The 144,179-nt window shown below is 46.4% G+C and overlaps 1 protein-coding gene and 1 non-coding gene across 3 annotated transcripts; both read right to left on the minus strand.

The window, feature by feature from the left end:
- Nucleotides 1-26,010: 26,010 nt before the first annotated feature.
- On the minus strand, nt 26,011-84,583 carry ST8SIA2 (ST8 alpha-N-acetyl-neuraminide alpha-2,8-sialyltransferase 2). Of its 2 annotated transcripts, XM_019945644.3 has the most exons (6): nt 84,330-84,583; nt 50,757-50,819; nt 48,571-48,699; nt 44,251-44,508; nt 39,528-39,821; nt 26,011-26,398 (listed from the first exon to the last, which is right to left on the minus strand). In XM_019945644.3, exons 1-6 carry the CDS (start codon nt 84,425-84,427, stop codon nt 26,113-26,115), a joined length of 1,128 nt encoding a protein of 375 aa, XP_019801203.2. In that variant the 5' UTR covers nt 84,428-84,583; the 3' UTR covers nt 26,011-26,112. The 2 variants fall into 2 exon arrangements, with proteins under 2 accessions (XP_019801203.2, XP_019801204.2); XM_019945645.3 differs by lacking the exon at nt 50,757-50,819.
- On the minus strand, nt 62,661-62,804 carry LOC117311502 (small nucleolar RNA U109). Its single transcript, XR_004525697.1, has one exon. It is a non-coding gene; the product is annotated as a small nucleolar RNA U109 (small nucleolar RNA).
- Nucleotides 84,584-144,179: the final 59,596 nt, after the last annotated feature.

Here is a 144,179-nt window from a genome sequence, read left to right on the forward strand (position 1 = left end):
GAAGTCCCTTTCCAATCCTCTCTTGTATCACCTTCTACAAAGGGTGGCAAACAGACCACACCTGGACTGTTCCTGTGTGGCCACCTGGAGGGTGGTGACATATTTCTAAAAGATGTTGACTGTTTTTGTCCCTTGATTATTCCTTTCTTTGCTTCCCCTACTCCACCGTGATTATCTTGCAGCCACAGCAGCAAGAAGTTATGTCAAACTCAACAAATCCAACAGAGTCCCACACGCGACTGTGCTTCAGGGAAGGTGAGATTCCCAGGGAGTGAGCATGATTATGGAGACATCAAGGGTAGAACCCGGAAGCTGGGTGACCATCCTCAGCCCCACCAGCCCTATCCTGAGGCCCAGAAGAACAGAATCAGTCCTGGACCCTCCGACAGGCATAGAGACAGTGGAGGGCTGGCCTGAAGCGCATGGAAGAGAGGAATGAAGGGGGTGCTGGTGGATGCCTGGGTTGATAAGTTGACACCAAGGACCAGATGGCACCCCTGCCCCCATGCCGTGCACCAAATAAGTCCCCAGGATTTAGGCATAGTCACAGGGAGGTGAGGAAATTCTGAATTGATTGAGTTAGCGTTTCCCCCACCCCTGTGGAGTGATGGCTCAAAATAGAAATAAACTTGAGTTATAGAAAGATGAGGCAAGTTTTATTACTTGCGCACCGAACTGAGGAATGCGATTCGTGTCTGCAACACATGTTTCAAGACTGAAAGGCCCTTTCTTCAGGGGGCAGAACGCTGGGCTTATTTACAGATTCGACGTTGGAGAAGGAGGGAGGGGCGGTCTTGAATTAGGGAGTAGAGGACACAGGCTTGTATGCTCAGGGGTAGAGTGGGGATGAGGGAGAGGCACGTGGAGGGGGGGAGGGTGCGGATGGCTGGTTAGCTTCTTTGTCCCGGGAAGGTGGTGAGGCAGCGGGCCAGTGACTCAGCATATCATCAGTTTTCCAGGACCTGGGCTCAGTAGGCAATTTTCTTTTAGAAGCAGGAGATGGCTCTGAGCTGTGCAGCCAGGCCCTCTTCCTGGGACCAAGCTCCAGCTCAGCTCAGCTCAGCATCTCCTCACACTACTTGTTAACTTTTATAATACAACCATGCCCATGAAACTTGCCGACATTGCCACTTGCTGGGTCAGCTGCTGACAAATAGCTTCTCGATGAAGAACTCCGATGGGTGTGCTCTGTGATAGGGGAACCTGAAATAAATTGTGCTAAGCCTCATGCTGGGTGTTGAAACGAAGACAGAGAAGAGAAGGGACCACAAAAAAAAAAAAAAAAGAAAAGAAAGAAAAGAAAAGAACGTCTGACTTTCCAGCAAAGAAATTCCCTGATCCATTTTTACAAGAAATCCATATTTTACTCTTTTAGGATAAATTCTTTTAGAATGGTTACTGAAGAGCTAAAACCATCTCCATTTAATTTCCTTATTCCTTTCACCCCCATCTTGAAAGCACCAAAAGACACATAACAAACAGATGCAATGCCCTCCTTCAAACCAAGCAATAAACAAGGCACGATCGCCTTGCACGTGCCGCGTGCCTCCTGCAAAAGAAAAGCTGCTTCTGACCAAAGGGTTCTATTAACACTCTCTCCTGGAAATGATTCAAGCTTGTGTTCCCTCGAACTGTACCTTCTGTGATCACCTATGTGGTATAGTTAGCTTAATGGGTGCAATTATGAAAATGGCTCTTGTTAACCGTAAGCCCGGTAGCTTTCCACAGTAACTGTGTTTCCTAGCAAGAAACTGGGGAATGTGTCCCTGACTCCAGGTCTTCCAGGATCCTTACGGGTAGAAGGAGGAAAATGGGTCTAAAACCCTGGATTTCCAATGGTGTTGTTTGGAACCTTTAAATTCCTTAGAATCTTCAGGGTTTGTCCTTTGGAGGAGAAGAAAGCTAGGAGTCACCTACTCCCTCTTAAGATGGAGGGGTTCTGTTCGTCAGTTTCATTTGAGGGAGGTAAGGTCTATGTTGCTGAAATAGATTTGAAAAGCACGTGACTATGACAGCCAAGAATGGACCGTCAGTCTTCCCTTCAAAGGGAAAGTTGGGCAATGTGGGGTTTTTGGTGAACTTCTGCCTGGATCAGGGGAGTCTTGATCTGAGTCATATAATACGGTACTGAGGAAACCAGTCCCATCCATGTGGGAATGATGCCATTGAGGTTTTGTGCAGGTTTCTGCCCTACACTGCTTGACTGAGGGTCATGACTAGAGTGTGATGGCTTTTCTTGTCAGTCCTAGTTTGAGTTAACTAGTACTTTAAAGAGGGTGGGCTGTCCTATGGAGAGATGTAACAGCTTAAGTGGGTGTTCATAGGGACAGCTGCACCACCTTTTGCTGTTCAATCTCAGCATAGCCTTTGGGGCAGGAATACCGGTGTTCTTGGTCTGCCAGTCACTATCTCTTTGACCTTGGCACCTTTTTTAAAAAAAAAAAATATTTATTATTTAGTTATTTTGGCTGTGCCAGGTCTTAGCTGTGGCATGTGGGATCTTTAGTTGCGGCACACAGACTTCTTAGTTGCAGCACATGAACTCTTAGTTGCGACATGCATGTGGGATCTAGTTCCCTGACCAGGGATTGAATGCCGGGACCCCTGCATTGGGAGCACAGAGACTTACACAGGGAAGTTCCTGACCTTGGCCACTTTTTAAACTTCAGCCTCTTCATCTGAAAAGTGTGGAGGACAGAGACTATCTTATGAAGTTATTGTAAGAATGGAATCAGATACTTCACATGTAATGTGTAGCATGATGCCTGGCACAGAGCAGGATCTCAGTGTATCATTCCCGTTATCATCATTATCCTGAGAGTGGACGCCTAGCTCATTGACTGAACAGTGCTGAGGCTGCACATGAGCTCATGGAGATATTCCAGTGGAATATGAGGCATGGAAGCCCAGTGCAGTCATTCAAGGATGAACTCCAAGTTCTCTCCTGTTGCATTCAGGAAGGGCAAGGTCTCCTGCTCACTGGGTATGCTACTGATGCTAATGACAAGTGGTCCTTGGAGATTTACCGGGAGGGCATGAACAAGATGGCTCCATTAGGCAGCTTTTGAAAGAGCATTTTCTTGAATTCTCCCTCCCAACCTGGTGTTGGGAAGTTGAAGTAGGATCATCTGTGTCCAGTGCTGTGGACTTTATGAAATGCAGCTCATTACAGAAGCCAAAATGCTTAGTGGATTTCCTGAGGGGAAATGGTACAAAATAACTTAACAGAGAATGGCTTGAAAGAAGGAACAAAAAGGCGTTTTGTTCCTTAAAGGAGAATGTTGAACACTCAGTCCAAACACCCCCATAATAATTCATTACTTTACACCAAGCAGACATCTTTTAAATTAGGCAGAATACAAATGAGACTTGTTTTGTGCCGTTAATTTCAATGGTTTTACAAAATATTTGAAGCACTGGCTTTTCTGCCTCCTTTGGAGGCAGACCAAGTCAGGCTGAATCTACTTGTATTAAAAGCCATTCATGGGACCCAGCCAGCCCCATCTTACAGATGGAGCACCATATGTTTGGGCTTGCCCCCGCCCTACCCCCATATGGAGTGGTCATGTGCAGTCCAAGAATAGAATGCACTATTTCTCTACGTCTGCATTTCTGATTCACCTCTAACCTACAACCACTTTGCATTCTGGACGGAGGTAGGCAAGTTCATCTGGAAAAGATTCAGAGAGATGCTGAGAGTCAGAAGGGATGATTTTGGTGTTCTTTTGTCCCTTCTAGACTCAAGACATCAAATGCAATCGCATCCAAGAGCTTAGTGCATCTATAAAATGGGACTTGGAAGTATTCCATTTTTACTTTTCCAGGAATATATTAGGCCTTTTAACTTGAAAGCGTAACACTGACTTTTTATTAAGGTCGGGAGGCTCTAGAAAGAATGAATTAAGTGGTTCTGGCCCACTCCAAAGCATTTGATCTTAATTTGATGCTTCTTGGGGGGAATCCCAGAATGGAAAAGCAGAAGTACTGTTGCTCATATGAGACTGGTGAGTGTGGAATCTGAATCATATCTACAGCTAGAGTAAGCCTTGAGTGTTTGGAGGGACTTGATGGGAAGAATGGACCAAAGGTAGGTAAGAGAGAAATGCTCGTTTTCCCATTTATTCAGGCTGGAATGGTTGAAAGAGCATGGAACAGGGAAGTCTGGTCTTTTCCCTGCTTTTGACCTTGAGCAAGTGATAGGACAACTTTCCTCACCTGTACAATAAGGGAATCAGGTAGAACTGGCCAATAGATTTCATCTTTCATGCCATCTTGCATTGATGGGTACTGACTGAGGCTGGGCTTTGTGGGTGGCGTGGTGAGATGAATTAGATGTTTGCCATGAGCCCAGGATCTGAGAGAGAGTGTGTTTACCACTTATTGTATTCAGCCTCAAATGTCTCCAAGGTCCCCTCCAGGAGTAACATTTTGTAACTGTGATTCAGTTTGTTCAACAATTGACCTTCAGAGGCATGGGCCCCATTTGGAAACCTCTTAGTGACTGAAGAAGGGCACTTCAGCTTCCAAATCATTCTCTAACACCAGGAGAGCCTCTGTACAAACTCCTATTTCCATTGGCCCATTGCTATGAAGTTTTACTTCCTCGCTAAGGTACTGTTCTAGCAACAAACAATTTGATGTCATGGTAACACAGATGCAGCTAATATGAAATTCTGATTTCAAGGAGATTGTAAGCCAGAAGCGAGAGGCAGATAATGGAAGTTCATCTTGTTTCAGATTGCTATAGTGTGGCCCACATCTTCTTACAGTTCTTGAAGTTTCAATCAGCCGTAATCACGGTGCTCGAGTTACCAGATGTCTATTTTCTGGGTCCTTAGAGAGGGAGCTCTACAAATCTAGGTCTCTGACATCATCTGACCCTGTAGGGTGGGCTTTCAAGTAAGCTGCCTGAACCATTACCTGTCACAGCATGTTAAAACAGGACTTTCTGTCTCCTTTAGCTGAGATGCCAAAGGCCAAGAACAAAACAAAAGCAGCCAAGCACCTTCATATTCCAAAACCAGGAGCTAGACATCTAAGCAGGGCTTACAAAGGGAGTGACTTAAACCAGTGTCCTGACCCTCAGTCCATCACCCATCTCAAGGGTATAAAGGAATCAAAACTGGAAACTGAAAAGAGAGGATATTTGGGGGGAGAATTGTTGGTATGTGAGGTGACCCACCCCATATCCCAATCCACACTCTGTAGGGGAGAGGAGCCATCTGGAGGACCACCTGGAAAGTTATTATTCCCTGGAATTGGAGGACACCGTGGACTGTGACCTGATATATGTATGAGTTAGAAGTTAAGGTACCAGAGCTGGGAGAATCAGGGCTGCTGGGTGGCAGTGTGGTGAATCTCCCATGTGTCAAAGGAGATTTGTCCTAGAGATTCCTTAAGAGGGACTTTGACCAAGAGATACAATTGGAAGGGTGCCAGACCAGATGTCTGATAATACTTGAGTGCCCACATTTTACCATTGTATACCTAAATGGTGTTTGAAAACCGTGTGTGTGTGTGTGTGTGTGTGTGTGTGTGTGTGTGTGTGTGTGTGTCTTTGTGTTAGTCAGGAGAGACTAGACTTGTGTTTTGAAACAATCTCCAGTTTTCAGTGGCCTAACACAATAAAGGTTAATTTTGCACATCACATAAGCAGTGAAGGTTGCTATTGAACTCTATTCCACACTCAGAGACCCAGGCTGATGGAGGTTCCCTCATTCTGGAGTTGTTTCATCTCGATCCTGCAGTCTCTTTGTGCACCTCATAGGGAAACAGAGAGCCAGATGGTTGTATGCTGGTTCTTATGTTTTATTCCAGAAGTACCATGCCACGCCTGCCTGTAGTCAACTGGCCAGATCTAGTTACAGTTAACCCCCAACCGAAAGTGGGGTGGGTAGCGTGGAGGGCAGATGGAATGCTTCTTGACCGTTGCTGCCTTTGCCACAGGCTTTTTGATTGTGAGCTTCAGTGTACAGGGATCTGGCTGGCCTCAGGTGTCAGTATCTTTGTTTTTTTCTCTTGAGTTGGTCATATTCCAGAAGAAGTCTCTTCTACTCTCTTACCTAGAGAGTGAGGCCTAGTAGCCAATCTCTGGAAGAGGGAAGGAGGCGGAATGGGTGGTGAGGGGAGTCTCAGCACTGAGTATGCATAGGGTCATTCAGTTCCACTGTTCTGTACATATTCTTTGGTTTCATCTGCTTCAATGTTAGCTGTGGGAGGAGCCATCACCTAGTTTCTTAGAGGGGAGAGGAAATCAGAGGGTCTAATCACTTCTTTAAAGTCTTTTAACCAGTTTTCCTGTTTTTAGCCTCATCTTCATACCCAAATTCATGGGCACCTGGTGCCACCTTTCCTGCTGCCAGCTTAGAGCATAGCCAAGCCATTCACCCATCTGTCTTTCATCTTCCCAATTTCTCATTTTCTCTCCCATTCTTTATGTGCCAGAGAATTTGTATCCCTTTTTAAATATTTTAATAGGGTTTCTGAAGGAAGTAGAGGTGGATGGATGCTTTAAACCCCCATCTTGAGGCAGAAGACACGTTCTCACAATTTTTAGAAAACCCCCTTTCTAATAGGATGCCCACGCCTTGAGTTGTGTATACGTCTTACTTCCAACTGTTTTTATTGGAACTTGGGACAGCTCTGTCCGACTGCCATTCAGGAAGAGAAAATGAGCATTTTTACTCACTCTGTCTTCCTCCTCTTTAACAAGGGTAATAAGTAGATTTCTTAATTTTGGAGCATTTTTGCAGATGACAGACCATGGTTAATTCAAGGAAGCTTGGTAGAGTAGGGCCAATGTATGTGGAAAAGGGTGTTTCCTTTCTCATCAACCAGATCACATATTCATCTACCCAATATGCCCTCAAGACCTAAAACGCTGTGCTCTGAATGGTACCATAAACCTTCAGAGTGGGAAACAACAACATAGTGTGGCTTTATCATAAACGTTTTCAATGTAGAAGAGGCAGAGGGTCTCTTAATGTTTTAAGAGTTTATTTAATGGCTTATTTGAAGCTTGATGAGAGCCCACTTTGTTCTCTTTATAGAGAGTCATAAAAGACCTGATTTCCAGAAACACATTGTAATTTAGCTGGCTCTTTTTTTCTCAGAGAATATGGTGGAATGAAGGGAGACTTTGGGGAGTGGGTGGTGTATGTGAGACACAGGGACACCATGTTGAAGTTACAGCCTGGACTGAGCTCTCACAGGCTTTATTTTGTCTCCAGTAGAAACGAGTCATTGTTTGTGCTTTCCAAAGGGAGGACAAACAAATGCTTTGTGCTTGGGGTTTAGCTTCTGAACCCTGGTATAGTGTTTAGAAGATTATTGGGACTCAGTTAATCAACACTGCTTTCACATGTGATCATTTGACATCTTCCAGTTCCCTGGTGTAGAGCTAAGGCCCTCTGAGTTGAGCTCTGATGGCAGTCACCTGATGCCACACCTAGGAACCAGGGGCTAGAATTATGGAGCTAGAACAATGTCCTCTGCACCATCCAGGCCAGCTTTCTGCCTTTAGCACATGCTAAGGAAAAGTTCGGTTTGAATCTAGCCTATGACTTAATGGTTCCCGGGGAAACCTCACTGTAGTTCCATAATGGAAGTCACATTGTTCTTTAGATTCTCTCTCAGGATTGGCAAGGACAACGCCTAAGTCATAAGCAGGCAGGGCTCCTCTTTGTGCCCCAGTTCTAGAAAAATGCTAGACCCCCCTCATTGTGCATGCCCTTTTCAATAGGCTGAGTTCAGAGTTACCATCTGGTATAGGCAGGAGTGGAGCTGGTGTCTCGATTTCACCTTGCTTCCTCCAACATCTTTTCATCAGTCTTGATGACTGTCCTGTCAATTTATTACCTTAAATATTTTTGAAAAGGCACCACTTTGTAGAATGGGCTTCTCTTCTGTCCTCTACCCCCACCTCCAGATATGATTCAGGGGAGAGCCTCCTGTTAGTTTTTCTCCGTTTCTTTTTTCTTTCTTTTTTTTTTTGTGGAACGAGGGCCTCTCACTGTTGTGGCCTCTCCTGCTGTGGAGCACAGGCTCCAGACACGCAGGCTCAGTGGCCATGGCTCATGGGCCCAGCCGCTACGCGGCATGTGGGATCTTCCCGGACCGGGGCACGAACTCGTGTCCCCTGCATCGGCAGGCAGACTCTCAACCACTGCGCCACCAGGGTAGTCCTTCCCCCTTTCTTTTTAACTGAGAAAGCGAATTGTGAGGCACACCACTCTTTACCATGCTGCATTTATTCCTGCCATTCATTTCTTCCTCTTGTAAGTGGGAGGCTCACATTTAAGACTGTACATCCTTCATGTCCACGGAGAGGGTAAGAATAATGCCCTTGTTCAGGATGGGAAACTGGAGATTATGGTCACATTAGTGGGACCCTGACTGATGACATCATTAGGGGCTTCGATCCTGCTCCTCATAGCCAAGAAAAGTCCTTTTGTCCCTAGGTCAGAAGAAAAAGTATAGGCTCCTGCTAGCCCAGCTGAGCAATTTGAGGAGCTCCCACTGCTTTCCGCCTCAACTCCTCTTCTCTGTCTATTGTGACTCCCATTAGAGGGTGGCAGGAGACTTCCACTATCCCTGAAAAGGATCAGGAAAAAGCTGAGTTGCACCTGAATGGCCTATGCAGTTGACAGCAATCCTGGGAAACTGTAGTATTTCCTGAAAGATTGGATTGGAGACTAGCAGAATTTCAGAGGTCATCACAGACCTTCTGAAGAGGCACCTTGGAAGTTGGAGTGGAGGGTGGCTGGGACTCCTCCACGTACTAGCTTGGAAGTTAACAACATCAAGTTAAAAGTGGACAAACCCCAGATAACCAGGGATCAGTTGAAGCTGGTAGAGGAGACATGGACAGCCAGCATCAGGACCATCTGAGGCAGAATACCACTGGAGAGGGGGAGACAAAGCTGCATGGAAATGCTATGAAATAAGACACCCATACTGGCTGCCCCTGGAGTGGGAGAAATTTGTTCCTAGCAAGTTTCTGAAGATGCACTGCAGGAAGGACAGTATAGGTTATGAAAGTTTGTGTCCTAAATATTATATGAGACAGGAGAATGTTGTAGAAAGAGCATGGGCTCAGAAGTGAGATCAGTTGTCACTTGTTGGTTGTTACGTCCTTGGACAAATTACCTAACAAGTCTGATCTCCATTTATTCATGTGGAAAATGTGGAAATGTGGAATATATATCTATATACCACTAACTTAGTGCTTGGAGAAATGTGGACACTTGGTGTATTAGATGTGGGAAACTAACATTCATCCCTACTCCCTTATAAAGTCTCTGCTATATTTGTGGGGTTGGAATTCTGAGAACTACACTTCCCAGCATCCCTTATCAGCAGGATTCTAATTTAGATTCAGAATGGGAGGCATCCAGGTGTGATTTAGAAACAGAAAATACAAACAGAAGTCGCTATTGCACCTGCAAATTTTTGGACAGTTACATGAACTTCAGAAAACAGTAGACATGAGCTTTTGCCAGTGGCTTCTGGGACTGCCCCCAAAAGTTGACCCACTTTAGGGCAATGGGCAACATAGATCACTAGTGGCAGTTTTTTTTTTGGGGGGGGGTCTCTGTACTTTCTCATTTCCTGAAAGTTAGTTTTGACTTTCCCTGACTTTATCTTCTCAGTTTATCCAATAGTATTGTAAACCTCTAATTCCCTGCACTAAAACCCTTCCTGTTCAAAATACCTAGGGAGGTTTCTGTTTTCCTGGCTGAATCTTACTAACATATCTGAGTTTTAAAAATACAGAAAGAATGGTGAGAATGAATGGTCTTATGTTTTCCTAATAAAAAGAGGAACATTTGCAAATCTGAAAGATGACACTGAGGTCTAGAATTGTAACAATTGGCATTGAGAATTGGGAAAACTTGGCTCAGGTTTAACCAGGAGAGCTTGAGGAAGAGAGGATAGGAAGTCATAGGTATCTGGGTAAGAAGTGAAATTTTAATTGTTTATCTTTCCCTGCCACTGGACAAGGAATTCTTGACAGCAGAATGATCTCAAGCAGAATAAATTGAACAAAGAAAAATGTAACCTGAATGGAAAAATAAGCTTCCTAATACTGATGTACATGAGACTGTAGGTGGAGAAGAGGTGATTGAAATAAAGAGATTTACCCCATAATAGATAGAGGTGCACCCATGTAACCTATGGTGGGAGGAAGAAACCTATAACTGCAAAGAAATGATATCTCTTTAATGTTTTATTAGACAAACCTCCTGACCCTTTTAAAATAAATGTCATCTGCACCCCATTCAAATAGCCCTTTCAAAGTTGGTTAAATTATAAGTTTGTCTTCCTATTCTCTAAGGGAAAGCATGAGCCCTTCCTTCCATGCAGACCACAAGGCACTTCTCAGAGAGGATCTCAGGTGGCACCTTGGTATAACAGAAAGCCTGTAATTTCGATGCATTCAGCAGTGGAGGTGCAGTTGTCAGTCTGCTTCTACTTGTGAGAATTCTCTTCACCCTCTTCTTCCATGCAGCTTTTCAGTAAAGACAAAGCCTTATTTTTTTTAAAAATTGAAGTACAGTTGATTTACAGTGTTGTGTTAATTACTGCTGTACAGCAAAGTGATTCAGTTATACATTGTTTTTTTTAATATTCTTTTCCATTATGGTTTATCATAGGACATTGAATATAGCTGCCTGTGCTATACAGTAGGACCTTATTGTTTTTCCATTCTAGATATAAAAGCTTACATCTACTAACACCAACCTCCCACTCCATCCCTCCTCCAACCCCCTCCCCCTTTGCAACCACCAGTCTGTTCTCTATGTCCATGATTATGTTTCTGTTTCACAGATAGGTTCATTTGTGTCATAGTTTAGACTCCACATATAACTGATGTCATATTGTATTTGTCCTTCTCTTTCTGACTTACTTCACTTAGTATGATAATCTCTAGTTGCATTACGTTGCTGCAAATGGCATTATTTCATTCTTTTTTTAAATGACTGAGTAGTATTTCATTGTATATATATACCAAATCTTCTTTATCCATTTAGGTTGTTTCCATGTCTTAGCTATTGTGAATAGTGCTGCTATGAACATAGGGGCACATGTATCTTTTTGAATTATAGTTTTGTCTGTATATAGGCCCAGGACTAAGATTGTTCGATCATGTAGAAATTCTATTTTTATTTTTCTGAGGAACTTCCATACTGCTTTCCACAGTGGCTACACCAACTTACATTCCCACCAACAGTGTAGGAGGGTTCCCTAAGACAGAACCTTATTTTAAACTCTGAGTTTGTTACCTTATTTTCCACAACAAAATCAATCCAGATAAAGGAGCAAATACGAAAAGAGACTTCATCAAGTAACAGAGATGTGTCTCTTCCATGATCTGTTCATGACTGTCCACACCAGACTGGGGTTGAGAGAGGCAATTTCAATATTTTGAATTGTCCAGATGGCTCCTCCAATCTGAGCTTCCACTTTCCTCCGGGGCTTGAGTGCAGTTCCCTCCAATGTTCACAGCTGACTGGATGGGGGTGGAATATCTAAGGGGTGAGGTCCAAGAAATTCCTGTCTTTGCCCACCTGGGCCACCCAAGGGGAGATTTCTTTGAAGAGACTCTGAAATGAGCCAGGGATCAGTCACTCTGGGGTCCACTCAGTGTGCTGGGCCAGATGGAAGACAGCAGTAATGAATGAACATGAGCTAGGGAGGACATGGCTATTCAAGGCCACAAGGAGCAGGCAAATGGAGATGCTACATCAGAAGATAGGGCATAGTGATGCCAGTGGCTCAGGACATGAGAGGGAGCAGACTCAGAGCCCTCTCGTCTTGGACATAGTCAGAGGAACTTGTGGTTTCTGGGTTGGGCATATTTCATGTATAATTTTGAATTCTCATGCCAGAGTACAAGAGATGCATTAAGGTGTCTGGCTACCTCTAACTCCAACTTTTTCTACCATTCGGTAGATTTGGTTAGATAATTTGTTGTTTTGGAGGACACACATATATTAGGATAAGTAATGACCATGTTGATAATATATTTCTTGAGGAACTATTTAGGGTGTTTGTAAAGACATAAGGTTGTCCTTATATATATGTGGACATATTCTGCCTGTTGCATTTGGTAGAATTAAAAGTGTTAAGTAAATCAAGAGAGCAGATCCCCTACAGTAGGGACTGGGGTAAAGTGAAGAGATTAGGAGGAGGGAACCACAGTGCGTGGCCACGATGAGGAGGTCCAAGAGCACAGCTTATTGTTGATCGGGTGGAGCCGAGAATGCAGCCAGGAGCACCCTCAGCAGCCTGCACCCAGCCCAGTTGCTATGGTTAGAGGGTCTCCTGCAAGAAAAAGAGCATAGTCCTGCTCGCCCAGCTCAGAGATCTATGGAGCTGCCACTACTTTCATCCTTAGCTCCTCCTTTCTATCTGCTTGACTCCCACTAGTGAGAAGCAAGAGAATACTATCCTCCATGAGAAAGACCAGGAGAGAGAGGATATGGGCTTCAGTGGCCAATGGAGTTAACAGCCATCCTGGGAAACGCTGTAGCATTTCCTCAAGGACTGGACAGGTGACTGGTATTACAGTGAGAAGAGCTGCAAACCAACCACGGAAACTGTGATTAGAAATGGAACACCGAGGTCTTGTTAGCCACACCTTGGGGGAAGGCACAGTGGGAAGAAGATGAAGCCATGAGGGGTGGGCTTGGATTGGAAGAAACAAGCTGACACAGTGGACAACAGCTGCCTACTGAGTGGGCACCTGTCTGTCCTTCCTCCCCCTGGCACGGCAGAGACCATTATCCACAAATCAACATTCTCATGAATCCAAGTGGCCTCCCCTGGGGCAGCGTCAAGACCTAGAGGGGTGGCGGGACTGGTGATGGCAGGGCTGATTCCTTTGGTGGCTTTTGTGAATTGGCGGAAATTGGCAGCAGTGTGGCAGCGAGCTGCTTGAGCTGTCCCCTGTCCTTTGCTGTCACCAAGGAGGGGAAACTTCCCAGAGAGGGTAGTCGAGAGTCTATCCATCTATCAAAATTCCATGCATTCAAGGCCCAGCTCATCTATCATCTCCTCTGTGAAACCTGTTCTGAATCCCCCCAGCTTGGATAGGTGGTTCCCTTTTATTTTGCTCTGCCTTGGTTGTACATAATTGTTCCATTAGACTTGAACCTGCAGGGGCAGGGATTATGTCTCCCACAATGCCCGGAACAGGGCTAGTTCCTTGCTGCCTCTCAGTGTGTCCATGAAATTGAATGAATGACTGGAAGATGACATGGTTAGGCACACTGGGAGCCTTCTCCTTACCTGTTCTCATTGGTGCCATCTGTTGAGTGGCTCGTTAGTTGGGGGTTGTGTACTGTACATGTGGACTACACCCCAGAGCTGCCCCAGAGCTGGACGGTCACCACGCTTTGGGAGTATGGGAGGATAAGGCCAGAGTGTCCCATCCCTCCCTCTCCCTTTGTGGTCCCTGTGTGTGTAGAGGAAAGGGGAGCTGTCTTCATAGGTGCGTGAACTAAGTCCCTAGGGCTTGTTTCCAAGTTCTGCTTCCCCTCAGTAGTAGAGGTCGTCATAAAGAATGGTAAGTTGAAGAGGAAGAATCTGTAGTGCGTGAATTAGAGAACTAACAGCAAGGGGAACACTCATTTACTGCAGGAATTCAAATGCCCCCTCCTCTGTGAAGCATGTCCCCTAGTGTCCTCCCGGGTGAACCTTCCTACAAGCAGAGTTCTTTGCTCCTTTCTTTCTGTTCTCTCTCTCTCTCTTTCAGCAGCAATCTGCTCATTCCTCTACATTAACCCTTACAGCGCTGTACCATATCTCCACCCTCCCTCCTCCACTCCCACCCCTGGGCTATGAGTCCCTTAAGACCATGGACAGAGTGTTCATGTGTCATGACACCCGGTGGGAAGGCCCTGATGTTTCTTAAAGGAATGGATATAGAGATGAATGAATGAGTGAGTGAATGAATGCATGGGCCTCAATTGCTGTGCAGATAGGGAGGCAGAGATTCATAGAAGGAATTCTGAACCTGGGTTAAACCCTAGCTTGACCACTTACTAGCCATCTGATAAGCCATGGGCCTTGGCCGCCACATCTGTAAAATGGGGATAAATAATCCTGACCTTACGGCGCTGATGGAGGAGGGAGACTATCTAGTCAAAGGTCCCAAGGCAGTGGCTGACACATGCTAGACACTCAACAAATGGACAATTCTAAGACTACTTGACTCAGGGTGTTGCAGGGATACCAAGCCATTTGGGAAAAGGTGCCTCTTCTGGAGTGCAATGGGGGGGAATTGAGGTGGTGCCAACACTAAACTAGGGGTGCCGACTGGCATTCAAAACCCTCAGCTCTCTGTTCCATTACTATGAACACTCCTGCAGCTCTCTGGTAGAGGGAGGTGGAGAAACCTACCTATTCTGTTCAGGTACGGAAACCGAGGTCTGGGCAGCCCATCTGGTGAGTAGCCAGAGAGAAATGTTTTCAGGAAACAGGGAAGCACCAGAACATTCATTCATTCAACAGGCATTCCTTCATTATTGGGCACCTACTGCCTGTTAGGCCCTCCTACTTGCTGCAAAGACAGCCAAGGAGGTGAGCTGAGCCAGGTGGGAGCTGAGAACTCTCCACACACTAGTCCTTGTCCCTTGAGCCTGGGAGAGTGGCTGGAAAAGAAGGCAGTGAGTTGCCCTGCATTTATCAGCTGCCTTCTGTGGGTGAAGGACTCAAGGTGTCTCATCAGGTTCAATTCCAAGAGCATCTGAGCCAGGAGGTGTCTTTTCTCAGTTTACTGATGAGGAAACAGAGACAGGAGGTGAGGCAGCTGGACCCAGCCCACGCTGCAGACAGAATGCTGTAAAGGAGAGGTTAGACCTGTGTGGTCTGAGGTCCCCAAGTTTCCCAATGCTGCAGAGGGCTGGAGGCCACCTCTCGGCTGTAACCCAGTCTGGTATGAACACCTAATTTTGAGGCATGCTGTTGGAGCAAAGGTCCTAACTAGGATAGCTGGTGACATCTTGCAGAGGCCACAGGGAAGCACCAGGACATTTCCCAACCTGTATCTGTGGTCTTGCTCATCATTCATGCCTTTCTGTCCTCTGTTTCATTGGTTTTACTTCTCGTTTCCAGCCCGGCCTCTGCCAGAAGGTGATTCCACATTTTTCTAGCAGCCCATGGTTTGGCTGCCCCCATCTCATTCCCAGACACCAGGCCAAGCGACCCAGCATGTGCAGGTGGGAATGTGTAGTTCCAGCTTCCCTGCCAAGTTCAAAAGGCAGCAGCTGCATCCACAGGGCCCAAGGCTGTGCAGCCAGTGCCTGTCACTGTCACTGCACTAATGAGAGTTTCCACTGGGGTGACAGCTTGGGGTGTGGAGGGGCTAGCGGCTGCAGCTGGTGTGGGAACAGCACCTGTGGATCACTCACCACAGCTGGATCACTCACCAGCAAGGCTAATGCAGACCCCAGGGCATCAAGGGATACAGGTCAAAGTGAAGCTTAGGGGCTTCCTGAACCCCTTTGGAACCTGAGGACTTGGGTTCAAATCCCAGCTCAACCACTTCCTAGCTTTTTGATCTTGAGCAAGTTAACCAGCTTCTTTGCCTCAGTTTTCTCATCTGCGAAGTGGGAATATTAATAGCATCCACATGAAAGGGGTGGCCGTGAGGTTTAAATGACTTAGTCCATGTAAAGCATTTAGTTAGAGCTCAATAAACATTATCTGTTCTTTTCTGGTTCTCTGCCACCCGCTCCGTGCCCCATCACCCTTCTGCCTGCCAGCCCTCACAGATACTATTCAAGATAGTTGTTTCCCATCACTGGTCTTGCCTGACTGTCCTAAGATGCCTCTCCTTCTCCGTGTGCCTCCCCACGTTTCTAGAATTGAATTTGAAATCTGTACTCACAGGGCCACACAGATCATGTTCTCCGGGTTAAGGGATGTACCCATGGAAAACAAGAGGGAGAAAAGGCAGCCACTTCTCTAGGCTTGGCTTCCACAAAAACACCAATGTGATGAGGCTCTGGTGTCTTGCCCAGTGGTCCAAAATGCCCAAGCAGCCCTCCTGCCTGGAGCGTGTGGGAGCAGGGGTGATATGCGAAATATTCAACAATTCAGAGGGGCCCTGACCAATCAGAGTGGACTCTGGCCACAGTGCTGGATCACGGGGTACTGGGGGCTGGGGTCTGTAGCTCTTGACCAATTGGCAAGGAAGTAGTTTAACAATCGACATTGCTGCACAGGTATGTTCTGGGTCTATAGCAGCTCCCCTGGTGGGAAGAGTCGATGAGGGGCCTGTGTGGAGTCTGGGTGGAAGGAAGGCAAGTCCTGTTCTCTCTCCATGACCACATGGTAGAAGGTTGAGAGAATTAAGTGGTCTTGAGGGGCTAGCAGGGTGGGCTGGTGTTAACTGTGTTGGCTTTGACATCAAACTATCCACTTATGAGTTTTGGCATCTTGAGCAAGTTTTTAACCTCTGAGAAACTTGGTTATCTAATCTGTGAAATGGGGGCAATGAAACACACAGGGCTATTGCTAAGGATAAGTGTGATAGAAATCACCAGAATGCAGGGCCTAGCTGAGGAAGTGGGAGCAATCTCTGTTCCTCTTTAGGATGCCTTGGTGTTCTCTCCATCAGGTGGGACTCCTCCCAACTTTGGGGATCAATGAGGTACAAGTCTTTCTTCGAAACACTCACACACCTGTGCAGCTCATGCTTGTTCTTTCATTCATGCAATGGGGGTTTACTAAGTGCCTTCTCTGTGCCGGGCACAGTTCCAGCAGCTGGAGAGATTCCAGGGAACACACCAGACAGGGCCCCTGTCCTCATGGAGCTTGCATTTTGGAAGGAGAAGCAAGCAATATGGCAGCCAAGCCTTTCCTCCTGCATCAGGCACTCAACAGTCCTGAGTCCTGGACGTGACTGACACAGGAGCAGCAACAATAAAACCTGCTAACCTGAAATCAAGGAAGAAAACCCTTAGAAGCCATAAATGAAAGCATGGCCTCCAACCAGAGGCCTGAGCTGGGCTGCTGTGGAAGAGGTGCCGGGGTTCAGGAACTGGATCTGGGTCAGCACTTTCCAGCTGGGGCTGCACCTCAGCACCAGCTGGGGAGCTTCTGGAGATGCACAGGCCACACCCCAGACCAATCCCATCAGAATCCCGGGGTGTGGGGTCCAGGTACCAGTGTGTTTTAAACTCCCCCAGTGGCTCCAATGTGCAGCTGAGCTGGCCAAGGTCTTTGAAGTGGGGCTGGGGATGAGCCTCCCGTGTAGGGCAAGAGTCATGAAGGTCTCTGAGTAGGTGGAAGGAGACTGGAAAAACTCCTCCCACCAGCTCAGCTAAAGGGGTAAAATGCTGGTCATCTACCTGCAGGGGCCACAGGGGACAAAGTGTCACTGTGAGAATTCAGAGCTCGTCTGTGCCTCCTGAGAGGGCCAGGAAAGTGGTCACACTGTCGTCTGTTGCCAGTGCCCCAAGAAAAGACATTAACCATAACCGTGGAGGGTGGCCACTTCTGCCACCCAGGGCACAAGACACTGCTATGGAAAACAAGTCCCCACTGAACAGTCTAGAAGGGCAGGCAAACAATAAACAGGGGAGCAAATATGTCAGTGTTTCCCAATCCTGGCCGTGCACTAGAAGGAGTTTTTTGTTTTTTGTTTTTTTTTTTGTTTTTTTAAACTTATGTCCCTCATTTGTTTCTGGAGATATTGATTAAACTTGTCCCCATTGTGGCCTGGATATGGGGGTCTTTTATGAATTTTCTCAGGGTTGAGAACTACAAAATAAGTGAGATAATTCAGATGGTTTATAAGGACCACCTAGCAGGATAATGTGTATGTAATAGAGAGTGATTGGCTGAGAGAGACTTGCGACAGACTCCCCCGGAGGTGACGTTCAGTTTGAGACTTGAAAGATGAGGTAGGTGTGTCCTGCAAGGAGCTGGAGAAGAAGCTTTCCAGGCAGAGGGGACAGAATGTGCAAAGGCTGGAATGAGTCTGGAAAGTACTAGGAGAAGCAAAAAAGCCTGTGTGGCTGGTGTGCAGTGAGCCAGAGGGGAGGGGAGCATTCAAGACTACATAAGCCATGGTAAGATGCTTCGAATTCTCTTCCAAGGGCGAAGGAAAGCCACTGATATGTTTAAGCAGGGCAATTACATGAGCAGAATCCTAAAACTCGTGGCTGCATGCATTTCATTGGCTCCCACTTACCCCCACCCGACTTTTCTCTCTGCCCCATCCTTTATTTGCATTTTCACAATTACTCTGGGAAGAAGGTAGGTAGCTGTCTTCTCCATTTTATAGCTGAGAAGGCACCAGTGTTGAATGACTCATCCGTGTCCCCTGGGTTCTTGAATGGCAGGCTTCTGGATCATCTCGTACCCGTCCCAGAGCTCTTGCCCAGAGATACTCCTGAGCACGAGAAGTCACAGTTGTTGTTACAGCGAGTCCCCGACATATGAAGCTCCAAGCTGCGAACTTTTGAAGATGCAAATGTGCATTCGCATGTCCAATTACGTTAGTTCACATGTCTGGTGTACATTGTCACGTGTGTGCATCCTCTGCAAGTAGTTGTACTTTTGTGTGTTGGGTTGGCCAATATGTTCATTCGTTTTTTTCCATCAGCTGGCTCTAATAGCACTTAGTTGTCTTTAACTTCATTCGAAACGATTTTGTTAGATTGTATGTGACAGCTGTCATATCAGCGTGCATTTAAAAAAAGACTTATCAAACTTGGTGAATTTTTGTGTAGCCATTTTAATATTGAAGATGGAAGGAAAAAAAGCAACATTTTTGGCATACTATTCTTTATTATTTCGAGAAAGGTAAAAACACAACCAAAACACACACACACACAAAAAAAGATTTGTGTAGTGTATGGAGAAGGTGCTGTGACTGATCGAATGGTCGTGTCAAAAGTGGCTTTCGAGGTTTCATGCTGGAGAGTTCTCCTTGCTGGATGATGCTCCACGGTTGGATAGACCAGCTGAAGTTGATAGTTATTGAGACACTAATTGAAAACAATCAATGTTATACCATGTGGGAGATAGCCAACATACTCAAAATATCCAAATCAAGTGTTGAAAAGCATTTGTACCAGCTTGGTTATGTTCATCGCTTTGATGTTTGGGTTCCACATAAATTAAGCGAAAAAAACCTTCTGGACCATATTTCCACATGCGATTCTCTACTTAAATGTAATGAAAACATTCCATTTTTAAAACAAATTGTGATGGGTGATGAAAAGTGGATACTGTACAACAATGTGGAATGGAAGAAATCGTGGGGCAAAGGAAATTAACCATCACCAACCACACCAAAGGCCGGTCTTCATCCAAAGAAGGTGATGTGTATATGGTGGAATTGGAAGGGAGTCCTCTATTATGAGCTCCTTCTGGAAAACCAAACAATTAATTCCAACAAGTACTTCTCCCAATTAGACCAACTGAAAGCAGCACTCGACGAAAAGAGTCCAGAATTAGTCAACAGAAAACACATAATGTTCCATCAGGATAATGCAAGACTGCATGTTTCTTTGATGACCAGACAAAAACTGTTACAGCTTGGCTGGGAAGTTCTGATTCATCCACCATATTCAACAGACATTGCACCTTCGGATTTCCATGTATTTCGGTCTTTACATAATTCTCTTAATGGAAAAAAATTTCAATTCCCTGGAAGACTGTAAAAGGCACCTGGAACCATTCTTTGCTCAAAAAGTTTTGGGAAGGTGGAATTATGAAGTTGCCTGAAAAATAGCAGAAAGTAGTGGAATAAAAGGGTGAATAGGTTGTTCAATAAAGTTCTTGGAGAAAATGAAAAATATGTCTTTTATTTTTACTTAAAAACCGAAGGCACTTTTTGGCCAACCCGATACTTTACAGTACTGTATAGAGTACAGTAGTACGGGTACCGTTATTTCAAACTCAGGATGTCTGGAAGCAAGCGTAAAAGCAGTGGTACATAGCCGATTGTGTTCGTTGGGTACCTAGGCTAACTTTGTTGGACTTACAAACAAAGTGGACTTATGAATGTGCTCTCAGAATGGAACTCATTCATACGTAGGGGACTTACTATACATTGAGTTACATTCACTGCAACTCTGGCCGTGGGGATGGGAAAGTTCAATCCTGGCTTTCCTTGAGCAAAGCAGCTCACCCCAAAGTGGTCTTCTTTGCAACAGCCAACATCCCATCACAGACACTGTCCTGTAACTCTACCGTGACAGACTTGTTCTAGAAAATGAAGGCACTTTGAAATAAATCAAAGGGGTGTTTTGCGGCGCCAGCCTCACCTTGACTTACCTCAATGTTCCGCCCTGGAGTCTGCAGTCCTTGTTGGCCGGGCCTGCTCTGTAGGGTCCACGTGGGCCACGGGGCCATCTCCCCACTGCCTGGTTGTCAGCCAGGCAGTAATATTCTATTACTTCCCCAAGGACTGACTGCTGACAGCTAGTGCTAGATCAGTTTTAGGGAAACCTCTTTAATACTTGAACATGTTGTCATGGCTGGAGTATTTGGGGTTTTCTTGACACACGTCTTGGTACCCCTTGGGAATCCCATTTCCCACCCCAAGTTCTAGGGGGAGGTGGGATGGTTGAGGAAGTGGCAAGGAAGACGGAGAGAGGCCACAAAGGACCTTCAGTGTCCTTGCTGGGTGGCTCTGTTGGGCTTTGGCTACAGCCAACTGGGGTGATTCTAAACACATGGGATGACCTGGGGTTGGAGAGCTCAATGCACTGTATGTGGAAACTGGTCCCACCACCTGGACCACTAAGGATGGAAATGAAACTCCTACCCTCATCATGAAGCCCAAAGGTGACAAAAACATTGCTTCTAGACAGTAACCATGGAAACCTCTCATTGCTATGGATGGCCCACCACCAGAACAGCTCCTTGTTCTATGGCATAGAGTGCCCCCCTCTCTCCTCCCCTCCTGCCACTTCACTACATTGCCCCAGGCCAGGGCTCCGGTCCCCAGGAAGAGCTATAACTTGGTTCTCCAAGGTTCACCCTGATTTTGGTGGGTGCCAAGGCAAAGAGCCCTGGAGAGGAGAAAACGAAAGGATGGAGATAAAGATGGGAAAAGATGATGACATCCGGCAGTGCTGGTGAGAGACAGGCAGGCTGGGGCAGACTGTCAGTGTCATTGGGGATGCTATTAAGGGCATTCATGAGGCAGCATGCATGTCTGGAGTCCCATCTGACTGGCATCATTCATTCCTGTTCCTGTTCCATTCATTCTGGAAGGGGAGCCTTAATTAGGCATGAAGAGATTTATCAAAAGCAGCCCCTTGGAGCTGGTAGTCTCTTTGCCATCTGGACGGATGGTTTCTACCTTGTGACAACAGCAGTGGGAATGATTTATGAGGTCCCACAGCTCCACCCCCTGGGCCTGGTAAAACCTGAATGGCTTTTGTTCTCTCCAAAAAAGAGCGAGATTTTGCCTGTGCTGATGGGCTCATGAGCGGGGCTTCACAGTAAGGTTTGCCCGACTCTGTGAAGTTGATGCCCAGACCCGTGGCAGCCAGGACCTTGCCTAGGGTCAGTTTTCAATTTACAGTGACTCAACTGCAAGGATGAAAAGAAAAAGCCCTGGAGTGGGGACCAGAAGACCTGGATGCAAATTCTTTTGGTGAGCTATGTGGCTTCATGTGTTTTTTGCCTCAGTCTTATGACTTATACAATGGGGATAATGATTTCTGCATCTTCCTAACTCACATGATTCTTTGGAAGTTCCTGTGACACTATAAGACACAAAATGACTTTCTTAATTATACAACCCTTGATAGGCATTGAGGATTTAATCCAACAAACATTTATTGAGCAATTGCTGTGTGCTATGCACCACCCCTGGTGCTGTGATGGACATGGATGAATACAACACAGTCCCTGCCCTTGGCGAGCTTACAGTCTAAGAACGGTCATAAGACAAGTGCACAATAACTATAATACAAGGCAGAATATGGTAAGTGCCATGAGAAAGGTACAAATAAAGTGCTACGGTGGTTCAGCGGAGGGAGAGATCCCAGTGGTTGGTAGATCGGGAGGGGGCTTCATGAAAGATGTGGTTTCTGCATGGGCCTTGAAAGAACCAGGAGAGAGTGTTTCAGGGGATGAGAACAGCAAGACCAAAGGCACAGAGACAGGAAAACCGGGCACCCCTTCCAGGAATGACGGCTACTCTAGATGGACTGGTACAAGGTGTAAAGGAAGGATGGGGCTGTACTGGATGGTCTGTAATGTCAGGACGAAGACTTGCACATTATTTTAAAAGTTGTGAATGGCTGGAGATAAAAAAAAAAAACTCTATGAATGTCTAGGATGGACTGGAGAACATGAAAGTGTGCCCAGAGGAAATCTGGGAGAGGAGACTGCTGCTGAAATTGAGAGACCAGAAGACAAGGATAGTGCAAGAGCAGCAAGGGAATGCATGGAGAAGACATGAAGATGACTTTAGGGTCTCAGAATTGGGTGGTTGAGAGGATCATGGGTCTTCGAACAGTAAAAGGAGAGACTGTAGAGGAAGGGGAGGCAGAGATGATACACTTGGCTTCAGAGATGTTGAGTTTCTGGCGCTGCCGGAGCAGATGGGGTGAATGGCCAACGAGCCGTGTGCAATCGAGCCTGGAGCTCAGGGGAGGCGCTAGGCTGCAGGAAGTGTCGGATGCCTCCGAAGGAAGGCGGGAGGTTGCTGATGAGTGTGCAGGGATGTGACGAAAGGGGGCCGAGGAGAGGACACCAAGGTGGGGAAGATCTCAGTGTGGGGTAAGAAGGAGAGAGGGAAATCATGGTCGGATCTACCTCAGCTACTTTTTAGATGAAGGTAAGGGTGTCAATAAATAAATCATAAATACATAAATAAATAAATACATAAATAAACAACAAAGGGGCATCGGCAAAGGAGAAGAGTCACGAGAACGCGGCTTCCTGGGCACCAAGGGGACAGGGAACGTCCAGGAGGCGTCAGTGTAGGGCCAAGCAGTGCAAAAAGCTTGGTGATGAGAAAGGGCTTTTGACGTGGCAGCTGAGTCTCTGGTCCCAGGAGCATGGGGGCCACGAGGGGGTCGAGAGGAAAGGCGGTGCCAGCACCAGAAAGCCCCCCACCCCCAGGTCTGGTGGTGAAGGGACGAGCCACAGCAGCCAGGACGGGTGGAATGAGTGCCCGTTGGTGGAAAGAGAGGACAGAGGCAGCAGGGTGGCTGAGGACCGGTGAGAGGATGAATGTCGTTTCCCCAGAAGTGGGAGGAAGGAAGTGAAAGGGGAGGGGAGAGATCAAGAGATTTTGAGGAGAGACTGCATTTCAGATGATTCCACCTCTTCACCGAAGGAGGAGGCTGACGGTAGGGGTCATTTGGGGGTTTGAGGCAAATGGAGAAGATCTGAGGGGCTTCAGGGTGGGTGATGATGGGGTGACTGGGGATTGACTGATGGTCAAAAGGAGGTTGGCTGACGGAGCACCTGCTCCCGGAGGCCTGTGGCCACTGTTATTACAAGGCAGCAGATCAGGGTACCGGGTACAAGGTACAGGCCGGGACTCCGTGGGGCTGCCCCAGACTAGCTGGGCTGCATCAGAGGCTACAGTGGAACCTCGGGCAAATTGAGCTCTAACTAGGAGAAAAGGACAGGCTGCCTCCTGATCATGGTGCCCAGATGGAGAGGGCAAGGGGGGAAGGGAAGCCGAGGTCTCTGGAACTCACGCCATCACAGGGCCAAAGTGTTTTGGCAGTACAGGACCTGCGGGTTGGGAATGGTGATGTGCGGATTGCCCTGGGTCCCCAGCCCTCTCTGGAGAGAACCCGGAGGCAGGTTTTAAGAGTTCCTTCCCTTTCCACTCCATCAATTTCAGTTTAAGGACCCAAGACCGAGAAGAGACAGAAAGAAAACCGTGTTTTCCAAAGAGCTCTGGCCCCTTTACTCCCCTGCAGGTGGGCACTGGCAGGTATGTGGAGTGTAGGGCCAACTCCAAGACCTGACATCGAGTTCCTCTCTGCACTCACCACTGGAAACTTCTGGAACCCAAGGCCTTAGCTAACGCACTGAGGCCCCACTGGCAATTTTGCCTGTTCCCCAGGGCACTGCGAGCTTCAACAATGAAATGTCTTCCAAGGTCTCTGAGAGGCTCAAGAAGAAAGGCCCTGGAGAAGTGTCAAATGTGATACTAATTATTTCCACTTCTTGTGAGAAGTCCAAACCACTCTGTCCCCATAGAGTCTGTTAGGGCTGCTGCTTTTTAAAATATTAATTTTCTAATGCAAATCCCAAATCTCAGACTTCAAGCGTCAACAAGAAGAACAAGGGAAGAAACACAGAGACATCGTATCGTGATCTCGGTCTGGAGCTGGAGCGTCTGCATGCAGGGTTAATAGGTTCTGAGCATCCTTCCACTGTCTCCACTGGCTTCCCGTCAGGCATTAATTTAGAGCAAATGTCCTGCTTGAATTGCCATTGATTAATTATGTCATCTCATATGCTTGGGAGCGGATCTTGATCCCTGTTCTTAACCCCCTTCACCTTCAATATAATGTTTTTTGACTTATCTTTCAAATATATTTGAAAACACCGTTATTTATCAGGCAAGGGAATGAATCTATCAAATCAAGCTGGCTAATGCTTGTCTACATGTGACGTGTCATTCCAGCCCCTAAATTATCGGCATCAAGCCCAGGTTTCCCTGGGGAGAGTATGTCCAGTATTTGGATTCTACATTTGCCTTTGGGTTTTGCAAAAAAGTCTTAACTCTTAATCTTAATAGGGGGGAAAAGGATTTTGCCAAATTCTAAAATCACTGCCTCTGTGAAAAGAAGGAGGTGGGGATGGACATTGCAACCTCTCCCCACAGAGCTGAAAACCTCAGGGTTGGAGCTCAGTGCTGGCAAGTGTGACGATCAGGGTAAGAAAGTGACAAGAAAGTGACATTGACACAGCAGTCTGGCTGCAGAGACACCCCCCCCACCCCCTCCGTAGTGCAGGATGCAGAAAGCAAACACAGTGGCTGTAGAGAAATGGAGCTCGATGCTTCACATTCTTCCACACTCTGGGGCCTCACACTCTGGGGCTCCCGAGGCACCCGGGAAGGCAATCACCTATATTTTAAAGGGATGACATTTATCTTTGCGGTGCCCTTTCAAGCTTTTGCGGCGGCTTCCCTGGAGGCAGAAGGGAAGAGCACAGTCCTTCCTGTGACATTCTAACAGAGCAGGAAGGAGGCTAACCCTGAGGATGAAAGCCCAGGGTCCCTTCCTCCTTGACAACTCAAGTGGCTTTAAAGAACAACCACCACACTTTGGACACTCTTTTGCCTTATTCGGGGCTGGAGGGCTGACTCTTAGTAGGAAGCTGCGATTTTTCGAAAACACGATTTGGAACACCCTAGCAATTTAGTGTCATCTGCCTGCTCGGTCCCAGGTTCTTGGGGGTTCTTGCAAAGCCAGAATAGGACCTGTCCACTGTCTTCTCCAGCCTTCTCTCCAGAGCTATGGAGGCTGGTCTGGGACAGGTGGGTCAACTGTGGTTCGTCCTGTGGGCAGTTCAACTCTAAGTTCATGGAACCGAGTCCTCAGCTCTGACGTGGCCTCTGCTCCTTTTGGTGACCTTGTGCTCCTTGGCTGGGCTGAATGTTCCAATCTCCCTCTTCCTGGGAACAGCACCATTTTAGACTTGGGTCAAGTTGTCCCCTCTGGTCTTGGCTCACCCAGAATCCACATTTCTCAGAGGCTCGGGGCAGCGGCCAACAAGTGGTTCTCCAAACATCCGTGAGCCCAAAGACCCCTCCAACTTGGGAGGCAGTGTGTCATCCAGTCATGGGACTGACATCTCTTCCCGTCAAGTCCTTCTGCCCCCAAAGATGCTCTGAGTCTCAATCTGATCCAGGTGGGTTCTCCACACCTTCTTCCTGTGGCTTATCTGCCTAATGCTAGATGAACACCACACAGTTATAAATACTCAGGTCAATATATATATGCAGGTATAGATATATATATTCTGGTCACTGTTTTACACTTGAACAAAGAAAACCACTAGCCTGCTTGTTCTAGAGTTTGTGCCACCCCGACTCCCATCTGCCTGTGGTGTAGCTGGCAGGAAATGTGAGCCACTGAGTCCCACGGGGCGCTCACCTTACGTGGCCCCGTCGCACTGGCCGACAGTCAGTTTCAAAGCCCCCTGCTCGTGCAGGTTCTTCAGGGCCTTGAACTCCAAGGGCATGGTATGGGGACCGGCCTGGGAAGTGTAGCCGTACTTGAGGCTGTCGTAATAGTGGTACTTGACGGGGTTCTGGTTCTGATCTAGCGGAAAGGGCCAGAAGCCATAGAGGTAGATCTGGTTGCAGAAACGCGTGGCCAGGGTGTACATCAAGAGGCCCGTGGTGGGTCTTTTGATGTGAACTTTGTTAGTCAGCCAGTATCTGGGGGGAAAAAAAAAAAAGAAAGTGAAACAAAGAAACAAAAAAGAAACCTGAGTTTGCGAATTATCCTTTCCAGGAAGGGGAAGATTTTGTCCTGGGTCACAGCCTGCCGCCTGCTGAGGACATGAGGTTCAGAGATGAAAGGGGCTTGCCCAGGTTCACCTGGGTAGAAAGGGCAGGACCTTGACTTGAGCTCAGGCTGGTTGAAACCTAAAGCAGGGGCTGCAAACTTTTTCTGTAAAGGGCCAGGTGGCAACAATGGCTGGCTTTGCGGCCATACTCCTGGCCTCTGCCATTGTAGCCCGAGAGCGCCACGGACAACACACACGGGTGTGGCTGCCCCATAGTTTGCCGACCCTGATAAAGGGCCGCCTCTTGCATGGTGCCCACTGCCTATTGCCACACCTGACTTTGGCAGGGGTTGACCTCCTTACCTCCTAAGCATCATCAGATTTCTTTCCCATCCCTGCCCACAGGCCCCACACCCCGCCCCCTTCTGCCTCTGATGCAGGCTGCCCATCTCTGAGCATACGTGGCTTCCCTGGAGGGCAGAGGGAGCAGCAAACAGTGGCCTTCCCTGTGAGGCTGGGTTCTGCAAAGGATTCTGTCGGAAGGATGAGAGGAAACACGGGGAGGGGGCAGGGCGGGGAGAGCAGAGCTTTAGGCTAAGGGCTTCCTGTGTTGAGTGAGGTGCTGAGCTACCTTTGTACATAGAGGGCCTTGGTTTACCTTAATCGAGAAAGAAGTGAGGAAGAAACCATCTTCATTTCACAGGCTAAGCAACAGAGGTTGAGAGGTGGTTTCAGTGACAGTTCTGTCTACAACTACCGGTGTGCCTTTGAGCAAGTTGCTTCTCCCTGCTGGACCCACTTTTTCACATTTATGCAACGATGGGGCACAGACCAAGGGATTGCCAAGACAGCCTCCAAGTTCCGCCACAATCCAGAAGTGTCTTCAGAACTGGGAAAATAGACACTCTCTTTGCCATCATTTTTGTTTTCCATCATGGTTTTTCTCCTGCTTGGATTTAGAACCCACTGGGATGTGTGGTCCAACCTCTTTATTTCTAGTAAAACCTTCCACTTACCCAATGCTGAATCCTTTTAGATGTAATGCGTATGCCTTGGTGGAAAGCCGTACTTCCCTATCACAAAGTCCTTACTACTGTGTCTCCACCAGACAGTGTCCGTGGTTTTCTGTACTCAAACACACTCTGTGGGCCCCCATCCCACGAGCTCCCATTTGCCACTGTGAGAAACACCCACCCCCCATCGGAAGCACAGGCCAACGACGTTCCCCGTGGCGCCTAGGCACAGTGATGCCCAAGACTATAAAGTCACACGTGTCAGTGAAATTCATGCCAGAAGGTAAAACGACGCTGCACAGAACGCTTACATGTTGCTGAAAGTTACAACTGTTTTACATTATTAACAGTGCTTCTAGCTCAAAGTTTGGGGGCAGCTTCTCTAGAAGCCCAAGTACACCCTTTTGCAAGAGGTTCCTTCTGCAGCTCCAAAATAGGGACCCCCAAACATTTCAGAGACTCAAGCTTAAATCCTTTAGCTTTTGGGGGAGGCATTAGCCTTTGTATCAGACAAGGTTATAGATTCCTAATAACCCATATAATTTCAGTAAATCATATACTATTGGATATAATAAAACTTATTTCAAGGCTCCCTCCCACCCCATCCTGTCTGTCAGGCCAGGGTGGTCTGAATTTCCCCCCTAACATTGATGATGGAGTCTGTGGTCCCCAACGGCCGGAATCAGAGTGAACATGATTCTTCTGGGCTCTGCAGGCGGCCCCCTTTCACAACGGCTGTTGTTTCATAAGCCTGTCAGTTGAAGGCCCCTTTCTTTGTACCCTCTCCTTTTTCATCTTGTCTGAGCCAAGAAACTTCCCTGCAGCTGAATTTTCCAACCTGGAATCAGACAGAGAGGCAGAGGCAGAGGACCGAAGAATGGCTCTAGTAACTGCAAACACAATACAAAAAATAATAGGAAAAGAGTTGGCGGACATACCACAGAACTTCATCATTTCTGTCCTGCATGGTTGAGAAGTTTCATCCCAGCTGATATGTAGGAGGCATGGTGCTGGCTCAGGGGGCTGCTTGAAGCTGAGACTGGGGCTTGTTAGATAGGGAGCCCTTCCTTAGACTACCTCAATACTCTATATGCTCAGTGGGGCTGAGCTGAGCTTGGGAGGACCCTGGGGGTTGAGGGCAGGAAGAGTGCACGGAGGAGAAGAATTCAGAAGAGCAGCAGCTGACACCTCGGCTTAACTACATCTAATAATGGGGAGCTCACCCCCTCTTGAGCTACTCCATTGCACTTTCAGCTTTAACTTAATGGTTCTCAACCTAGGCTGCCCCTGCCTGGAGCTTTAAGAGGACCCATCCTGGGTCCCACATCCAGGTGCAGACTGGACGCTGGGATTTTTAAAACCTCCCCCAGTAATTCAAATGTGCAGCCAAGGCTAAGAAGCCCTGCTCTACCTGGTAGGTGGTTCTGCCAGAAGAACTTGAGAACGAGACTTATTTAGAGAAAAGAGCGGAAAAAAGTAAGCATAAGGGATAGTCATCGAGTTTTAAAGACAGTTGGGCCTGGAGAACTCATCTAGCTCAGCGGTCTGGCAGGGGATATAGCTGAGCGAGCTGGGAGTTGGGACATGTGTGTAAGGAAAACTGACACTGGCCTCTGTGTTGCCAAGGCAATAGGGAGTGGGGGGGACTGTGGCATCTAAAGGGGTAGCTGGTTTTATTGTTGTCTTGTATGGTCATGTCGAATTTTCTGATTTTTTCAAAGGTATCAGAAATCTGGATTTTAACACAAATTCTCCAAATTTTTAAATGTTGGCAACTACTTAAAAAAAATTTTTTTTAAATCCGGTGAGTCCCTATTGAGTGAGTTAACAGACCATATCTATGGGTAATCCACGGTTCTCCTGGATTGAACTTGTCCTCTTCTTTCAATTTACAGAGGAAAAAGTGAGACTCCAGGGTGACTTGCCTGAGAAGAGGCAAACCTCTCACACAGCTGGTCAGATAGAGCTTGGATAAAATGCAGCCTCCCCACTCCTGGTTCTTGGGCTTTTTTCACTCCATAGTGATTCTGGGGGGTGGGGGCGTTGCCGGGCTTGGGGATGAGCTGGCTGCAGCTGCTGTTGACACTATCCAGGGACACATGAGCCACGGGCTGTGTCCCCTTATGAGAGCATCTCAAAGACCGTTCACTCCCTGAGAAATTCAAGCCCTAACAACGGCCACATGACAGATTAGGGATTTGCGGTTTGTTTATTTTCTGATTGTAAGGGCTTAGCAGGGTAAGGCTTTCAGAAATAAATTTCTTTTCAAGCCATTGATGCTCTGCCCAGAGAGAGGCAGGGAAGAATTGAATCAGTGGGGAAACGTCCAAGCAGCTCATAGGTGGGTCTGAGTTTACCCAGACAAGTGCAGTGCCCTCCCCGTAGATGTGCCTCTCCCCTACATGTCCTCTTGGTGAACTCTCTTTTTTTTTTTTTCCCCTCAAACTGAGCACGTGAATCACGTCTTCCTGGAAATGCTCCCTTTGTTCCACTCTCAGCTCAAACTGAATTAGTCATTCCCCCCTTATTATTATGAGTTTTGTTTCCATGGATGCTATCGTGCGTATCAACCCGAGCTGATCCTTCATTACTGTATGGGTTGGACTCCCACTTGAAACTGTACTGTGATCTCCCCAAGGGCAGAGGCCATGCCTTACACTCCTTTGTGGGGTCATCAGAGGCACCTGGCTCAGTGTGTGGTGCAGCCAAGGCACTATGGCAGAGACAGCATCACTCAACCAATCCTCCATGGGCTTGCCTATATCTCTCAGCATCCCTTGTAAATGAGCTGGGGTCCCATGACCAGTTCTGGCCCATAGACTGCAATAGGAAATGGTCCCTGCTGGACCAACTGTTCCCCAAGAGCTTACTCCTGCCTTGGAGAACCTCAGTGCCTCCTGGAAAGATGATGTCAGCCTAAGATGAAAGAAGCCTAAATCCTAGAATCACTGGTTGGAAGACAGCTCCAACCAACCTACATCGCACTTTGCGAGGATGAGAAATAAACTTCTGTTGTGCTAAATCACAAGGGTTTCAGGGATCGTTACTGTAACATAAACTAGAATTGATTATCCTGCTTCCATGGCGCTCGGCAACTTCGGACTTAAATGGAATTGAAAAATGGGAAGAAGTAGAAAAGGAGAGGGGGGAAGCTAGCAGTGCATGCAGCTTTGTGACTCTGGCCAGCTAAGACAGGAATAGAAACACCCAGCCTCTCAGATCTGCTGCCCAGAATTGCTCACTGGGAAAGGTGTTAACAGCAAAAGAGGCTCCGGAATGAATTGAGAGCTCAGTGGCAGGGAGGGACCCTCTCGTTTCCGATTCTGCCTCTGTGGGTAAACAAGAGCTCCTGAGTGAGGTCTGACAGGGACACGGGGACGCCGTTTAATGAGCAGCTTGTTCTAGAAGCTGACAGTTATACGGGAACAAATCACTCTCCATTTCCTTTATCGCTCCTCAGTCGCCCTGGCCAATTTAGAGACTGTGTGCATGGCCGACTTGTAGATGATTTCTTTCCTTGAGATAACAGCTGGGTGTTAAAACACAAACTAATTAATTTTGCCTTCCTAAACGAGGTTAGCTGGGTGCATCCAGGATGCTGTATTGACAATGCCCCTTTAATATCGCAGTCTGGAGGCTTTAATTAGAAGGCAAAGTAATCTCCAAAAAGGCAGTAATTATTTTTCAAATTTGTTACCCCAATTGCCAAGACAATTAAGTGGCATATTTTATGAGCATGGACGGCAATAAATGAAGATTGCCAAAATCATCACCAAAGCACACTTGTCCTTCTCCCTGGATTCCTGTGCTCGGTATGTGGCAAGCATGGTGGCTGCCACGGTTGGAAAAAGTGACCAAAGGGGCTTTCTCTAAGAAGCTGAAAGCACTTTGTGGGTTATAGCTCATATCATCCTTAAGGAACAGGAATGCCTCACAGGTGGTCATCGAGGGATACTTGGTGATGCTTTGCACAGGATCATCAGCAAAGCCAGAAACAGGGCTCTCAGACTCCTGTTCTCTCGTCATCTACATCACCAGCCCGGTCTCTGGTCCAGGGGCCTCAAAGCCCATTGCTGTCTTTCCTTGGGAGCACCTTAGAGCTCTGGTGTCTTGGGGGGCATCTCGGGATGTAGCTTCCCAGCTTTGTGGAACTGGAGATCGGGGGGCTTGTTTCAGAATTTGGGGCTGGTGTGCAGAGCTGGTTAAGCCCTGGGGATGCTTGAGGCTGATTCCTGGTCCCCAGGCCTCCATGCTTACCCAAGCCAGTGCTCTCATTCAAGTAAGCCAGGCTAGCCTCAAGTATTACCATGCCACCAAAAGCTCCCCCATGACTCCTGGGGTCCACAGGATAACATCCAGCAGCCTCAGCCCAACTTGTGAAGCCCTTGAGATTTGGGCCTGAAATCCCTCCCACCACCTGGCATGCACAGCCACACCGCCACCAGGAACTTCTGGTTTCTTCCAGGACACCACCACCTCCTACTGCTACTGGCTGGCAACTCCTTCTCAGCTTCCCTGAAGGAAGCCTTCTAGGACCTGCCTGGATGGTTTTGTGTACTGTATGCTGTTCTTTTCCTATCCTAGCGCTGATCATGCTATGCTGTAATGATTTGTTCACTTGTCTTCCTCCTCCCCTGCAATTTAAACTTCTATGAGCGAGTGGGTTGACTTTTTGCTTCCACGTAACCCCAGATCCGAGCATAGCTCACCCATAGAGTGGGTGCTTCACAGATCTCTGTTTAATGAAGCAGTGAGTAAAGATTAGCAAGTAGGGGTTAATGTCTCCCTTCGGGGGCACTGGCAGGAGAGGTGGAAGGAGCCTGGCCTTACCCTAAACCCTTCTAGGCAGCCACTGGGTTCTCACATGTGAAACGTGGGCTAACAGCATCCTAGACGGTATGTTGCCAAAAGAAAGAAGGAAAAACCATGATGCCGGTTACTTAAGGCGTTCCTCCTGCTACACGTGGGGGTGGCCCCAGGGAGTCTAGAGACTGCAGCTCCCGCACAGGTATCGCTTCTGTCACTAGAGGCCCTGCAGGGACCCAGCAAGACCATTTCTTGGGGGTTTAAACCTTCTGGCTAGATTCTGGAATCTAAACGGAGGCCACTACAAATAGAAAAAAAAGTTATATTTAACCTCATTCATAATTAAAGGAAAATTCAATTTCATACAACGAGATGCCATTTTTCACCGGATTGGCAGAGATAATAGTTGTTGATAACACATCATGTTGGGGAGGTTATGGGAAAACAGGTATTTTCAATAATCATAGGTGGGAGTGTAAATTGGTACATACCTCTGTGGTGGGCAATTTGGCAATCTCCATGAAAACTAACAATGCGTACAGCATATATCCATCTCTCTTTTTTAGCAATGGCACATCTAAAAAGCAAGACTACATATATACATATGTGTGTAGATGCCAGTCCAGGACAATTGCTGTAATACTGATCATACCAGCAGAAGACTGGAAAAGCTTGCGATGCCCACTGATGCCTTCTGCTAACGGAAATTGTGGTCCAGACACGGTGGAGTGTAAGGCAGCTGTGAAGGAGAATGAGGTGTTGCATGTCGATATGGAATAATTTCCGGAATTTGGCAAAGTGCAGTACTTAAAACATGCTCCCTTAGGTGTGAAAGGGGATATTTCTGGAAGGCTACACATAGAAAAACCAGTCTAATAGGCTGCTTCTGTGGAGGAGGCCTCACTTTTCACTTGAAATCCTTCCATACTATTTGGCTTTTTCTTTTGACTATGTCCATTGCTATTTAAAAAAAAAATCCATTAAAAATGACCAATGCCATCTGTGCTTTAACACCCCAGACCTTCCTCCCTTTCTGTAGGTAACACCACCATGCAATGCACTTCCACACTCCGTGTCCACTGCAGGAGACTGGGCCTCAACTCCTGTGACCAGCCCTGGAGACATGCTCTGTGGACTCTGATAGGCATGTCTGGGAGGGACCCCCTCCAGACTTAGCTGGTCTCTCCCCTGCCTCCCTGCACCCTGCTTCCTCTCTCACCCTGGACCTGCCCTCCGGCCTCAGGTTCTGCTCCCCTCTGACAGGCAGCAAGGCCTACTTTGCCGAGCCGCTGCTCCAGCCCTGGCAGTGGTGCCCGCTGGATCAGTGCCTTCCGAGGGCCTAGGCTCAGCACTCCTGATGCCTAATTAAGCATGAATTCACCGGCCTTCTGTGCCCTAGGCTTCTGGGCTGGGCGGCTGGCTACACAGGCCAGCCAGCGAGCTGCTTTCCTGCCCGAGGGCAGCCCTCTCTGTAGGTCCCAGCCTTCCCCATTGTGGTAACTGAATTAGAGCCATTCACTACCAGCTGCTGACCAGAGCCTCCCACTTCCTGCAGCCAAATTCAATTGCCTGGGTGTCCTTCCCCTCCATTGCTCACGCCCCTTGCCGACAGCCAGCCAGGGCACTGTGCCACCTTGAGGGCCGGCAGAGCCAGAAGCTCTTGGAAGCCAGGTTGGGTCAGGGGCAGTGAGTGTCGAAGGGCAGGCCTTCTGCTCAGTGTCTCTGCCTCACGCTGCCCACTTCCCTGTAATGTCCAGGACCGATAACTGCCACAGATGGCAGGAATCTTGAGAGTACATGGTGGGTAGAGATTCTCCTAGCACAGGTGTGTTGAATCAAAGGCTCTCTGTGCAGGGTGGGGGGGGGCGGGGGGCGGGTACTATCTAGCCCAACTGTTAAAGGCTGAATTGCATCCCCTTGAAACTCATATGTTGAAGTCATAACTTCCAGTACTTCAGAATGTGACCTTTGGAGATAAGGGTCTTTACAGAGACAACCAAGTTAAAATGAGGCTACTAGAGTGAGTTCTAATCCAATATAACTGATGTCCTTAAATCTGGAGACAGACAGGGAGAATGATGAAGATGGCCATCTATGAGCCAAAGAGAGAGGCCTGGAAGAGATTGTTCCCTCAGAGGCCCCAGAAGGATTTCTAGCCTCCAGAACTGTAGGGCAATACATTTCTGTTCTTTAGGCCACCCAGCCTGTGGTACTTTGTTACAGCAGCCCTAGCAAACTAACACCCTAACTGTATAATACATATTTCCCTCTCCACAGCCCAGTAAGGGGCATCCCTTGCTGTCTGGACATCTCCAAGAATGCAGAATTCATCCGTTCCTAAGAGGCAACTATACTCATTTCAGATGATCTTTATTTGTTGGAATGTTCTTCCCAGTGTCCAGAGGAAACCAGACTTACTCTAGATCCTTTCCCGACCCTAGTGCATACCTGGAGACTCACAGCCTAAATCTGCGAGCCCTTCAAGGGCAGGAGCCTTGATTTATTGATTTTTGTGTTCCCCCAGCACAGGCCTGGAACCCTTGAGGTGCCTGTAAGTATTTGCTGAATAAGAAAGATTGCTCTCATACTCCTTGGAGACTTCTCTTCCCAAATCCTTTCAACTTTTGAATTTCTTTGCCACTGTGGCCCCTCTCCAGCCTGGTACCCAAAACGGAATGTGGCTCTCCAACAATCCATCGCTGACCTCCCTGACTCTCAAAGATGTTACCCATCCATCCATTGCTATGGATGTGTAATGCTAAGATCACATTATCCCTTTGAGCAATCACACATCTGCTGATGGTTGGTACTGTTTATCCCTCTTTACCTGTACAACTGTTTGGAACCCAAGTACAGAATCTTGCATTCATTCATATGAAATTTCTTCCTCTTAGATTGGCTCGTTGTTTCAGCCTGTCAAGAGAAATTTGGATTCAACTCTGAGGCCCCCAATATTGGGAATTCCCCAAAAGTCACATCACCTGTGAATTTGCTAAGCAGACAATTGATGCCTTCAAGTAAGTCACTGGTAAAAATGGGGACAGTTGGCAGGACAGGGTGCTGGTGGCCTGTTCTTAAAGATCTCCATGAAGTCAACATTAATCTAATCAATTAGTGTCTTTGGGGCATCAATGGTCAACAGACAGTGGTCAGTCTGTGTGTCAAGGATATGGGAAGGCGGGTGGCAGTGGGAAAAGCAGAGACTCTGAAGCCTCTACGTGTGGATTCTAATCCCCCTCTTCCCATCTGAGTGATCTTGGGCAATCCTCTTCACATTCCTGAGCCTGTTTCCTTATGAGTAAACTGGGGATGGAAATAGTATCTATCTTATAAGGCTGTTCTGAGGTGTCCTGACCTTCCCGCTTGTGCTGCTTGGTGGGGAAGCTGCCCTGTGCTTGCGATAACGGTGCTGTGCAGGTGGAGTCTTGACACGCTGCTATCCACTGCGGTCTACTAACACCACACCTTCAGTGCAGCAGCTCCCAGCCCTCTGAGCTCATAGCACCCCCAAATCCAGAACTGGGTGGGTGTGAATTTCTGCTGCATCTGGTGCATTGCATTAAAGCGAGACAATGTGGTTAAGTTCATGGTTGTGACTCTTACTGGCTGGGTGACCTCATACAAATCACCCAACTTGTCTGGTCATCAAGTTCCTCATTTGTAAGATGAAGACACTAGGGTGCTCAAAGTCAATTGCCACTTGACAGTCTGATCAACAAGCATAAGGATTCTAGTTTCCTCACACGTGTTATTTTCCACTGTTTTGATAATAGCCATTCTAGTGGGTGTGAAGTTGTAACGCATTGTTGTTTTGTCTTATATTTCCCTAGTGATTAGTGATGTTGAGCACCTTTTCATGTGCTTATTGGCCACTTGTATATCTACTTTGGAGAAATGTCTATTCAAGTCCTTTGGCCATTGTTGAATTGGGTTGTTTGATTTTTGTTGTTGTTGAGTTATAGGAGGTCTCTATATATTCTGGATATTAATCCCTTATTAGATAATATGATTTGCAAATATTTTCTCCTATTCTATGGGTAGCTTTTTAACTCTCTTGATATATTGTCTTTTTGGCACACAAAGAGTTTTAATTTTGATGAAGTCCATTTTAATCTATTTTGTTGTTTGTTGCTGTTGTTGTTACCTGTGTTTTTGGTGTCATACTTAAGAAACCATTGCCAAACCCAAGGTCATAAGGAGATTCCCTATGTTTTTCTATAAGAGTGAATTTCGTCTAAGTGAATTGTACACTTTAAAATGGTTTCAGTGGGCTATACTATCAAAAAACCAAAATAATGAGTGTTGGCCAGGATGTGGGTAAATTGAATAACAAGTGTTGGATGAATGTGGAGAAACTGGAACTCTTGTACACTGTTGGTAGATTGTAAAACGGTGCTGCCACTATGGAAAACAGTATGGAGGCTCCTTAAAAAATTAAAAATAGAGCTACGGTATGATCCAACAATTCCATTTCTGAGTGGATATCCAAAAGAATTGAAAGCAGGGTCTCAAAGAGCTATTCACAGACCCATGTTCATAGCAGCACTATTCACAAGAGTCAAGAGGTAAAAGCAACACAGATGTCCATGGATGGATGAATGGATAAACAAATCATGGCATATACATACAATAGTATATTATTCAGCCTTCAAAAGGAAGGAGATTCTGACACATGCTGCGACATGGATGAAACTTGAGGACATTACATTAAGTGAAACAAGCCAGTCACAAATAAGCAAATACTATATTACTTTACTTATATGAGGCACCTAAAGTAGCCAAAATCATAGAAACAGAAGTAGAATGGTGGTTACCAGGGGTTGGATATATGAGGAAGAGGGGACTTGTGTTTAATCAGTACAGAGTTTTGGATTTGCATGAAGAAAAGGTTCTGGAGGTCTGTTTCACAACAATGTGAAAATACTTAACACTACTGAACTGCACAGTTGAAAATGGTTAAAATGGTAAATTTCATGTGGTGTATATTTTACCACAATAAAAAAGTGTTTATCCTGTCCCACCCCATAAATGGGGTGTTTGTTGGACAACAGATTTTTAATAAGTAAATAAGATTACTCTGCAAACTACAACCCATATTGGAACTTGGAGGTAAAGTTCAGGTGAATTTGACTTAGTCCATTGTTCTATAGACTCCTTTATTAAATGGAGCCTAAATACACTTCCCTCCCAGTGATTTCACCCTCTGGTCCTGCTTCTACCTCTTGAGTCTCCAGGACAAGTCTAATCCCTTGGTTGGGGGTTGGTGGCAGCTGCCATGATCACAGTAGTTATGACTGATTGTCTGTCTCCCCTGTGTTGGCACAGGACACACATTCTGTCGTAGGTATTGCTCCCCAGTATAAATAGAGAAAGCAGGGCACAGGAAACAAGCCACCTGGTCAAGGATGTTATACAACCAAGGGAGTAACGGAGCTGGGATGTGAACCCAGGTGTCCCTACCTCCAAAGCTCATGTTCCTGATGCTAGGCCAGATTGCCTCTTAGCCAGATTCCTCCTCAGCCTTCTTCCCTATGACCCCTTGTTGTTTTCTCAGATGCCTTTGTTCTGCATCCCTCACCAGCTCATTCTTCCTCTTGCAGTAAACACCAGGTAAGTTCCCACCTGGTGGGAACAGAGGCAAGCCCTTCCTCTCAATACAGACATTGCCCACCTTCTCAGTGATGCCCTACTGGACCCAAACCCTATAGGGCCCAGTGTCTGCACAGAGGGAGGGGGCCATTGTCAGAAATCCATCCCAAGGCCCCTGAAGCCCTCATTCCTGCTCCCTCCCCTTGCTAAAAGGAGAACCCTTTCCCATCCATCTCTCCTGCAGTATTTCCTCCCGGGAGTTCCTGCAAAGGAAGATGTTGCAATCTCAGGATTAACAGCCCGTTTGTTTAAAGGGCTTATTACTGGTGCTTAATGCTATTTTGACAGGTGAAAGTGAGTCAATTATAGCTGGAAATAGTTCTGGCTGCACAGTTTCTTCCAGGTGGTTGCCCATTCCCTAGCCAAGGGACTTTTTTTCTCTTTACCAAAGGGCACTTCGTCTCTTTCCCTCATATCCTCTGACCTCCAAACCACATAAAGGCTTTCCTCCTTCCAGGAAGGAACAATGTTAAAGGCATGGAGCCTAAATCCATGAGATGCAGGCTGCTGCAGCAGCCCCCCTCCATGAGGGGGTGAAGTGAGTGCCAAAGGGAGGCTTGACAGGTCCACCTCCAGGATAAAGAATGCAGCCCTAGCGAGCCTGGGTCCATACAGATATCACTCTTCTCCATCAGCCACGAATGTGGCTGCCTCTCATTGAATGTCTCTCTAGGTCTTTCTTGAGGGCAATGGGTTTCTGTATTGATACCCATCCTAATTAGACCAGTGCTGGTCACAGGCTTGGGTGCCCCAGACCGGGGGTCACCTTTATGAAGACAGCAACAGTTCTTTCTGGGTGGCTCAAAGGACTTCCTAGGGTCACACCAAGTTAGGCTAAGGCCCCAGTGAAGATCATGCCAATGTCCCCCAGAAATTGTCTTATGTCACCAGAGCAGGACTGTGAACTGCCAGGTGGTTGGATGGACCACTGGATGCAGGGCCAAGCTGGCAGTCAGGAGTGTCATGAGATGTATTTGTAACAGGTATCTCACAGTGAATATGCCCAAGAAAGAGCTCTCTTCCTCAACATGCCCAAACACACAGACTTCTTCCAGACTCTCCCATCACAGGGAATGGCGCCACTGTCCACACATCTGCTCCAGCTCTAACCCTGACAGTCATCCTGGATTTCTCTCTTTCTCTCACCCCTTGAGGTCCTTAAATAGAATCCATTAGCAAATCCTGCTGCCTCTACTCCAAACGTTCTAGCAAATCTGACCAAAGCGTTGCATATCTACTACCACTGTCCCAGTCGAAGCCACAGTGATTCCCAACCTAGACTCTTGCAACCGCTTCCCAACAGATATTCCTGCTTTCCTTTTTGCCCCCCTGTGGTTCCTCCTCCACCCAGTGGCTGTCCGAGGATCATTCTCCACACTGCTCTCTGGGTGGGGGCAACAGATTGCTCAGAACTGGCACGCCACATGCCACACGTTTGCCAGCCAGCCTACTCCTCCAGGAAGGGAGGCTCAGAAAGGCCAGGTGACTTGCAGAGGTCAGACCACGAGTGAGTGGTGGAGCTGGGCTGCAAATGCACCTGGGAAAGGAAAACCGCCTCTCGAGCACCCCCCGCACCCCGTGGCTGCTCACCCGCGGACGGCGTGCAGCAGGCGCAGAGAGGGGTATGCAGTACGCACGTTGACGCGGTGCTTCAGGATGAGCTCGTTGACCCACTCGACCCGCTCCTTGCCGCCCCTGGCCATGAAGGCGGGGATCCACAGGATGCTGCCGTTGAGGCTGTGCAGCCGCTGCAGCAGCTTCTCCCGCCACGTGGCGTTGACCAAGTCCTCGAAGGCCCGCTGGATGACAGAGGGGTTCATGGTCACCAGGTCTGTCTTGAGCCCCACGTCCCGGGCGTACTCCTGCACCGGGGCCAGGTTGCACCTGCCGGAGAAAAAGGCAGCGATGGTCCTTTTGGGGAAGCTGAGGCACTGCTGCTTATACTTAACTTTATCCATCCTTGATCTCTCCTTGCATCCTTCTCATCCCCAAACAAAGACGTAGGGCATCCTCCTGAATTCACCAGGCCCTCCTGTCATCCCTGTTCTTTCTTCTCCTGACACACATATTGGCTGGGCCCTTAGCACATACATAGAACCTTGCTGGGCCCCGGGGTTGTACAATGCCTGCCTGTAAGTCAGCCGTCAGCCCACAAGTTGACCATGCTATAGGCAGGTGTGACCTGGTCACATTAGGTGACAGAGTGAGGGCTCTGAAGACACACTCCTGGGTTCAGAATTCAGCTCCGATATTTTCTACCTGTGTGATTCTAGGTAACCTGATCAACCTCTCTGTGCTTTCTGAGAGCTTCCTCCTGGCTAAGGAAGAGCCACAACAGTTTTTTTTAGCTATGACGGAGATCACAACAGCATCCCCTCCCAGGGATTAAGCCAGTGCCTAGACACCCAGTACTTAGAACGTTGCTGGACCACGGTGAGAGCTCAGTACATGTTAACTGTTATCATCATCATCACGGGGAGGAGCATCGGGTGGGCTTCCTGAGGTGGTGACCATCACGGGAAGTCTGGAAGGATGGCAGAGCAGAAGCCCATCTGTGGATAAGGCACCTCAGGAGAGTGTTTCTCCAGCTTGCAAGAGCAGAAGAATCATCTCAGGCAGTGGTTAAAAATACAGAACCCTGGGCTTCCCTGGTCGTGCAGTGGTTGAGAGTCCGCCTGCCGATGCAGGGGGCACGGGTTCGTGCCCCGGTCTGGGAAGATCCCACATGCCGCGGAGCGGCTGGGCCCGTGAGCCATGGCCGCTGAGCCTGCGCGTCCGGAGCCTGTGCTCCGCAACGGGAGAGGCCACAACAGTGGGAGAGGTCCACATACCGCAAAAAAACAAACAAACAACCAAAAAACCAGAATCCCCAGGTCCCTCACCTGGAGGTCCAGATTCAGCAGGTGAGCTGAGGAATTGATATTTAGTCTTATAACCAGGCAGTTTAGGAAACATCATGCTATGGCATTTCAGGCCCAATAAATGTATCACGGGGGCCTAGGGGTATGAAGCAGTGTGGGTATTTAGGGGAAGGCAGGCTCTGATGGGGGCATATTGTGTAGAGGAGATGGGGTGAGAGAGGCAAGCAAGGTGAGATAGCAAAGGGTCTGTATGTCAGGGATGCTGCCACCTGGCAGCCAGTGGGGGTCTGTACACAGTGGCGCCGTGTGACTTTTGTCCTGAAAGACCACACAAGTCGGCCCCATAGACAGGCAGATCTGTGAGAACCATAGAGTAAAGGTCAAAGTACAGCCACACATTGTTCTAAGTGGCTCTCGCCGTGGTGTTTCAGGTCCCTCTTTTCCAAGTGCGTGTGGACCGTTGCGGACGTGAGTCCTGGGAGAGGCAGAGCATGCTGTGGCCGTGCCTCTCAAAGTGCGGTCCACTCATCGGCACAAGGGTATTTGAAATGCAGAGTCTCGGGCCCCACCCCAGTCCTGATGACTCTGCATCTTGATAAACTCAGGTGATTCATACGCTGGTCATGTTTGGAGACACTGGGCTAGAGCCTAACGGAAGGACTTCAGAGACCGCCAGCCCAACCGCCCAGGTTACAGATGATGAAACTGAGGCCCAGAAAGGGGAGTGACACACTCCAAGTCACGTGACAAATGGGCAGCAGAGCCAAGACTGGACTCCAGACATCATACCACTCATCTTGCTGTGCAAGTGTCAAAAAAACAAAACAAAGCAAAACAAAAAACTGTTGGTTAGAACCTGCTCTGGCCTCTGGAAATCCTGGGGCCAGGCTGGGTGGAGCACTGAAAACTCAATACGGAAACCAGGTCAGGAAGGCCGCCTTCAACGCTGCCAGGCTCCCCAGGAGGTGATCAGACCCTGCCAGGGTCAGCTTTTGCCCTCTGACCATACCTTTAACGCCCTCCCGAACTACCCTCACCCCTTCTCTGGCTTCCAATCAGACAAACCTGCCACTTCCCTTCTCCTCTCCCTTCTCCCCTCCATCCCCAGTTTTTCGACTGGAGAGCTTTGAGAAACAGGACTGGACCACTGGGTACGCCAGGCACAGACAGAACCTGGGAAAGGACAACAAACTAAAACAAGCGTGGCTGCGGGGCTGCAGCAGCTCGTGCATCACAGTGGATGCAGGAGTCAGCACACCATCTAATCCCACGTCCTGAGGTCCAGGGAGCTCTGTGATAAGGCCGCTTCCCAAAGCCCGGGTCAAGGCTCTCTTTGCATCAAGAGAGTCCCGATAGAAACGTGAGATGTGGTTCTGCCAGTGCTGGGCTGCTGTTTGGGATGAAACTCGAGGCTCTGTGTGCCCTACTTTTGACCAGGGGACAGCAAGTCCTTGTTTTTGAGTTGGGTTGGGGGTCAGGTATCAGGGCCGTGAGTAACTGTGTCCAAATGTGTCCCCAGGCGACTGGAAAATGAGAAATGAGAATGAGACCTGGATGGTCAAGTACAAATACAAGTTTCTCTGTCGCCCTTCACTTCCCAGATTTTGTCTACAGGAGAATAAAGGAACTAGTAGAATACACCTTAAAAGAGTTTTCCAAACTTGGGCCAACAACTGGCCAGCCCAGGAGACTTTTTTAACCAAACTTTTGTGCTGGGCTCTATCCAGGGGTCAGCAAACTTTTTCTGCAAAGGGCCAGATAAATATTTTAGGCTTGTGGGCTATATGCTCTCTCTGCTGCAATTCTTCAACTCTGTACAACTAATTCAACTCTACATCGCAGTGAGAAAGCAGCCACTGAGGATATGAGAATGAATGGGCATGGCTGTGTTTCAGTAAAACTTTATTGACAAAAACAGGTTATGGGCCATAGTCTGCCTGCCTCTGTTCTACACCAACGGTTCTCAATCTTGGCTGTACAAGATCCTTTTTGACCCACGTCCTAGAGAAATGGAAATAAAAACAAAAATGAACAAATGGGACCTAATGAAACTTAAAAGCTTTTGCACAGCAAAGGAAACCATAAACAAGATGAAAAGACAACCCTCAGAATGGGAGAAAATATTTGCAAACGAAGCAACTGACAAAGGATATATCTCCAAAATATACAAGCAGCTCATGAAGCTCAATACTGAAAGAAAGAAACAATCCAATCCAAAAATGGGCAGAAGAACTAAATAGACATTTCTCCAAAGAAGATATACAGACTGCCAACAAACACATGAGAGGATGCTCAACATTACTAATCATTAGAGAAATGCAAATCAAAACTACAATGAGGTATCACCTCACACCGGTCAGAATGGCCATCATCAAAAAATCTACAAACAATAAATGCTGGAGAGGGTGTGGAGAAAAGGGAACCCTCTTGCATTGTTGGTGGGAATGTAAACTGATACAGTCACTATGGAGAACAGTATGGAGGTTCCTTAAAAAGCTAAAAATAGAACTACCATACGACCCAGCAATCCCACTACTGGGCATATACCCTGAGAAAACCATACTTCAAAAAGAGACATGTACCACAATGTTCATTGCAGCACTATTTACAATAGCCAGGACATGGAAGCAGCCCAAGTGTCCATCGACAGAGGAATGGATAAAGAAGATGTGGCACATATATACAATGGAATATTACTCCGCCATAAAAAGAAAGGAAATGGAGCTATTTGTAGTGAGGTGGATGGACTTAGAGACTGTCATACAGAGTGAAGTATGTCAGAAAGAGAAAAACAAATACCGTATGCTAAGACATATATATGGAATGTAAAAAATAAAAATTGGTTCTGAAGAATCTAGGGGCAGGACAGGAATAAAGACGCAGCCATAGAGAATGGACTTGAGGACATGAGGAGGGGGAAGGGTAAGTTGGGACGAAGTGAGAGAGTGGCATGGACATATATATATACACTACCAAATGTAAAATAGATAGCTAGTGGGAAGCAGCCGCACAGCACAGGGAGATCAGCTAGGTGCTTTGTGACCACCTAGAGGGGTGGGACAGTGAGGGTGGGAGGGAGATGCAAGAGGGAGGAGATATGGGGATATATGTATATGTACAACTGATTCACTTTGTTTTAAAGCAGAAACTAACACACCATTGTAAAGCAATTATACTCCAATAAAGATGTTTAAAAAAAAAAATCTTGGCTGTACACCAGAAGCCCTCAGGCTCCCTGGGCTACATGCCCTCACCCCTCAGACGGACTTAATTGGTCTGGCGAGCAGTCTGGACATTGGAACTTTCCAAGGCTACCGAGCAATTCTAATGGACAGTCAAGGTTGAGAAAGGGGACTCACCCAACTAATCTTGTTTCAACCTTTTGGGACAACTGGCAAAGCTCAACTTAAATATGCCTGTCACTTTGTGTCCAGGGAACCTACTGCGGTTACCTGAAGACAAAGCTGTGGGTGTCAATCTCCTGCCCGCAGCCGCTGTTCAGCAAGACCCCGGAGTTGCCCACGATGGCACAAGTCCCGAAGTGCTTGTTCTTCAGTGGAGAGGTTCTGGGGAGGAGCTCATAGAGGTTCTGGGACACGTTCATTGTGCTGTCTCGGTCGAAGATGTAATGAATAATATCTCCGGGCTTCAGGGTCCCCTTGAGGACAGAAATGTCCTTTTCAGCATCCAAGAACTTTAAGATTTGCTTCCTACGAAAACCAAACACACATGAGGAAAAAGTCTCCTGTTGCTACCTGCCCTTTGCCAACCCAGCTTTTCCTCTCCTTGGTCACCCTGCAGGGCTGACGCAGCCCAGCACACAGGGGCAGCTAGAGGTCAGATGCCCTCCGAGAATCTCTGGTTACACAGTTTTTAAAGTAAAATCTCCAGTTAGGATCCTCACCTTCCTAGGGGCAGGAATAAAACTTCCCTGGTAATTCTGAAAGGATTTCTATCCTTTTTCTGACCACATCTCATCCCGTCTATGTGTTTGACTGGAGAATCTCCAATCTCTGGTTCTGGGCAGAGACTGGCAACACGGCCCAGAGGCCGATCTGGTCCTCCTTCTAGGAGATAGGATACCTGCCCTGGGAAATGACTTCATCAGGACTAAATGTGAGCTCATCATGAAGGGCCCTGGAAGGAAGGGTGACCTGCCATCCTGGTTTGCCTAGGAAAGCATGGTTTTAGACTGAAAGCCTTGTACCCCAGGGACAAACTGTACCTGAGTCTTGGGCAAACCCAGACCATGGTCATCCTATCTCATACTCCCCTCTCTGAGTGGGATTCAGGGCCACCATCTGACAGGCAGTCCTGAATTAGGACCTGGAAACCGGAATGACAGGGGTCCCTCATTCCTCAGTGGCCAATTTTCTTCCCTGGAAGCCTTCTCTGAGCACAGGGGCCTTCCAGGGGGCGAGTGGGTGTGTGGACGCTGTGAGGTGTGTCAACCACTCCCCGTTTGCAGGACTGCAAACATGTCCTGCCGTCCGTGCACTGGTCCTTTCTGTGCTGTGTGCTCCCTGGCCCTCCTCACTGCTGGCTTGTTTGGAGTTTGTAAATATTGATACCTCTCTGGTCCAGAGAGAGGTATCAGAGCAGCGTTGCTTTGTGCTGTTTCAGAACAAAGGTGATCAAAAGACAGCTCTCTAGGCTTCAGCGTGACTTTTAGGGGGAAAGCTCCAGAATCATCTAGCAAAGCACATAGATGGGATGGGATGTGGTCAGAAAAGGGATAGGAATCCTCTCAGAATCACCAGGGGAGTTTTATTCCTGCCCCCAGGAAGGTGAGGATCCTAACTGGAGGTTTCCCTTTAAAAACTGTGTAAACTGCCCCAAAGATTTTTAGAAATGATTCAAGTCATCCAGAGAAGGAAATCTGGTGCCCAGATCACCTGGAATTAATTTCATTTCCTGCAGCTAGCGAGCCCCCATCTAGAACAGACACAATGATGCTGTTCTCTTCCACCAAGCCCCAGAGGAACAGGACTTTCACACGCTTTGCGAATGTGAGGTTTTGCAAGGTGGGTGCCCCATGGCACAGATGCTAACACTGATCCCTGAGAGCCTGTGTGATCTGAGATGGTCACGACCTGTGGTGTATCCCAGCAGGATGCACATTCAATTATTTGGGGAAGTATAAAGAATTCAGAGGCTCCAGGCTGACGCCTGAGAAATCCTGATTCTGAGTGTGGCCCGGGTCTCAGCACGCTTTCAAAGGCTCTGCAGGGGACTCTCAGGTGGGTCCAGGTTTGGGAGCCTCTGGCGTCACCAAGGGGCACCTAGAATGCTCGACAGGGCACAGCGCTCCTGTTCCACTGGTCTTGCCTTATCAATAGTCTGGATCTCGTGCTTTCATGCAGGGGAAACCACTCTTGATGCATAATTTGTATCTCTTGCTGGAAAACAGAGATACAACAGAAAACATCGTTTTTATTTATAGTGCTTTACCCGGGATTACACAACTTTACAAACTAATATGGTCTGGACATTGCTGAAACCTTTGCAATTACTTACCCCTAGAGTATTTAAAAGCAAAGAGAGCCCCCAGAAAGCCCATAGATAAACTCCTCTGTGGATGAATTAATTTCCAACTAATTGTGAGAAATTACTACTGATTATTAAGCATCATTCCAACTCACTCACAGAATCTTTATTATGAATAATTTTGGTGACTAATTGAAGGAAGATGAAGGAAATCCTTTTCCCCCCTGGGTGAAGGCACATTGTTCCTGCCGAGGTAGCTGTGTGTTTGCAGGATCCCCATGGCGGCCACGGTCTGGTCTTCTCCGAAAGGGGGAAATATCCTTTTCTCTACCCAGTGGTGGGAGAAAGAGTGAGTGGAGATTGAGGCGGGCTTGTGCTGGCAGGAGGATTTCACTCACAGGTGGTGTAGTGGGGTGAAGAGTGGCCTCCCCAATATATGTTCACCTCCTAACCCTGGAACCTGTGAGGTGCTTTATTTGGAAACAGCATCTTTGCACATGTATTTAAATTAGGGCTCTCGAGATCATCCTGCTTACCCTGATGGGCCCTACATCCAATGACAAGTGTCCTTAGCAGAGATAGGAGAGGGGACACACAGACACAGAGCAAAAGGCCACGTGAAGACAAGGCGGAGACTGGAGTGACATGGCTACGCGGCAGGGAATGCCTGGAGCCCCAGAAGCTGGACGGGGCAAGGACAGATTCTCCCCTGGAGCCTTCAGAGGGAGCGCTCGGAATTCTGAGCCCCAGAACTCTAGGGGAATCCATTTCTCTTGTGTGAAGCTACTGAGTTGGTGGAAATTTGTTACAGCAGTCCGTTTCCTCGGACTGCCTCACAGGGCTGCTGACCGGGGGTGAGTAACGCAGGTGGCAGCTGTTGGGGTGTAAGGTGAAGGCCGAGGGCCCAGCCAGGGGCCCTCAGAAGAGGCCTTGAATGAGGGGAGGCAGAACGGTGGTGACAGGAGTCAGCTCCTTCAGATGCTTTCTCAGCTGCTAGGGCTCCAATCTCACACCTCTCTACTCCCCACACTTTCTCAGGCCCCAAATCCAAGCCTCAAGAACCTGGGGCTAGGGGCATTTTGACAGTGAGCCCACCTGAAGGGGGAAGCTCCCTGCTCTGTATGGTGGCTATGGTCAAGGCTGACCGCCGTGACCCAGCCCCCTGTTCTCAGCTTCCTCTCCATGATGATGGGCTGGGAAGGTGGGGCTGTGATAGTCAAGGCTTTCCCGTCTGGTCCTGGTTACTGCACCGACCTCCTCACCTCCATTCCCTCCTCCTGATGGGTGCTCCAGCAACACAGCACAAACACCAGACTTCAGGCAGCAGCTTGGCTTGCCTGGCAAACTCCTAATTATCCTTCAAAACCCATTGCTCCTGGCAAGCCTTTCCTGGCCAGCCCTCTTAGCCCCCTTACAAAACGGAGTACTCTCCTCAGTATGATCTATCTCCACCTATTTATATGAGGCAACACCGCCTCATGTGTACATCACACTGCCCTGCTCTATCTTTGTTACATTTGTGCCTCCTGCCAGCATGTCTGATTCATGTCAACGCCCCCGGCTCCCAGCACAATGTCTGCAAGTGAATGGTTGGGTTATACTGACCACTCTTTGCTGCGTCTATCACAGCTCTGTCAAAGTCAAGAGGCCAAAGTGCTGACATTGGAATCCCTTCCTTACAGTTCCCCATTCCCGCCACCCAGCAATGTCTGCACTGCTCTGGAAACATCACTCTGCAAAGATCAGGACAAGGGCTGTTCTCTGGCTAAAACAGACCTCTCCCTTTGTGGTTAGGTGTCCCATCGGCTCCTGGGTCACCTGATGCCCAGTTGTAGCTTTTCTTCATGTCATCAGGGAGTGGCTGCCTACTCAAGCCACACGGGCTGTGGGAGGAGACAGCTCTCCAAAGACCATCGCCGCTGAAAGGGGATGGATGCCAGGCAAGGACTGCTGCTTTGGGGTCCGCTGGGAGAAGCCATCTGTGATCCCCCCGCCCCTGGCTCTCACTGCTGCTGACCCAAGAGCCTCACTCCCTCCAAACCCAGGACCTCAGCCAGTTGCTCCTGTCACTTCCCCGGCCTGAGTCGCCGCACACATGTGCTGGGCTGCCGGGCTTGCCTGGGGTTTTTATTTCCAATTGATCAGTGAGAGATGAAACCTGCCTCAGCGGGAGGTAAACATTTTATTTCTATCCCGACTTCTTTAGATGATGGAGAGCGGCAATTTGCCAGCTTGTGCCAAAGAAGGCCAAGTCTGTCTCTTGTCCTAGAGGTAATTACCACTACCTGATCCTCAGAGAGAGCGTTTGGTTGTGTCTCCACTTGGCCGAGGCTGGTTGGATGTTGCGCTTAAAGCCTTCATTACTTCTGTCAACAACAGCCGGGGACGAGGAGCCATTTATTACAACTTCAGCTCTGGAAGGGGGAAAAAGAAAGAGGAAGAGGGGAGACATGATCTGTTAGCAAGCCAATGACAAGTCTAACAGTTTTGTTTTTGCACAAGCTTCAATGTAAACTTCTTCGGAGGAGCAAAATTGCAGTTATTACCTGAGAAGGGAAGGAAGTCTATTTATCTTCTAGAATGCACCAACTCTCTCCCTCAGGTATTACCTACATATATTCTGGGAGACAGGAAGGGGGTGATGAACTCTCTTTCTCCCCACCCCCAACCCCCAATGTTTCCTCCCAGTGAAACCTAGCCGTCACTGTCCTAATAGTAATACTTCTTCAAGCCGCTTTTGTGAAACTCCGAAGAGCAGTTGAATTAAGAACCAAGTATCATAAGATGGTTTACAAACTTAATAAAGAGGAAACAAAAACTCACATTGGGGCAATGGGATGTAGCTTTATCTCATTATCCCTCGTTTGTAAGATGCCACTTCAAACGTCTGTGTAGTTCCAGAGTTATCCTAGCTCTGTTTCTCTCTCCCACTAGATTGTAAACAGGGGAGTTCCCTCACTCATTTCTATATTCCCCAATGGTCTAACATAGCAGCTGCTAAATAAATGTTTGTTGAATTTGAATTTGAATTTGACCTTGGGGGGGGGGTGCCTGGATGGATGAAGTTTCTGGCTGGCTCTGAATGCCCGGGGCCAATCATAATTCTGGGTGCATACCATCTTTCCACCTGACTCAGGCATTACAGGACCCGCTTGAATTCAGATGTTTGAAATCTATGCTAGTAGGTTTCTATGAAACTAGGTTACAATTACATCTCAAAAGGCAACGTAGGAGCCAGCCTGCCTCTGCCGGATGCACACAGATGCCTGTGGGTCACATCGCAAGTTCCTTTTGTCTGTGCTGACAGCAGATTCTCTCAGTTAGAATGATAAGTGGATTTCTGATGCCAAATTCTGGAGCTTTAAAGAATTCAAAGCAAACAACGATGTCCTCTGCATTTATCTTGGAACAGCCAAGTTAGAAAAGATGAAATCCTTTTAACAGGTCTAAACCCAACGCTCTATTTTGCTTTTTGTAGGTAGAAAGGAATTTATTTGGGGGTGCACTTTCTCCCCACATACCTCCATTCCCAATATTCCTGACTCCTCTGGCCGATATTACTTGTGTGGGATTCAAAAATATGTAACTTTTGCAGAGAACAGAAAATTCAAGGGTTTTGAGTAAGGTGGATGCATTCCCCCAGCCTGCAGGCTTAAAGGGAAGCTATGAAAGGAAACAAGACCTGACCCTTTGCAATTTTTGCTGTTTTCACGAACAGAAGCAGAGGGTGTAGTGAAAAGATTTCATAAGCTGTGTGACTATGGGCAAATCACTTTATCTCTCTGAGCCTGTTTCCCCATTTATAGAAAGAAGGTATAGAAGAGGAAGATATCTTCTGGATGGGGACTGGGTAGGGTCCAACCATAACCAGTGGCAAGCCTGAGTTTGTTGGCTTGCAAGGCGTTTGCTCCCACTCCTGTATCAAGCTGTCTTCTGGCCAAAGACCGTCATCCGAGGAAACACTCTTAGAATTTAGGGTGTGCCTTCAGTAATCAAGGTTAACATTTCTCAATTGACTTCCTAAATATTTTTAAGAGGTCTCAGCAAAGTTCCTGAATGCTCTATTTTCTATCTTTACCTCCTGGACAAGCCATCTACCACAATGAAATTGGGTGAAAGTCCTGATTCCTTTCAGAGTCTCTTTTATTCGGCAAAAATTCAAGTTATGAATAAGCTCATTGGTGGCTCAAGTGCCTCCAAGTGAGTGGGCTCTTTTGCAGAAAGAGACTCTTACTCATCTGAATTTTCTATCTCTGCAGCCTCTAGACCTTGGGCCATTTCACGGACTCTCCTATCGACAACTCCCCCCGCCCCCCCCAAAAGTGATTAGGGAAATGCAAAGCCAAAGTGAAGCGAAACAGATCTCTTTGCTATTTGCTAAGTAAGAAGGGCACCATCCAGCAAAGAGGAGAAGCAGATTAATAGCTGCCTTACAGCAAAAACAAATGAACACAAAATCTAATTTACAAACCTGTTAGATTTGCTATGTAAGCTGTTCACAGCTGATCTGATTGTACCTCTGCCTCCAGAATTCCTGCAAGACAAAGGAAATACATTATTTATAAACCCAGCTCTTCTTTGCAAAGCCCTCTTCAGTTGCCAGGAGATCTCACAGCCCGCCTTGGAGGACTACAGAGAGACAATGAAATCTCACCTAGGCCTCTCCAGAAATGGGCAACCTCCTGGCCCAGCCACGAACCCAGGCATTTTCAAGGAAGTAGGCCTCCTAGATCCTCCCCGGCCTCTCACTTGGACATTGTTTCAATTCTCACCAAGGTTTCCACTTGAGGATTTCATTTGAGCTTTGAGACAAACTCCTTTGTCTCCTCTGGTTAAGCCCATAGGCTAGCACGCTTGAGCCTGACTAAGCACCTGCTGCAGCATGACTCAGTATTTCCTTTAGCCGGACTCATCCTTTGCCCCTGGTCTTCGCTGGCCGTCACTCACCTGTGGTAAGACGTTGTCCATCACATGATCTCCAAACTTGAGACATCAGAAGTCCAACAGAGGCAGCAAGACTGACTCAACCAGTGCCTCCAACCAAATGTGAGAATGATTTGCTTTTTGGGGGCAGGAAAAATAATATTTAATGGTGTCACTTTACCAGGGAGCAGGAGATGGGTGAGTAATGGGGTCCTTTGCGTCTTCCTCTGGAGGAAAAGGTTTTTGGAGTAAAAGCATTCTAAGGCCCTTTCCAGCCCCACCATCTCTTCAGTTCTGTCAGATTCCATTCTGGATGGGGGCCATGAAGTTTCACCCTGCTTCGCTAATCACACTGGGCCAAGGGGAGAGATGAATCCATCTGCCCCTGGTACCCAGCCCACTTTGTGCTCTGTGTGTGTTTTTTTAAAAGTTGTACGTGAGACTAATTATTTTTATTAAGTTAAATCGTTTTTTCACCATTGATTTACAGGATATGTGGTTTGAGGAGATATTTCTTCACACTTTTCTCATTTTTTTTTTGGAGAGCTATAATTTTTTTGCGATTTTATTTTAATTTTTGAATTAACTTTTATTGGAGTATAGTTGCTTTACAATGTTGTGTTAGTTTCTACTGTACAGCAAAGTGAATCAGATATATGTATACATATGTCCCCTCTTTTTTGGATTTCCTTCTCATTTAGGTCACCACAGAGCACTGAGTAGAGCTCCCCGTGCTATACAGTAGGTTCTCATTAGTTATCTATTTTATACATAGTATCAATAGTGTATATATGGCAAGCCCAATCTCCCAATTCATCCCACCCCCCTTTGCCCCACCGGTGTCCATACGTTTGTTCTCTACGTCTGTATCTCTATTTCTGCTTTGCAAATAAGATCATCTATCATTTTTTAACATCTACCATTTTTTAAAAGTTCCATCTAGCCTTTCAGTCAAGGTGTTGGCACACTCCAAAGAAATAATTAAAATCACTGCAAAAGCTGTATATTTAAAGAATCCTGTGATTTAATAAGAACTCTTTGGGGGAAGTTAATGCCTAACTCCTCACTGGTTTTAAATCTGGATTTTTCTATCTGCTTTCTTTAGGATTCACATACTTGTAGATATAACATTGTGTGTGTGTGCGCACGCGTGTGTCTTTTCCTGATAGACTGAAATGTCCTTTCAACGTTATTTGGCAACAGGAAATATTCTGCCTCTTAGCTGGATGACCAGGCAACAGGACGTGTGCTATGACTCACCCAGTGCCTCATCTCAGGTCTCCCTTCAGGTCTCAAATTTCATTACACACAGTCTAATTCTTAATTACACAGAGTATCATTGGTTCTTCACATTTAAATCAATGCGTAATATCTCTTTTTTGTCTCTCTTCATTTACCCTTGGGATGGCGGCTTTCTCACACATCTAATCCAAGGGTCTGGGAATACCTGGCCATCTCTGGCCTGTAGCCATAATCTACTTAGGTCGGCACCCAAGGGCTTTCCTGGGCCCGCTGCTGTCCACATGACACTGACCTTTCACATGTCCTGACCCTGACCCCAGTCCTCAAAATCAGCACTCCTTGGGGGAGGGAAGACTTGCTGGGCCAGATATTAAGTCAAGTAAGTAATTAAAAGTGTGGTCTTAGCTCAATACTAATGAAAGGTTATTGGAACAAAAAAGATTGTCTAGAAATGCTGCACATGAGAATTGATGTATGATTTTTAAAAATCATTATCAACGAGAAATTCAATAAATGGTTTGAAGTAGTTGATTAATAATCTGGAGGTGAGTTGGAGGGAAATCATGTAAGTGTTCCCTGACTTATAAATTTCAAGTGGATTTAACTAGTGTTTCTCAGACTTTAGTAATTCTCATATTCCTATCAGCAGTTTGCCATATTTTGTTTATCACCCATACTACTATCTATTAAGTTTTTAAATGGACTCATCTTTTAAAAATTTCTTAACCTACACAACACCATCCGTGAAAATATGGGTTCGATATCATGATTATATACTCATTTGAAAAGAACACAAAACCATTACCACAAAAATATTTACCAGTGGAATTCCTAAAATCATCTTACTTATTACCAAGCATACTTATAGCACCTCTGGGGAAGACTGAATTAAACAGTTAAATATTTAAAGAAGGCAACCCATACAAAGTTGGTAAGAAAATGGAAGAGGATATTTATCAAATCTTGATGAGGTGTGAGGAATATATGTGAAGGACTTTTAAAATTCAGAAGTGGAAGAAGAAATCCTAAGAGAAAATATAATTTTAAAAAAACCTTCATAAAAATTTAAAATTCTGCTTATACAAACAGCAAACCTCAACAAACTCTGCTCAGCACCTTTCTTGAAATCTGAGAGGACTCCAGGTGAGGTGAGCACTACATCTGTGCATCTATCTGGTTTAACGCAACCAGGGGTTTGGAGAGGACTCAATGCTGAGCAACAACTTCCTCCTGCTTTCTCTTCTCCTGCCTCCAGGCCAGGTCCTGGGGAGCATCCAGTCCTGCTGACGTGGGCACCACAAACCATGCACTTTTTCATACCAGTCCTTCCTCTAACTCTGGGTTTCCCCACCTCGGCACTATTGATATTTCAATGTGGGTGTTGGGGGTTGGGCAGCTACCTGTGCATTGTAGGGTGTTCTAGCTGCATCCCTGGCCTCTACCCACTTTATGCCAGGAGCAGCCCTCCCCACACCCCCAAACTGTGACAACTAAAAGTGCCTCCAGACATTGTCAAATGTCCCCTGGGGCAGGGAGGCAAAATGGCCTCCATTTGAGAACCTCTGCTTTGATGTTTGTTTTCTACCTAATGCCTCTGAGAAGATGAATCCCCTCCATCAGCCAACCCATCCCATCACCTTCCTATGCTAAACCCCAAGCCCAACACCTGTGCTTCCCCTCAAAACCATCTTAGTTTTCAATTCTCAGCCACCTTTTCCTTCTCTTCCTAAAGCATTCTATTACAGCATTTGTCACCTTTTCATATTTAATTATTTCATGGAATCACAGATGGGAGACTTGAAAGAAATTTTGTCATTGACATAGTCTAAACTCCTTCTCTTATAGTTGAAGAAACCAAGGTCTAGAGATTGGTTTCTGGTTTCGTCTTCCTCAGCTGCTCGCCACACTAGAAGGGAAGCCCCTGGATTGTGGTGCATTAACCATGTCTTTTACTTTCTTTATCTGATGCTTTGACATCTGGGACCTTGCTGACTGTGGAGGGACAGCTCCTCTCAGGGTTAGCAAATTCCTAGAGATAGTAAACAACTGGCCTGGGAGTGCACCTTTCAAATACAAATCAACTAATCTAGAGCCCATACCCCTGCCACCTCCCTTAGTGGGATCTTATTCTCTGGGCCACTGTCCACCTGCCATAATCACCTGGAGCTAGGTGCCAGACATCTATGCATCTATCTGGTTTAATATAACGAGGGGTTACAGTTGTCCCAGACAGGTAGGACAGCTCCTATGCCCCAGAGTCTGCTGAAGTTATCCAAACTAGCCAATCTTAAGCCTGCTTACCCTGTTTCACCCTCCCTTCCTATGGAAACCACAATAAAGGCTTTTGTCCACAGTTCCCCCTCCCCTCCCTCCTAAGTGATCTGGTGCTACTTCATGTGGCCCTGCATGATGTGGTGTGCCACTCCTCTTGGAATGTGGGAGTATGAACACTACATTTTCAATGGTGGTCATCTCCTGATCTGTTGGCCTGACCATACCTAAATAATAATAAAACCTATATTAAAACAGGGGGACCCTGTTTTGTTCACCTTCCCAGCCTTGCATAGTACTTTGTCCAGCTGGGGCTCAGTGAATCAAATCTAACTTCAGTGCTAAGTGGGACTTTTCTTCCAAAGTCTTCCCTGCAGTTTGCATGCTGTGTTCACACATATTACTTATACCTGTACAAGACACAGTTTCACCTCTCAGATACCCAGAGAATGGGGCAGACGGTCATTCAAAGAAACTCAGGTTGCAGATAATTTGGCTCAAAATGAATCACATGAATTGGCAAGGGATTTTTTTTTTCTAATTAGGTTTTGCCTCCATTGTTATTAAAATAAGCTTACATCCCTTGTGATTGGGGAATGCTGATACCTGCTTGGTTGAGTGACAGAGGAAGATGATCAGGTGAGAAAAATTTGCTAAAGATAATTCATCAACTTCTGAAATCATAGAAACAAAGATGCTTAGGTCATCCAAATGAGTAAATATGTGGGAAAGCTCTTTTCACACTATAAAGAACTCTATAAAACAAGGTATAATATTAGTAATAATCCCTGTCCACTTGACCCTGCCCGTTATTCTCAGCCATAGTGAGGATGGAGTCTGATTACTCCAAAGCTCTACATTTTAAGATGTCAGTCTCCTTTCCACCATGAACATAATACTCTTTCCGAGCAGTAAACTAAGACAAAAAATAAAAATAGCCTGTTTAAAAAAATAATAACAGGGACTTCCCTGGCGGTCCAGTGGTTAAGACTTTGCCTTCCAATGCAGCGGGTGCGAGTCCAATCCCTGGTCAGGGAGCTAACAAGAAGCAATATTGTAACAAATTCAATAAAGACTTTAAAAGTGGTCCACATCAAAAACATCTTAAAAAAATAATAACATGCATAGTTGGATTTGTTTTCAGTGAAAAGCAATTAGCAAACCTGAAAACTGCATTTCTGTTTAGCCTCTTCATCCAAGCCCAGTTGTTTTATAGGTAAGGTCATGTTTCAGTGTGCTGGGGTCTCATAGCTGTGTTAGAATCTCCCACATCCTTGGTTCCTCACTGAAGAGTCAGGCTCAGTAAATGAACTTTCAAGAGCTGAAAGCTTTAATTAAGTGTGCGGACCCAACTTAAACAGTTGATTAGTCCTGAGAATAAAAGATTAAACTAAAACACAATTCATGAATTTGCAGATGATTCTTCCGTTACAGTTTTGGGAAGATACTGAACGTGTGCTTTCAACTTGTGCATATAAACCACTGGGGGTCCTGCCTGTTGATCCTCCAAGCACACATTATAAGGATGTGGCCCCACAAACACATGGTAGGGGGAAAAGAAGGAAAAGGATGATTTGCAGTCATTCACATGAGCAGAGCAAGGGATTCCAACAGGGTTCAAGGGTGTTTTTTTAAAGACTTTTTCTTTTTTGTGGTGAAATATATATAACATAAAATTTCCATGTTATCCCTTTTTAAGTGTACGATTCGGTGGCATCCAATATATTCACAATATTGTGGAGCCATCGCCAGCCTTTATCTCTAGAATTTTTTCATCACCCCCAACAGAAACTCTATACCCATTAAACAATAATTCCCCAATCCCTGCTCCCCCAACCCCCTAGTACTCTATTCTATCCTATTCTTCTATCTCTGTGAATGTGCCTACTCTAGATATTTTTTGTAAGTGGGATCATACAATATTTGTCCTTTTATGCCTGGCTTCTTTGACTTAATAAAGTATTTCAGGGTTCATCCATGGAGTAGCATGTCGGAAGCCTAGCTTTGGATGTGGCCATTCTCAGGAGCTAGAATATCACAGAGACGGGGGAAGGAAAGTCCCTTCCAAAGTGTTTGTGTCTGGATCATTGAGCACCTGTGATTAGGACAGGAGCAGAAGTCCCACCAGCTGACAAGCGCTTGGGGCTCAAGAGCTCAGGGGCTCTCCTGCCCAGAGCATACTTGGCTAGGAACTTCCTGAAATTTTTGCTGGCAAATTGAGCTTTGATGTCCATTTCCTCCTCCATTTGAAGAGCTGGTCGTACTTGGCCAAGTGCTCAGATGGGCAAGGGGGCACCTGCCTTGGTTGGTCCAGTGCAGATCCAGTCACAAGGCTGGCAATGACAGTATCTTCAGTTTCCCTGGCACAGTGAGAAATATGGTGCCCCATCCTTTGGACTGGGCCAGTTTGAACTCCTGAAAAGACTCTGTCACAGGGTCTTTTTCATTCATTCTGAGCAGAAGGCAGTTGCACAGGGTCCTTGCCCATAGGTTTGGGAATACTTTTCAGGTTGGTCACTGTGCAACCATCCCCTACCACCTGGGCACCACCTCCACTAGTGGAGAACTTCCAAGCTTTACAGTCATACTGGCCTAAGGCATGTTCAGTGGATGCCACTAGGTAGTCCTTGATGAAGGACTTGTACTCATTCACCAACTCATCAGATTGATGTAATGGCTGGGGTCATCAGGAGACCCAAAGTTCAAGGTCATACTTTCCAAACTCTAAGGGTTAGATGCTGCTGCATCTGTGCCATTCACCAGGCTTTCCCATCACATTCCACAGCAACTCCAAGGCCCTGAATTCTTTAGGATATAAGTTGGCAAACTTTTCCTTAAAGGGCCAGACAGCAAATATTTTAGGCTTTGTGGGCCAAGAGGAAAAATTGAAGATCTTATGCAGATGAAGATACTTAAACAACAAAAGAGAAAACAAATTTCAACAAAGTTCTTATTGATGAAATTAAAAATATAATAATAATGATTGAGTACATTATTTTGGGTAACAGGTCTGTTAATAAGAAGAATGTAATTCTTTTTGGGGGATGAGACTTTAGTTAACTGAGGTTCAAAGTTAGTGTTCCTGTCATCATGGTAGAAAGGTGGCCTCATTCCTCTATAGAGCCTTCCCTTGCTTCTCTGAAACACTGTTACCTTCCCTCTGGTGAACTCACCGGATTGTGTCACCTGAATCTCTCTTTTGGACTTATACTCTATACACCCTAACAGTGTTCGAGAACTTGTCATATGGGGAAGCAAGTTAAGAGCACAAGCTCTGAGATAAGACTCCCAGTGTCTGCATTCCAGCTGAACTAATCATTAGCTGTGTGATCTTTGACTACTGCTAACCTATCTAGAAGCTTCCATTTGTTTCCTCATCTAAAAAAATGAGTAATAGTATCTACTTCACGGAGTTTTTATAAAGATTAAGTGAGCTAATGAGTGCAGAGATTAAAACAGTGCATGACATATCATAAAGCACTTGGTATTAATGTTATACTTATTTAGACTTTTTTGCAACCCTTTAAAACTGTAAAATCGTCTCAGCTGGAGAGCCACACGGTAACAGGTAGCTGCCCTGTGAGGTAGGGTAGGCTTTGACCTGTGAGGTAGGCTTTGACCTGTGAGCCTTTGCTAATTCCTTCTCTAGGATGTTAGGAGCAAAATACCCCTCCACAAAGCATCTCTGCCCCATTTCTGATGACATCCTTCTGGTCGAGGCAGGCTTCTGCTGCCCCGAGCACGGCTTTCCTGAAGTCACAGCTCCAACAGTGAGGATCAAAAACTCCTGTACTGTCGGCTCGTTAGCAGCGTGAAAACTACCCTGGATCACAATGAAAGCTGGCACTGGCCAGTCACTTCCGCACTGCCAGCCAGGACTCAGTGTGACGGTACAGGGGGCCCCCTCTCAGCAGCTGCGGCTTTACAGGCAGCAAACGACACTTCTGGTATGATGTTCGCACCAAATTTAGGTTTATTCCCAGTGCCACCCGTGTCTGACAGCAGTTTGTTACCCTCCTCCGGGTCCACCCGCTCAGCTTCCAGCTCTTCAGGCCAGGTCTAACACCTTCACTGATGTGCTCGACAGTCTGAGACGCCTTTTCCTATTCAGCAAGTCTCATCATGGCACTGGAGCTCCTGGACCTCACAGACGCTGAAACGCTGCTGGGCATAGAGCTCCGAAGAGACCAGTGTAGGTTTCAGCCTTGACAATGGTGTTTCCATGACAGTTGAGACCTCTGGCTTCTGTGGGTGTTGTAGGTGCTAACAGGAGGGTTACAGCAGCAAGCTCATGGGCTTCTGTCTTCTTATGCCCACCTCACTGAATGCTCAGCTCCTTCTTCTGCCATCCTCTCTTCCTTCACGTTAAATATTAGCTTGGTTTGATGTATCCGCTGGCTGCAATTTCAGCAAACTTTTGTTTGGTAATCAGCTTCCATCAGTGTTCAAAAAGGTACCGGCTCACTCTTGGCTCTTCCCTCTGCTCGACCTCAGAAAATATTCATGAGAACGGAGGGCTTTGATTCCAGCCAATTTCCCCAGTCTCTTATACTAGTCATCTGCACATCAGAAAAGTAAACAAGCCACTTGGATGCCAAGCATTTCCCATAACACTTATTCCTGATCTTTTCTCTTTCTCATCATGACCAACAACCAGGAGAGAGACCATATAATTTATCATCCAGACCAAACACTTTCGCAGTAAACCGAGGCACCAGCCAGAAACGATACATGAACTGGGACGACCAACTCATGTGGTACTGGTCCTCCTCCAATCTACACTCATTTTATAAAGGAGACAGACTTTATAATACAAAGACTTCTAAGAGAATGATGCGTTCCAAATCCAGACCACTCAAAACCCCAGAAACCAACGCAGTTAAAACTCAGAGACGATACATATCTCTGCAGTTGGTTGAACTGGAGCTGGTGAAAGCTGTCAGTAGAGAAGACTTCTCCAGTAAGTAGTTCATGGCTATGGAGCCTTTTCTGAGTCCCTCCCGCCCCACTTCTGAAGACCCTTCTTTACAGTGAACCAGCGTCCCTTGACCTGCCTCGGTGTCCTGGTCACACCTGCAGCAAGGTTCTCCCTACACTCAGCTACCACTGCAGCTTCACCTAGCACGTGGCTTCGCCACCAGCCCCTAGACTGGGGCCAAGCCTAGGACAGGGTCCTGATCATCTCTGCATTACCATGAAGGGGTGGAGGTCACATATCTCCTGCACATCCAATGTGCTGCAAAGAGGACTGCTGAATGAATAGATGAGTCAAAAAAGCTGAAGCCATCCCTTCGCTGTAGAGAAGAGGATTCAGCCCCCGCCGGAAGCGTGTCTCGGGGAGGAAGAAGGGAAACCCCAGCCTCACTCCCACCTCCACTGCCCACCTACCCACACCTGCCAGGAGTGCTCCAGATATAGGGCTTTCGCAGTGGCTGTTCCCTCTCCCTGGAACATTTTTCCAACAGATACCCCATGGCTCACTCCTCCCTTTCCCCCTTTTTCAAATCTTGGCTCCTATCGGACCTTCTCAGAGTGGCCTTCCCTGACCATCCCATTTAACATAGCATCTGCTGTCCTACTCCCCCCACGGTGGCCCTTCCCACTCCCATCCCCTTTTGTCTTCTCATCACCGTATCATGTACCTTGTGTACGGTCTGCCTCTGCCACAGGAGTGTAAGTTCCATGATGGAAGCACTGTGTCTATCTTGTTGACGGCTGCACCCCTAGTGCCTGGACATCATCAGAAGTCAGTGAATATTTACAAGTAGAAGGAGTCTGCCTCCTCCTGTCCTTTGTTACAAGAAGCCAGCTGTCCTCTTATCCAAACCCAGGACCTCCACCTGTGTTTGGAATTGCATCCCTTCCTGCCTTTGGCGATTCTTATTCCATCAACTACTTCTTCTCTCTTCCCCATATAGTTAAAGCTTCATTTCAGTTGCATAATAATTCTGGTCTTTATCTTGGACCTTGTATATGCCAGACTCTGTCCTACAAATTTTATATTACTTCATTTAAGCCTGACAGTAGCCCAAGAATGTAGAAATGATGATCCATTTCTACCTGAGAGGAAACAGAGGCACAGAGAAGGGGAAAATCCTGCCCGGGGCCACACAACTACTAAGAAGGGATGTCAGGATTTGAACCCAGCAGGCTGGCTCAGACCAGCGCCTTATGACTCTGCCATGTTGCTGGCTCATCCCCACTAGCATTTACATATATGTTTGCTTTTCTCATCTTCAATAAACGACCCAACTTTCCTTTCATACACCCCTCAGCTACTTCTCTGTCTCTTTCCAGCACTTTGCAAACTTCTACACTGTCTGCGATTCCTTGCTCCACCCTCTCCCCCCTACCACTCCATTCTGGTTCATGTCCCCAACACTCTATCAAAAGCACTCTTGTATGAACACCTTGTGATGGGCATGTCTGTCCCCATCTTATTTGAACTCTGTCAACGTTTGGTGGCACGTCCTCCTTCCTGGATAAGTAAAGTCGGGACTTCCTGGTTCTGGCCACAGGGTGGCCCTGGACAAACCTTCTCCCGCTGGAGGAAATAAGCTACTGGGAAGGGTCATGATAAACGATCCCAAGTGAAGAGAAGGGTTAGAGTCCTCAGGGCATCTTTAAGATTCCTTCTGGCTCTGAAAATCCATTATTTTAAACCACACTCCTCTCAACACTTTAAGGTTCCATTAATAACGACATAAAAACCCTCCTTGATTCTTTCTGTTCCCCTAACAGAGGGTGCCCCCCAATTAAAAAAATCTCAATTTTTCTCTATATTCACACCCAACAAGATTTTGTCCAGCATTACTTTCTATCAAAATATAGAAAATATTTTTCTTACGAAATATTAGTTTTATAAAATTTTCAGATAAAAAATATGGTTGAATATTTTTGTCAACATCTTCCTGCCCCCACCAAAATTTACTCCCCAAGAGCGATGGCTTCATTATTCCAGGTGACAATCCCAGTCCCAGACGTACATGTTAACAAAACACATCCTTAGGAAGGGGATGTGGATTCCAAGAGAACAGTGAAAAGTATTAATAACTTCATTTGCTTGAGCTCCACCCTGTGCCAGGCACTGTACCAGTGGCATGTTAATTTTCATATTTTGGTTTTAGAAATAGGACATGCAGGCTCAAAAAGTTTAAGTGATTTGCCCAGGGTCACCCCCAGCAAATAAACTGTCAGAGCAGGGATTCAGTTTGCATATAGTCCAACCACATGTGCCTGCAGAACACTGGCTCCTGCACCCTGCCCTTCACCTGCTGCATGTAAGAATTTAATACACAGTCAAAGAGATGCCAGAGACTTAAGAGGAAGCAAAGGTTACTCAACAAGTAGTTGCGAGACACTTGGTGAGCTAACTGGGAAAATATTCAAGTCAGATTCTCCACTGGCACCACACCAATAAGGACAAAATGTGATCTAGCCATTAAAAACTACGCTTAGGAAGAGTTTTATATGAAAATTCATTCAATCCTGTTTTAGTCCATTTGGGCAGCTAGAACATAATACCGTAGTCTGGGGAGCTTATAAACAACACCAATTGATTGCTCACAGTTCTGGAGGCTGGAAGTCTGAGGTCAGGGTGCCAGCATGGCCAGATGAGGGCCCTCTTCTAGGTCACAGACGTCTTTTATCCTCACATGGCGGAAGGGGTGAGGGGTCTCTCTGAAGCCTCTTCTATAAGGGCACTAACCCCATTCATGAGGCCTCCACCCTCATGACCTAATCACCCCCAAAGGCCCCATCTCCAAATACCATCACATTGGGCATTAGGATTCCAACATGTGAATTTGCGGGGTGGAGGACACAAACGTTCAAACCATAGCACTTCCACTGGCCCGTCACTTAGCGTCCACTATTGACAGTTGCTGCGGCCTCCTGCTGCAGACACAGTGTTAGCCTTGGCTGTCGTTTTCCGTTTTTTTATTGTATTAGAAATATACCACTGCAGAACCTTAACGGAGAGGTTGGCAGCCCTGAAAACTTCTCATTTCATTCATGTCACACGGTGTGGATACATCCGTGCTCTTTAAAGAGAAGCAGAACGTCTGTCCGACGGGCCGTGCTCTGCTCTTGAACCCGCCTCGCTGGGACTTGAAAGCTCTCTGCCTTAAGCCGGCCTTTCTTCCCTCCCCTTTGTTCACTTCTTGACAGACCTGCATTCAGAGAGGCCGTGTCCCTATTAACACAGCTGCAGCCTTTTCCTGAGAAAACCCCTGGAGGGCACCTGGGTTGGGGACGACTTTAAAGTCACTTTTCTTCTGGGTGTTTGATATGTCTTGTCCCCTTCCCTACTCTGCGGGACCTGGATAAATGCGGCTCCCCCCCGACAGCCGACACCACTCAGGGAATGTTGCCGTCACCTGGAAGGAGGATGGCGGGACCGTCAGTAAGGGTGCTGGAGTTCTGGTTCCCAACGTGCTCTAGCTTTGCAGCCCTTGGCCTCTCGAGGTCTTGAGGTCCTTCTCTGCAAAGCGGGGTCCTGTGGTGGGATTAAAGCAAGAAGCTCCAGGCAGACGTGAATGTCAGTTGCAGTGTTGTTATTGAAGGCGATGGCTGCTGCCTTCGGGGTCAGAAGAAACCACTGCTGCGTGTGGACTCTGCTGAGGCCCCTCAGATCAGCTGTCCTCAGGGAAGCTGCCTTCCAACAGCATGGTCCATTAGGGAGAAATCAGGAGCGGCGGATGGAAGAAAATGGAATGTGTTATCTGTGGCAGGACTGTGATTCTCACCGCTGCTGCTGCTCTGTCGGATGGCTCTGCGGCCGTCCAGTGGGGAGATCTGCCCGAGATTAAATTAGTGCACTTTCTTTTCTTCAGCAAAGAAGTGCTCAGCTAACTAGCACGAGAGGCACATCTGACAGTCATGTTGCCAAGACCTGGGTGTGGTCCATCCACCAGCCACGGGGCTGTGCCGGATGGAGCCCCAGTGGGACCCACAGGGTGTGGCCTGGTCCCTGAGTGGGTTGACGACACAACAGTTCTCCTGAACGAGACCCTGAGATGTCCCTTAGGTCCTAGATTCCCTCCTCCTTCATCAAGTGTCAACACTCCTCCAGGTTTTCCTTCAAACTCTTCCCTGCTGCTCCCTCCCAGGCCTTCCTCCTAGGCCCTTCCCCTAGATGTCAGGGTTGCTCAGAGCCCACCCTTAGCCCTTGAGAAGCCCCGGCTTCCACTGTTCATCTATATGCCCACAACTCCTGATGCACTTTCAGGTTCCAGAATCACAGAACAGCCTAGTCACCGCCACACAGTCCTCAGACCTGACCGGCACTCACACCCCCAACCTGCTCTCCCCCAGGTTTCCCTCAGGGAATGGTACCCACCCAGTCATGCAGAGTGCTGTGGACACTCCCCATCCTCTCTCACCAGGTTTCCCCAAGATCACCCAGCCTTCAGACTCTCCCACCTGAGGACAGCAGGTGCCATGCCCTCATGCCTTCCCTCAGGTTCCCCGCCATGGTTTCTCTCTTACCTCCCTGTCCGCAGAGAGTCATCCTTTGCCAAACGCTCCCACGTGGGACCCGGATTTCCAAAATGCAAAGTGCAACATGGCGCTTCCTCCTTGAAGTGGGTTCCCTCACCGAGCCCCATTGCTTTCAAAATAAAGTTCGGGTTCCTTAGCATAGCACAGAAGACTCTGAGTCAGTCCTCATCTTCACTTTCTCACACATCCACCTGCTAACTCCACCAAGCAATGGGCAGTTTCCAGAACGTGTGAGTCAGATCATAAGATTGTGCCTTTGAACATTATCCTCTCTCTCCAGAACCCTTTATTCTGTTTTCCATTTTCTTAATTCAGAGTTTATGACTTGCCAGCCCCAGGTCGTATCTGGCCTGGGGAGCTTGCACAATGTTAAATCTTTTAGGATTAAGAGGCCAATGGTAAAAACTCAAGGGATTAGTCATTATAAAATATCTTAAGTTTTGGCTTCTTTTGAACAATCAGAACCCTGAACCATAGTAACTGGTGGAGATGAGAAGCAGCTGTGCCTCACTTTGGGGGCGGGGTATAAACTATATTTTCCCACAGTCCACATCACTCCTTACTGTCTTACACTGTACTGTTTCACTTATTTATGTGACCTGCCTAGACCTTGAAGGCATTTGAGTTTGAGATCCCTAGACCCACTCCTACTCAGGTAGCAAAACTCAGCTCATGTCACCTTCTCCATGACCTTCCCTGACTCAGAAGCCCCACTTATGCCAGGTACAGCAACGCTACGGGACCTGAGGGTGTATAGGAAGTGGCAGGGAGTACTAGTTCCTTGCTCCCTTTCAATGACAACTGACAAGATGCTTATTGATAAAATCAACCAGAGCAGAAGAGGAACACCCAGAGGCACCGTCGTCCCCACCTCACACACAATATTCAGAAGACAAAAGTTCTGGAAAAGAAAATTTGGGAGCTCCATTCTTCCTATGATGTGGCACAAGGCTGCTTTCTTGGACTTGCTGATTGAATCACTAACTGATAGACTAGTAATGGAAAGCCAGCCCTGGCTCTGGAGGGATACTCAGCCCTAACGCCTCAGGTGTGAGCTGTGGTCTCCATCCCCACTCCCCAGCGCATGTTCTGTGGGAGTCCAAGGCTCTGGGGAGGAACTGGGGGGGGGGTTCTGCCCTTTGGGTCCCCCTTGTGAGCTGCTTTCTGATGGCCTTTGAGAAAAGCCCCGAGACAGTGCTCAGGGTGGAGGAAATGAACTCCAGCCCTGTTGCTTCAGGGCACGGAAAGTGACATCAGCCAACAAACATCACTGCAGCTGGTAGCAGGTGGGGGGTGGGATGCGGATGGGCATAAGGAAGATGCTGGCACCCAAGGCTGTGTCCAGGTTGATGCTAGAATCGGGTGTCTGAATGGGGACTTGAGACATCTGCTCAGACGGATAGTGGAGAAGCGACCATGACCAGAGTTAACACTGACTAGGCACTTACCACGGGGCAGACACGGACCAAACCCTCACTGTGGCTTTTCTCCTTTTGTCCCTATCGCAGCCCTAAGAGGTGGGCCTTTTTATGACTCCCATTTTGTTTAGGGATGTTAAGCATCATATCCAAGGGTTTACAGGGAAGAGGGAGCTGGGGCAGTATTTGAACCTGGCTCTGTCTGACGGATTATCTCCAAATCAGGAACTTGGTGCAAGAGGTTGGGGTGGAGTGGTGGTGAAAGTCTTAGCTCAGTCAGAACTGGGGCATGCTGTAACGGGAGCAAACCCAGAAGAGAAGCCAGAGAGCAGGGCCAGGCGGGCATCGTACCTGGAACTCTACACCTGACTCCAGACATGCCCGCAACTCCAGCTGCCACAGCTTAGAGGAGGAGGTGTGAAGCCATGTCAGGACAAGCGGAGTGTCCAAGTGACCCGGGGTTGTTCCATACCTCTTGATTCCCACCCCTCATTCTAGGAGACTTTGACCTTAACACTTTGAATATTTCCAGCAGCTTTGGACAGGAAGTTCAGGCTGTGCAGAAGGCTGGGAACCTCGTTCCTGTTCTAAAGAAGTACAAAGGAGAGGAACAAAGATGGGTTAACAGGAAGCCCCCCTCCTTTGATTCTCCTCTTGCCCTAAGCATCAGGCCAGACATCCAGGGTGGGCTGGGGCCTGAGGCGGCATCACAGCCACAGGCCTGCCTACCTCCAAGGTCTGGGCTGGTGGCTCTGGACGGTGCCCAGGGGACAGTGGCCCAAGTTGTCACTATGGGCTCTGCATCTGGGGGCTGCTTCAGAGCCTCACCCTCTTTCCATTTCTCCTGCCATCACATTCCTGTAGAAAGTGCCAGGGGAGAAGGCTAGGGTGAAGGGGGACACCCCGGCCCCTCCTTGAGGTTTAGAATAATCAAGAGGCAAAGAGAATTCTCTACCTCCCGACTGACAGGTGGACAGGAAATTTAACCCTTCTTTTTTTTCTAGATAGTAGAACACCTGCACACGCTTTGCACGGGCACATTCAGAACAAGGTGATGCTGTGGGCGGGAGCAGGGAGAGGATACACAGAGTCTACCCATCCCCTGGCAGAGGGGATGGGAGAAAGGGATCTAGCCTCTTGTTTTCTTGATGGAAATGCCTCTGTCATCCAACACTGTCGTTAACATGGGCTTTGGTGAGATCCCTAACTCCACCCTCACTAGCGGAATATGGAAAACGGAGCTTCCTCACCTCTTAAAATGAGTAAACCATGAAGAGTAAAAGAGATAATGATTACGTATAAACAGCTTGACAGATGCTATTTTAAATTTTATTTTTATTGTTGTTCCTATTAAACTTTTCTGAGAAGAGAGAGTAGGTCATGGCTGAATTCTTCTTCCTTCTCTTCTTTTTGTTCTAATTAACGTGCATGATGGGCCCCGGGCTGGGCTCTGGGGTCACAATGGGGGATGGAGACAGTCTCCTGTCTGAAGGTGCTTAAAATTGAAATTTGGAGACAAGAAACACTCACACACATACACATACAGGAAACACTGCAGCAAAGGAACAGAATCATAACCGCCCATCCATACGCTGGGTGATGCTAAGAAGAAATGAGGAGAAGCAGTGATTAGAGACTGAGGGTATACTTGGGAGCAGGCAGGGAAGAGCTGTTTGGGAGGTGGCATTTTGTCAGAACCCCAGAATACGAGGAGGGCAGACTCGAAAGGGCTGTGGGAAGAGCATCAGGCAGAGGGGTCTGCACAAGCCATGGTCCCAAAGCAAGAGGAGCCTGATGGGTGAATGGATCCCAATCTTCCCTCATGTAAAATTCATGTTGTTTCTGGGCCCTCCTCGCCCCAGAAGATGGTCTCTGAATCTTCATCCCCACCTCTGTTTATTGGTCCCATTTTCTCCTCAAGATTGTGACTTTCTCATATAACCTCTCCCTCTTTCCTTCTCTCCCCTCATTGCTTCTTTACCTTATTTTTACAAATACACTTTTTTAATTTTAAAAATATTCTCCTTCTGCCTGGTCCTGCTCTCGACCTGCTTCTCTTTGCCTCTCAAACCTCTAGCAAGGCCAGACTGTAATCATGGCCCCCTTTTATCAGGGACCTCTCTGAAATCTCACATCACCTCACCACACCAAGGAAAGAGGTCTCTCAACTGTCACCCAGAGCCCGCTGATGCCCCAGCCAGTGGCCCTGGAGCATCCTCATCCCATGCGCCCTTCCGCCGGGGGCGCTTGCCCCACCTTGGTCACAGCTTTGGTCTCTCGGTTCTCTCCTCACTTCTTTGTCCTTCTCCATGCCCTTTGCTCCCTTGGTTCCTCCTTCCAACTCTCTAAATGAGGGCAAAGACCGAAGCTTAATCCTGGGGTCTCTGCTACGTTAAAGACGGCTACACTCATGGCTTCAACCGTCTCCCTCCAAATGGCTTCTGATCTCCATCTCAGCTCTGACCTCTCTCTGAAATATTATTCACTTACATATTGGTTACAGTTGCCCACCATCCAGGTGACTATGGACAAGTCCCTTCCCATCTTGGGGTGTCATCGCTGTACCTGGAAAATACAGGGGAATGGGCTGGCTGGCCTCTTTTGTACCTACACTCCAATAATTGGTGATTCAATGATTTTTAAATGTCTTCATTCCTACGCAGATGAACTCTATCCTGTTAAAATCATCATGTTTAAAGTCAAACTCACCATTGGACCTTAAGGCACAGCTTTCCCTCTGGATTCCAATACCCACAGTGGGCTTGGCCATCACTGACCATCCCAGAGTATTGTCATTTCTCCTCTGTAACCAAGACTCCCTAGCTCTCTCTTCCTTTCCATTTGTAGCCCCTACCCCCCAGCCCAGACCCTCCATGCTGCTCCTATAGATGACCTGGGTGGTCTCCCTAGCTTCTGCCCCTTCCAGCAACATACAGTCTACACATTCCTGTTCAAAACATTTCAAGGGTCTCAATTGTTCACAGCAGCTCCTCTTCAGCTTTGTGGAATCCTTTAAAATGTATGGATCCTCTGCCCAGAGAAATGCCTAAGATTTCAAGAGGTTCATGGATCTCCTAAAACCCATCACAGACTCTTTAGAGGTCTTTGGACCCCAGATTAGACCAAAGCAACCCCCCAAAGAATCAAGTGTGAGTTCCTCAGCTCCTGACAGCCTCGCTCTGCACCCCCTGTCCTATCGTATTTTCCTCCACCCTCAGGTCGTCCCGAAGCCCCCCACTCCAGCCAAGCCCCAAAGGCAGGAACAGCTCTTTGATGTGCACTTGAACCTTCTTTGTCTCAGGCCATTCTCCCCATCTGGATGATCAATTTCATTCTTCTTCCAGCTAAGTCTTGGGCCATTCCTTCAAGTTCCCACCCTGATCCCACCTCGTCTAGAAAATGTTTCTCTTGCCACCGCCCTTTGTGGGGACTCCCTCTTTGGAGCTCCTACAGATCTGAATCATCATCACTAGGAGCACAAGATTGTCAGTTTTTGCTTCTGTGACATGGCCGGGCTCACCACTGAGGACAGGGACGCTTACTAGGTTGAGATGCTTGCTGGTGATAATGAATCTTCCTGATAACTGAAGGAAGAAGGCTTCCGAAATCCTCCAATTGAGCTATGACTGATGCCAGCTTTTCTATATTTTATTACATACACTCACATGCTTTTCTAAAATGTGGTACATTGAGCATAATTTATCAGGAACACCCATCCTGCTGTAACAGAATGATTCTCCAAGTGGTACTGAGAGGCGGGGAATAAAGATGCTGCTGAGCCTGCCTTGCCAGTTCATCAAGAGGCTTCGTTGAGATGTGAAAGCATCCACTGCGATGCCTGGCATGTGGCAGACCCTCAGTGTGTAAGTTTGCCTTCCACCTCCCTTAGAGTGGCTTTTTCCCCTTTTAAATGTAGAGCAGGTGGTAGGTGAAAATAGCTCAGCACCTACTTATTGCCCTTCTCTAAGATTTCAGGGCAAGGAATTTAGAGGCATAGAAAAAGGATTAGCTATTTCCAGTGAGTCTGGACTCACTCAACAGGGAAGGTATCCAGCGGTGATGCTTTGCAGCTAGAGAAGACCTGTGGGGTTGTTGAACCTCATTTACAGATGGGGAAATTGTGGCCCTGAGAGCTTAGGGCCTGCCCTTGAGGTGGCAGATCTCCCAGCTCTCACTCACCCCAGACATGTTTCTCATCCTCACGCAGGACGATGTGTGATGCACATTCCTGTTCACAACATTTCAAGGGTCTCAACTGTTCATAGCAGCTCCTCTTCAGCTTTGTGGTATCCTTTGAGAATCCTTTAAAATGTATGGGGTCCTTCCCTGGTGGCTCAGTGGTTGGGAGTCTGCCTGCCAATGCAGGGGACAAGGGTTCGATCCCTGGTCTGGGAGGATCCCACATGCCGTGGAGTGGCTGGGCCCGTGCGCCATAACTGCTGAGCCTGTGCTCCAGAGCCCGCGAGCCACTACTGAAGCCCGTGCTGCCTAGAGCCTGTGCTCCGCAACGAGAAGCCACCGCAATGAGCAGCCCACTCACTGCAGCCAAGAGCGGCCCCCTCTCGCCACAACTAGAGAAAACCCACGTGCAGCAATGAAGACACAACACAGCCAAAAATAAATAAATAAATATTTAAAAATGTACGGAGCCTCTGGCCAGAGAAATGCCTAAACTTTCAAGAGTTTCTCCTCCATCAGACCACAAACTCCTCAAGCACTTTTTCTCTGCTGGGTTCATCTTTGCCTGTCACCAGCATCTCACACAGGGCTTGGGAGCCCTTGTGTGTGACGAATCAGATGCATTTTACTCACACAGCTTTGTGATGACCACACCAGACTCGTGGTAACAGTCACGGAAACCAGGTACCAGGGAGCCTTCCTGCGGCTTTTCTCCAGGGGCACTGGGATGCCTTGTAAGGCGGCTGTTTCTGCACCTAATTGGGAACAGACTGACTTTTCCAGCAGACTTGGCCCCTGGCAGAGAGTGTGCTGGTTACACTAAAGCGCTGTACTTGAGATATAGTCATTGAGCATTTACTGGGCGACTTGCCCTGGGTATATGGAGATGAACAGGCTAGAAATGGATCTTTCCCTCATGGAGAATCCTCTTGTGGAAGATGAAAAAAAGAAGAACAGAAGTAAATATACCATCACCTGGTCCAGGCAGAACAACCCTCTCCAGTGGCTAATCTCCACCTATTTCCAAGACAGAAAATAAAAACAACGCTACACAATGGGAATCTGATGAAGACCCCAAACCCAAAAGTCAACACAGTTTGCTTTATTTTATCTCAATTGATCTCAACTCTCAAATATTCCAGCTTCAAAAGGTAAGATTAGGTACCATTAAGCCAGCCAGACCGGCATTGATTTAAAAACCCTCCTTGATACTACAGGATGGAGGAGGTTGCAGACCCTTATTAATCTCTTTGTTATCAGCACGATCTCAGCCTGCCAGGAGCCAGCGCACCTGATTCCCAATTCTGGCCACATCCACATCCCTCCGGTCCTCTGGCTTCTGTGTACCAGGCCATGGAGCTTGTATATAGCACCATGAATTACCCTGTTAAGAAACCTTTAACAGTGGGCTGGTCTTTTCTCCAAGGAATCAGGGAAAAGGAAAAGTGCGTTTCATCTATAACCAAGACGGAACTCAATGGATTTCAAATCAGACAATCATGTGGGAGCTGATATAAACCATCATATTTTCTCTCCTTTGGCCACGGAAAGGAATATATAAATGATTGCAGAATGTAGGTGGCAGGAGCTGTTCTGAGCTTCTCTCTGGAACTAACTCCCTCCTTCCTGCCCTCCCTCCTTTCCTTCCTTTATTCTCCAAACCAGCACTTACTCTCTGCCAGGCACTGTGCAAGGGGCTGAAAGTACAACGCAGCACAGATGTGAAATGGTTCTAGCCCTCCTAAAGCTACAATCTACCAGGCAGGAAAGGCACCATGCAAGAAATATGAACCGTGAGGAGGAAAATATAGAGGGCGCCGGGAGACTCTAAGACGGGAGTCTCACCTAGTGGTGTTTCTGGGAGTTGGTGGCAGGGCTCAATCATCCTTGCCTTTTGAGTCATCCACAAGGTTGTTTCATCGGAGAATTCTTTTTTTGAGCACTGGGCAATTTCCCAGATACAATGAGAAATCGTATCTGTAACTAGGTACTTTTTTGGAAGATTAACTCACTTACTCTCTATAGAAGTTTTACAAGGACTTGTGGCGGCTTTGCTGCCAAGGGGGCAGATAATGGTCACAGAGAGAAGTAAAGCAGCCACATCATCACAGCATCGACTTCAGTCATTTTTGGGGTCTACCTTTACGTGTTTTGCTAATCCCACTTTATTGACTTAATAGTTTTCTTTAAATCGACTCACTTAAAAACTTAAATGAATTATCATCAAAGGAACCTTTATATCATTACCATAAATAGAATACCAATATCCCTTGCCCTAAATAGAAAGTAATGGCAAAAATAAAGACAATTAAATTCTTGGCTTCCAGCCTGCCCAGAGGCTGTCTTTATCTGAAGTAGCAGATTGGTTTTAAAAGGCTCCCCTCTACTTGCCTTCGATAGCCCCTAGAGGCCTCCCCCATCAATTCCTCTGCTTTTTATAACTGAGAATGGAGTTTGGAATTAGATTGCTGGCTGGGCAGGACACCAAAACCACTCAGGAACCCCAAGAACCCTAGGGAACTGTAACCACGTGTGCCAACTGTGAAGTGGGGCCATCGGCTGTGCGAATGATCACTTCCAAGCCAAGCTCATGAGGGGACTTAATGACACAGTCAAGGAATACTTGGCTGACCAGCTTCTCCGGAAATTTCTATCACATGCTCCAGCCCTGGGTCAAAGTTATTCTGGTACAGACATTGCGGCCTCCTTAAGCTCATTTAATAAATCAATTCAACCCTTGGTTAAGATTTCTCCTTGCCTTGGGACTCCCCTGGTGGTCCAGTGGTTAAGATGCTGTGCTCCCAATGCAGAGGGCATGGGTTCGATCTCTGGTGGGAGAACTAATATCCCATATGCTGCACGGCATGGCTAAAATAAACCCAAAAAACAAAAACCAAGTTTTAAGACCTTCTTGGCCAAGAAAGTTGCAAAGAAAGGGTTAACTCTGAAATCAAGATTTAAAAAAACAAGCCTCATGGATGAAATGGAAAATAAACTGCATTAAAAAAAAAAAAAAGATTTCTCCTTACCTTACTTCATGCCTCAGGCCTCATTTGTGGGAGGGTGAAAGGGAGAGAAGAAGGTTAATCCACAGGCCTAAACCCCGGCACCCCGGAAACGGCCAGGTAGACCTTCATAAAATTCAGTTCTTTTTTCTGTGTTTATCAAGCAGTTACTTTACCTGAGTTTCAGTTTACTCATCCATAAAATGGGTTTTTCCAGGGTTTTATAATGAAATAATGTATGAAAACCCCTAGTGTGCACACAGGCATCCAGCTGTAATAAGAACCATTACTGATTTTTCTGACATTCTTTTGAGAGTCAAGGCCAACTCTGATGGGCAACAGGGATCCTCAGACAGGTTTCCCCTGGTTTGATGGGCCAAGGTCTTTGCCTTGGGCTGGGGCTCTGCAGAAGGCCATGAAACCAATTCTTCCCACCAGTGCAGGGAGTGTGTAAGCAAATTACCTGGGGTCTTGTTCTGATGCAGATTTCATCAGGTGTGGGTCTGGGGTGAGGCCTGAGATTTTGCATTTCTACCAAAACTCCAGGTGAAGCCCATGTGGCTGGTCCGAGAACCGCACTTTGATTGACAAGGCCCAGTGGTTCTCCAAGTGTGGTCCTCGAAAGGGCCAGAGATATCAGCATCACCTGGAACTTGTTAAGTGATGCCAGTTTTCAGGCTCCACCCCAGACCTGCTGAATCAGAAACTCTGGGGTGGGGCCGGCACTGTTTGTAACAGTCCCCAGTTTGGGGACTGCCTGACCCTGGAAACCACAGCACTTGCTCACTCCAGTTGTCTTCTGGGAGTTGCCTGGCACGAGCCTAAATGGGGAGAGTCAGCTGTATCTCAGCAGGTTCCAGACCAGCAGGAACTCCCTTCTCTGTTCCCTTGAGCCAAAAACACTAACCATGGCTACTCTGATGCAGGTGGTAAGAAAAGCGCAGCTAGGAACCCAGATCTGGGAGGGAGGGGTGGTCTGGGCACCCTTGGCCTCCCACCTCTCTCCCCCCTGCTTCCCTCCCCCACCACTCCCTGACTTCCATGCAGTTTAGACTTTGACAGAGACCTTATGGGCCCCTCCACTGAAGTTAGACAGGAAGGCAGGCCAACGAGTAGTTACAGAGAGTCCACGAAAAGTATGTTTGCACTTTCCAAGGTCCTAAATCCCAGGTGTTGGGAATTTGGGCCCCCTCCAGCAAGTGTAGCCAGATACGCTCACAACAAAGAAATGGTTTGTGTATCTCTAATTCCAGTCTACGTCCCTTTCTCTTTTTCTCCCTCTACTGCCTCCCAACCATGATTTTTGTACTATATCATTTTCTGAATTAAATAGTACTCACATTGACGTTGCTTTGTTAATACCACAACTATGCTCTTCAAATAAATCAATGTGTCTTGAGCACCTGCCAGGCACTCTTCTGGCTGCTTTCGTTTGTGTGTGTGTGTGTGTGTGTGTGTGTGCGTGTGTGTGTTTAGTTGTGGTAAAATACACCTAACATAAAATTTACCATTTTCACCATTTTCAGCTGTACGGTTCAGTAGTGTCAAGTACATTCACATTGCTGTGCAACCAGTCTCCAGAGTTCTCATCCTGCAGACAAAACTGAAGCTCTGTGTGCCAACTGAACAGCAACTCCCCTCCCGCAGCTCCTGGCAACTACCCCTCTACTTCCTGTCTCCATGAATTTGACTATTCTAGTCATCTCATATAAGTGGACTCATACAATATCTGTTCTCTGTGTCTGGTGTATTTCACTTAGTATAATGTCCTCAAGGCTCATCCATGTTGTAGCATGTATCAGAATTTCTTTCCCTTTTAAGGCTGAGTAACATTCCATTGTATATACCTACCACATTTTGCTTATCCATTCATCCGTTGATGGACATTTTTTGGCTATTGCAAATAATACTGCTATAAACACGGGTATAAAAATATCTGTTCAAATCCCTTCTTTTGATTCTTTGGGGTATATACCCAGGAGAGGAATTGCTAGGTCAGATGGTAATTCTATTTTTAAATTTTTGAGGAACCACCCTGTTGTTTTTCACAGCAGCTGCACCATTTTACATTCCCACGATTTATAATTTGTTCCTCAGAACACTGTGAGTTGGATACTAGTAACTCCATTATACAGATTAGGAAACTGAGGCTCAGAGAGGTGAAGCCACCTGCCTGAGGTCACGCAGGTAATAAGTGTTTCATCAGTGATTAGAGCCTCAGTCTTTCCATAGCAGCTCCCAGGGGCTCCCACTAGCTCCCTGTGGCCTAGTGTCCAGAGGCATGAGCAGTGAGTCTGGCTCATAGGGAAGACTTGACAGTCCTTACTGACCGGAGAAAAGGAAAGCCCCAGGCTGGCAGCTGGGAGAGGTTTACAAAGAAGCCCTAAGGGAGTCATCCTAATGACGCTGGAGGGTAGAGCTTTGGCGGCGGTACCCTCTGGGGAAGGGGCTGCAGAGCCTTAGCTGGCTCCACCCCCAGTGCTGGATGGTCCCGGTCTTCTGGAGCTATTCGTCGAGGAGCTGCTGCTCTCGTGCTGCAGTCTAAGAGGTTCTCTGCCCGGGCCAGGACCTGTACACCACTGTGGGTTTCTCTCTTGCCCTTCTCTTTGCCTCTCCTGGGAACTAAACCTATGGACTGGGGTATAGTTTGGACATCAGGCAGAGTCCGCTTAGAGCTAAATCCCAAACTTAGGAACCTCAGAGGTGCAGTAGGAGGGGTATTGCCGCTTACAGGAGAAGAACAAACAAGTCGCCTGATCAATTTACCAGCTCATTTTCTCCGGGTATCTTAGCCTCCCCGCTGCATTATTTAAGCCACGCTGGCTTTTACTAAGCAAGAATGTGTGAATTAATCCTGTGTAGCGGTCCTCTGAGCATGGCCAATATTCTTGTTCTTGAAACTGGAGATGGGAAGCCTAGCAGCAAGGACAGAGCTCAAGGGTGTGTGCCCCTCCCCTCCTCAGCCTTGCTGAGACGTTGCACCCGAGGGCGCGGTCGCCATAGTGCTTGGGAGGGTCGCCTGACATGCCACGAGTCCTTTCTGAAGTCCTAATGTTGCCAGCTTCCCTTTGCAAACTGTCTTTGTGGTACAGAAAATGGCCCAAGGCAGGAGACGGGAGGCAGGGGGGACAGGGGCAGGCGGCCCGGTGATTCGGGGACACAGAGTCACTATGAACGGCGTGGGTGATGGAGTCGGGCAATCTTGGCTAGCACCTCATTTCCTTGTTACTGGCTGTGTGTCCTTAGCAAGTCTTGGCACCCCTTTGGGCCCCTACTTCCTCATCTGCAGATGAGCAAACGTGGCGGCTGTGAGGCTTGAGAGATTGCCCCGTGCAGCTCTCGGCACAATGTCAGCTCCCAGGAAACGGGCTCCCTGGGTCTGTACAATCTCCCTGCAGAAGCCTGTCCCCTCCCAGCCTACTTTCTTCCCTCTTTGCCAGGTTCCGGGAAGCGGACTGCACTAGCCCTTCTCTCTTTCCCCAGAAGAAAATTCCTCCAGGTCTTAATCATCTGTGCTGTTTTTCTCTCCCATCAGTGTGTGTGTACGTGTGTGTGTCTACTCTAATGAGTTGGTCAAACGAATGTGCTCCAGAACCACTCTGATGAGACCTGGTGGGGACGAAAAGGGGGCTGGACGGGAGGGAAAGGGGGAAGGTGGAGTGGGGGGCACCATTCCAAAACAAGATGCTGCGGATCTGGTGACCCTAAATCGCATTGATCTTCTGGGCTGCCATATGGCTGCCGTTACGGCCTCACCTCTAGTTTCCTGTCTCCTGAGCTCTCTTCCAGCGTTGCTGCTTTCCGGGTTTCTCTCTCCCACAGACCTCTCTCTTTCCAAGCTTCACCCTTCGGAAACACGAGCATGCATATTTTCCCCACTGGATGTCATTTCGTATGTCCGTTTGGGAGAGTTCTACTGATTCCCTGGAACCTGGGTTCCCATCCCAGCTCTGCAACTGACCAGCTATGTGACCTCGGCCAAGTTACTTAACTGTTCTGTGCCTCGGGTTCCTCATTATAAAATGGAGATAATAACAATCTGGACCTCATAGGATTGTGGGGAAGATTACAGGTGTGAACAGAGCTAAAGTGCCTAGGCTATAATAGGGCACACAGCAGACCCGCCCCCAAAAACATGACTGTTGTCACTCTCTGCTGGCGTCAGCCTCCACGGAGGAAAGATGTATGAGGCATGAGCCCCTGTTTCTAGAAGCGATGCCCTCTGTTTACTCTTCAAGGTAAACTGAGACCCCAGACTACAGATTTCAGTGATCGGTAACATTTCGAAAGAATTGGGGTTGGGGACTCAGTTTAGGAAAAAGATCACAACTACTATCTACCATCACCCTCTTTCAGGAGAGAAAGGACATCAATACCCAAAAGAAAAAAAAAAAAAGAACAGCATCTCAAAGGATAGTTCTTGGGAAATGACAGTTGGCATATTTGAAACTAACATAATTGTCATGGCTACACTGTGTTTTTTATTTTTATTTTTTCTTTTCTTTTTTCCTTCTGGATCAGCACCCATCAGCACAGGGAAATGCTGATCTCAGGGTCATTTCAACCTCCAGCCATCAACTAAGAGAAGGAGGAGAAATTGTAGCCCGGAGCCTTAAAAGGGGACGAGGAAGCAGAGCTGAGCGTCTCCGTGTTTCTCCAACAATAAGAGCAAAGTGCTGAGGAAACTCTGTGACAGAGCCAGGAGCTTCCTTCTCACAGAGCAATTTCAGAACTCAAACACACACCCACACAGCAAGGCAGGACGCTGGGTTTCCAAGAGCAGCGAATCAGGATTCCAAGTGCTAGAAGTGTCCAGAGGAGCTGCTCCCTGCCGTGTGTAACACAGACACCCCTTGAGCAGTTCCCTTTGCCACTGCGAAGTCTGTGACAGCTGAAGCTAAGAAAATGCTGTGACAAACAGGTCCTGTCAGGACACTGGGCGGCTTCCTAGCCAAGTGACCAACTGCAGGAGACTGGGGAGAACTTAAATCCAGCCCAGCTGCCCCCCAGGAGAGTGACTAATCCCAACACTTAAGGACAAGCGCCAGACCAGCAGTCACTCATTCACAGGGGACGGTTTCCCTGTGCGCAGATGACACCCAAGCGTCTCACCTTGGGGCTTCTCCTGCAGAGGTGGACCTGTCCCTGTTCCCTGGCAGGAGGTGGCCACCTGACCACCCCCCTGGTGGCATTCATGTTCCTGCCCCTGCCTTACTCCTTTCACTGTATCTTTCCACCTGCCTCTTGAATTTGTTTTTGCTCGAGGCAGCTGAGAGGTGCGAGGCTCCTGAAACCCACTGAGGGTCCTTGCAGCTGCTATGAGTCTTGGCTAATCCGTCACGATTCCCTGGTTTGACCAGTGTTTGAAAATCATAACACCACTTAAAAGTGCTTAATAGAGAAAATATTGGAGATGACACACATCAACCTGACCTCTTACTTCTTACTCCCTCAACGTTTCAAACACACAACACAGCCTTTCTGTTCAGCATCCTTTCTGGGGACCAGCCTTTGGAAGGAAACAGTTGGCCCCAACTTAAGTCTGCTCTTAACGCCAGTGTGGAAGCCATTAAGGTGATAAAGATGGACAGAGCAGGCACTTCCTCTCCAGGCAGAAGGAGGACGGGGGAGGCGCTGGCACTGTTGGCAGTGGCAGGGCTAGAAAGGGCTCTCTGGAGAAAAGGAGCTGGACAGAGGCTTGGAGGTGGGGCTCTACCGCTTTGCTTTTTATCTGCACTGACAGTGGGAAACTTATCACTGGGTCCTCCTCTTTCACGAATTAGAAAGGTGCTTTCATTCCCATTGGCCTGTTCTACAACATTCTGAGACAATGAAAACTGTGCCCTTAACTGGGCTGTGGCCTCCATGCTGGATACACATGTTGGGAAAAGCAAGGGGCTTTCTGAGCAAGTGGAGGGTGTTTAATTGTTATTAGAATCGTGTAGACCTTTGGGGTCAGAAAGGCTGAATGCTTACTTTTGCCATGTGCTAGGCCCAAGTTTGTTCATCCTAAAAATACTTTATGGGCTCTATTTACTAAACCATATACTTATCACCAGGGGCTGGGGATAAGGGAAAAAAATAAAACAAAATTGTTGAGTTCATCTCCATAGGATACTGTCACTATGGGATGCTAAGTGTACACACGGGAGAGGCAGCTACCCCAGACTGTCCAAGGAAGGTCTGGGGTCCTGGAATTCTTTGCAAAGGAGGTGATACTAGCCTTCGCCTTAAAGGAGGAGGGAGGGGAAGTAAGGATGGGTGGGGTGTGGGGTTAAGAATAGTGTGTGCAAGGAGGTTGTTCTAGAAAGCAGTAAGAACATGTGCAAAGGCACAGAGGCATGAAGTCATGGTACCTTCCAGGGAACTGTGAGCAATACAGAATGTCTGGAGGCCAGGAAGGCTGAAGAGAGAGGCTGGGGCCAGATTAGGTATTACCTTGTACGCCATGCTAAAAGCAATGGGAGCCTTTAGAGAATTCCACTATCTCTGAGATCATTTGCCATCTACAACAGCCCCAATTTGTAAAACCTAAGCAATTTTAAAATCTAGCAACCCCGCTTTACAAGGGGAAAGAGGCCCTGAGTGGTGAATTGGTTTCTAAGATGGATATCTATTTGCAATTTAAATGTGATGCTAGGAACAGTTGGCAACAAGGGCTTGGAGCAAGTCAGTTAAACACCAGACTTTCTTTCTGTCCTATTTTATCCTCCAATCATGTTTATACTTGAGTGAAGTACATGAGGACTGGGGCGAAGAGTGGGCTTTAAAAAAATGTTGCACGGCCTTGTGCGAATATGTGTGTTTCTTAGAGTGCCTGGACTGCAACTGCCCAAGGTCATTTCCTTTCTCATCCACCTGGACTCATCCACTAAAAGGTGCACCTCACCTCATCCTCAGCTGATGGCAGTAGTTACCAGCCCACGGATCTGTGGGTCAGAGCTAATCCTTCCTTGTCTATTACCTTCCCAGACAGTGTCTGATGTCTGGGGGGCACCAGGACCCTGACCATGGTGTACTGGACGGCATCAGTTCTGACCAGTCAGATGTCCATTCTCACAGGTCAGTGCCTGAGAGGGACCAGTTGTTAAGCATCTTTAACTATCATCTAGTCCAGGTTCCTGGATGCCCAATCTTGTGGTGTGTAGAAGTGAGGAAGGCGTATTCTACTGACATCAGAATCAGGGCTGCAATGGAATGGGAGTTTTCCCTCCTTCAGAAGCGTTAGCCCAAGGCCCCACCTATAAGTCTGGGATGCTCAGGCCCATGGCCAGTGAGCTTGTCTGGCAAACCAGGGTATAGCATCACACTGAACTTTGACTGGACCAGAGGGGCATTTTGGGGAGACGAGCCCCGAGTCCTTCTCCAATCCTCATTACTCAACTTCCCTCCTTCTAAACCGCTGAGGGCAGGGGAGCAGGTAACTACTAAGTCAGACCAGGCTCTTAGGAAAACTGGGCCTTTGAAAGGATGCGGGGGGATGAGTTAGGAAGGCTAGTTCTGAGACCTATTATGTAATGTTACTGCACGGGGCAAAGAATTCGTAGGACAGGGCAGTATACCACGGCAGTCAAGACAGGGGCTTTGGCTTCTCTTAGAATTAGGGTCATTTGCTTTATCACAAGCAAGTTATACAACCTCTCTGAGCCTCAGTTTCCTCACTGATGAACTAAAGATAGCCACCCTACCTAGCTTCAAGAGGTTTGGTGAGGACTGAGTGAGCTAGTGCTTTAAAGCAGTAAGCACGGTGTCTGGCAGTATTTGTGCTCAACAAATAGTAGCTTTTGGCGCCACTAGTAGGTGACCATTGGGTTGCCAGGAGGATGACGTGTGTTAGCGTCTATAAAGCACTTGGAATAGCTCTTGGTTCATAGCAAGCACTCAATAAATAAATGAATGTTAATGACCACCATCATCTTCACCTTCACCATTGCCATGATTTCTGTTATTACTAGCTACATCCTCTTTAACAAGAGTTCTGTAACTGTTTTACGATTAGAGACCTCATTTGGGGACTAGGGCATTGGGTTATAAGTGAGGAGACCTGTGCAGGCTTGCCCTGTCCCTAACCAGCCAGGGTGTGATCTGGGATAAGAGATGCTACTTCTCAGGGTCAAATTTATCCTAATTGTAAAAAGAGAGGAAGTTTCTTAGGGGGAGCCCTGCCCTCCTTTCTCACCCTAAAGCTCTGTGACTGTCAGCCTTCCCTAAGGATGCCGTGTATGCCCAACACTGGGCCAGACCCCAGAAAGATATTTATTCAGTAGATGTTTACTGAATGCCTTCTGTGTGTCAGGTTCTGAAGGCATCACGGTGGGCAAGACAGCCATGCCCATAACTCTCTCTTGAAGGTTACACTCAAGACTAAAGCCCAGGGGATAATCAGAAAAAGAGTTTTAGCTTACGACTTGGTCCAACGGACTCTAAATTTGGGGTGCTGCATGAGTTGATGGGGGCTGTTTTACCAAAGCTCCACCCAATCTCTGATTTAGAATTTGAATTCACTCTTTGAATGCTTTGAAGAGCATTTTACATTTTTTTTTTTCTCATTCAGCCCTAGGGAGACATTTCCCCAAGCAAGCAATTTAGAAACAGAACTTTGAAAATCATCACTTAGGAAGAGACGTGTCTCTAGGGAAATAGGCCCTGGAAGAAAACCCCTGCCCTTCATAACCCGTTATATGATTTCTTGGGCAGGACAGAACTTCTGAGATCACCACAGCAAAAGCCTTATTTTACAATAAAAGGAATCAAGAGTTTAGCAAAAATATATCTCAGTTTTGTTCCTCTAGACGATACACATGAAGTTGTCTTTCCTCTTTTACTTCTCATGTGTTAATCCTTGGAAAATTTACTTCAAGAAGAGATTTTTCCTTCTTTCCTTCCTTCCTTCTTTCCTTCCTTCCTTCCGTCCTTCCTTCTTTCCTTCCTAAAAGATCACAGGGTGCCACCACTGCCTTCCAGAAATAGCCATCCTTTCACAGAATTGTCTTCTCCCAGGGAGTGGTACTGGCAGGTAACTTGTAATCTTCCCTAGCACAGGTCAATATCAAGTAGGGGAAGGGTGGGCAGGGCTGGTGCAATAGCACCGTGGTCTCGAGGATGATCCCAGGTCTCCCGGAAAGGCAAAGCATAGGGTGAGAAAGATGAGTCCTGCTCCTGGCGCCGCCTCACTGGCCACTGTACTAGGGCACTGAGCCCCCTCTGGCTGCTCAAAGTTGGGGTGCTTCCAAGGATTAAATAAGTGACTGAGCTTGAAACTTGGCTTGAAAAACAGATATAGGGGGCTGCGGGGATGCTGGTCCTCTGTTTCATGTCCTTCCTCCCCCAGTTATGGCAAATCCCAGGTGAGTTAACAGTGTGTGGGGAAGACTGGGGGGTGGGACTGGAGAAGGGGCTGCGGGAGAGGGGTCTCAGGCCTGGGTCAGGACTGGTCAAGTCAGGGGTCAGCCTGCGGACAGGGGCACCAGAAGGGGGGATAACATCACACCAGATGACACAAAATTGTTAGACAATTTTCCCCAGTGTGGGCCCAAGCAGGACCCCCCCCGCAACAATGAAACACAGCCATAGCACAAGAGCCCTGGGATTTAAATATATATGTAAATGCCCTTCTTAGCTCAGGCCTTGCAGCTTATTTCTGGATACCGTTAGAACAACCTAATGTGGGGAGGTTGGCAGGGAAGTGTAGCATTATGTGCAAAGTGATTTGTTGATTGCATTTGAAAACTTAAAAGTCACTGGCCTATAGAAGACATTCGGTAAAAGTTCAGTGAATGGACAAGGAGGGATGCCTGAATGGGTGCAGCTCTTACGTTTTCATAGCAGAACAATGGGCAGCTGCTGGTCCTTCCCTCACATGTCAAGGTCAGCAAGGGGTCTGGGCCAGGCAGAGCCCACATCTGGGAGAAGAGTGTGGGAGCCGAGAGGAAGACCCTCCCCACCGCGTCCTCTATCACCTCAAGACTTGTCTTGCCTGATTTCCTTTCCGATCCACGTTTTTGAGGCGAACAGCTACAGAACGTAGCGTTTCTCTATCTCCGCGTGGGAGCATGTCGTGTATTAACTGAACACTATTTGTGAAAGTTTTCTGAGCTCTTGGGGAAACCGAGAATGAGGAGGAGGGAGAGGCAGAGAAACGTTTGGTACTTGAAGAGCGCTGGAGTTCACAGAAGGAATTCTGCGGTGGCCAAGATGGGAAGGGGCAAGGAGAAAAGGAAAGAGCAGGTAGTGGCGCCTGCCCCAGGTTTGAGTCCTTAGGGCCTTGGCATCCTGGACCAGGACTGGCCTTTCCCTTTTGAGGGATCTGTCAGCTTAGCGAGCCCTCAACTAGCGCTGATAGTGAATGAAATAACAGATGGGACAAAGGAGGGGCGCACGCGGTGCGGGACTAGCCCCACGGAGGAAGGGACTTTCTGCCCACTCTGCGACCTCACTTTCTCTCTGCCCAGGGCCAGGAGACTCTCCAAAGGGCCCCTCAGAACCCTGGCTGCACACTCCCCCTCCTGCCTATAGCGGGTTGGTGGCTCTTTGTAGCGGCGAAGCGGAGAGGGGCCGGCCCAGGGGCGGGGCGCGACTCTCAGCCTCCAGGACCCACAGCAGGTGCGTCCCGCGCCGCAAGCGCGCACTCTTGGAAGTCCGGCGGCAGGGCAGGGGCTCGCGGTCCCCCCGCTCCCCCCGGAGAGATCGGGAGAAAAGCGAGGGCTAGACCGCGTGCTAGGCATCCTCCTCCCCAGCCCCCGAAGACGAGAGGGCGGTGGTACAGACTTTCCCGAAAGGTCTCCATCGCGGCGCTGCGAGCGCACAGGAACCCGGGGGCACAGGGGGAGCCGCGGGATTAGCTGAGCGCCCAAAGCCAGGTGAGGGTGGGGAAGGGATCTCAGCTAACCCCCGCGCGCTCCGCCTCTAGCGGTGTCAGCCCACACCCCTGTGCTGGGCTCCCGGGCCGGCGGGAGGCGCGTGTGCGTGTCTGCAGGTACTGGGGACACTCGCCTTCCCGGGAGCCCGTGAAGAACCCCGCCCTCCGCCCCGGCCCGGGAATCCCCTCCCCCAGCACAGAGATCCCCGCGCGCCCCCTGCCCACTTTGCTCAGGCGACAAAGCGGCCGAGCAGGAGACAAAGAAACTCCTGCCTCCTCCACTCTCGGCCCCTCCGCCCGCCCCAGACACTCCCGGGCGCCCTCCCTCGACCCCGGCGACAACGCGCGCGGACATGCAGAGGCAAGGAGGCAGGGTGGGCGAGTCCGCTCCCCGACGCGGTCCAGCTGGAGGCTGGCAGTGCTCCCTGCCCGGGGACTCCCAGTGGCAGCCGCGCCCCCACCCTCCGCTCCCCAAACAGTCCCGGGCTCCCTGCACAGCCACCCCCGGCCAAAATCGTCCCCCGGCTCTCCAGCGGAGCGACAGGGGGGCGCGGCGCACACAAAGCGGGCGTGAGGGAGGATGCGGAGTACCGGGGTGGTAAGAGATCCCGCCAGGGCTCGGCACGGGCCCAGGCGCAGCTATTTACCCGATTTCTTCTTCGATCTCCGAGATGTCTGCGAAGATGAGGAAGACCACGAGCAGCGTGAGCGCAGCCAGCATCCAGCTCCGGAACTGCAGCTGCATGGTGGGTTCGCGCCCACCGGGACCCACGCGGGCCGGCGCAAGGAGCTGGGGCTGGAGGGCGCAGCGGCAGGCGCGGGAGCCTCCGCGCGCGGCGCCCAGCGGGGCAGACACCCTGCGCTCCGGGCGAGTCCGGGCCGGCGGCGGCGGCGGTGGCGACAGCGGCAGACAAGGGTTGCTCAGGCGCGGCGAGCCGGCTCGCTCCCTCTCAGCTCCCGTCCGCCCCTCCTCTCTACTCCCCTCCCCTCCCTTCCCCCGCCCCGCGCGGGGCTCCGCGCGCAGTTTGACAGCTTCGCTCAGCTCCTCTGCCCTCCTCCTCCCACCCCAGTCAACTCCAGTGTCCAGCCTCCCGCCTTTGCTTCTCCCGCCTGGCTTCTTTCAGCTCCCGAGGGCGCTGGGATGTGGCCGGAGCCTGCCACTCCCCGCTTAAGGAGGCTGGGCTCGGGGCACCGGGTGCGTCCGCGTACAGAGCTGAGCCCAGGGAAGAACGCGCACCGCCCGGCGTACCCCGCCGGCTGGCAAACGCCCTCCCTCGCTCGCTCTTTGTCCAGCGCCCTCGGTTTCTCACAAAGTTTTACCGACACAAAGACTAACACCTGGGGACAGCCCCCGCGCGCGACGAGGAGGCCGTTTCAGCCAGGCAGATGTTTCAGCAGTTGACGAATTAGGAGAGGTGGTGGAGGAAGGGGAGGGGAGAAGAAATATCCAGGACAGGCCAACTTCGGCAGAGATGCAGGTTGCAATTTGTGGGCGAGGTGCTCGACCGCCGAGAAACCACCGCCTTCAGGCGGTCATCTTGGTCTCCACTGATAGACCCAAGGAGACCGGGTCCAGAGAGTCCCCTGAGTGGACTGAGCTCTTGCAGCCTTGCCTAGAACCCTGGCTCCTGCTGGAGTGACTGCTCTGCCCACAATGGCAGGCTCAGTGCCCGCCCTGCCTGGGCCCTCGCGGTGCTAATTCTGAGCTGGGCTTCACCTTACCAGCTCTTGCCCTCTCCTGGCAAAATCAATAATCCTCGCCCCGGAGTCTTATCTTGATCTAAAGGTCTGCTAGAAAATATGGCTCCCACAAGAGGTAATGCCCCCCGTGCTGAATATTTTATGCTTCCCCAACCTTAGACAGCTTAACTTAAATTACATTTTGCACCAACCATTAGCCTGCGGTGGGAAGGGCCCCATTAAGTTTTACTGGAATTAGATAATTGCCCAAATTTTCTTTTTCTTGCACTAATTGTAACAATCCTGAAATCAGGAAACTTCCCAGAAATGACAAGCTGGTTATGAAAGTGAGAAGCTACATGGAATGTCCTCTCTGGAAAGCCCTGGTGAATGAGTGGGAGAAGCAGATTGGCTGTGTCCCCGGGGCCACCCATACAGAGCCAGGTCCCAGAGGGGCTTGGAGAGGAGCTGGCAGTGTCTAAGCCCCTTCAGAAGAACTCTGGGTTGGTAAGAGGGCCTTTTTGATTTCCCCTCCAAAGCACTGGCTGTGCTCTGCCTCTTTGCCTTCTTCTGCCTCTTTGTGTGTAGGAGTTGTATTTGTTATCATTTTGCCTTGTTTTTCTGAGATGAATGGTTGGGATTGTGGGATAGGGAGAGGACAGAACAGGATACAGCTGTTATGCTGCCTAACATTTCAATCACTCATCCATTCACTCCGTCACTTGGCAGTATTTATTGAGCATCTACTCTGTGCCAGGCTCTGTGCTAGGGGCTAGAGAGAGCATAAGAAGAGAGAGGCACATGTTTCCTGCCCTCTAGTGGTTCATGGTTCACGAGGAAGACAGACCTGGAAATTTGTAGTTGTGGTAGGGGCTGTGAGCTACAGTACAGCTATGGCCTCTTGAATAGCTTATAATTGATTAATAAGATCACCCGCAAAAGCAAGAAGGAACTGGCTGGCCTCTCTCTCCCCAGCTCTCTGCTTCTCTACCAACTACACCCTTACTATGCGGAACATCGTGGAGAGATTGCCATGATCCTAAATTTATCCCAGGTCAGGTAAACGTCACTGCTATAAGCACTGCTACAATAGAGTCTATTTCCACTTCCTATTAGGTGACCCATGTTATCATCCCAGCCTCAGAGGCTTCCTTCTTTGGACTCACTTGAGGAGTCATGATAAGTGGCCAGGAAGAGTAGAAACTTGGTGAATAGTTCCATCCCTTATAGAGAAATCCTTGTAACCAGACCCAAAGAGCAACATCCCTCAAGTACATCTGCTGGGAAGTAGCACGAGCTTTGTAACGTGGAGGCTGTTCTCGCATTGAGAGTCATTGAGATGGGATTTTACTCGGAGAATAATAGGGAACCCTTGTGATAGTTGATTGTGGAATGCTGTCCCTAAGCACTTGGGCTTGAGTCTGTGTGGGCCAGCTACTCTTACAGTGATCTGTGTACATTCACCGCCCCTTGCAGCTGACTCCAAAAACTGAGTTTGTTCCTGGCATCTGGAAAGAGGAAGAATGATTGGATCAAAGGTGTCACGTCTGCTGATGCTGGGTAACCTGCCGTGTGGGCCCATGCTTGGCTTGGCCATCCTGACCCCTCCTCTCCTTCTGACCCCTCTGTTTAAGCGTGACTTTTTCCTGCCTTGGTTTGTCCAAGAAACTGGAAGGTCCCACAGTAATCATTTCTTTAAGCTAAGTCATTGAATGTGTGGGTTAAAATATAGGCGTTTATGGGAGTGGCAGCAAATGAAAAGTCACTACTACCCATTAACATTTTAGCTCAAATTAATAGAGTCTATTAGCTATTCAGGCACCTCATCAGGCCCCGGGAAGTGCGTATTAATGAGGGAAAGAGGAACAGGAAGCTCTGCAGAGCCCTGAAGGGGCTCAGTCGAGTCACACCCAGTCATGGGGCGGTTCCTTCTCATCCCTGACACTGGCTAAGGGCGTGCTTCCCCTTCCAGGGTCCAACTTCAGGAGTGGGGACCGCAACCCAGACCTGAAACTTGGAGAAACTCAAAATTGCATGTACCATTTACACATCTAACTAAACTCCCTCCACCTCTCACCCCCAGATATATAGACTTTTCACCAGAACTACTTCTTAGGTGGTAATGAAGAATCCTTTTGGCAATCCTTTCACATGGGTACCACCTTCTTCATTTTACACTGGAGGAAACGGAGGCTCAAAGAGGCTAAATTGCCCAAGATGTTTCACCTGGCAGAGAGGAAATTTTAATTCAGTTAGGCCTCCCCGGGCCTCAGCAACTTCTGGGATCAGACTGCCAAGGCCCCCTCCAGCACTCCAGGCAGCTCTAAATGGATTTGTAAGCTACCATTGCCTTTGATTCTTACTGTATCTTCTTAGTTCTGGGATGTCAGGATTCAAGGAACAAATTTATCTTCACTCCCTGCACACCCTTCATCATTGGAGAGACCATGATCGTAAATCTCAGTTTTTGTCTTTCCACATGAAAGAGCCTAGGCCTTTCAGTCAATCCAAACTTGTTTTAAAAACTCAATAATAAGTAATAATTTTCTCATTCAGAACTCTTACCTGGTAACTATCACCCTTGACCTCTCTCGGAGAGAGAGAGAGAGAGAGAGAGAGAGAGAGAGAGAGAGAGAGAGAGAGAGAGAGAGAGAGAGAGAGAATTTTGACATTTTTAACATTTTAGAATGTTAACGACCTGCAAAGTGGTAATGACCTGACTTTTTCATCATCTCTGAAGCAGAAGCTGTGAACAGCTATCGGTGGGACAGGGTGGGTTGGGGGGTGTAAGGAAGTAGAATATCTTAGTTGGAACAGACTAATAGGCTGTTGTGTTTCTGCACCTCCAATAGCTGAGAGAACCTGCCTTCCTTTCTGAAATTTACTCTAAATTTGAATGTTCTCAGAAATGCAACTTTTCACCCTTCAAAATCAGAATCGAGCCATAACAAGGAAAAGTAAACAGGCACGTCTGCATTCCATCTGTAGCTTTTGTAATTGGTAAAACTGTATATTAGCCAAAGAAAGGAAGGAAATATATCCAGGCAATTGCTGTAAATGTTTCTGGAATTATCAGCAGGAGATCTTGGAAGGGACTGTGCTCCCCAGAGAATTGGAGGTGTTAGCAGAGAGTGGGGAAATGGTTCAGTTTTGCTGGGATTTTTCTAACCCTTCAGACGGTATTAAAGGTAGTTTGAACCAAAGCATGAAGTCAGGTACCAGATGGCAACGATAAACCTAAAAGAATATCCTCACTTTGCTGTATATCTGAAACTAGCACAACTTTGTAAATCAACTATACTTCAATAAAAAAGGGTTTAACCAAAAAAAAAAAAAAAAAAAAGGAATCATACAATTAAAAAAAAAGCATCCATGATACCAGTCCTTTGTCAGATACACATATTAAAAATACTTTCTTACAGTCCAAAAAAAAAAAAAAAAGGTATGTCCTTTCTCTATTCTGACCAGTGCTTCAGCGAAATTATCACTGCGATCCTGGAATCAGCTTTCTCTGAGTCAGCTCACCCAACTTTGCTCAGAGTCCAGCATGACCCCTCACCTGCCACCACCTCTTGAGGCATCTGAGGAAGCTGGCCCGAGCCGGCCATCCCTGGCACTCAGTTCTGTGTCTCTTCTTTTAACCTCAGTTTGGATCATGGACCTCCATATTTTCAGAGCTGGAAGAGTGGGTAGAGACAGCTCCTGACCACTCATTTACTTAAGTGTTGCTGCATCACCTGTCATGTGTCTGGAACTCTGCCAGAGGGCTGGGATGTAGTGGGGATCCGTAGGTACAGTTTCTGCTCTTCTGCAGCTTGGAGTCCTGGGGGATTTTACAGATGGAAAACCCTGGGACCCAGAGACAAAAAGACTTGACCACAGCCCCACTGCTAATTTCAGAACTGAGAACAGAATTCAGCTCTCCTGTCTTCTAGTTGAGTTCAGTGCTAGCTCTCCTGAACATAACAATTTTATTTAGTTTTTCACGACATTTCAGTGAGATTGTAAATTCTCAAGCGGTGTGGACCTCTATTTCTCTTCTGGTCCCATGTTATCCATTATGGTAGAAACTAACTCAATACCTGTTCCAGCCATGGCCAATCTCAAGCCCCAACCATCACCTCACTGAAGGCAACATTGAGAAGAGTTGATATAGTATTTCTACCATGTACAGACCATACATGAAATAATCTCAAGAACATAGGTAAGGGACTTCCCTGGTGGCGCAGTGGTTAAGAATCTGCCTGCCGGGCTTCCCTGGTGGCTCAGTGGTTGAGAGTCCACCTGCCAAAGCAGGGGACACGGGTTCATGCCCCGGTCTGGGAAGATCCCACATGCTGCGGAGCGGCTGGGCCCGTGAGCCATGGCCGCTGAGCCTGCGCGTCCGGAGCCTGTGCTCCGCAACGGGAGAGGCCACAACAGTGAGAGGCCCACATACCGCAAAAAAAGAGAATCTGCCTGCCAATGCAGGGGATACAGGTTCAATCCCTGGTCCAGGAAGATCCCACATGCTGCAGAGCAACTAAGTGCAGGCACCACAACTACTGAGCCTGAGCTTTACAGCCCGCAAGACACAACTACTGAAGCCGGTGTGCCTAGAGCCCGTGCTCCGCAACAAGAGAAGTCACTGCAATAAGAAGCTCATGCACTGCAATGACGAGGAGCCCCCACTCGCCACAACTAGAGAAAAGCCCACGTGCAGCAACGAAGACCCAATGAAGTCCAAATAATGATAATAATAATGATAAATAAATAAAAATTTTAAAAAAAGAACATAGGTAAAATGTAGAAAATAAAATTAAGAAGTGATGCATTCTGGGTATGCATTGCCTTTAATATAATTTATTAATGTAAGTTTATATACTTTAATGTTTAATGACAGCCCTGTTTAACAATCAGGCATTTCCAGCACAACACCGGTGACCAGTGGCAACAGGAAGTTGCCACAGTCACATCATCCTGGTGAGCAGGTTTGGTGAAATACCATTTCTAAAGTGGACTCCAGATGGGATAGTCTCCAAAGCCATGGTAGCATTCATCAGAATATCCACCTGCTGGGATCTTAGCACAAAACACTGGTTAAAGGGGAGTGCCCCTTGGCCCCAAGTGGGTTTCTTGTACAATGTCCCTTTAGGAGTCCTCTTCTACTTCTCCTCAAATGTATTATTTGTGGTTGTACGTCTTTTTTTCCCAGTTCCCCAAGTCAGGTTTGATAAAGCAGATTGGGAAAGTTGCAGAAGGATCAAGAGGCCAGTGGTTTTATGAGTGAATTAGTTTGGATTAAGTTTAGCTGCAAGCAACAGTAAACACAAAATGCCCAAAACCAAGTTTTTTGTTTTTTTTGTTTTTTCTCATGTGCGAGTCTCCAAGCACATAGCCAGGGCCGGTTTGGCCATGGGGTCCCCAAGGTCCTTAGGGACTCAGGTCCTTCCAGCTTTCCTCTCTCTCATCCCTACAGTGAGGCCCTTTCCTTGTGACCCATCACATCCAAGTTCTAAACAATAGCATGGAGGAAGAGACAAAGGCAAAAAGAAAGTTCTTGAAACTGGCCACATGATACTTTTGCTTCTGCCCCTTTGTCCTGAATACTGTCATGTGGCCATGCCTAGCTGCAAGAGAAGCATGAACAAATCTTTATTCTGGCCTTCTATGTGCTCAGCTAAGAAGTCTATCATGGAAGAAGGGAAGGAGAGATGTGGGGGACAACTGGCAGGCTCTCCCACAGTGGGGATGGAAAAGACCACGGCAGGCTTTTTCTCTCCCACCTCCAGCTCTGCACACAAACCCTCATTAGGCCTGCCTTCAGATGACTGTGTGAAGCAAGGACTTGCTGGAAGTTGCTGACCAGAAATAAGCATGTGTGTGGGTAGCAGAGCTGTTTCTGTAGCTGAGTTTCATGTTGTTGCATTTTCTGTTTCTTAGCACCCTATTTTCCCACCTTTATTTCATTGTTATCACCCTAGGAGGCAGTGTAGTGGTTTGTATTAAGCAGGTATTTTGGTTCTAATGCTTTGACATCTGGATCCTTGCTGACCCCAGAGAGACAGGGAGACCCTGCCCAGGGTAGTCAGTTCCTAGAGATGGTAAAGGATTTGCCTGGAATTGTACCTTTCACGTGCAAGCCAAACAATCCAGGGTCCACACCCCAACCACCTCTTTATGGGGCGCTCAGTCTGGGCCACTATCCCCTTGTCCTAAATACCCTAAGGCCAGTACCAGATACCTAGAGACAGCCCCTATGCCGGAGAGCCCACTGAAATTATGCAAACCAGCCTATCCTAAGCCTGCTTATCCTGCCTCACCTGTTCCTTTCCATGGAAACCACAATAAAGGCTCTTGCCCACATTTTTTCCCTACACATTCTGCTTTCTGACTGACCCTGGTGCTTCCCCTGGTGGTCCTGCATGGCATGTCACGCCCCCTCCTCTTGGAACTGTGAGTAACAAACTATCTTTTCGATGGCTCTCCTGATCCATTTGCCTCACTATAGCTGAATAATAACACCTACATTTAAAAACAGAGCAGTGCTCCTCAAACTATTCATGGTGCAGGACCAGCATTTTTATTAGGTTTTAAGTTGCTCATCGATTGCAGACCAGTGCATGTCCTTCTGCATGACTAGTATGCATTTCACACCATGGGCTACTCACTGTGGCTGTCAGGCATCCCCAAACCCCTTCATCTAGGGGAGCCCTTAATCACACACAGAGATGTTGCAAATGTGAAATTGTTATAAAAGTTTCTAAATGTTTGTCTTTACTTTCTGTACGTCTCTCAGCAGGGATCAGTAACATACAGTTCACACACCAGTACTGGTCCATGGACCACACTTTGAGTAGTTCTGGTTTAGAGTTGATTTCCACATCACATAGATCACTGTTCAGAACTTAGCTTCTTGTGTGATCTGTATTCAAGTTTCAGTCTCCTAAATATTAAGTGAGGAAAATAACAATACTCAGCTCACAAATTTCCGTGAGAATGAACTAAGATAACGTATCTAAAGTACATGGAATTCTAGCATAAAGTAAATGCTCATCACATATGGACTTTCATTTATTATTTAGGATAATGCAAACATAGAAAGGATATATATATAAAATGTGAGCAGTGGTTATTGCTGGATGGTGAAACTTGAGTGGATCTGTATTTTTCTACATACTTTTCTCTGTTTTATAAAATTTTCTACAATGATCATAAATGACTCTGTAATCAAGAAAAATGTCATTAAAATTTGTCATACCTATTTTCTCTGCACTGAATTTTTTTCTCCCAAAGTTTAACATTCTTTCTCAATAACCCAATATAAACACACATATTAAGAAAATTGGTTTTGCAAACAATTTCCAATCTTTCTTTGATGTTTCGTAAACATCTACCTAGTATTCATATTGCAATTTACAATGAAGGAAAGCACGGTCTACAAAACTGTGCCCCACTCATGTTGGGAGCCTCGGAGAGTCTTCCCTCTCATATACTTCTCACCTGATGTCACTGATCATCACTTAACCTGGATTTCTCTGTTGGTTGTTCTACATCTCAGCCCAGCCCCAGCTTCTGGAGCAAAGGGGCGATTCAGAGAGCCACCTGCAGAGAGAGGAGACAGTGGCTTAACGCCCACATGGTGCCCCAAATCTTGCAACTCGCAGGGGTTGAAGGGGCCTCTTCCCCTCTGCCCCACCATTGCTCAAATTCTGCTGACCATGGTTTCATGCTGGCAACAATACTGACGATCTGTTAAAATGAAGGGTGAGGGTGAAAGAAACATGAAGTTCATAAAGACATCCTTTCTTTTCAAATCTTCACAAATAAAGTTCTTGTCCAGGCCTTCAAGGCATCCTATGGTGCACAGCTCTCTTTGAGAAGAATAATCCTCACTTTAAATGCAGTTAGGTGACCACTATACATCTTGAAATATCCTGTTTTTTTGCTGGGAGGAAATTTATTGAGATGAAAAAGAAAGCCGTAATTTAAGTTTCCCCAGACAACATATATATTTTTAGAAATTTATTAAATCCAAATTGTCTCAAACTCATCCAAACTCTAAAAGGGTATTATTACTACTCAACGTTTATTACAGTGAACATTTTCTTGGAAAGACTATCTTTACCACCAAGTAGAGTTGCATGTTTTTATGTTACAAATATTCTTCATAGTACATTGGGATCCCACATGCAATTGAAGCTTAGACTAAAAGTTTACATCCAGGGAGATAATTTTGACAATTCTGAATGATTATGGAGATTTCTAGCTGTGTACCTGCCTTTACGTAAGCATATTATTGGTGATAGCTATGATTTACTCGCTTCCAAGTCCTTCGTCAGTAATAGAACCCCAGCTATAACCATGATCCCGTGAAGAAATACAGTCCATTTCTTAGGTTTCTGGAAATTCACTGAGATGACAGATGAGAGCTGGGTCCCTCTTTTGGTCCGAAAGCTGTTTAGTAGATTTTCCTGAGTGGCCCTGGGAGCCGCCTCTAGCCATCTGACATCAGTGGGAGGTAGGCTGGGCACCTAACAGCCACCCTGGTGAGCACTTACATTGCTCACATACTGAGTCAGAGAAATGCCACAAGATTTTCCCAATATAGCAGCGCATGGGTTCTGGAGAGATTAGGAAGGCCAGTTTACTCTTTCAGTTTTCTTCCAAAAGGAAAAAAACTGGAGTCTCCGATCCAGAAGGGCCCCATTGTGGGTTATTTTACCTCTGTAAGTGCTCATGAGGTCCTTGGCCAAACTCTCTCACATCCACTGATTCAGCTGTTTGTGTGGACTGTGCTTCTAGAGCTTACAGGGAAGGTCAGGAAGAAAGAGAGACCCAGTGACAGCTGGAGAACTTGGAAGACTTTCTTTACCATGTCCTTCCTTTCCCCTTTTCCTTTGTGTGAATAATCCCCATTTGGACAATTTGATGAGTTTTGTCATTCTTTTTTTTGGGGGGGTGTATAGTTGATTTACAATGTTGTGTTAGTTTTAGGTGTACAGTAAAATGAATCTGTTATACATATACATACGTCCACTCCTTTTTAGATTCTTTTCCTATATAGGCCATTACAGAGTACTGAGCAGAGTTCCCTGTGCTATACAGTAGGTCCTTATTAGTTATCTGTTTTAGATATAGTAGTGTATATGTGTCAATCCCAATCTTCCAATTTATCCCTCCCCACCCCTTACCCCCCAGTAACCATAAATTTATTCTCTACATCTGTAACTCTATTTCTTATTTTGTAGTTTTCAAGATATAAGTGAGTTCCTTTGGCCTTTTATAACAAACCCCCCCTCACATTCTCAGCACTGTCATCCTATTTTCTACTTGAATTGGTAACGTCTTAGCTTTTATGTGTTTTATAAACCTTTTGTTTTTTTCCCTATAGTTCAGCTCATTTCAAAGGATACTATTCTCTTGTGGTTCCAGGCCTAGCAAAGGGGATGGCATCTTCACCTCCCCTTCCTTACCATGTCTGTGTGCCAGCCGCTGGGAGGGGCAGATGTCCTTCATGCAGGATGAGTGCCCCAGGATCAGACCACAGCTGGCCTCTGGCAGAGGTGTGCCACTGCAAAGGAAGAAAACAAAAGCAAAGCTGCATTCATTTCAAGCTCCATTAGGGGCATGTGTTGGGAAAGGAAATCAATGGGAAAGATGAAGCTGGCAGGAAAAGAACTTCTTTTCCTTCGTTTCTAGAATGGAATTGACCACAAATAACGACAAAGCAGAAATCACTAAGCAGCATCTATTTTTAAAAATAGGGAAATTTAAAAATCACATCTCAGAAACATTTTGTTGTTATTTCTAAAGCATAGCGAAAGAAAAAAAAAAGAAGATAAATACTAAAAAGATTACTGCCACTTGGTTCTTTTTTCCTTCACACGGAAAAATATTAGCCAGGACCCAGGACAACAGTGCACAGCTAGCCATTGTGAGATTATGAGAGGGAGACTCTTTGAATGAAGAGACTCTTTGAATTGTTGTTGCAAGGTCGCTGCAGCCGTTTGAAAGGATAAACTCTTAAGTATCAATAATATTGATGATTCAACATAATTTTTTAGATAATAGAAAACCATTTTACAGTTTTGCTTTCAGAAGCCGGTAAAGAGAGGCTTCACAGGGAGAGGTTTACCACTCAAAAGTCATCCTTCATTCACTGACAAAATAAAATATAAAAGGTATTTTCAAAGAAGATGTGGATAGGAATATAGTTTTGGATGTTTGTAAACTAGTCCCTGCAGAATCAATCCTTACTCTGCATTCATACAACTTGTGAATTTATGGCCGTTCCACAAAAGGAGGAAATTTTTTCTATCAGTCATTTGATTTCTTTTATGCAGTCAGTCCTGGATGCTTTCATTTCCATTCATTTGATAAGCTTTTCCCCCGCAACTGCTTTTGTTGTCCTGCTGTAATAGCTGAGGGAAACCACCAGGTGGCACTGTGCAAGATGGGCGGCGGGGTGGGGGTCGGGCTTACCCAGAATGACGTGGTATCCCTGGGCTGAGCCAGTGCCAGGAAAGTACTGGACCACGAAGAGTCGAAAGGGAAATTGAGAGAATGGGAGTATAGCGAGGAGACAATCACCTAAAGAGGCAAGAATCTTACATTTTGCTTATTGACCTGTCTCAGAAGCCAGTTTCAATCACAATGTAACTGGAATTGAGATGAAAGAGTCGTTACAGTAGTATCTCTGGAAATGAGTATCCAAGGCAAACAAGTCAAGGGGAGATGGATGTGGATTATCAAAAACTGGTTGGAAAATCCGAGTTATTCCTTTAGAGGAATCCAAGGTATTTCTTCAGAGGAGTCCTTTTCTTAATGCCCCTTCTACCTTGGGTGAAGAAATTAATTTGAGCAGTTCTTCAAACAATCAATAACAAAAGTCAGTAATAGAATGACACCTTGCACCATCAGTGAAAATCAATAACAAATCAACACTTTGCACTATTCCTGATTTGGGCACAACCACAGTAAGATGTACATTTCTAGCTGTTTTAAATCAAAAAGTTAAAAATATGAAATGTCCCCACTTTCCCCAGATATCCTGACATATAATTAGACCAAAAACCAGAGTCTTTCTCTTGACATCCCTTCCCCTCCCCCAAAGAAAGGGATATAAAACAGCAAATCCACTTCCTTGAAGGAGGAGGAAGAGGGTGATATTAAGACAGTGTTTGTGTCCTCACAGCTCACACACCTGCCACAAGACCCTAGTAAACACCTTCCCCTTATGTGCCCAGCTCTGTGCCCAGCAATCTGATTTTTAAGAAACTGAAGCCAGAGCTTTTCCCTCAGAGTCTTTGCAAAAGATCCCCAATTCAATTATGAGGTGACACTTGTCACATGTTGCATAGATATAGCTGCACCCAACTCCTCATTAACTTAATGCATTCCTATAGTCAGTCCTCCAGGGATGTGGAGATTCATGGCAAGTGTGGGAGTATTTATAAATGCATCTCCCATTACTCGCAAGTTCTGAAAGTGAGAGTGTTCTACTCCTGTAGCAGGTAGGGAGGAAGGGAACACAGTACCAGAAAAGCTGTCATCATTTGTTCATTCATTTATGCTTTTTATGACACCTAGTTTTGCTTCCCAAGAAGAGGATGTTTATTAATCTTCATGCCCTTTGTCCATCTTGGAGTTCCTGCTGACCCATTTCATATGACATTTTTGGAGTAAAGACTTAAGTGTCACCTATCTAGGGCAGTTGGCTTTGCTGACAGATTGCATTTTTCCATGTCCAGAGGAAATTATTTTTTGCCAAGTGTCTCTCAAGTATAAATCATGGATCATAAACTCATAGCCCAAGTTTACGCTGAGTCACAAAAATATCTTCTTGGGCCAGCAAAGTAGTTTAAAATGTTTTGAGTCTAAAGGCCTTTAGTGGGCCACAGACTTCAGCTCTCAACAGGGTCCACCACTCCCTGTTGTTTTAACATCTAGTCTGATTCACATACCTGTGATCTGTGCTTGGCTCCGGGGGCATCTAAGAACTAGATCTGTGTGAAACTCACATTGTTGTTAGGAAAAGAACCCAGCATGTGTGCACTTTATTGAGGATGGGTCAGCACCTTCTCATATAATAGATTTTAAATAGAGGGGGATAATCCCATATACTGTTCACAGGGGGGTAATTTGGAGCAACTTCTCTGGAGGGCAAACCTAGTGATATAATGGAAATCATGTTATATGGGACATCTGTTCTATAGAGGAATTGATGGTCAGTGAGAATGGAAATGGGCAGACCCACCAGGAAGAGGCCTGCTCCTGCACAGCCATTATGCTCTAGGAGCAGCAGTACGATTTACAGAGAGGAATGAAGGCCTTTTGTTAACCTAAGTCCATTAAATGGAGATCAGTTAAAAACACCTCATAACATAACAAAAGTCTTTAAAAAGAGTATGTCCTCAACCCAACAATTCCATCCATCTCTAGAAATGTTTTCCTAAGCAAACATATAAATGAGTGTGGAAATGTTTAGTTACAAGGATGTTCACAGCAACATCGTTTATAGAAATGGAAAATCGAAAACAACCAATTGTCTGGCAATAGGGTTTCATGAATAAATCATGTGATGGCTATTCAGTGGAATACTATGCAGTCCTTAACTCATAAATAAGTGACATTTGTGCATACAGAAGTTAGGTTGCATTTTAACCTAAGTGTCCATCGACAGATAAATGCATAAAGAAGATGTGGCACATATATACAATGGAATATTACTCAGCCATAAAAAGAAACGAAATTGAGTTATTTGTAGTGAGGTGGATGGACCTAGATTCTGTTATACAGAGTGAAGTAAGTCAGAAAGAGAAAAACAAATACCATATGCTAACACATATATATGGAATTTAAAAAAAATGGTTCTGAAGAACTAGGGACAGGATAGGAATAGAGACACAGATGTAGAGAATGGACTGGAGGATACAGGGAGGGGGAAGGCTAAGCTGGGATGAAGTGAGAAAGTTGCATGGACATATATACACTACCAAATGTAAAATAGATAGCTAGTGGGAAGCAGCTGCATAGCACAGGGAGATCAGCTCAGTGCTTTGTGTCCAGCTAGAGGGGTGGGATAGGGAGGGTGGGAGGGAGGCACAAGAGGGAGAAGATATGGGGATGTATGTATATGTATAGCTGATTCACTTTGTTGTACAGCAGAAACTAACACACCATTGTGAAGCAATTATACTCCAATAAAGATGTTAAAAAAAAGTTAAGTTGCATTTTTAGTAAGTGAAAGTTTATAAAACAATATGATCCCACTTTGCAAGCATAAACATGTACATATTTTCATGTTGGAGTGGGCATCGTCCAAGATGGTGCCCAGGGATGTCTGCCTCCTGGTATTCATGGCCTTGTATAATCCTCTTCCAATGAGTAACTTGTTTCTTACCAGTAGAACACAGCAACACAGGGATTTCAATTCTATGATTAGCCTACAAAAGATTGTGACTTTTGTCTTGCTATCAGACTCTCTCCATTGCCTTCTTGGCTCGTACATTTTGATGAAGCCAACCACCATGTTGGAAAGGCCCATTTGGCAAGGAACTGAGCGCAGCCTCCAGCCAACAGCCACTGGAGAATTGAGGCCCTCGGTCCAATAGCCCATGGGGAACTGAATCTTGCTAGCAACCATTGAGTGAACTTCCCCAGTTGAGCCTTCAGATGAGACCCAGCCCTGGCCAACATCTTGTATGCAGCCTGTTGGAAACTCCAAGAAAGAGGATGTCCAGAATCCTTACCCATAGAAGCTGTGAGATAGTAAATGTGTGTTGTTTTAAGCTGTCAAATTTGTGGTAATTTGGTACTAATAGATAACTAATACCTAGGATAAGAGGTCTGGAGGTATATATTGGAAAATATTGGTTGTCAGTATGTCTGGATGGCATGAATGTAGCATTCTTAAAATGTTTGGGGGCTACAGATCACTTGCACGTGATACTGGCAATCTTTAATATTTTATTCTGATGAAAAATTTGAGATTTTGACACTGTTATTGAATAAACAGAAGAGTGTCTTAACAGTTTACAATGTATTTGGCTGATTTCATATACTTATGTCAGAGCGATCATGTCTCTGAGACACGCTCTCTATTTATGGTGGGGGTTGTGATTTGGGGTGACTTTAATTCACATATTTTTCCTCCTCTTTATTGCAGTTTGTGTTCTCTGGAGGCAGGCACTAAAACAGAGTTTAACTTCCAAGATTGTTAAGGATCAACACCTGTGAAAGGAGGGGGAGGAGTGGTATTGGGTAGAAGGAGACAGTGAACTACAGTGCAGGTCTTATAAAACCTCATCCACCCAGAGGGGAACCTGGAGACAATATTGTCTCCTCCATGGTGGATGCTCTCTGGTAGATGTTAATATGTGATATAAAGATCTTCATACCTTGTGTCCACTGCCATATGGGCATCTGCGTGCTGCTACCCAAGACCTCTTTGTCTTCAATCTCCAAATTTTTCTCTGTCCAGACTCCTGACAAACTACTCATATTACCCATGAGCTATAATGTGTTCTTACTATGGTCCAATTCTCCTTCTGCACAAAGTGAACGATGAGGTGCACTGCATGAAGTAGAACCCATTGGAAGGGTTTTCCTCACCTCTGACTTTCAAAGCCACCCTTAAGCAAGACTCTAGAGCAACTGCAATGGCCATCCACTTTTAGCTTGTATTCACATCCCAAGATGACTGTCTCAGACAGCTCAGCTACTATAGCAAAATACCATAGACTGGGTGGGCTAAATAACAGACACTTGTTTCTCACAGTTCTGGAGGCTGGAAGTCCAAGATAAATGTGCTGGCAGATTTTGTTCCTGGTGAGGACCTTCTTCCTGGCTTGTAGACAGCTCCCTTCTCTCTTTATCCTCACATGGCAGAGATAAGTTTTGGTGTCTCTTACTCTTTTTATATGGGCACTAATCCTGTCATGGGGACTCCACCCTCATGACCTCATCTAAACCTCATCACCTCCCATAGGTCTCTCCTCCTAATACCATCACATTGAGGGTTGGCACTTCAACATATGAATTTGGGGGGGCATAAATATTTAGCCCATAACATTGACCCATCTGTAAACCAAGCTTGGGTTTTTCCTCCTTCAGCTTGTCATACAGGCTCCTGTATATGATGAGCTGAGAGTGAAGTCATGAGGATCTAGGCTATCTATTCATGCAGCTTGCTTGCACCCTCTGGGCCAACCATTGCTCAGTCTCATCCCATTCATTTTTGTTGGGCTGCTGCTGGGCCAGCCCAACCTGAGGACATGATGACAGACTTAGACCATGATGGAAAATTCTGGACTCATGGTCACCTTGTGTTCCATGGTCAGGTGCTCCATCTCTACCAGAAGCTATTTTCTAAAGGTGTATAATTCTACACTGCAGATCTATGGCCTTGCAGAACCCTGGGTTCTTCACTGTGGTTATTTCACTGGAATTTACCATTTGCTTCACACAGCATCTTTGTCCACCACCGTCAACTCAATAGCATAGGTTCTGCTGGGTCATACAGCTCAAGTAGCAAGGCTGCTTGCACTGCAGTCTAGACTTGCTACAAAGTCCTTTCTGGCTCTGGCTCTGCTCGAAGTATACAGTATTTCATTTCAGCCAGTATATGAGCTAGAACAGTACTGCAAAGTATATAATATGATACTTCCAGAACTTGACAAAATCTACCAGTGTTTTATCAAGCACTGTGCTTCCTTCCTTCTTCATGGGAGGTATAAATGCAATACTTTACCTTTTTCTTGGGAGGAGATGTCTTGGCATGCCCCTGACCACTGTACTCCTAAAAATTGTATTGATGTGGCAGACTCTGATTATTCCTTTCACTCTCAGGAGCATATGTGTCACACTAAAGCATCCCATGTGCTAGCCAATTCTTTCTTATCTGACCCAAATTATTGCAATATCATCAATGTAGAGGATAGACTGAATGTGCTGTGCTGTGGGATGTTCAAAGCATTCATATCTCTTTTGCAGGGAGAGTTCATATATCCCTGGGACAAAATTATGAATGCATATTGTTGCCTGTTCCATGTGGGTGCAAACTGTTTCAGATCCTCCTTTCTGGTAGGAATGTAAAAGAATTCATTTATCAAATCAATTACCACATATCATGTACCTGAGGCCATGTTAATTTGAGCTAACAAAGTCAATACATCTGGCATGACAGCTGCAATTGGGGCTACAACTTGGTTGAGTTTGTGGTAGTTTATTGTCATCTTTCAGGATCCATCTGGTTTCTTCCAGGGTCCAGACTGAGGCATGTATGGAGATGGCATATTCTGACATCTTTAGATCATGAGTCAGTAAACCTTTTCTGCAAAAGGCCAGATAATAAATATTTTAGGCTTTGTGGCCATACATTCTCTGATGTAACTACTCAACTCTGCTGCTATACTGCAAAAACAGCCATAAACAATATGTAAACAAATGAGTGGCTGTGTTTCAATAAAACTTTATTTAGAGAAACAGGTGGTGGGCCAGATTTTGCCTGTGGGCTATAATTTACCAACTCCTGCTTTAGGTCTTTAAGAGTGTCAGCAATTCCTGCCATCCTTTCCAGGACGTGATCCTGTTTTTGATTTGCTCTCTTGTTTTGGAGGGGGATGGAGAGTCAGGCCAAGCAATCAAGCAGTTCATAAGGTTTGCTTTCTGCACTTTCATACATTTGATTGGTAACAAAACAATGAGGCAAAAATGCATTCAGACAATATATTTATTAGTTATGGCACAAAATGTTTGCATGGATTCCCATTGTCCCCCAAGCTCCATGGGACAATGTGGAGTGGGCTTAGTGGATGCTACACACACACACACACACACACACACACACACACACACACACGTCTATGTCACAGGCAAGGAACAACGAGCTTAGGAAACACTAAATCCTACATGAGGCTGCTGGCAAACACACCCATCCTCCTCTCCAGAGAAAGATTAGGCTTATTACTCTAGAAGGTAAGAAAATCTTCTGGGAGGAGGGAGATTTTATCTCCCTGGAATGTGTCTGAGGGTCTCTATCTTAGAGACACTATTTCTAGCTTCTAAGACTGTCTGTTATAGAAACAGTCTTGCAGCGTGCTTGGCTCAGAAGATGAGCAGAAGTGCCATAACTACAGAGAATTACCTCCAAACAAGGACAGAGTTCCAAGGCTTCCCCTTTGCCTTCCCCACTATGATAGTTCCCACCCTACTGATCAAGAATCCTGTATGGGGGTTGCACCAACTACTGAATACATGAATCGCAAAGATGCATATCGAGCCCACAGAAGTGACCACTAGGGGGCTTCCCTGGTGGCGCAGTGGTTGAGAATCTGCCTGCCAGTGCAGGGGACGTGGGTTTGAGCCCTGGTCTGGGAAGATCCCCCATGCCGCAGAGCAACTGGGCCCGTGAGCCACAACTACTGAGCCTGTGCGTCTGGAGCCTGTGCTCCGCAACAAGAGAGGCCGCGACAGTGAGAGGCTTGCGCACCGCAATGAAGAGTGGCCCCCGCTCGCTGCAACTGAAGAAAGCCCACGCACAGAAATGAAAACCCAACACAGCCAAGAATAAATTAATAAATAAATAAATAAATAAAATTAAAAAAAAAAAGAAGTGACCACTAGGTGGGTCCATGGACCCAGTGGATCCATTGTAAGCCAGATCTTGGCCAGGACCCCACTTATTACCTGGTCCCTATGTACCCCTGACTCTAACAGAGGGGGAAGGATAGTGATGCCTTAGTTTTTTGAGTATCAGTGTTAGCTCAGACTTATGTCCAACAGTCCTCCAAATGTTTGACTGTTCCCCTTTCCCCAGTGTACAGCTACCCAAGTAAATAGCTATAGGTTCCTTTGAGGAAGGACTGTGGGAGTCATTACTCTGTACTTGCCATGGTGTTGTAGACTCCTTCCTCCTGGGACAAAGCCACCTCTTCAGTCAATTGGTCTGAGTCTGAAAACTGACTCAAATCAAGAATATGGATAAGAGGATGTGACATTTTATTGGGGTGACAGCCTTCAGCCTTCTGCTCATCTATTCTTGTTTTCTTCTGGTGGTACAAGCTTAATGGTACCATTGTGGGATGCCCATCTATCTCACCTCTAGTGACATTATGTTCTGTTACTTGTCTCCATAACAGGAATTTTCTGTGGGTCTAGCTCCCTTGGATGCCACTCCTATCACAATTACTGTGTACTCATCACAATAACTGTGTCCACCTGGGCTTTATTGTTCCAGGGTCCCATCATCCCCATTGTTCTCAGTGTGCCTAGCTCTGTAACAGCCTCTCCACCACCAGCCCAGGCTTACAGAGGAGAGCTACTACTGAACTTTTTAGTGATGCTGGTGCCCTCCAACCACTGACTTTAGAAAGTGGTGTCTTTTTCAAGACTTCCTTGGAACATGCGCTGAAACTTCTGGCTTTACATTGTGTATTCACTCCAGCCCATCCACTTCTCTGAGCCTTTTAATCCCTTTCTCCAGCATCTGCATGGTAGTTCTGGCATTTCAACTTCACTTAGCATGAGCCATCACTACTCCATGCTTCTAGGTGCCATCCTTGTGGCAAGTCAGCACCATCTCCTGGGGTCCTTGCTAGGGTGCATCTTGTCCACTCTTAAATGAAGTCCTGAGCCGAGGCCTCAGTTTTCTTTTGTCCTCTCACTACAGGAGATGAAAGCCCCTTTTTTGGCTATCAGGGAAGACCTCTGGCTTTCACACTTGACTCTTGTCAGCTTTTTGTGAACTTTCTCTAGGGTACCAGTGGTGCTTAAGAATAGCCATCCAATCCATTGTCTTTATAGGTACTATGCCCCACCCCCACCCCAATACACTCTTGATAAGTTGCACCAGCTAATGCATTCCCTTCAGCTGGTTCACCATTCCAATTGATCAAAGGTGAGAATTCTAACAAATGAACTCTCTGCATTTTAACTACCACCAGTCATGGGGTCTTCATTGCCAACCAAGCAGCCAGTGATCCTCTAAATCTTCATCCTATTGCCTGCTTTCTTGGACCACTCCCAGTACCGGTTATCCCAGGTTGGGTTCTCTCCAAGTAGATGTCGAGATGGGAGTTTTTAATGGGGCCCAACACCTGTGAGAGGAAACATGATTGGGCAAAGAAGGAACAAAATTAGCATGCATGCTTAGTAAAGCCCTGGCCAACCTCCCAGAGAGTTCTGAAGCATGCATGGCCCATCAGAGTTGTCCCCTATTGGGCTGAAATGTCCAGGCATCAATGATGAGTCACTGGGCATGAACTCCCCTGGGAAGGGCATGTTCTTGGGCAAGGTGGTGCTCAGGAGCTGAGGCAGACACTGAAGGACCTGACATCTGGAGCTGTCTGCTGACTGCACACCCAGTAGCTGAGGCAACAAGTCTTTCCTTGATTGGGAATCTGGGTGAGGCATCCTCCTGTCCACCATACTGCTGAAACGTAATTCCTCATTTTTTTCCCTACAGTGTTCATGTATTATTTTTCTAACTAAATTAAGAAAAGAAGAAAATAAGACAACATTTTTTATTTCAAGGTGAAATTCAAATCAGATCAACCTCTCCTAATTTGATTTTTTGTTTCAACTAATTTGTTTACAATTTCTAGGGTGCAAGGTAGCATATATGATCAAGCTTCCAAACATCTATTTAGAAAGGGGTAAATTCAGTAAATCAGTTGATCAGTAGATAATTTTAACACCTTTGTGGAGCCCACTACTGACTCTCAGCCTCTCTTGGGTTGACTATATCAGGTGCATTTGACATCCACACAAGATGAATTCAGATTTCACAGCCAATCAGATAGCCCAGGCCCTGGGAAGTAATGTCATGTGATGTCCTTAGGAAGACAGTGAGTGACACGCAGATCGTAATCCCATCTCAGTGTGGCATTGACTTGTCCATGTTGTACTCATTTTTGGAGTTCTTTTTTCTGAGTCTGGCTTAGATTCATGTGGCCATTAGAGTCAATCCATTTGCACAAATACTGATTTATTAACCTGAAACAATCAAAGGGAGGGAGTGTTCTTTCTTCTCCCCTGTATCCATTTGAATGTTCTCTTTCTGTGAAAGTGCTTTTGGGAGTGAATTAGTAGAAGTCCTTTGCTTTTGAAGATATGAAGACCTGCCTCATCCCTCAGCAGGATGGGGCCTCATCCTTGCTTCTGTCTAATAAGATCTCTTTTCTAATAAGAAAAGTCACCTTCTGACAAGAGGCTTTGAGGAGTAAGTAGGGAATTTAGTTTCTTTCCAATAACTATGGGAAAACAAGCCCAGAGGAAAAAACAACCTGAAAAATTGTGGAGGGTCTGTCTGGGGGGAGGGAAGATAACACAGGATTTGGTGACAGTCAAGCTCAGGGGTAGAGGTTTAAATACCACCTATATGTATGAGACTTTGGTCAAATCATATAAACTCTCTGAAATTCAGTTTCTTCCTATAAATAACCAAGATCCTGGTGTTGGGCCATTTCTCTGTCCTTTTTCATAGCAAAATGTGCTTGCTGTCAATTCTCTGTCTCCATTTCCTTTATGCTTACTTTCTCCTCAACCAATTCCCAACAGTGCTTTGCCCACCATTCTGCTGAAGTGGCTCTTAGCTACCTCACCAATGGCCTCCATCTTGCCAAGCAAGGAGTCCATTTTCAGACCTCCCAGCAGCATCTGACTTGGTTGGCCCTTCCTTCCTCTTCAAAGACTTCCCCCTCTAGGGTTCCAGACAAAACACTCTCTTGGGTGGCCCTTTCTTCTCTTGTTTTTGACCATTTCCTCTTCCTCTGGCAGACCAGGGCCAAATTATGAGTCTCTTCAGATCTTCTGTAGTAACACACTTTCTCTAACGATGTCATCTTGGGGATTCAAGACTTTAAATATTACCTACAGGCTGAGGACTTTCACACTTAGATCTCCAGCCCTGACTTGCCCCTGAATTTCAGTCTAGATATCCAGTTGCTTACTTCACATCTCCATTTGAATGACTCATCAGCATCTCAAACAGACTCTTGTTTTTTCCCACTGTGCCAGTGGGGAATGGGCTCAGTGAGGAACCCAAGAGCATCCTCCCCTTTTTACTCTGCTCCCATCAAAGGTTCTGGGAATCAAGCAACTCCATTTCCCCAAATCCCTGACAATGGGTTTCCAGTTTAGCTTCCACTAACAGGAGCCTTTGTATGAGATTTGGAGGAAATTAGAGAAGCAGAAACCAAATAATTGCTCCTCATGGAATCAGCAAATGAAAGATTTTGCCGTGGCCCCCAGCAATTTCGTATAAATCATCTACCTCTGAAACTGAAATTATTTCAAGAGGTTTTCTGAACTTCCACAGCTTCCTCGCTCTCTGTAAGCTGGAGGTAAACCAAGCTACCCGGGGCACCTTTCCCTGACCTGTATTCTTTCTCCGTTTCAAGGGTTTGGTAACCACCTACTACCTTAAATCCTTTCCTGCTTAAAATAACTCAAATTCTTTCACTTCTGGTATATCCTCCAAATCACCAGCCCTCACACATTAGCATGCATCAGAAGTACCTGTTAAAATGTCTGTTAAAATAGACTGGTGGGTCCACCACAGAGTTTCTGATTCAGTAGGTTTGGGGTGGCAGTGAGATGATGCTCATGCTGCTGGTCCAGGGGCCATAGTTTGAGAACCATGACCTAAACCTTTGCCATCTGAGTTAATGGTATCACCATCTATATAGTTGCTCTGTCACCAAATCCTATGCTATCTTTCATCCCCATGGTAGACCTATCACAATATTTTAAATTGGGGAAACAGTTTGTATCTGCATCTCTTCATCCATGAAGACAGAGGAAGGGTCACCAGCTAAAAGAAGTTGGAGGTTTAAGAAGTGAGGGGCCTGTATGATCTGGTCACCTAGTAGAGCAGAAAGTCCTTGGACTAGGTAAGAGTTGTTGAATTGCTAGGCATGGTTGGGGTGCATTTTGAGATTTGAAGTTAAATTTTTATTTTTTGGTGAATTATACTTGATTTACAATATTGTGTTAGTTTTGGGTATACAGCAAAGTGATTCAGGTATATATACATTTATGTGTGTGTACATATATATAATATATATTATTTTTCAGATTCTTTTCCATTATAGGTTATTACAAGATATTGAATATAGTTCCCTGTGCTATACAGTAAATCCTTGCTGTTTATCTACTGTATATAGAGTAGTTAATCCCAAACTCTTAATTTATCTCTCCCCTCTCCTTTCCCCTTTAGTAACCATAAGTTTGTTTTCTATGCCTGTGAGTCTGTTTCTGTTTTGTAAATAAGTTCATCTGTATTATTTTTTAGATTCAGCATATAAGAGATAGCATATAATATTTGTCTTTTTCTGTCTTACTTTCTATGATAATCTCTAGGTGCATCCATGTTTTGTTAAATGGCATTATTTCATTCTTTTTTAATGGCTGAGTAGTATTCCATTATATATATATATATTTATCCATTCATCTGTTGATGGACAGTTTGCTTCCATGTCTTGGATATTATAAATAATGCTGCTATGAACATTGGGGTGCATATATCTTTTCAAATTAGAGTTTTCATCTTTTCCAAATATATGCCCAGGAGTGTGATGGCTGGATCATATGGTAGCTCTATTTTTAGTTGTTTAGGGAACTTCTATATTGTTTTTCATAGTGGCTGCCACAATTTAAATGACCACCAACAGTGTAGGAGGGTTCCCTTTTCTCCACACTTGAGGTGAATCCAGTGCGTCCAGTCTGCACAGGCATGGAATTTTCTCCAGAAATGTTTGCATGGGCCACTGTAGCTCTTGAAGAGTCCAGGAGCAGAATTGCTACATCAGGAATCATATACACTTTACATTTTGGTGACCATTGCCAAAGAGCTATGCAAATGTACTCTCCCATCAAAATGTTCTCCACACCTGTTAATATAGCATTGTATCAAACTTGTGTATCTTTGCCATCTGCTAGGTGAAAAAAAAGTCTATTTTGTTGTTTTTAATGCAAATTATTTCATTATATGTGAGAGTGAATATCTTTTTGTATGCTGCTTCTGTGAACTGCCTATTCCTGATGGGGACTACTTATGAATATGGGGATAGTCAAGTTAAAAGAAAAATACATTGTTTGTCCAAGCTACCACGCAAATACCTGCTATTAAAATATTAAGGAGCAGGTCCTAATACCTTGGGGCTCAAATTTAGACACTGGCATCAGAGGTGTGACTTTTTCTAGAAAGTAAGGTTCCTTTGTTCTGGCTAGAAGCATTTTAGCTGGGGTCACAATCCTTCTCAAAAACATCCTCATCCTACCAAAGTGTAGGTACCAGCCAATCAGAGACTGGTACCCAGATTCCCAGCTCCTACCACTGTAACCCCGTGACAGGTGAAATTTTGCCCATGACACAGCCCTAGGGAAACACTGAGAGGGAAGGAGAAGCAATGAATAAAATGAAACAATAAAATAAATCCTCTTGCTTATAGGTTCAGTGGGAACTGTGAGTCAGAATGATGCATTTGGAAGCATAGAAATGATGCTAATGAATACAAAACTTATGATCATACACTTTTTTTTTTAAAGAAGATGTTGGGGGTAGGAGTTTATTAATTTATTTATTTTTGCTGTGTTGCATCTTCGTTTCTGTGCGAGGGCTTTCTCTAGTTGCGGCAAGCGGGGGCCCCTCTTCATTGCGGTGCACGGGCCTCTCACTATCGCGGCCTCTCTTGTTGCGGAGCACAGGCTCCAGACGCGCAGGCTCAGTAGTTGTGGCTCACGGGCCCAGTTGCTGTGCGGCATATGGGATCCTCCCAGACCAGGGCTTGAACCCGTATCCTCTGCATTAGCAGTCAGACCCCCAACCACTGCGCCACCAGGGAAACCCTGATCATACACTTTTTAACCCACTGTACAGCTCCTTAAGAGAAAATAAGACTCCTAAATCTAGTAAGTTTGTCTAAACTGAGACCCATGGTGCGTACACATACTGTGCTCTTCCAAATTTTTAACCTGGAGTATGAAAGAAATAAATCCCTTGGACTGCTTTTCTTGTTTTGTTGGGGGAGGGTTATACATAGATTCTGTTGAAAAGTGGCTGAGAATCCCTCTAAGCCCATGCGTGCAGAGGGGGCATGGTGCTGATATCGGAGAAAGAACATAGGGTATTGGGATAAGATGCTGGTACAGAAGTAGACGCCTGTCCTGAGGGTGTGGTTGTGGCCCCAGGAGTCCAGGCAGGTAAGAGGGAAAGAAGTTGATGTGTTTTGGGAATGTCCAGGAGGCTGATGTGATGGGTATATGGTAAAGCTGGGGGAGAGAGAAAGAGACAAGTACAGAGGGGGAGGCAGTGTCAGGCCACATAGGGATGGGGTTAGGGTAAGGGCAGTTGGATGAATGACCTCCACATCACCATCCCAAGTAGTCAGGTGTAGGGAGATGAGGAAGGTAGGGAGCAGTGAGAAGTACCCACAAAGGCAGAGCTTTACTGCCAAAGGGAGTGAGGTCTGCAGGCTCCCTGGATGCTGCGGCAGGTGGGCACATAGCTGAGTAAGCGCATCCTAGACGGCCCCGCTCTGTGCTGTGTTAAAGCTCTTTCTTACTGGGAGCTTCCTTACTGGGAGCCCAGTCGCTCTGCATATGGGAGGATGTGGTTAGTGGCTTGTTTCACTAGCAGCAACAAAGCAATTAATCTTTCTGGAGCTGCATGAGCCTTTGCCTGAGCATTTCACAAGCGTGCTGCTGAGAAATCATCCCAGGTAAGTGTCTGGGCTTCCTTCAAGCCCCCTGATTACAACAGCACTCCTCTAGGGCAATTCTCAGGCCGGCATAATCCCATATTTGCCAAGGGCAGAGCGGGAAGGGCATGGCTATCTCCAGAAACCTTTTTCCAGATGAGAAAACTGGGGCCGAGAGAAGTGACTTATCCAAGGGAACTGAGGGTGTTGGAGGCAGAGCTGGGACTAGACCCAAAGGGAGGGCTGAGGAACTGGTCTTGACATTAAGCCAGGGTCAATGCACCTGACCTGGGTGAACGGGTGCTGCTTCCTCCCTGGAGGTTTCACTTGGGTTGAGTTAACAGGAGTTTGGTCTCAAGGACAAGGGGGATGATTTTATTTTTCTCGAGTTGAGGTCACAGCAGGCACACTGAGGGATTTTCTGGAAGACCCCATATTTAAGGGGTGCACATAAAATATTTAGAATGCATTAAGAGAGTGAGACCAATGGCAAGAGAGAGTGACAGCGTGGCACGTGGACAGTGGGCAGTGGAACCGACAGCATACAGCTCAGAGGATCTGGGGGTTGGCTGCACAGAACATGGTAATGAAGTCCAAATATATGAAGGGCTGACATGAACAAATAATGTACTTTGCTTGATTATTATTATTTTCTCTATCATTAATTAATAATCCTATTGCCACAGAGCTACTTCTCATGTTTTATTCCAAATATGTAGGACTGTAATTCCTTCACACAGGGTTAACTGCTTGGGACCTGAATCATCCTTTAGAAGAAAGAGTCCCAACTCTAGCTGCACATTTTAGGGGCTTTGCAGTTCCCATACCCCACCCCAGAATTTTTATTTAATTGGTCTGGGATGGAGCACTGTGGTAGTTTGGACCATTAGGCAGAGTATTTTTTCCCATCTTGTTGATATTGGGCTTGGCTGTGGGATGTTACTGGACATGACAAGAGCAGAAGCCTTAAATGTGCTTAGTTTGGCTTGTCTCACATACTCCATTGATGGGTCATGAGAATAATGTACCCCAGGTAGCCACTGCTGTAAGGAGTATGAAACATACATAAAGCTCACCAGAATACAACCTGCAGTCCAGAGCGTTTCCCCAGTTGAGCCCAACGTAGATCAGCCAAGCTCCAGTCCACCCACAGACCTGTGAGTGAGAAATGAATGCTTGTTGCTTTAAGCCACTGAGTTTTGAGATGTTTGTTACACAGCATTGTTACAGTAATATCTAACTAATACAAGGCCTTAGCCCTAAGATGTTCTGATTCAGTTGATCTGAGTTGAGGTCCAGGCATTAGTATTTTTCAAAATGCTGCCCAGGTGATTCTATGGACAACCAGGGTTGATAATTGCTGATTTGGAACACTGCTTTTCTGCCCAGGATTTGGGTGATTCTATCACAGCTCAAGCCGGTGTTTCTTAAAACCTGGCTTTGGTACCATGTACATCAGAATTCCTGGGATAATAGGGCATCTCACATATTAAGAATGGAGATTCTTGGGGCCTGCCCCAGACCTACTGAATCAGAGTGGACCCAGGACTTTGCATTTTTAACATGCATACCTTCTCCCACCTCCCCTTCCCAACCGTGGTCATGTTTCAAGCACACTGAAGTTTGGGAATGGCTGATTTAGGGATGCTTTCCCATTTCCCACCACTCTGCAGTAATAGAGTTGATGATAATTGAAACTTTCTTACTAAAAATTCAAACCATTTCTGCTTGCCTCTATGAACATTTGACTTTAGTCTTTTAAGTCTTTATAGTGGAACAGAGGAGAAATAGTTTCTGATCTGATTTTGATATAATGGAGAAGTTTGGACTACATTATTTTGTCCAGCTCTAATACTCTATGATTCTACACCGTTATATTTGTCATATAATCTGTGTAGCAGTGGTATGAAGTGGCTCAACCATTAGCTACTGCAGCCAGAATGGTGTCTAAGAGCTGTAAGCAGGAAGTCACAGGTCCTTACGGGTCCTGCCTCAGACATCAAGCCAAGCTGAACACTGGGGCTCTAGATACCTTGGCCTTCAAGTCTGAGCTGTAGCCCCACCAGCCAGGGCCCTTGCAGAGGCCACTCTGGATCCTTGTGGCTCTTGTCTGGTTGACTTTCTTTACACTGTGCTCCATTTCTGCTCCACTTTGAACTCTTGGCTTTCCAGTGTGGATGCCAATCCTGTTGCTAGTCCTTTGGACTTGAAGTTGAGATTTGCTCTCCCCTGAAACGGAAGCTCACTTTTTCTTGATGACTCTGATTGGCTCCCACCTCTAGCCTAGCAGTTCTCCATCTCACCTGGGGAACTTGAAACGACCTTGATTCAGGCTCCCTCCTCCCAGGTAATTCAATCAGAATCTCTAGGGTGGGACAGAGGTGTCAGAATTTCAAACACTCCCCAGGGGATTCCAAAGGGCAGCCAGGGTTGAGAGAGCCACTCTCTGGCAGAAACCACACCACTCTGTAGCCCCCCCCACCACCTCCATTCCCAAAGCTTCGGTTAAACCTCCCTCACCAGGATGCTGCTTCTGCCAGGAGGATTTCAACACAGTAACCATGTTTCTACGCAATAGAAGAGCTCTTTTTAATGTCAGTCCCAAACTGGTCATTACCTTCCCCACCCACAAGAAGTAGAGGGCTTGAAATATGCCCCCAATCATCAGGTTGCAGTCTGAGAACAGAGGCAGCTGGCCAAGGAAAACAGAGCGCTCCATGAGAGAGACAGAGACAGAAAGCTTCAGGGCCATGCAAAATAGGAAGAGAAGCCATTCCCTTTAATGAGTAACCAGCAGCAGGCAATTTGCTGAGCAATACAGTTGATAAATACTCTGTACTTAAAGTGAACTTTGAACAAATGCATAAGCAGAGATTGAGTGTTTTCTGCAAATAGAAGCAAGAAAGGGCTTCATACAAAGAAGCCGTGTCCCAGCACAGACTGAAGTGCGACAGGAACGGGGTTAGAGACACAGCAGAAATAGAGTAGCCAAACCTAGGTGGTAAAATAAACTTCAAAACACCCAAAGGAATCAGATGACAGGCAAGCTTCTTAACGATACTAAAGAGGGGTTGCACGAGTTCTGTAGCGAGAAGAAATTGGAAACTTCTATCAGAATCTCACTGTATGTTATTTACAGTTTGCTCTTTGCTGACTGTATAGTAAGTGGTTTATCATTTTTCTTTCCACAGGGTGGGCTCATCATTTTCCATTAATTCTTTTGTTGTCTTCACAAAGGCCAGAACTAAGGGTTCTTTTACGGAAACATACCTGGACGAGGGGTTTGGACATCCAGCCTGGGGGCAGACCAGGTAAGTAGCTCCCCTTAGAGAATGGGCCTTCAGCATCTTAATTTCTCTCTAGGGATGATGCAAGTTAAGTCAGCACTATCAGCCCCCAGAACAGAAGATAATCAGTGGCTGTGAGAAAGGATGAATGTTAAAGTCCCGGGAACGATGTGGTTGGGACCGTCTTCAGTGAGACGAGGAACCAGAAGAATCTGGAAAGGGTACTTGTCGTCAAACTGGAGGGGTTGAGAGAGTCAGGAGGAGTGTTTCCAAGCAGCCATGTCTGCCTTTCATTAAGATGAAAAGCCAGATAACTTCCTAGTGCAATACCAACAGATCTCAACAAGGCAGCCCAAACTCACCAGCCCATCAGTTCCAATGGCAACGAGCCTGTGAGAATGGGATCTGACTCCCTTGTCTGCCAGGACCCGATATTAATTTTAGTTTCTGACGGAAATAAACAGGATTTGCTTTTCTCGGTGATTTAAACACACATAATTAAACAAGAAACATCAGGGCTGAAAGAGTAAAGTGCCGTGAACGACTTATTCTTTTAGCTTTCCTTTCATTCCTGGTCCTCCAGGGAGGCACCTCTCAGCTCCCCCACTGCTGGTGATTCGTTTTGGAGGAGTTTCTGGAAACTCGGCAGAGGAGAGGGTTAAACGACATTGTGGCTGAATGATTACATGAGAGCTGGGCTGAAACAGAGCCCTGCCCTGGCAGTCAGCTCCTGACAACAGCACGAAGTTACGTTATGTGGAAGGTCTCCTTGGATTTTCACAGAAAAGGGCAGATTATCAGCAAACAAAAGGATACAAAGCCCAGACCTTAAATTGCTAGAGAGAAGCTGGGTGGGAGAAACAGTCCTTGCCAGGTTCTGTCTCTTGGAGCCTTTGAGGCCAAATCCCATTTTGCACCAGATTTAATGGAGAATTCTTCTGAAAGTCAGGATCTGCCCACCGCCTTTGAACATCTTCCTTTAAAACGGTGTTAATGAGCTTGACTCCATCTTCAAGACCACGAGGCCCCATTGCTGCACCGGCAGTGTTGCCATCTATCTACCCAGGCCCTACCATCTGATGGGAGATTCAGTTTCACCCCCGATTTTCCTTTTTTATTCCTTTATCTGAGAAGAAAAGAATATTTAGACATTTAATTGTCATGTAACGAGATAACTATAACAAGTTAATTCGTTCTCAATTAAGTTGCATTTACCATAGCACCTGAATGTGTTCTCAGCAATTAGGGGCGTCTAATGAACTTGCAGTAGCTGCCTGCTTCCCACAGCCAGCAGCACCGTGAAAGCATCGCTCCCGGGATCTGAGGCACCATGTTCTCTAGAAAGCTAGCATCCGTGTATACATCCAACCTGTCTTAGAATCAACTGGATGTAACAGCTGGTCAATCCTCGAAACAAAAAGCCGGACCAGCTCCGTGAAAATGGAAACAAAGAATCGTGGAATTCATGTAACGGAAAGAGCACTGGCTTTGGAATCCAAGGGATATGGGTTCAAGTCCTGACTACTACTTTCTAGTGATGTGACTTTGGGCAAGTATCTCCCCAAATCTCTGAGCCTCAGTTTCCCCATTCCTATGCCAGGCATAACAGTAGGGAGCTTACTAAGATTCCTGGGTAGACTGGTCAGAGAGTGAGGGCAAAGCCTTACAGGTGCTGTGTATAGTAGACTTTTTGTTAGTTTGTGCACGTCTCCCTGCAGGCTCTGTGTTTTTGTAGGATTTGGGCAAAGAGGTTACCTGGCTAACCATTTGGGGGGGTTGTCATTTTAAGTCATTGCAGGAACCCCTAGTGACATTTCAATGTCCTGTCAGAGGAGAAAGCTCCCCGCAAGCATTATCAAAATAAGAGGGATGGCCAGGGGCTCTAGGTGGATAAGGGTAATTATTCATTTTATTCTGGTGTTTCCCTTAAGATTCAGCGAGATGGAGATCAGGAAAATGATGGGCGTTATCAGGCAAGCACTGGGGAGCAATCATGAAACTAGTCTCCTCTGGAGAGAAAACAGAGTGATGGAGGGGGAAGGAGGAGGAGGAGAAGGGGTAAGGCTCTCAGAGAATCAGCATCCAGACACAGTGAATGGGGTTCAGAATTCCAGCTCTCCCTCTCTATTCCTTTCTAGCCACGGGTTCACCTTTTGTTCAGCGCCCACTATGATTAAAAAGCCACATTGAGGAATCATCAGAAGGAGAGAAAAAAAATTTACAAACTAATTTGCATTTTAATGAATTTTTAATTGAACCCAAATCTGTTGTTTCTCTTTAAAGATGCAGCACTGACTCTTTTCCACCGCTGCTGTGGGCCAAGCAGGAACTTAATATGATAAAAACAATGATAATGTTAAGCTTAATTAGGTTTGAAATCTCTTCTAGAAAGGCTGCATGGAGTCCGGGAATGGTGAGCATTTGCTAGCAGCAGGCTAAGAAGCCAGAGTGCATTGGTAGATACCTTCTTCCTAAAACCACCAAGAATGCACCCAAATCAGCCAGGCACCTATGCTGGGCCAGGACACCATCAAACGGTTCTCTCCTGTCATGGTGCTTTTGGGTTTCTAGGCATGGGTACCAGGCAAGCCCGGCCAGTGGGAGGTGGACATTGGATTTCCACCCTGGCTTTGGTTTTTGTTATCATCAACTGCTTCACCTTTTGTTTATATCACTTAGCAGGGTCACACTAAGGCACATAGATGGTGGTCTAGGTGATCCATGCACGCTTTGGGAGAAGGCATTGAGAGCCCACCATTGAAAAGAACTCATAACGGTCTGGGATTTTATCCTACTTACAAGCTAACACATCACGGTTCCAAGGATGCTGGCAGAAGACATGACACTCCTGGGTCAGAGACAAAGGACTTTATTACTCATGGCAAAATCTGTAGCTGGAGCTTCTGTTTGTACCAGTTCTCCATGACCTACAGTCCCATGGAGGTAAAGCGAAGTGACATAGGTGGGCTTGGATGGCTGCTTCACAGGCAGTGAATTATGTGACATTGTGATTGGAGGATTCGTCACTTTTATAGGGAGGGGAAGAAAGCCAGCTTTGGGGAGAGAGATGCTACCTCTTCCCTTAAGGTTAATCACTGAGGACACAGCTCTGGAAAGTAGTCCAGGTAAAGAGCAGTCAGTGCCTTGCATTCCTAGCACCCTTAGCAAGAACATACAATGATGCTCAGGGTCCATGGTGGCTTCCAATTCCAACAACCATGCCTATGTGTTACTTTCACAGTCAAGGGCCAGGTCTCAGTGGATTCGAAGGCAGTGCGTATAGTAGGTATAGTGGAAAGAGGTTTGTTTCTTTACTGGAAAGGAGTAAGTTATTTGTTGAAATTATTACTCAGGCAGTCCTCTGTTTTTTAGTATTTTTGCAGTAGATAAAATCCTGGAGTATTAATTGATGAGTACCACTCGACTCCAAATTTCTCCATTTGCTCCAAATGTCCTGCTTGCTTTCTCTCCTCCCTCCATCACCCTTTCTGAACCCTTCAGCCCCAACAGTCAGATGTAAGCCCAGTTCCCCCAAAAGTGGTGACCACGGCAGAGTCAGAGGAAAAGACATCACATACTTGGCTTTAAAGATTAAAGAACCACTGCACCAGAGTATGGCAGGAAGATTTGGGAAGGATGTTTCTTTGCCAAGCAGCTCTTTTTCTTCTCCAAACACAGACTAGATAACAACCCCAGACTAGATAACAAGCCTGAGGGCAGGAGAGAACCATCAGAGAGGAAGAAAGAGGTGTGGGTCCTTGTGAACTGTTCCCTCAGGCTGACTAGGGGGATGCCTACTCAATAGGACCCTCAGATAAATTTAAGGATAAGCTACAGTGGGAGCAAAATGGTGTCCTGGAAAATATGGTAGAGAGAACCTGAGAAACTCACAAAATTTCTTAGGGTGTGCAAGAACAGCTGAATTTTCCCTGTGGCCTAAGGTCAGCTTCCGCAGGTGGCCTGGTCATCAAGGTTGACGTAGGTTTTAGTCCAGCCTGTGAGGTCCAGTTTGTTCTTGCTCTCCCTCATATTATACCGATCTTCCCTGCCAGCTTATTAGTTCTGAGGACTTCAAGTGCAGTGTCAGACAACAGCCACACAGGGACTGCTTATAGTTGTGTAAGGTCAAATCCCTGCTGTAGCGCACACACCCACCTACCCATCCATGTACCCATCTGCTCACCCACCTACCCATTCACCCACCCATGTACCCCTCCATCTACCCAGCTATCCACCCATCTACCCATCCATCCATCCACCTATCCACCCACTCATCCATTCACCCATCCACCTACCCACCCATCCAGCCATCCAACCACCCACATACTCACCCACCTACACATTCACCCTAACCCCCCACTCATCCATCCAAGTGGTTCTGCCAGTCTTTGATTTATATAGGTCACTCTGTTTCCATCTAGAAGGAAACGTCTGGAAAATGGTGGGCCTGTAGCATGGAGAGGAGAGAAGGAATTTAAGAGAAGTTTCTCCACCATGCTTGCTCCAATCACTGAACTCTTTCCTCCCCCAAATCCTTTGAACTCTTAAGTCTACTCATCCTATAGAAGCTGTATGACAGAAGAGGGAAACCAGGCCATTTTCACTGTTGCCCAGACTGGGAAGCAGGATCATGTCTCTGCAGGGGAGACAGAGAAGCCCTTCCAATTTGACAACTCTTCAAATGCATCTCTTACAATAGTGACTCCAACCAGAGAATCAATGAATCACACCAAACAAACCTAGTTATTTTTAGTACTTCTCTTTATATAAGGTGAAAGTACAAATGTTTGCAATTTTCCAGCGGTCTACTGGGAATTTTCAAAGATAGGTGTAGAAAATATCCTGAACATTTTATTTTATTTTATTCTAAATTAGGATCCAATCTAGGGAAGGCAAAAAATCTAAAGAGTTGCCAGAGGATATTCAGATACTTGATTAAGATAGGATCATTGGATGCTTGAAAAAGAATAATTGGCTACCTATTTATCAAAGTGATTATTAAATATTTTTAAATAACAGGCTTATAAAACATCTGAGCTCTTTTTATATGATGAACTGCTTTTTCATAATCAAGGACATAATAAAGTAAACATAAAGCTCAGATAGAGGGATAGAAAATTATTCTGGTAAGACAAAGAATCTTTGCTATCTAGGAAGATTACACAGAAGGTAAAGAATATTTTTATATTATGGATAATGACATTGGTCAGTAAATCAAGGAAGCCAGCCCTTCAAAGCTGGGAGAACTTTGTCAAAATGTTAACATTTTCACGGCTTCTTTTCAGAGTCAGGTGTTATAAACCAGGGCAACTAGATTTCACTTTCCAAGTTGTGTCCTTCCCTTATATCTTGGAATAGACTTGCTTAAAAAGTGAAAGCACACAGACACTTGTATTTCTGTCACCATCGCTCCTAGTATTGTCTCAACCATCCATATTAATTATGACTTCTAACTAAAGTAACTAACTTCTATTTCACAGAGCAAATTAGGGGGTAGATAATGAAGGACTGTCTGTCATATATGAGTATTTTAGCAGACTAACAGAACTTGTGATACATACAACACAATTTTATATAGCTACAGACACCACTTTTACACTTTAAAATGAACATGTTTATTAACATGACCCAAAGATTTAGCTGTATAGCTTATAAAAATAAGAAGCAAAAGCACATATACTTTAAATTATAATTTGTAATCAAAGTCTCATTATTCTATCTTATTTTGAAAATAGCTCAGTATCTAAGAATTATCCATTAGTTAGCTCACTCTGATATTTGTCCAAGCTTTTAATTCACCTAAAGATGTTAGAAATTGTCTAAACTGGTTCAATACAAAATATAATTACTGTTGATATGAAAAGGTCAGATAATGACTCAATTCAGTTGAATGCAAATTTACATTTTTCATAATCTTAAACCTCATTGGGAGTAATGTTAGTTTATTTGATTAGTAAACCTATATACACTTAGGAGACTCAGATTTTGTTAGGAATACAAACCCAAGTAAAATAAAATGTACTATGGTATTACACTTAACACTGATAAATCAGAGAAAAGATATAGCTAGTGTTTCTTGAACTGTGATTTGCCAACATTTTCTGTAATTATGTGTTTTGTTCCCTACAATGTTTCTGAGCTAGCAATTTATGTAAGATGGATTTTTTCAGGTCTAGCACGTTGAAGTATCAGAAATTCAATGTTTCTCTTTCCTGGGAATTTTAGGAATATTCCACTTATATGTTGATTTTTGTTTATAAACAAGTCAGAAGAGTGCTCCCATAATTTAAGAAACAGAATATCTTCCAGAGGTAGGAAAATATTTTATATTCTTACAAATGAGAAATCAAGGCCCTTTTCATTGATGGACTAACAGTCATATAGAGAATTTGTAGCTTCAGCTCTACAACTTTAGCCAGAAGTCAAAAGTAAATACAGAAACACAAAAAGTCACTGGTCCATATTTAAAAGATCCAATCTCCTTCCTTGTAGGCTGACATTCTTAATTGAGCAGAGCTTAAAATAGTCAAATAGACAAACTAGGTAATCTGTCACCTGTCTCACCCAACAGAGACTCTAACATCCCTCTACAGAGATTACTACATGGTCAGATCATAAAACCAAAATCCCAATCATTACTGCCACCCCAGGGATTCATTTATTGGTGCCAAGGGAACCACAGACAAGACAAAGATACCAAATCAGTAGAAAGGAAAAACCTTGTCTTTCTGCCTTTCCTCTTGACTGACCCTCACGTTCAGAGCAAGTTTCTGCTGCTATGACCTGAGTCACACAGGCAGATCTGGGGAGCAGATGGTCCAGTGTGGTCCTTTGTGGTATAAGGCAACACAATTGGTGTGTCGATCTCAGTGTGATGCTCTTAGAGTGACAGAGCAAATGCCACACTGGGAGCTAACTAACACATGTCTGAGGCAATAGAGAAGGAGGGTTTCCCCATGGACTTAGAATTGGTAGGGAGCTTAGTGATCTTCCCACCCAATGTCCTCATTTGCAGAAGGGGAAACTGAGTCCCTCAGAGGCCAAGATTCTCTCCCAGGGTCCCACACCAAGTTATAGGTAGCTCCAGGGCCAGGAAATGCAGACCTTCTGTCTTCTAATTTTCACAACCAGTGATGTTCATAGTAAGTTACATCATGTGGCCAAGTTATTTTTCTGGTACTGAAAACCCCTAAAAGTCTTCATATGTATTCAACACCCTGGTCAGTTATTTTCACTGCTTTTGTCATTATCAGGAGTCTGATTATTTGATTCTGTAGAAGATTTAGAGGAAGCCAGATACTGTGTGCTCAGAAATGGTCTCATTCTTTTCTGGATCAAAGATAATTATAATAATAGAAATTCTATTCATGAGTCTGTTCTGTAGGCTGGATATTCTACTATGGGCTTTACATTCATTCTCTCATGCAGTCCTTTACAATAACCCTTCAAGAAGGCACAGTCATTGCCATTTATAGATAAGCAACCTGTGGCACAGAATGGGAGAGTGATTAAGGCCAAAGTTTCACAGGATTAAATGCCAGTGCTGGGATTTGAACTGGGATCTGATTCTTGATCCTGAACTCTTGCCACGTTTGAAGAATATTAAGTCAAGATTCTGGAAGGTTTTGAAAGTCAAGTTACTCAGTCTGGATATTATTTTTCAGGCAGGCCTTTTCCAAGGCTTATTCTATAAGATATAGTCTTGAGATTTTAGCAGATGTTTCAAAGGACAATACATCTCTGTAGCCCAATTCATTGAGAAGACCCCAAAACACAGGAAACAGGTCTGTACTCCCTTTAATATGCTACTGTACATTGTAAAACACAGAGAGGATCTTATCTGCAGCGTCTCCCCCAAACTTATTTGGCCGCATTTCCATGCTCAGAATATCATCTGTGGACAAACTACAGCAGTGGAGAGCCTCAGATAATTTCTGAGCAGAAACGTAGTCAGATCTGTGTTTACAAAGGCAACTGAGGCAGTGGATTCAAGCATGGACACAGTGGTTTCCACCCTCTGGGAGACCAGTTAGAAAGTAGCTAATTCCACTGAGGTAGAAAGAAAAAGAAAAGTAACCTCACTCATCCACCTGCTAATGGGCAGAGTGGGATCCAGGGACCACGATTACCAGCATGTTCAAAATCCTCATCCAGTTAAAAAGCCATCCTGTTTGAGACAGCACTTTGAAAACCACACACACACACACAGATTAGCAAAGACTAGACATCAGAGATGCTGTGTGAACACACAGACTCCAGCCTTAGTTCATCCTGTGTCTAGACCTCAGCCCACCCGCTCTGTGTTGATCCCAGTTGTCAACACGCACAGTCTAGGAACGTAAGCTCCCACTGCATCAATCCAACCACCAGGCTCACCACGGACATTCATCCGCCACATCATTCACAGCTCCCTTCTACACCAAGACCAAGCCTGCTCATCCAGAGACGCCATCTGTTGGCAAAGTATGTCTGTGGCACCATCCAATTCTCCACCCACATGGAAGCACTCGAGGCAGTGAGTGTTGGTCATGGGTCTTGTCAACTGATGTCGTCTTTTCTTGTTTCTCTTGGCAGGTGTAGGTGTGTGTGTTTGGTTCTTTGATTCTCCTTACTCTTCCCATCATAACAGACCTTGCCGGACTCTCTGGATTGTGGGTGAGTTCTACTAAAAACATGTCTCATTGGGAATATGTGAATATTTGGACCATTACTTTTGTGATTACCTTCTAAGGGTTGGTTAAAACAAACCACAGCAGTGTATAAGGGGAACACCTAGGCTTGTGGTGGAGGGGACAGACTAACTGCTATAGAACCAGATAGAGTGGATGGGATTCCTGACTCCGTGTCTTAATAGCCATGGACCTTGGACAAGTTATCAACCCTCTCTAAATTCCAATTTCCAAACATCCAAAATGGGAATCTGGGACTATTTCTACAGTGGGTTTAAGGATTAAAAGAGGATAAAGCACTCAATAAATGACAGGGCCCAACATCTGTCCGCAGGGAGGACTTGGTGGTTAGTACAATTGGCTTCTGCTGCTGGCACAAATCTCTTTCCTATTTCACTTTGCTTTTGCCTGTCAGGTCCAGTGGTTCTGATGGCCAGGCAATTGCCTTTGCAAGCTTATCCAGATGTTCCAATTCTAGCCATATCTGATCCATATCTCTGTATCAGGGACCTAAATGAAAATTGCTATGAGTCTCAATTCCATCAACTCTGGAAATTGCTGGGCTCCAAACTCTCCCTCAAGGGAGACTTTTGGCAACATAACTTAGATTATAGTTCAGCTCATGTTTAGTGAACACCTGCTATGTGCTAGGCATGATGCTGTGCTTTCATACAAGTTATTTCACTAAAGTTACAGAAAAATGCCAATTTTACGGTATCATCAGTAGCTCGAGGTAGCATTTATACATATATGTCCAATCCTAGCAGGGTAAAACTTCTCTTTTCTGTTTTTTTTTTAAATTAATTAATTAATTAATTTTTGGCTGCACTGGGTCTTCGTTGCTGGTGCCAGCTTTCTCTAGTTGTGGTGAGCAGGGACTACTCTTTGTTGCGGTGCTCAGGCTTCTCATTGCAGTGGCTTCTCTTGTTGCGGAGCATGGGCTCTAGGTGCGTGGGCTTCAGTAGTTATGGCTCGCGGGCTCTAGAGTGCAGGCTCAGTAGTTGTGGCGCGTGGGCTTAGTTGCTCCGAGGCATGTGGTATCTTCCCAGACCAGAGCTTAAACTCGTGTCCCCTGCATTGGCAGGCGGATTCTTAACCACTGCGCCACCAGGCAAGCCCCTTTTTTCTGCTTTTAGGAGTAATATTCAATATATTTATCAACGTGTATAGCTTGAGTTCCAACCAATCAAAATGAGACCCTGGAGGATGGCACCTGGGCAGGGTCGGGGATGGGGGGTATTTGAGGACTGCAGCTATTTACCAGCTGGAATAGAAGTATTTTAACAATTCAACTTTCAATATTTTAACAATTGTTATGACTGATCTTGGTCAACCTGGATGAATATTAACCCCATCTTCCTTCCCAATGGTTCAGACATTGGAGAGATGGCGAAATATTCCTTTACCTCCTTCAGTTGCTGTTACGGGAAAATGCAGAAAGTGTTACCCTTGGGGCTCCAGGGACAGAGAATGAAAACAAGATCCATGGTTTCTGGACTTTGGAGACAGACAGAAGCTGGGTGGGCTAGTTGAGGCCATGTATATAGTGGTTAAGACCTCCAGCTCTGGATCACATGGACCTGGTTGGAGGCCTCCCTCCATCACTTACTACCTGTGTGATATTGGACATGTTATTAGCCTTGCTGAGCCTCAGTTTCCCTGTTTATGAAATGATGATAACAGAACTACCTCACAGGTTTTCTATTTTCTTTTTCTTTTTGTGGTGTGCGGGCTTCTCACTGTTGTGGCCTCTCCCGTTGCAGAGCACAGGCTCTGGACGCGCAGGCTCAGCGGCCATGGCTCATGGGCCCAGCCGCTCCACGGCATGTGGGATCTTCCCGGACCGAGGCACGAACCCGTGTCCCCTGCATCGGCAGGTGGACTCTCAACCACTGAGCCACCAGGGAAGCCCTTTCTGCAGTTTTATGAAACAGTATAGATAAGTCTCTTAACACTGTTATTGGTTATTAGTGTAACTGGAATAATATTTTCAGAACACCCGTCAAAGTTTTCTGTCTTCTCAGAAATCCAGTTTTCTGGAAATTCCCTGGTGGTCCAGTGGTTAAGCCTCCGTACTTTCAATGCAGGGGGCGTGGGTTTGATCCCTGCTTGGGGAAGATCCCACATGCTGTGGTGTGGCAAAAAAAAAAAAAAAAGAAGAAGAAGAAGAAAGAAATCCAGTTTTCTTCTTTTGACTTTTATGCCCTCATTGCCTGAGGGAGGGAAGACCAAATATGTGGAGGAAGTAAGATTTGTCAGAAAGGAAGAGGAAGCAGAACGCCCGCCATTGCTGGGGGGCAGAGAAAGGGGGAGGGTGAAGAGTAAGGTGTCAGACATGAATGTCCTTGCTTCCTTCCCCCTCCGATTCCTTGGGGAGACTGAGGAGGATTTGCAGAAACATTCGAGAATTTGGGTGAGTCTCAAAATAGGAGGGTTTGCTCCCTGTTTCCCAGAGGGTAGCCCAGGAGAACTGCAGCCTCTCAGAGAAGGCCTGCCCTCGGCGTGGACCAGTACGGAAGGTGCCAGGCTGACAGCTGGGGATGTTTGCCCCCGAGAGAGGGCCCAGCTCCCTTGTTGCCCAGTTCCCATGGCATCTGGGGCCCCGGAAGTTCCTGCTTGTTTCCCCTGGTGGGGGACACAAAATAATGAGAGATCCCAGCATGTAGAATATCACTGGGAAGTAGCCCCAGCACGTGGGGACCTAAGTGGGGGCTTATGGCAGGGACTCCAGATGTCACCTTGGACCTCAACAGGATTCCCAAGAAACAGACAGTAGCAGTTGCCCCTCAGTGAACACCAGCACAGGAAACCCAGTGAGGGCGTGAGAGGAGGGACCACCTAGCAGGGTGCATGTGGACCCAGAGGATGGTGGGTGACCAGAGGCTCCCTCGTTACCATTGCGGGGCTATGCCAGCTTGGGAGGGAGAAGGGGGAGGGGAAACCCCTTGAAATGGGAGCTGAGAAAGAGCTGAGAAATTGCTACCACTTCCCTCCTGCCCACCTCTGTTGTCTCCAAAATGGGGACTCAGATGAGGGCAGTTACAGACATTGACTCTTGTCATATATTAATTAATAGGTCACACCAGCTCTTATTAACAGCAACAATGATGCATTGTGGCAATGGTCAGGTGCAAGGCAAGGACAATGCAACACCGGGGGCCTTGATACTTCCCATCAAGAGGGTGTCTCTGGAGCACCCCATCACACCCCTCTGAGAGGGCCCCCTGGCAGCTCCCCTCCCCCAAAACCTCAGGGACCACAGCCCGGCTCCTCTGTCTTTCAGCTTCCCGGCTTCACCCTGCCCCTTTACCTGGACCTGTTTGGATTGGTGACCTGAATTTACACTCTTTTCCCTGGTGCACCAGATACCACCTTCCAGTGTATCTCTAGTTTGCTTCTATTAGAATCCACCTCTGAAATCGTAACATTTCAGACATCCCATTCTCTGATCACAACCCTGTCTCTGCTCGCGTGTGTCACTAGTTATTCATCCTCCTTCAGACAGCCTGCCCCTTGACCTATCTATTTCCCTCTGTCCATCAGCAACTCCCATCCTCCCTGCCCAGAGTCCGGGATCCATCCAGAGTGTCAGCCACTCTCTTGCCAGCATCCTCAACTCAAGCCCCTTCATCTTACCCTCCTGGCAAAATCCAGCCACGCACCACTTCAACTCTTAGCCCTTTCTGCTGAGCATTGTGAAAGGAAAACAAAAAAATCACACAAGCCTGCAAATTGGGGCCAAGATAAATTCCCAATATTCAACCAGAAGTAGAGCTGTGACACCGCCCAGGATGACTTCTATTTTCTCCTGTCAGCCCTCTGTCCCCATTCTTCAGTGGCTTTAATTGATCACACCTACACCCACCCTGTCTCAGCAGACATCTTACTTACAGTCTACTTCCAGAGAAAAGTAACACCGCAAGCCAACGGCCTCAAAATGCCCTCAGGCTTCCTCACACCTCCTAATGGATTTATACCTCAATGTACCATTTCTCCTTTCCCTCTACATCCAAGGCTTCTCCAACCCCTGTGCTTTGGACTTCATTCCCTCCTGCCTCCTCTTCACCCTTGCTCTATCCCCCCTTTGGCCCCATATCTTCAACTTCTCCTTCTCTCCTGCTCCTTTTCCCTCCACATTCAAAGATTCTGAAGTCATTTCTACCCTAAAAATAAAAATAAATGAAAAACAAGCTCCCTAGGCTCCACGTCTCCCCTCTAGCTGCTGGCCCCGTTCTTCTTCCCTCTTTTCTTAAAATAGTGTTTTTTACTCATTGCTTCCAATTCCTCATTTTTACCCACTCCTGGGTCTCTGCAATCCACCAGAATCTCACCACCCCACTGAAAGTGCTCTAGTCAAGGTCGAAAAGGACTAACATCCATGGTCACTACATCCAATGATGTAGATCTTACCTTATTTGACCTTTTGGCAGTATTGCTCCCTTTACAGAAATGCCACCTCCTTTTGATGCCAGTTCACACATTTCCCTGGATCTCCACACACCTTGCTGGCTACTTGTACTCCATCTCTTTTTTGGAGGAAGGGCTTCTTTGTCTCTGATGATCATCCTTTAACCCAGTGGTTCTCAGAAATGTGAGCATGCATCCGAATCATCTGGAGGGCTTCTTAACATACAGGCTCCTTGGGCTTCCCTGGTGGCGCAGTGGTTGAGAGTCCACCTGCCGATGCAGGGGACACGGGTTCGTGCCCTGGGCCGGGAAGATCCCACATGCCGCGGAGCGGCTGGGCCCGTGAGCCATGGCCGCTGAGCCTGTGCGTCCGGAGCCTGTGCTCCGCAACGGGAGAGGCCACAACAGTGAGAGGCCCGCGTAGCACAAAAAAAATAAATAAATAAATAAATAAATACAGGCTCCTGGGCCACACACCCACAGAAGCTCTAATTCAGTAGGTCTGGGGTGGGTCCTAAGAATTCACATCTCTACTAAGCTCCCAGATGCTGCTGACGCTGCTGGTCCAGGGCCCACACTTTGAAAACCACTGTTCCCAGGTGTTTGTCTTCAGCTCCTTTCTCTTTTCTACACCAGTGGCTCTTGACCCTGGTTGCACATTAATATCACCTGGGAAGCTTTAAAAAAATAGGAAGGCTTGGACACCCAGGCTGAGTTAATTAGAATAGCCAGGAAGGGAGCTCAGGCATTTGAAAGAGCTGCCCAGGTTGTCCTAATGTGTTGCTAGGGGTGAGAACCACATCACCCCTGGTGATTTCATCCACCAACATGGCTTCACTTACTCTCTCAATGCTAATAATGACTCATAAATTTCAGACTTTAGCCCAGAAGTTGGTCCTGAGCATCAAAGCTGTATTTCCAGTCACCTGCTAGACATCTACCCTCCAATAGCTCACAGAACCCTCACATTTACCATGGCCATGCTGGAACCCACTATTACCTACCTACTTCTCCTTTGGGGTTTTCCATGTTCAGTGCCCACCCAGTTGTCCAAACTAGGAAACTGATGGTTAGAATTTACTCTTCCGCTCTCTATTAGTTTCCTGTGTCTGCTGTAAATAAATTTCCACAACTTGGTGACTTACAACAACAGAATTTTTCTCCCACAGTTTGGATGCCAGAAGCCCCAAATCTGGTTTTGCTGGGCTGAAAGCAAGGTGCCTACAGGTTTGCGCTCCCTCTGGAGGCTCTAATGGAGAACCTGTTCCTTGACTATTCCAGCTTCTGGCCAGCATTCCTTGGCTTGTGGCCATATCACTCTAATCTCTGTCTCCATGGTCACACTGCCTTCTCTGTCTGTGTCAAATCTCCCTCTGACTCTCACTCATAGGATGCTTGTGACTGCTTTTAAGACTCACTGGATAATCCAGGATAATCTCCCAATTTTAGGTTCCTTAATTCAATCACACCTACAAGGTGCCTTTGCCCTATAAAGCAAAGGGCATTTACAGGTTCCAGGGATTAGGACCTGCTATTGTTGGGGGCCAGTCTTCAGCCTACGACAAGCTCCTTCACCCCCATGCCTGCATCATAATTTAGTATCCCAATTCTGCCCATGCTACTTCCATAGGTATCTCTGGTGTCTCTGTACTTCCCTCCACCTCCATTGCTGTGTTCAAATCCAGGTCCCATCACCTCTTGCCTGAACTACACAGTAATCCCTTAAGTGAAGCCCTGTCTGCCCTCTTGCTACCCTCTAGCTCCTTTTCCACAAGGCAGAGTAATTTGCCCCAGAAGGTGATGCTGTTCCCCTGTTTTACCATCTCCAGTGTCTTCCTATGATGTCTATGTAAAGCCCATTCTCTTGGTCCTGGCTTTGGGATTCCACTCTGGAATCCCACTGCACTTTTCTCCCTGCTTATCTGTGCCAGTCTCTTGGTGACTGTGATCTTGGAGCCCTGCTACACTCTTTCCTCTGCCTGGAACATCCTTCACACAGCCCCTATTGGGTCCTGGGATAGCTTTCCATGGCTACCTATGCTTCTTCAATCATAGACCTAGCGCAGGTCAGTTGTAACCAAGGTTTAATTTTCTGTTTCTCAACTAGACCGTAAGCTTCAGGAAAGCCAGGCCTGATTTGGTATTGTTCTTCTCTTTCTCAGTGTCGAGCACAGTGCTGCCTCAGTAGGTATCAAACAGTGTTTATTGGATTGAATTCCCATGACCCTTCCCAGCCCATTGTGCTTTAGGGTCTCAGGGACACCATCTGGACTATTTAGACAACACTATTACACAATGAAAAATCAGTTCCTATTCACAGAAGCCCCAGGTGCATGTTTCTTCACATCATTGTTGGGGCTCACCTATGTATTCTCTCTCTGTCACATGGTTTTGGGAGAAAACAAACTGGCACGATGCTGGTTTTCTCTGATTGGCTGGAGAATGATCCCACATCAACTCTGAGCCCTGAATCTAGTTCCTACACTCATAATTCCAAGCCCTTGAGCTGGGCCAGACCCTACATAACCCATAATCATGAATTTAAACAACATTGTACCTACAAGACCCAGGCTTTATGTTCCTGGTCCCTGCCTGCTGCCTTTCCTGACACTAATGACTACATATAGGGAAGGGTCAGGGGCACGGGTCAGATGATCTTTAATGACAAATGAATCCAAATAATTAGTGGGGGATCATGCCATGTCACTGATACTGCATAAAATGCAGATAAAGAGCCCCAGGCATGGTAAAATTCCAGATGCCCTTACCTCTTGCCCAACTTCTTTCCTCCTGTTCCACTGCCTTCTTCCAGATCTTTTAACTTAACCTCCCATTCCCAGCTCTTTGCCCTCTGCACTGATCTCAGAGTTTAGGATATACTCTCTCCATCTTGCTGGCCTGGATATCTTATCAAGCACCTAACTCCTAGAAGTTCATTATCCTACCAGCCTGTCCTTCCCTAACCCCCAAAAATGGGGATGGGGAAAGTGCGTGCATGCGTGCGTGCGTGCATGCGTGTTTGTGTGTGTGTGTGTTACAGAGCAGCTTAAGGATTTTCCTCTTTGCTTTTGGTCTACAAGACTTCTCCCTCCTTTGGTCCCCTGACAAGACTGTCAGCGTAGAAGACCCTTTTCAGTGCCACTACTTTGCTGGTGTCATTTCCCTACCTGTTCCTCCACTCCCCACCACATTTCAGGACGCTGGTTGCTACATGCTGTTCCTGCCTCTGGAATGCCATTCCCATCTTCTCTGCCTGCAAATTCCTGCCCATCCTTTGGGAATCAGCTCCAGTGCCCCTTGCTTTCTGAAGCCTCCCCATCGCTGCAGGCAGAAATAGACGTCCCTCCTTCCTGTACTCACAACACCACCATTGAGCTGTATTAGAGCTCCTGCACCATTGTAGGCTAGGGGCTGTTGGCAGTTGTCTCCCCGACTCAAATGTGAGCTTGCTCAGCAGGTCTCTTTCGTCTCTGGATTGCCCATGTCTGGCCCGTGATTGGTGCTCAGGGTTTGTTACAATTATTCCTGGACCAAGAGGAGAAAAGTCCCCATCCAGCAACGCTTGCTCAGCCTTGGGCAAGTAGGGTAAGCGGCCCTCCCAGAGCCTCCCTCCCCACTCATCCTCCGCCTGCTCCCACTTCTTTTGTGATTTAATTGGGATTTGGTGCTCCAGCCTCTTGGCTGGCGCCTTTAGAAAGAGAGTCATCAGCGGTGAAAGCTCGCCACATCGCCTCATACCTACAGGGCTTTTTGCTGAAATGATGCCCGTGCCCCTGCCTTCCTGGCCTCTCCAGCACCTGCGCCAAGCACACAGGGACCACGCTATGCGTTGGATCGGAGGGCAAAGCTGTTTCGAGAAGTCCCCGCACCTGGCGGGGCATTATCTCGGTGGTGTTGGAGCTTAGGAAATTAATGACAAGGGAGGGAAGGCACTGGGATCTCAGACTCCCAGTCGGGTCTTGGCAACCCCTGAAGCTGGCAGTATTAGGGAGCTAATGTGCTGACCGCGGAAGCTCAGCTGGTCTCCCGTCCTGCGCCCCACGTCGCTTTTTCTTCACGCCGATGAGATGCTGGAGGAGATGCAGCAGGCACGCTGCTGCAAATGCTAAGCATGGGCAGCTGTGCCAAGATTTGGAGGAACAGATGATTCCCTTGCAGCCCAAGAGGCTTAACCCATCCAGCTACCCTCACTGATTCAAATGGAAATCTAGAAGGACACTGATGCTATCGGTTACTAACCATGTGCCAGGTACTTTATATTGTTTACTTCACTTAATCTGCCCCAAAACTCTGAGGCCTTTGCCTACCATCCCATCTGACAGAGGAGAAACCCAGGGCTCCTGAGGGTACGTCACCTCTCACAGCCTGACCACCTCTTACCCTTCTACAAGCTGTGTCCTGCACAAGGGCTTTGGCCAAGTGATCAAACGGAGGCTGAAATCTAGCCACATTCTGGTTGTCAAACTCTCCAGAGCCTGCCTTTCCCCAGAGACTGGCTACCAACCCTGCTTTGCAGCTAGGACTAGGGCTAAACCAGAGTTGGTTTAAATCCTCAATTGGCTATCCTGCCTCCCTCTATATTTCAGTCCTAAAAGCAAACCCCAAACTTAGGTGAGGGCAAAACAAACAGAAACCAGGGGAGACTCAGTTTTGCAAGGAACAAGGATCCATTGACCTAGTCCCTCTGCCATCTTTTTTTCTTTTTTTTTCTTTTTTTTTTTTTTTTGCGGTATGAGGGCCTCTCACTGCTGTGGCCTCTCCCGTTGCGGAGCACAGGCTCCAGACACGCAGTCTCAGCAGCCATGGCTCACGGGCCCAGCCGCTCCGCGGCATGTGGGATCTTCCCGGACCGGGGCACGAACCCGTGTCCCCTGCATCGGTAGGCGGACTCTCAACCACTGCGCCACCAGGGAAGCCCTCTCTGCCATCTTATTTCTTCTAATCACAACCTGATAATTTGTTTGTGAGTCCCACCCAGCTGCTTCTCATTTTTCAATATAAACTTCTTTGGGCTGCATTTGGGTAGGATAGGGAGACTGGCACACATGTCATTATATCATCTTTGCTTATTTTTTTAAAAAAACAATCATTAATATTAATATACCCTCAATAACAGGTTTGTCTTGGGCATAAGGCAGCTAGCTTGATTGGTTTCCCCACAGCTAATACAGTTGGGGTTTGAAGGTCAGCATCTTCATGGAATTGCTATAAACAATACAGTTAAGCCTAGCTGAACACAACTCCAGTGCTGGTTTGATTCCTGCCTTCTTACTGCCTCAGCCTCTGCCTCTATCTCTACCTTCTCCAGCCCATCTTACAGACCTCTGACAGATAAGCCCTCATAAATCAGTTAGTTCATTGTTTTTCTTCCCAGCTCAAAAGCTTTAAGGGGGTCCATGAAGTCCTAACTTCATCCTCAAGTGGTTCTCAGAGTGTGGTCCCCAGACCAGAAGCATCAATATCATCTGCCAACTTGTTAGAAATGCAAAATTTTAGGGCTTCACTCCAGATCCCCTGAATGAGAAACCCTGGAGGTGGGGTCCAGCAGTCCAGCATTGGAACCGCCCTCCAGGTATTTCTGATTCTAAAGTTTGAAATCCTGACCTCTTTGTTACCTTCCACTCCAACTAAATCTATCCTCTCCCTGCTCCTGGTCATGGGCTATTTAATCATCTTTTTTTTTTAATTGAAGTATAGTTGATTTACAGTGTTGTGTTAATTTCTGCTGTCCAGGAAAGTGATCCGGTTATATATATATATATATATATATACACATATATTCTTTTTTATATTCTTTTCCATTATGGTTTATCACAGGGTATTGAATAGAGAGTTCCCTGTGGTCTACAGTAGGACCTTGTTTATCCATTCTATATATAAGAGTTTGCATCTGTATTTAATCATCTTCATCTCTGCTCTTATGGTGCTCACTGGTGATAGCAGCAGCTGGTTTTCTCCCCAGCCTCCATCCTCCTCCCCTTTATTGCCAATAGAACTGTATTATGGAGACACCGTTGTGCTTTGCTAACAACATTTCCTTTGCAAGTAGGTGTAATCATAGAATTAAATTCTAGCTAATGATTTTAAGTGGAAGTTTAGAGGGAGGGACCTCTGAGAAGGAAGGACAGCTGGGGTAAGCCCCTTTTTGTCTTTCCACTTTTTCCTCTTCTTTCTAACTGCTACCTGGAATATGGATAGAATGGCTGGAACTGTAGTAGCCTTCTAGGACCTTTGGGAGGAAACCTTGACAGGAAGGCTACACACGGCCAAGCAGAAAGGTAGAAAAAGCAAGGGTCCTTTGAAGCCACCATGTCAGCCCTGGAATATAATCTCTGGACTTCACAGGAGAGAGGGAATCTCTGTGTGTAGAAACCATGAAGGTTAGGTTTCTGTTGATAACAACAAAAAGCAATTTCTAACAAAATGCCTTCCAAATTTCTCTTTATTTATGCATATCCAACCTGTTCTTTAAGGCCTGGTTTGTTTCACATCCTATTAATTTAGCAAACACTGGGGAGCATCTCCTCTGTGCCAGGCCCTGAGTAGGTCCTGGGAATGACAGGTGAGCACAGCCTCATCCATGCTGATGTGATTGAGGACTCGTCTCCCTCCCTTGCAGTCCATGAGCCTGTCTGCCATTCAAGGGCAGAGCCTCTGGCTCATTCATCTTTGGCTATTAACCCCTAATGTGGAGCCTGATGACTGGGAGGGGCCTAGTAAAGGTTTGTGACATGAAACAGTGACTGTCGTGGACTCCTCTAGAAGCTTCACCTGAGTTCTCTGGTCCACATTGATCAAAAGGGAAGTGACATTTACCAAGCACATACTTTATGCCAGGTTAAGCAATTTTTTCCACACATGATTTCTCTCCTTCCTCCCAGCCACCCAGCAACATTTGAGTTATCATCCTCATGTACATTTGGGGAAATTCAGCCTTGTTGAGATAAAAATGATTTGCAGGCTCATTGTAGCTCAGCTGGTAGCTGATAGAAATGGGATTGATACCCTACTGGGATGTTTTCGGTTGCAAGGAACAGAAACTCCAATTTAAACTGACTGAAATGATAAAGGGAATTGATTGACTTACAAAGCCCAAAACTTTCAGACGTAGGGCTGGCTTTAGGCAAGAGTAGTTCTAAAAGGTTCCTTCTGTCACAATCCACAAAATTCCTGAAGTTCACTTGATTGAATTAACTTGGGTTCCTTGTCCACTCCTGAACCATTTGTGGGGTTGATGAAGATGCGATATCTTAGGCTTACATGAATATTTATGGCTTCCAGGCAAGTGTACAAATAGAGGCTTCTAGGCAATAGCCACCCCCCCCCCCCTTTGCTCGTCCATCTCATGCTCCATCCACATGGCGAAGGGCTTTTTACACATGCATGTGGATACCCCGCCCTCATGTTCAAGCTCTACACCTGGCCTAGACGTGGGCCCACTGGCAGCATGATCTGCCTCTGGGAGGACAGAAATGGGCAAGAGACCAGTGCAGGCCCAGGAAGTAGAGCCCTGATACCAAGGGCCTGCTCTATAATGGGAGCTGTAGGCTCCTTGTGGGTCTGTTCCCCCAGTCCCCCAGACTCTCACATTATAGTAAAATGCATGCGTGAAATGGGGTCAAATGCTGGGCACTCTGAAGTGTGTGGCCCAAGGCAGGAGTTGTGTTGCCTAATTGCCGTTCTGGATACAGTGATTAACCTCAGCTAGTGGGGCCCATCTCCAGAGCTGGAAGTAACATCATACCCACTCAAACCTCAGGCCTGCAGAGTAAACTGGAGTGTGGCTTGGGAGGGATGTGATGGGAATGGATGCTGAACGGGCAACCACCAGCTATCCCTACAGGGCTAAACCATGATGCCTGTTAGCCAGAACTTGCAGGCAGGACCCATGTTTTGTTCACCACTGAATTCCCATCACTAGTTGCAGAATCTGGCCCAGTGTAAGTGCTCAATATATATTTATGAAATGCTGAATGAATAAGAAAGGCTTCCTCTTATCCCCATCACTCATAGTTTCCATCATATGTATCTTGCATAGTCTAAATCTTTTTGCTTTTGGCCATTTCAGGTAAACTCTCTAGTTCCCCTAAGTCGAGCCCCTGAGACTCCATTCTAAGATAGGGGCTGCAGGTGGACCTGGTGTGGTTCCTTCCCTCAAAAGAAGTGGCATCAATCAAAGCAGGACACATGTTTCAGAGGGAAGGTCAGTCAGTGACTAAAGAGCACCATGTCTTCCATAGAGCCCAGGACCTCCAAGAGAGAGTGTAAATGAGGGTGGGGTGCACATTCTTCAGCCAGTTTTCTAGACTTTCAGATGCTGACATTAGAATTTGATCACACCAGATGTGTAATTTGGCCAGGCACCATGAAGCACTTTGCTTTTGTCCAATTTACCATTATCAATGGTCATCCATGGAAATGACTACACTTTGATGCTCAAAATAGCTGGCCCTGTCTTCACTCCTGTCTCCACAATCAACAAGGGTCAGCCCTGTGCTCCTCACACACCGGCTCCCAGCAGCACCTTTTCTGAAAGGGAATTTTCTTGTCTCTGTGATGAGAACAAAATGTACGTTACCTCCTGCTTCCCAGAGATAGCACCACATTTTCTGAGACGTGAGTTTTGACCTGTGATAACAGCCATCTTCAGATGAGGGCCTGTCCCTGGACAGCTGGGTCCAGGGCTCCCTTGAAACAATAGTATAAAACACACCAAATGTGAGGCTGCTCTACAGATAAACTCAATCTGGTTCTTTTAATCCTTTCAGTCAGTGATTTGAATCAGCACATGCCTAACCCTGGAGGGTGTGATGTGACCCCCATATCCCAAAGTCCCCAAGTAGGTTCCAGGGGCTGACAGAACCTATATTTCACTTAACTTATTCTTGACTTGAGTCCCCTCCCTATTCATTCCACCCACCAGTTCCTCCTGAATCAGAAGATTGGTCTAAATTCCCTGAGGTATTTCTTGGAGGACTGTATGTACAAGAACTACATTCCAAAAAGTTCTCTCTGAGTGGTCCATAGCAAGTTCTAAATAAACAGGAGCAAGCCTCATGGGACCATAAATTCATGTTTACAATATTGTCTCTTATCTCTGCAGCCCCAGCACTGGGTGGGTATTATCAGCTTGTAATTAGTAAGGAATGACTGATTGATTGAGTCAATGAATGGATAAATTCACTGTCCCTGGATTCAACAGGTATAACCCAACTCACTCTTCCTCCAAGGTTCGATTCTTCCTTATACTGTAGCCTACCCAGATGGCACAGTAATAGCTACAGTCTCCCACAGTTCGGGATGTCTCAGCCTCAGAGAATTGTCAGTCCTGACATATTCAATATTGTCTGGTTCATGGGATTTATCTGTTACAGGCCCTGGTATGGAGAAAAGCACTGTGAGCTGAACTGGCATGCCTAATGTGCAGTTGTATGCAGTCCTGGTCTTTACTCTAGTTCTCATCATTGCTACAGTGGCCAGAGCTGACTAGCAAAAGAGGCGATAAAAGTGAGTATCCAGAAAGTCAAGGCCTGATTTAAACCTTGTGCTTAGAACAAATGTTCTCTAATTTATATTGAGACACTGATAACAAAATGACATTTACAGTTTTCAGTGTCAAAAATGAAGGGGAAAAGAAATCAAATCTCAGATGCCAGGTCTTACCAGTAAAGGATGTAAAACCCATACGAAGTACAAATGACTGTTTGACAGACTTCTGATTGATGGCTGAGACATGGATACATGGTGTTTTAAAATTGACAGGACCTGAAGAAGAAGCTGAGGAAATTATTGGAGAAATACTATCCTCAGGTTTAGATGCCGTCTGAACAGACGTTGTTGGTAGGTTGAATGATAGTCCCTCAAATATGTCCATGTCCTAATCCCTGAAACCTGTGAATATTACCTTACTTGGCAAAAGGGACTTCGTAGTTGTGATCAAGTTAAAAATCTTGAGATGGGGAGATTATCCTGGATTATCTAGGTAGACTTGATACAATCAGCATGGTTCTTATAGGAGGGATGCAGAAAGAACCAGAGTCAGAAGAGAAGGTGGTATAATGATGGAAGCAGTGATTGGAGTGATGTGCTTTGGAGATGGAGGAAGAGGCCACAAGCCAAGGAATCTAGGTGGCAACTAGACACTGAAAAGGGCAAGGAAACAGATTTTCCTCTCAGAGCCTCCATGAGCAACCAGCCCTGCAGATACCTGGATTTTAGTGCAGGAAGACTGATTTCAGGCTTCTGACCTCCAGAACTGTAAGAGAATAAATTTGTGTTATTTTAAATTCACTAAGTCTATGGTAACTTGTTACAGCAGCAATAGAAAACTAATACAGATATCAACCATCGACCCTGAATTTATGGCTAATCTTATAATGAGTAATTTGTTGTGTGTCTAACCTCCTACCAATGGAGGATTTACCGGTGAGGAAGGTTCATGTGGCCTCACAGAGACTTGCTATAGAACACTTTAATGATTTGTCATGAAGTATGAAGGGATTGGAGGAGGGGGAAATCCCACATTACCAGTTTGAAAAGTCATTCTGCATTCCAGTTACTTGAGGAAATGAATCTGAGATTTGGTGGAGTGATAGCCAAGAGTAGCTTCTGCTTCCAAAGAACAGGTTAGGAAATAGAAATGTTTTCTACAGAAAACTATTTTCTCATGTTGGGACTTTCTAAACTGTTTACCACAGACCTTTCAAGATGTCATTTTAAGTCTCCATAACTCAGTTTTCCTAGAGTGGTTAAATGTATGGACTAGAGTCAAGTTGCCAGCAGTGCTGAAGGCTCCCTTGAGATTGTGAGCATAACTTTAATGTCAGGCAAGTCTGCTGTTTGTTTCTCTCCAGCTACATCCAGCTCTTCCAAGGCAAACATGAGGTATATAAGCAGGATTAAAATTTTATTAGGCAAGTGCAGTGGCAGAAAGAGAGGAAGGGGTTTGAGGATGTGTAAAAGAGTGTTACTAATGATGGGCCATGGATTTAAGTCAAGAAAGGAGAGCAAGAACTTGATGGAGTAGTGGATAGTAAGAGATTGGTAGGCTCAAGGGGTTGGAGGTCCTCGTGGGACCAAGGAATGGTTGGAATCAAACCACTAGAAGGAGTAATGGTGGTGGTGGGTAATTACACATAAAATACAATCTAGACCATGATGTGTCTCCCAACTTCCTCTCCAAACTCTACCTCAGCCTGCACTGTACCTTAGTCCTTAGCTCAGCCACACCAGCCTCTTCTCTTCCTTGAACCTGCTCAGCCTCCTCCAACCATCCCCCCATTCTTTTTTGCCCTCCCTGTTCTGTCTGCCTGGAAAGCTCTTCCCCAGAAGGATCCTGTGGCTGGCTCCATCTCATGATCCAAGCCTTCCCTGATCTCCATGTAAAATCGTGACCCACTCCATCCCTCATTGAGGTTACTCTTGATCATATCAGTCACGTAATACTTACCTAAACCTGAAGTTATTACATTTATTTGTTGACTTGTCTACTGTCAGTCTGCCCCTCCCATCTAGAAGGTGAGCTGCATGAGAGCAGTGACCTTGAGTGTCTTGTTCTCTGCTAACTCTCAGCACCGGGAACAGTGCCTGGCACACGAAAGGAACCTAAGAAAGTAAGGATAAATGGACAAAGGCATGAATAAATGGATTTTTGTAAACAAAATTTTCCTTCATTAACCTTAAAAATTGTTTAAAACAATTAAAGCAATTTAACCTAAAAAATTGTTAATCTGCAGACATTTTTTTCCCCAAACAAGTTCAGTATTTCTGTCAAAATCCTTGGAAACCCTTTCTAGTAAGGGCAGCAGTTCTCAAGTGGGGGCATTTTTGTCCTCCAAAGACATTTGGCGATGTCTGCTGACATTTTTATTGTCCAGTGTACTATTGGTATCTAGTGGGTGGAGATTGATGTTAAAAAAGCCTCTGTGCACCAGTGCTGAATCTTGGAGACAGAGTTTTGGTTGAAGTAGAAAAGAATAGCTTTATTGCTTTGTCAGGCAAAGGGGGACACAGCAGGCTCATGCCCCTCAAAACTGTGTCCCAACCCAGGAGAATTTGGTGAGGAGGTTTATAGAATGGTTCAAGGGTGGGTTTGCTGTTAAGGATTAGGGGGTGTGTAGGGTCTGCATTCCTTAAACCTGGCCTCAGGTGGCCTCTTGCTGTGGTTATCAGATGGTGATCTTCTCTGGAATGAAGAATGCTAACTTCTTCCATTTGTTGAGGGTTTTAGTTCTGTAAAGAGCTCAAAGATATTTTTATGTGAATCCCTTGAGGCAGAACAAGGACCCTGCCCCAAGGCTGCATTACTGTTTCTTGGCTGCTCCTCCCTTGTCTCTGCATCCCCTCCCTTCCCTGATTAGCAACTGTTCAAATCTGCCCTTTGGAACTCAGGAAGGTCATGGAGGCTGGAGTCTGTTCCCTACAAACAAGCAATGGGGGACACAGAAAGGCTTCCGTGCCCAGGAGCCCACAGGGTCCTGCTCGGTTTCAAGAGCATGGATGCTGTTAAATACCCTACAGTGAATAGGACAGCTCACTCCCCACAGTAAATTATCTGGCCCCAAATGTCAATAGTATCAAGGCTGAGAACACTGCTAGGAGCTAAGAGTAATCACCCTGTGAGAATTGCTGGCCAGACCAAACCCTGTGAGAAACTTTGTAGCTCCCCAGTGCCCTGGAGAAGTGTCACTGTCCGGTGAGGTTGGAACTCCCCCATAGGCTCTGCCAGTGCACTGTGTCTCTCCAGTGAGATGCTGTGAGAGAGCCACTGGATTGGTACTAGCCAAGATAAACAATCCAGAAACTTCACACACTTCTTCCAGGAAAGAATAAAACCAAGAGGGTAGACCTGCATTTGTAACTGGTTGTCATTTGCCAACTGGGGCCTGGGCAGCCTTGAAATGGACAAACATACAATTATGTGAAAGTGAAAGCACACATTGCAGGCCTGTATGGTCCCAGCACTGACGGTTTCTCAACTCCCAAAGCCCTTCCTATTCATCAGGAGAAACCCCATTTGCAAAACATTTATTCAAGGCTTAATTACCAATAAATCCTCCCATGAAGCCACTCCATTGAAAGGCTGCACAATAGCTTGGCTTGGTAATCAATGCCCCATTCATGCGCTAATGAGTGGAATCAAATGGGTGTTAAGAGGCGTGGTGAGCAGGCCCAGGGACCAGAGAGACTCCATCTAGCTTTTTCCTTTAGGGCTCTTCTCTAATTAGGGCCCTGTTCACATGTTAATCAGTGCTGGGATCCTTGGAAGTTGGGGACAGCATTCCCCTGAGGCACCTGTGCTCCTGTGTAGGCAGGTGCACTAGTCCCTGTGAATTTCCTCCAGCCTGAAACATCAGCCCTGCTTCCAACCAGTTGGTGTCTTGAGTCCTGTTTTTAAATAAGGTGGGGTTATCCCTGAGCTGACCTCCACCCATACATGCATACCATCATGCATCAGATCCAGGGACTGGGCGCTGCTCTACATGCATTGTTCTATTTAACCCTTATCACAAATATGGCACATGATTTTATCATTATTATCCTGATAATAGAGATAAGAAAACTGAGGTTTCCTGACTTTTTCCAAATCGTATAGATAATAATCAGAATGGTCTCCCATTCACCAGTGAATTAAACATTTATTTTATGCACATGTGTGCCAGGTACTAGAAATACAGTCCAATGAGGAGGACAGATACAAAAGCAGGTGATTATCATGCCACACATGGGGGCTCATGAGGGGGGCCTTCTCCACTCCAAAACCCAATGTCCTTCTCCCCTGCGTTGAGTTATCCCTCATTGGTAATCCAGGTAAGGGACTGTGGTGACTTGGACCAGTGTGTAAATGGTGAGAAGCCATCAGATTCTTGTAAGGAACAATTAATTCCTATAATTTTAAATTTACTCTAGATAAAGGCAATAGGAGAAAAGAAATTTACAGTTTCATTTCATTTGTGAACGTAGATGTACAAAATATTACATGAAATATTAGCAAACTGAAACTAACAGGATATTTAAAAATAATATACCTGGAACTCCTTGTGGATTAAATAAGAAAAATAGCAACCCCAATAGAAAAATAGTCAAAACATATAGAGAACAAACATATGGATACCAAGGGGGAAAGCGGGGGGTGGGGGTGGTGGGATGAATTGGGAGATTGGGATTGACATATATATACTATTGATACTGTGTATAAAATAGATAACTAATGAGAACGTACTGTATAGCACAGGGAACTCTACCCAATGCTCTGTGTTGACCTAAATTGGAAGGAAATCCAAAAAAGAGGGGGTATATGTATATGTATAGATGATTCACTTTGCTTACAGCAGAAACTAACACAACATTGTAAAGCAACTATACTCCAATAAAAAGTAATTAAAAAAAGAAAAATAGTCAAAGCATGTGAACATGTAATTTATGGAAGCAGAAACCAAATGCACCTGAGGAGGTGCTTAAAGTTATTAATAATCAAAGAAAGACAAATTACAAAATAATATACCACTTTCTATCTAGTAGATTGGCAAAATTAGAAAGCTGGATAATGCCAAGTGTTGGTGGGGATTTGGAGATGCACACCCTTAGGCACTATTGCCAGGAGGGCAGATGGTGTGATGGTCTGTAGAACACAGCTGGTGCTCATCTCTTAACTGAGTCCAATTAAGTAGATGTACACTGAATGACTCAGCAATTTTATCCCTCTCCATCTGTAGTCTGAAGAAATACTTACACAGCTCCCCAAGGGACATATACAATACTTCGGTGCAGCATTGGTTGCAGGTGCCAGGAATTCGGAGACCATCTGGGTACCTATCATCTGGAGATTGGATAGATAAACGTGGGGAGTGCACAGAGCAGAGCAGGGAGCAAAAGTTTAGAGACAAAAGATGAATTGTAGCCATAGCAACATGAATGAACTTGAAAAAAAAATTGTAATTAGTGAGAAAGGTAAGAAGCAGAATGAAATATATAACTCAATAACATTTATGAGAAAGTTCAAATACATGCATAAAAAAACAACACCATTTTGCAAGAACACATACAAACAGAAGCACATAAGTGCATATGTTTTCCATTCTGGGAAGGGGACCAGGAGTAGGGTGTACAGTCGAGGTTCCAGTGAGAAACAGATGGCACACCCAAATTAAGATAATTCAAGGTAGATTTGTTTACAAAGGTGTGGGTGGGTGTAGGGAAACCACAAGAGGTAGTACAGAAACCCAGGGCTATTATTTTAACCCAGCCTGAAGGGAATGGTTAGTGGAACTTAAAGGGAGAAGACTTGTAAAGAGAGAGTTGCCAGGAAATCAGCCGTGGCTTTCAGCTGCTGAGGGACCCAGCTAGGCCTAAATGACCCCAAGGAAAGGAATCAGAGATACATTCCCTCGACTTCACTCTCCTCCCTCCCTTATCCTCCCTAGCGCTCCCCACTGGTCTACTCAACAGAGAGCCAAAGGGCAAGGGAGGCCATTGATATCATCCATTCAAGTCTGTCTCTTGGACAGAAAGAAGAGTGAAGATGTGTGTGAAAAGAATGGGTCTGGAAAGACAAATGGCAGCTATGTGACTCGTGAGCTCTGAGGAGAAAGGAAACTCATCAATAAAACAAATAAACATAAACATGGAAGAGGGTGGGCCTTGAAAGAAAAAAGCAAGTAAAGACATTTCCCTTTCTAGGAGTAACCCAGTGGTCAGCTGTAAAGGACACGAAAAATATGTTTCACCACATTCCTCATATCCTACATTGTGTATGTGTGTGTGTAACACAGGCAAATTTGTTTTGTCTGTTCACATTTGTGATACTTATTATAAAGTTGGTGAGTTAGCACACAAAGTACCAATGGTCTCCAATAAAAGTAATATTTGGAAACATAACCTTTGAATATGCAAGTTTTTGTTAGACTGAGAAAGAGTTAAGTATATAGAATTTCTGAATCAAACTTTTATGGAATCCTTGCAGACCTGAAGCATCCCCATAGGACCCTAGTGCTTTAAGGCCAGAGCTTAAAAATTACTTTCTTGAATGAATGCATGGCTCTCTGTGATTATCTAACCCAAGTCATCAATCTCCATAATGTGTCCTCTCTTCCAGCTTCTGCCTTTGATTAATCCACATTTCTTCTAGTTTCTTTTATTACAGAGTATTAATGTTTAAAATACCATAGTCTATAAGAGTGCAATTAAGTGACCTCTGGAAAATTCCATTCCTTCCTCCACTTGAATGATGAATCTTCAGAGAATGACTTGACCATAGCGTGAGCAGAGGAGAGGCTTTTTTTCCTACTTTGTACCAGAGTTGGAAGTTAGAAGTGTCTCTTGTATGAAACACAGAAATTTGCTAAGTGAACCACAGTGAAATCTAGGCTTTGCGATCAGGAGTGACTCTCCATGGGGTCTGAAACAATGGTGAGGAGCCCCAAGGTAAGAAGGATTCCACCACGATGTTCCCTCAGACACTGGAGGGTGGGCACAGTGCTCAGTAAAATCAATAGATTGAAAAGTCTAGAGTCTGGCTTTGTTCATGGCTAGAGTTCGGCAGCAGACCAGTAAATGGTTCAGACAAACCAAATACACTGACTGAATATTCCATGAAGAAGTCCTGAGGCCTGGAAACCATACCACACAGACCTCAAGAGGAGTGGTGTCTTTGCAAAGGGATGCCAGGTAGACCAGTAGTCCAGAGCTGGGCATTTTTGGAAGCAAACAGAGTGGGCTTTAGGGACAGAGCTACTCTGGACAGATTATATGTAAGAAATTCTAGGACTTCTGAGGCTAGAAGTGCAAGCCCGGGGCCCAAATAAAGATGGAAAGCAGGTTTTGGAGAAACCTGCTTCACACTAGATTTGAATGAGCACCACTGCTGGATATTGGGAGAGTTGAGAAATATGGACTGAGGAAAGGTTTTCCTTGCTCACAAATCTATCCAGCTCAATTGATTGATTCATGGTTTCTGTGATTTTGTTTACTACATTCTTTCCACCCCCCATCTTTGTAACTCTTAAAGTTTGTGTGTCTTTTTACCATAAGATGGGTATGGACAGGGAGGTGGAAAATCCCAGGGTTCCTGCTGGTATGGTTATGGAAGGTACAACGGCAAGGAACCCAGGAAGATCTTGGAGTCTGGGGCCCTGAGAGCAAAAGGGCAAGTTTGAGCCTGACTGTGGAGGAAGTCAGGATCCTGAGAGGATCCCACAGCTCATTCCCAAAGGGAAAGTAGGGTCCTTAGAAGGAATGCCCAAGCCCCCGCCCCTAGCTGGTCCTGACTTCTCTGGTTCTGCTCACTCACCAAGAGCAACTTAATCTGACATTTAAGTGCAAGTGTTGTATTCAGTGGAACCCTGGCTGTGAAATATTAGTGGGTCTTAACCTTGTCCAGGAGGTGGAGTTTCTGGAAGTCATAGCATACCTTGTGAGAAGCATGGAATAGTCAAATATTTGCAGTGAATTTCTTGTGGGAAAAGCTCATGTCTGTATTGTGCCATTAAACCTAGTACAGTGCCTGGCACCTAGTACATGATAAATAAATGTTTGTGGAAAGAAGGAGGAAAAGAAAGAAGGAAGGGATGGAGGGAGAGAGAGTGGGAGGAAGGAGAGGACAGGTAATCAATTTAGCCAGAGGAAACATTCTCCAGATGTTATTTTCTAATCATATTTTAGAGATTTTCCTTTATTCACTCTTATGTTTAATCATCATATTAATTTATCAATACTTGCTAGCAAAAAAGTTGGCAGCAGGGAGGCAAAATTTTAAGAAAATTTTTGGAAGGACA

The sequence above is a fragment of the Tursiops truncatus genome, chromosome 2 (assembly GCF_011762595.2).
Source record: "Tursiops truncatus isolate mTurTru1 chromosome 2, mTurTru1.mat.Y, whole genome shotgun sequence".
NCBI classification, from domain to species: Eukaryota; Metazoa; Chordata; class Mammalia; order Artiodactyla; family Delphinidae; genus Tursiops; species Tursiops truncatus.

Bases quoted from the DNA above. Each gene is read 5' to 3' on its own strand.
- ST8SIA2 (XM_019945644.3), bottom strand. From the start codon at position 84,427: ATGCAGCTGCAGTTCCGGAGCTGGATGCTGGCTGCGCTCACGCTGCTC. The intron at 48,700-50,756 runs GTTTGTAAATTA...TCCCCCTTCCAG, and splicing joins TTACATAGCAAATCTAACAG to AGCTGAAGTTGTAATAAATG. The intron at 44,509-48,570 runs GTAGTGGTAATT...TGGTTTTCGTAG, and splicing joins ACGCTCTCTCTGAGGATCAG to GAAGCAAATCTTAAAGTTCT.